The following is a 141,301-nucleotide window of genomic DNA, read 5'->3' as shown; positions in this document are numbered from 1 at the left end:
GAAGGGGAAAATGTCTCATGAGCAGCAGGCGTGATGATGAAATAATCACCCTGGCTCAGGAGGATAGAAGGACAACAGGAGCTCAAATAACCGAGGCTGTAATTCACACAGATCACCAAGGTTGGACGATAACAGAATGGAAAAAGGTCACCGGGTCTCAGGTTCAGCTGTGACATTCAGATGTTTGGGTCAGAATCAAGTGTAAACATGGATGCATCTGTTGTATCTATGGTTTGTGCTATAATTGTGTGGGGAATATTTTCTTTGCAGGTTTTGAGGCTCTTTGTACCAGTTGACCATCATTTAAACACGTCCCTCCCTTTATTCATCCCCTGGCGGTTACTTCCAGCAGGATAAAGAGCCAGGTCACAAAGCTCCAATCACCTCAAACTGGTTTCTTGAGCTCAACAATGACTTCACTGTACTCCAGTGGCCGCCGCAGTCTCCAGATCCCAACCCAATAAAGCACCTGTGGGCTGTGCCGCCGACAAATCTGCAATTCAAAACGATGCAAAGTCTCTCAGGGATGTTTCCGACACCAGAGCAGCTCTGAATGAAAAATGGGGTCAAATGTGGGACCAGCAGGGTGTACCTAATAAAGTGGACAGTCAGTGTTAATCAGACTCCAGACAAAAGTCTCATTATTACATTGACAATGCAATCCTTCACGCACATCGCATGGCCTCTCTTTCAAAGCTCTGTGCATGAAAGTTGATATGAGACTGTGGTTCTTTCTGTTTCATTTCAGGAACAAGGTCTTCCGTGCCTCCAAACAACAGGTGGTCCGATTTTTCGTGCGATAATGTAACGAGGGGGAAACCTTGCACTGCTGGCTCTGTCTGACAGCAGAGCCTGGGATTAGTACGCAAAGCATGCTCAGCAGCACAGTAAAGTTTTTGGTTTTAACCCCAGGCTTAAACCCTGCCGCACGAAGTTTATTGGGATCATAAAATAGATAATTAGCATCTCTATAAAGAGGAAACAATGACTTCTAACATGTGTGTTGAATAACCAGCTTGACAACATACACATTTAAATTCACTGGTGATTGTCAAAGCCCCGCCAGTTTCTCTCTTCCAAATATCAGAGGAGATCCAAAACATATGAAGGCCTCCATACAGAAAAATGATCAACTGCGATAGATTAATTTTTGTTACAGGACCACGTGTTTGTTTTGAGTTAAGTCCTGTTTACTGTCCGACCCTGTCAAGTATTTCACAAAATGTCAAAAGAGTTATGAATCAAATATATAAAAATAACAAAAAGACACCCACGTGTACATACGGCTGTTTACATAGTTATACCTAATCTATGTATGCTCTGAACATTGCAACTAAAGTCAGAATTCTTGATAGTGCACAGTCCACACAGTCGTGACTGATTTAGCTGGTTCTGATTCCGATCCAGGTCCAGCTCTGTTGTTTGGACTGAGCTGGCGTGCCGGGAATAAGACCAGCCTTTCTAGAAAATGGCTACCCAGATATTGCTTCCTCTCGTCTCAGCCTTGGCTTTTTGAAGATACTTTAGGCTACTTCATATTGTCAGACAAGTTCTGCTTCGGTGGTTTCTTGATTCCAGGTCCAGTAGTAATCAGACCTGGGTGTGGTGGGTGAAATTAAACCCAAATTGTTGTTTATCAAAGTCGTTTAGGGGGCAGTTATATTTTATACATGTTGGCTGGGTTGTTTTGGACCGCTGAATAAAGAAAGTCATACGACAATTTATTTATTAATTTTTATTTATTTTTATTTATTTTTTACGCAAGTCATCTTTTGATGTTATCAACATTGATGATTTGAAACGGTTATATGAAACAAAAAAACGCAAAAATACGATAGAGGACACATTATTTCACAGATTTTTATTCCTTTTAATGTCATTTAATTTAATTTGTTTGTTTATTAGTTGTTTCTTTAACGGATCCACGACATTTCCGGTGCGCGTCCACGCTAAGGACGAGGCACGTGATTGCGCGCCCCCCGCGCCAGCTATCGGTGGCGGCAGGCGGAGCCAGCGCGCTCCCGAACGGGGCAACATTGTCTCGGCAAAAAAAAGCACTTATCCAGCGTGGCACTATTTTCTCACAAGAACTAACCAAATATTCCGTTTTTAGCGGAGAAGACTGCGACATTTTTTGGACGGAGCGAACCCAGGGGGAACTCTTATGTGATCGACCCGACAATTCGCGGGTCGACTTCAGCAAAAAAAGAAAAAGTGACGTTTCGGTTGATTTTCTCGACGCGAGCGGGTCCAGCTTGACACCGAGAGAGAGGCTCGACTCCAGCCCGGCCGTCCTGACATGGACACAGCGATCATACCTGAAAAGAAAAGGTAACGTCGCAGCTAGCTCATGCTGCCCTCTGGGAGGAGTATTTTTTATTTTTTTTTACACTTTGAAAGCGTTTGTGTTTTATTTTGATTCCTTTGTGCTGTCAGCCGCGACATCACGGCCTTAATTTCAAGGTTAACGGCTAGTTTCTTCCGTTCGTCTCGGCGCTCTGCTAGCATGCTAGCATGCGGCTAACAGAGGCGCTTGTAGGTAAAAAGCTGTGGTTGTTAAGCAGTTTACCTTCATTAGACAGCCGTTTAAGATCCTTAATAGCTTTCTTTTAGATCTGGTTTAAGTTTTTAATCGCGTTTTCTTTCTGCTGGCCGCGTTTCAATGCGCCAGCGTCGACGCAACAAGAGCTTTATTGACATGTTTTACTGTATTCGGTCAGTAATCCATCTGGGCAGACGCTGGCTTTGATGGGCCAACTTTGACGAGAGTTCAGCCGCCAAAGCACAGCGGGATGTCGGGTTATTACCAGTTGTCTGGTCGAATAAGTAGTTGGAACTGGATTGTTGTTGTTTTTTAGCGTTTTTTAACACCTGCGCAGGAAAGGGCAGCAATAAACCGCATCTGTCCGTCAGTAAAGCGTTGAGACGTCTCCTCTGTGGCCGCTGACGCCGTGCCAAAGAGCCAAGGTGTTGACCACAGGTGCTTAGCGGACGAAGCTGCCCGGAATAGAGTGAACTAGTTTGGGGTTAATGCTCGCTGGGAGCCGGGGAAGGCCTGGTTCTGGCTTTGAGGGGCTTTCTCTCCGATGAACTCGCTAAGAAGAAGCCACGTTTAGCAGGTTAGCTAATAGCTGCTCATAAATAAGTTTTAGGATGAACTTTGTGCATTTGTTGTGTAAACTCATTAAGGGTATCTGTGTGTTTGATGCTGGGATCTGATTACGACATGATCAAGTCGTGAACTGTAATTGTTTAATGGAGTGTGCATTTATGTATATGTGGCTTTTAAAGAAAAAATGCTTAACGTAACTTCAAAATAGAGAGATTTGTGTGATGCACCGATCAACTAAGAGATCAGAATTAGCAAATTATATTTTGATCAACACTGAAAAATATTCACATATTCATTAAATGCATCAAAATAAATATATATATATTTTTTTACTATTATGCAGTTAATGCACTTTTTGATTTCAACACAAATCAGTTAAACGCTAGCGCCTTATGCTTTGCTTTATAAAGGGGGATTATTTTCTATTAAAGAACCTGCAGCTCATTGTAATCCTGTTTTATACGTTATAGTCCTTGAAAGCAGCTTTTGAAATCTACAGGTCAGATCTTAAAGTACCTTAGAGATGACTATTTGCCAGGAAAAGCCTGGTTGGTGCATCTCTGAGTAGGAAATGTATTCCACAGACGTCTTGTTTTACGCTAAACCGTTTCAGAAGAACGAAAAAGGGGAAGGCAAAAAATAGCAACGCTTTCCTAATAGTTGAAGCTAAATAATCGTTTTCAATGCTTTCATTTTAGTAATACTTGGACACTAACAAACCAAATCCTTTAGCTTTGTCTTTGCATGTGTTTGACTCCAAGCTTTGGGATGCTGACTTAAATAAATAATTTTGGCATTTTGAAGCAGCATCATTAAAAGGCATCCCTGAAAAGGTTTTGCTAACCCTTCTGAGCCCGTCAAGTGAATAATTTCAGTTTAATTGATTTGTCTCTCTTCATATGACAGATTTTGCCCTATAATTTTGTTGTGCAATCGGCTGTAAAGAGCGTAGTTGCTTCCTTAAAGTCGTAGCCCAGCCTAGTAGCCTGCATCAGATGCAACAGGAGCTGACCTGCGCTGATTTCATAGACTGTGCTTCACTGAATTACGAAGCCACGCTGACTGGAAGGGAAAACATGTCCGTGCACGCTAAAACTGTACAAACAGCCTGGACTGTGTGCGCGTTGTTGTGCTTTTACTGCTGAGTGTATTCGACAAGCGTTCTCGAAAATCTGCTTCCTGCTACTTGATTCTCCGTGCCGGCGTGTTTGCGCGGTGCCGGTTCCTGCGTGTGGGGGTCGGTTGCTAAGACCTGCGGCCGCAGCTCACCTGAGGAGCTGGGTCGACCCGGAGAGAATCAAAGTAGGCTCCCCTTAAAGTGACTTTCTGAGATTCGTCGGTCGTCACAAATCGCACCTCATCCTTTTTGCTGACGTGCGTTAACCAATAAACGAGGGGAAGTGGTGGCCTAGTGGTTGGAGCAGCACGGCTGTGTTTCGGAGAAGCCTGCGAGTGCCGGGTTAGAGCCCCACAGACTGCGACTATTGGCCCCTGAGCAACACCTGTGGGCCCAGATTTGCCCCCCGGGTCGCCGTAAAAGCCGCCCACTGCTCCCTAAGCATCGGGTTAAATGCAGAAGACAAATTTTGTTGGAACGTACGATTGCGGTGACGAATATTTTTCTTTCTCTCTTGAATTGCAAAATTATGTACAGTAAAAAAAAAAAAAAGCTGTTTCCTCAGTGTTTTTTTTTTTTTTAATTTATTTTTTATTTTGTCAACCTCACTAAATGACCCCAGGGACCTCGGCCTCCTGAAACCCGACCCTCTGTTTAGGTGTCACCATCTTTGATTACAATAAACATGTGTTCGGTCTCCTCCAGCGTCGCAGGCTGCTTTGCTTTGGATCCAGCTGGTTTCTTTGAGCTGCCTCGGTAACACTCGCGTCATCCCTTAATCACTGGGGCGTGGCCTGAGAGGCATGGTTGCCAATTAGCCCGTTGCTCAGAGGCATTCGGGCAGCAGGCGGGTCGGAACATGAGCAAGAAGTCGGGTGCTTGTGGGGGCAGAGCACCGATATATTTTGATTTGTGTTTGATTTCTGTAATGATTTTTGTAATTAATTCAATAGTTTGGGTAGGGCTGGGCGATATGGATTAAAAATTAAATCTCCGATTTTATCATACCAAATCCAATTAATCGATTTTTTTTCCTCCTTTTTGTTTCATAAAAAGAAAGAAATTATTTTAAAACCTTGCTTTTATGTCAAGCATTTCATCAGGGAGTTGACCTGAATTCAAAGTGCAACTAAAAACAAGCTGTGAAACATGCTTGTAAAACAAGATGGCAGCCGTGCCATTATAAGCAATGAAAATATAACAAAACATTTGCTGCTAGTGGTATTACACATTGAGCTTAGAACAGGCTTCACTGCAGTCGTGAACTTCAAACTAAGTTAAAAAAAGTAAATAAGTAAATGAAGTACCTCGTATTATGGTTAAAAAAAAAAGTTTCCACCTAAGAATATTTTGACAATACATTTGCCTAAACATATATTCAGCATCACATGCTGTTCTCTTCATGGAAACCCAATGAGTGTATTGGCAAAATAAAATCCAGATTTTTCAAAAAAGAAATCTTAAAGAATTGTAAATTCGAGTTAATCGATTTATCACCCAGCCCTAAGTTTGGGGTCATATTTGGTTAGTCTTAGTGAGACTTTAACAACCTTTAAGGAATACAAATATAAAAAGACAGACTTCTACGGTTCACGTAGTGAGCTCTGACCGTAACGCGCTAATACCTGTATGGGATCAAATTACATTAACGCAGGATTTACCGGCCATAACCCGACAGTTCAGGTGTGACGCGCTGCCGGTAAATATGTGCGCGTTCCTCCTTGGCCTGTGATAAATTTAGCCCAGCCGAAATGAATTTTCAGAATGTCTCAAACAATGCCAGGAAGGACGCGTGCTGAGGTATCCCCGTTGGACATGGCTTAGGAATTGTGCTAAATGTAGTTTCATCTTTTTCCCCCCCTGCCCTGATGAGCTCAGGGTCTGTTGAGCTCCTTTTTTTTTTTTTTTTTCTAGTTTACACTTCGCCAGCAGTCTCTGCATCACGTCAGCCACACAGTCTGGTGACCGTACAGCTTTAGCTACCAGTTTAAGCAGCAGAGGTGTCTGAGTTTTCACAATATCGCAACTTACAGTGAAACTTCTTCACAGGCGTCAGTGTCTTTGTTTACGAGCTCAGTTGGTTGAAAATGAAAGTTTCTGGATGGCAACACACTGGAAACTGAAAGGAAAATCGGTTGGCTTGTTTTTCTTGTTTTTTTACAGTAAGGTTGCTTTATTGAAAGCTTGCACTTTTGGCTCATTGAATGACCCACAAAGTCGATCACCATCAGTGGTCCGGTGGGTTTCCTCCAGCTTGTGGTTCTGGATGTAGAGGCAGCAGCGAGGGCCAGACTAAAATCCAACAAAGAGCGTCTCCAAAACATGTAAACACGTCTTTTTCTAACCTAAATTCCTCATAACAGAGACTTAAAACAGTTTGTAACCTTTTCATAACAGATTTTCTTATTCCTTAACTCACAGCTGAAGCAACAGGGAAACACGTAGGGTTCTGTCTCCTGTCTGCACTTCAATAATTACAAAGCAGCCTGACTGTGACCTTAATTATTACTCAGTCTGGTGAAACTAGGTTAAAATAGGTGGGCAGATCTCAGCAGAGGAGACGTTGAGACTGTGAATGTTTTTTATTTCTTTTTATTTCTTGGTGGGGTTGCAACTTAAAGGTGTGCTGCGACAACGAACGCTGACTTGCGTAATGTATTGATGCACCTTTTGGGGTTTACCTGTGCGCCCCCAGTGGATCTGTCCGTCTACATTAAGGTCCCGGCTGAAACACAGAGGAGGGTAAAAAACTAGGTGCTGAGTTTTGAGTCTGTTTCGCCTCAGCTGAACTCCTTAATCCCACACACATTTTATATTTTACGCATCACTCAGACACAAACGGGCAGCAGTGGCGATATTTAGCCTGAACCTGCATTCTGTACGTGCTCGGCCATATTGGAGACAAAACTCTAGCTGACTTGGAACTTTGACAATCTGGTCCTAAAAGAAAAAACAATAACTGTATCTGTATGAATCTGCAGGACCTTTTTTTATCATGACTCTAAATTTCCTTACGGCTCTAACTTTGGGGGCTTTAAGAGTTTAGAAAGAATTTAGTCAAAGCAGAACCAAAGGTTAGTTAAAACGGTAGCTAGCTTGGACTGGTCTTCTCCCAGTAAACGCATCCACACCGAAGAGTGTTGTTGCCACAGCCTGCCTGGCAGCTCTTAGTTATGGGCAGATCAAGCTTAAAATCACCGGCGTGCTTCTTAGTGCATCTCAACCAAATCGGGGTGTAGTCGACATTATTTTCATCACAATAAGTATATTTGGTGTAAATAGCTTAAAGAAAGGAAGAAAAAAAAATGTTTTCTGGAAAAGGAAATGAAACCAGGCAACATACCGTATTTTTCAGACTGTAAGTCGCTCTTTTCTTCATGGTTTGGCCGATCCTGCGACTTGTATTCAGGTGCGACTTGTATATCAGATTTAAATGGTAATTTATCTTGACCAGCATGAACCAAGGAGTAAACTTTACCGTCTGTAGACGCAAGAGGGCCTCGCTAGGCTTGTGAAAACTATCCTGCTCCAGTACCATTTAAAAATGAATCGAAACATTAACCTATAGACAACAAAGACTGAACGTGTTTGTTTCTCTGTTTCAGTCTGCATTCAGGCAGCAGAGCGTTGTGTGGTGCAGCTCCAAGGACCCAGACTGAGACAGAACCGCTTTATTGGGCGGTCTGAGAAGCTAATAGCAGCTAGCGCTAGCTTACAGGTCTGTTGTCAGGGTTACGGCTTCTCTGATGCACTGAGCTTTATGTGGCTCTGAAGCATCCGTGTCGTACTGTTAGCTTAGCACATAGCACCACTACGCTGGTCTAATTTAGGCGAAAGTTTGACAACTTTCAGCGTAACGGGCCGTTAAGATGAAATGCGCTGGATAAAACCTGCTGGTTGGAGCTGCTAATTTTCCCCATTCATCCTCCCAGGTATGTTCCAGGTTATTCAGCCGGGTTTGGATGCCGCTGTGTGATTTAATAAGTTGCCTCACCAGATTAAATGTCAGTTTTTAGATAAATAAATAAATGCATATAGTCCGGTGTGACCTATAGTCCAGAAAATACGGTACTTTATCCTTCTTTGTCGCCCTGTGAGTGTAAGAGTGTTTCTCTGCTTTGGATTATATAATGGGAGCCCGCTTATCGTCCCAGTAAGCAGGACGGACTGATACGGTGAGCAGTTCTCATCTAAAGTGGGTCAGCCCGGAGCAACAGAGTACACAAACAACACTGGAAGCGCCGGTCAAGGTGATTCTCATGCGGGGCGTTTTTTTTTCTCCGTCTCCCGCTGCCTTTAATCCCCTCGCTCACTTCTGCCAGCTCCAACTTTGTTTGCATTTCAGCCTTTCTTCATAAACCCAGTACGAGCTGAAAGGAGCCCAGCTGCAAACTGAAGATGAGACGAAGGGGGTGCTGGATTATCAGTGTTATGTAATGGGGGGGGGGGGGGCTCTCTGTGACTCCTGTTTCTATAGCTGTGCTGTTTTCTTATGTTATTTGTATGAAGGGGTGAGTTTAGTACGCTGCAGCCTCTAAATATATTAATCTGAGAATACGGCAGCACTTCCAGGGTTGTTGTGAGACCAAAGTTCTTCAGGGTGTTTAGAGGTCGGCCGAGACAGCAGCCACACAAAATGGCCTCCGCCGGCTCTCCGTGAGCCCGGTGATGTTTACCGTCCGGCACGAGTGTGTTTTCATGTGAACGCAGGTGAGAAAATATGCCTGAAATGCAGAAACGGCCGCCTGCGCCCGGCAGACAGAGGTTACAGACTGCAAAAATAGAACTAAAAATAAGAAAAATCTTCTTGAAATTAGAGTATTTTTCCTTGATTTGAGCATGTAAATAAGATTATTTGCCAATGGAATAAGATTTTTGCACTTAAAATAGGGACAATTCATCTCCATCATCTCATTTCAAGAGCTGTATATCTAATTATCTTATTTTAGGGGTAAAAATACTCATTCCATTGGCAGACGATCTTATTTACCTGCTCAAATCAAGGGCAAATACATTCATTTCAAGATAATTCTACTTATTTTTAGTTCTCTTTTTGCAGTGCAGGCTACAGTCAGCCGGGGAGACGCAGAAAAGTGCTTTCTGGTGGTACGGACGTGTCATCCGGTTCGTTCAGCAGCTGCTGAGACCAGACAAAACACCCGAAAGCCATTAAACCTCAGCGGGCCAATCATCTGCGTATAATGGAAAGTTTTAGCCTCCAAACCTGAAGTCTCCTGTTGCTCTGTCCGCTGATTGAATCTGCATCTATCCGCTGCTCTGCAGTGAGCGGGGAGGGGACCAGAATAACTCCAACGGCCTCGGTCAGGGCTGGGAGTGCATACCGGGTCGATTTTAATTGGACGTGCATTTCATAGCAAAGTGCTTTTAGGCGGTCGTACATTCAGCTCCGTGTTCGGGGTTTTCATGGAGCTCCTTCACGGCGGCGCTGTAGCTGCCAGACCACAGACGGCTCGTCCTCCCGGTACTAATCCATCGCCTGTCTCTCCCCACAGGGTGAGCTCGGAGCGCAGGAAGGAGAAATCGAGGGACGCGGCGAGATGCCGGCGCGGGAAGGAGTCGGAGGTGTTCTACGAGCTGGCCAAGCAGCTGCCCCTCCCCCACAGCACCAGCTCCAGCCTGGACAAGGCCTCCATCATGAGGCTGACCATCAGCTACCTGCGCATGCAGAAGCTGCTCTGCGTCGGTCAGTATCTGAGCTTCCAGCGGAGGGTAAACGGGGTCGTCTGGGTTCCTGCTTTCCCAGGTTACACTCGACGGTAATCCGGAGCGTACGTTAAATGACTCGCCCCTACAGCACCTGTGTTTACAGGTGAGCAGGAACCCGATCAGCGTTTTCCTGCCGTCCATATTAAAGTTGACCTTTTGAGCAGGTGGCAGCAGCCTGATGCCTGAGTCAGTCGGTGGTCGGGGTCAGAGAGGCGACGTTCTTGGTTAAAGCTCAGGTTCTGGTGCAGCTTTTAATCTGATGAAGCTGTTAAAGTTTCTCTGCAGACGTTTCTGCCACACGGCACCACAGCGGAAACAAAACACTCATTATCACTGAAATGTAAACAAAAGCTCATTTAAACCACATAATTAGCTGTAAAGCTGTTGAAGGGAGGAGTCTTTGTTTTGTCTTTTTAGCAAAACCAAAACCTGACAAGTGTTTACTAGGGCGAGTTATTGTTTTGCGTGTTTAAAACAATAATTAGTTTAACATAGATGGATGGATTGAGTCTGAAAATGCTAAACTGCCTTAGAGGTAAACTGTAAAATGATTCCTTGTTGTTGAATGTCGTATTAAAATAACTGATAAAATGCTAATTAAAATGTAATATATTATGTGACGAATCAAAACACAAATGGAATAGTTTTGTACCTTTCTGCTACCCCGACTCTTCAAAACGAGACGCTTCTCTGCGTCATAAATCGACATCTACGGCTAAATGAGCGGACCGCTCTGCCGTCGCAGAGGAAGCCCCAGTAACACATCTGAGAGGAAACCACCGAGTTATCTGACCCAGAAAGCTCGCCGTCTTATCTTCTTACATAGATCTCTGCAGAAAAAAAACGTCTGCTGTGGGTTTTTGTGCCTGCGCGTTCACGTTTTAGACAGATTTCTCGTTACCTGGTCATAATCTGACCTTTTTATTTCCCGTCCAGATGAGCCGGTGGCGGAGGACAAACCAGCACTGGACATGCAGCTGAACGGCTCCTACCTGAAGGCTTTAGAGGGCTTCCTCCTGGTGCTGTCTGAAGACGGAGACATGATCTACATCTCAGAAAACGTCAGCAAGTGCCTGGGGCTGGCACAGGTGGGTGTGTTGTGACTGGCTCACCTGTCGGAAGCAGGGAGTTGGGGAAATCTAAAACTTGACTTGGAATCTAAAATAATTCAATTCAATTCAATTTTATTTATATAGCGCCAAATCATGAAACATGTCATCTCAAGGCACTTTACAAAGTCAGAATCAATCATATTATACAGATTGGTCAAAAATGTCCTATATAAGGAAACCAGTTGATTGCATCAAAGTCCCGACAAGCAGCATTCACTCCTAGGGAAGCGTAGAGCTACAAGGAGAGTCGTCTGCATTGTACATGGCTTTGCTGCAAACCCTCATACTGAGCAAGCATGAAGCGACAGTGGGAAGAAAAACCACCCATTAGCGGGAAGGAAAACCTCCGGCAGAATCGGGCTCAGTATGAACGGTCATCTGCCTCGACCGACTGGGGTTACAGAAGACAGAGCAGAGACACAACAAGAGAGACAAAAAAGCACAGAAGCACACATTGATCCAGTAATCTGTTCTACATTAGATGGTAGTAGCGGGTGAGCCATCTTCTCTGGATGATGTCACAGTTAACAGAACGCCAGACCAGGTGTACCTACTATGGAGATAAAAGAGAGAAAACAGAAAGTTAAAGCAGAAATGACAACACGTAATGCATAATTGAAGAACAGTAGAACTCTATATAGTGAGAAAATTAGATCCTGATATCCTCCAGTAGCCTAAGCCTATAGCAGTAAAACTATAAAGGTAGCTCAGAGTAACATGAGTCACTAGTTATAATTTTTGTCAAAAAGAAAAGTTTTAAGCCTAGTCTTAAAAGTAGACAGGGTGTCTGCCTCACGGACCAAAACTGGGAGTTGGTTCCACAGGAGGCCCGACTCACTGGGTTCTGCCCGTCTCTTGCAGTTTGACCTGATCGGACACAGCGTGTTTGACTTCACACATCCCTGCGACCAGGAGGAGCTGAGGGAGATGCTGGTCTACAGAACCGGTGAGTCGTTCTCTCTGAGGTCCGCTCACACTCCACTTCCTTATCTGTAATCTGGCGCAACACTTTGTCGCTTTTATTTCTTCCCTTTTATGCAAATGTTCACAGCAGCAGCTTCCAGCTACGCTGAAAGAAAAGCCATAAAAAGCCGTTGGTAGAGGGAGAGGCAAACCCTTTTTACGACCCTGACTCTCCATCGCTGTTGTTTTTGTGATCTCAGGCTCCAAGAAGGCGAAGGAACCAAGCGCAGAGCGGAGCTTCTTCCTGCGGATGAAATGCACGCTCACAAGCCGGGGCCGCACCGTCAACGTCAAGTCGGCTACGTGGAAGGTGGGCCACAGAAACGCTCGTCCGCCTGCAGAGATTCACCGAAGCTTTGAGATGAGAACGGATCAGTTTGTTGCTGCTGCTGCTGCTTTACTGCATCCATGTGTGTCGGCTACATGCTGACAGGTTAATTACGTTTCAAATAGTAGGATTTTAATAACGTGCGCGCTGAAAGCTGCAGCTCAGTTATCCTTTAGTTAAGTACATCAGGCTTACAGGAAGGACCCGGCTGCTTTGAAGCCGGCCGGCTGTGGTCAGTCTGAGTGCAGCTGTCACTGTGGCAGAACCATTACTGATGTCTGCCAGAAAACCTGAGCGTGAAACTATTTTAGCTGTTTAGGGAGATTTATTCATGATCTAAATCGTGTTTTAGAAAACGCCGTGGATCTGCAACGTCATACACTGAGCTGCTTTCAATTACCAATAACGAACCTGCTGCAGAACGAGCTACTATGTTTCCCAACATCCACCGAGTTCAGAAAATTAGCAATTTTAAGATTAACTGCAGTAAAAAAAAATATTTCAACTCCAAGTCGCTTATTTTCGTCATAAAGCAATTACTTATTTTGTCAAGTTTCACTTCTTCTTTACCAGTAACTACAACATGAACAGATATTTGTGCTTTAAATCTGAAATTGTGTGAAAAAAAAAAAACTCACCGCCTTCATTTCTTATTATTTATGTATTTAGAAATAAAGGATCAGAAATACGAGAAAACCAATCAGGTCGTCATCAGCGCAGCTCTACAGGATCTTTGTAATAAAGAAACATTAGTTTAAATTTAATAATTGCAGTATGTAACCTTTCCAAGTAACTTATAAATGATTTGTGATGCATTAAACGTAATCCTTCTGGTTTTAAAAGTTAATTTAGACTCTAATATTTCTACACATTTAAAGTCAATCAAACTTTATTTGTCCTCCAGGGTCTGATTTAAAGGCGCGGTGAAGTGGATGTGAGGCGTCTATAACCATAAAACCTGATTCCAGCGGCATACAGAGGAATAGATTTATTTATTTATTTTTGTGCGCATCAGATCTGGTCAAACGTGGATCTAAAAGTTTAGTCGGCTACAAACCGTCTCTCTTCAGCGGCCATCCAGCCGCTTCGTCTGGTCCTGCAGAAAAAGCGTTGTTAAACTGGCGGTGCTTCCAGACTTTGGACCCCGCTGGCGCTCCCAGGACTCTGACTGGTGCCACCCGACCCGTTGTTTCTGCAGGTGCTGCATTGCTCGGGCCACGTCCGCGTCCACAGCAGCGAGCAGAGCGCCGACGGCCACACGGAGCCACCCGTCCCCTATCTGGTGCTGATCTGCGACCCCATCCCCCACCCGTCCAACATCGAGGTCCCCCTCGACACCAAGACCTTCCTGAGCCGCCACACCATGGACATGAAGTTCACGTACTGCGACGAGAGGTCAGTATTAGGGCTGGGCGATATGGATTAAAAAAAATAAATATCCGATTTTATCATACCAAATACCAGATTTTTTTCCTCCTTTTTTGTTTCATAAAAAGAAATTAAAGAAATTATTTTAAAACCTTGCTTTTTATGTCAAGCATTTCATCAGGGAGTTGACCTGAATTCAAAGTGCAACTAAAAACAAGCTGTGAAACATGCAAAACAAGATGGTAGCCGTGCCATTATAAACAATGAAAATATAACCAGGGTTCCTGCGGATCCTTAAAAAGTCTTAAAAGGCATTGAATTCTGTAATATAAAACTAAGGCCTTAATTGGCATTAAAATGTCTTAAATCAGTCTTTCTTAGGTCTTAAAATTGTTACCAGGTCATAAATAGGATTTTATTTTTGTAATCCTTACCAAACAGTCAAATAATTGATACAATTATATATTTTTTTTAAATTTACCAAACGGCTCAATGTAACCATTATTGGTTCCGTCCCGATAGCTGAACCAATAAAAACTGTTGCGGCCGGACCATAGCTGGGAAAAAGAGTTGGCACTGGTTATGTTGTGGTGTTAAAAACTGATTTATAGTTTATTTTAGTAGGGAACAAAACAACGTTTGTGAATTCAGTTCAGTAGTTGTTAAAAATATATCTGTAATTTGTGTGTTTTTAGCTTTCTTCCTATATGGAATGTTTTTCAAAATCTTTAACATGTCTACTGAGACAGAAAGTAATGGTTTATGTTAAAATAAACATTTGGGTAAAGTTGTCGCATCCAGGTTTATCTTGTTTATCGTGAAGTTGGTCTTAACTTTTTATTTCAAGTGGCATTAAAAAGTCTTAAAAAGTCTTCAATTTAACTTGCCTTGTGCTGTAGGAACCCTGATAACAAAACATTTGCTGCTAGTGGTATTACACATTGAGCTAAGAACAGGCTTCACTGCACTTGTGAACTTCAAACTAAGTTAAAAAAAAGAAGTAAATTAAGTACCTCGTATTATGGTAAAAAAAAAAAGTTTGTACTTAACAATATTTTGACAATACATTTGCCTAAACATATATTCAGCATCACATGCTGTTCTCTTCATGGAAACCCAATGAGTGTATTGGCAAAATAAAATCCAGATTTTTCCAAAAATTAAATCTTAAAGAATTGTAAATTCGAGTTAATCGATTAAATCGATTTATCGCCCAGCCCTAGTCAGTATTAACGGTGGCTAAGAGCCGCTCCTGGCACGGTCACACGGAGACCCCTAGTGCCCGGCGGGGGGAACTACAAGACGGAGACGCTGAACTTAAATTTGTCTCCAGGATTACCGAGCTGATGGGCTACGACCCGGAGGACCTGCTGAACCGGTCCGTGTACGAGTATTACCACGCTCTGGACTCGGACTATCTCACAAAGACTCACCATCACTGTAAGCGTCTGTGACAGAAACATAACCCAGTTTGGTTGTTTTCTAAGCCAGCTTTTGATCCAAGTATTCCTTTCCTCCCCCCCCTGCTGTTGCCAGTGTTTGCAAAGGGCCAGGTCACCACGGGTCAGTACCGCATGCTGGCGAAGAGAGGCGGCTTCGTGTGGGTAGAAACACAGGCCACCGTCATCTACAACAACAAGAACTCCCAGCCTCAGTGTGTCGTGTGCGTCAACTTTGTGCTCAGGTACTGCAGGGGGGGCGGGGGGGGCTTCAGGTCCCGCGTTTTGTTAACGTGAGGAATGCGGCCGGCAGCTCAGCGCCGACACATCTAGACCCGCTGACGTTTCCTCTTACGGCTGAGAACTGTCTGTGTGCTCCAACAGCGGCATCCAGGAGGACAAACTGATCCTGTCTTTGGAGCAGACGGAGAACGTGAAGCCGGCGCCGGAGGAGGAGGAGGAGAAGCAGCAGCAGCAGGAGGAGGAGGAGGATGAAGACGAGGCCGTGGCGGAGAAGAGCGAGCCCGTTGCGGTGAAGGAGGAGGAAGAGGAGGAGAAGACCCTGGAGGTGATCAAGCTCTTCACGCAGGTGGAGCTGCAGCCCCAGGATTGTCTTTACGACCTGCTGAAGGAGCAGCCAGACGCCCTGACCCTGCTGGCGCCGGCAGCCGGAGACATGATCATCTCTCTGGACTTCAGCCGCCCCGGTGCGTCGCCTCGTCGTGCCGTCGGGCTCGTCCACCTCGTGACTCGGCGTAAAATAACTAAATGTTTAAACTCCTTCTGGCCCGCAGAGTCCGAGACCCACCTGCTGAAGGACGTCCCCCTCTACAGCGACGTGATGCTGCCCTCCGCCGACGACAAGCTGGCGCTGCCTCTGTCCCCGCTGTCGCCCACCGAGCCGCTGGAGGCCTCCAGCGCCTCCTCCTGCGAGGAGGCCAAACCCGACGGCTTTCCTCCGGCCGTGTCCACCTCGCCGCCACGCAAGCCTTCAGACGTACGAGTCCGCCGGCTCAAACAAAACTCTCATGCCGCTTCGCAGCGAGCAGGGCCTGATCTCTGCTCTCCTCTCTTTAGGTCGACCACCCGCTGGGCTTTTCCTTCCCCATGGACACCGAGATGAGCTCCGACTACAAGCTGGACCTGGTGGAGAAGCTGTTTGCCATCGACCCAGAGCCCAAAACGCCGTTCAACACAGAGGCAAATATCTCTGATTTCTGCTAAAAAAAATCAAGATAGATTCTTTGTGTTTTAATGATTAAACGTGCCGTATTTATCGGACTATAAGGCGCACTTAAAATCCTTTAATCTTCTCAAAAGTTGATGAAAAACACAGTATTGCTTTAGTTTCTTCCAAAAAAAAAAAGATGTTAAATTGATTTATGGCTCTAAATTGATTCTGATTGGCTTTAATATAGATTACTTTCCTCGTGTAAAAAAGAAACGAGAACTCGACTCTAAACATAAAACGTGTCCTTAAACATTAGTTTCCTCCCCCTTCAGGCGATGGAGGACTCTGAGCTGGAGATGTTTGCACCATACATCTCCATGGACGATGACTTCCAGCTGCCCGGCCTCGCCCCAGAAGAGCCTCTGTCCTGTGGGCCGGTCAGACCCCTGGAGAGCCCCCCGGGCCTCGTCACGCTGGACGTCCAGAGCTACCCCGGCTCTCCGTTCAGCGCCGCCGAGAGCTGCGCGTCTTCTCCGGCTCCCCCCGAGCCCGTCTGCTCGCCCCCCCCTCCCACCGCCACCGCTGCAAAGAGGTAACTGTCTTAAAACAATCTTTTGGGTACATAAGCAGTCTGGAAAAGGGTCAGATATCAGTATTTTCCTGGTTCTAGAAAAACAAAATTCTAGATTTTGTTCCCACACTGCAAAAAGGGAACTAAAAGTGGGTAAAAGTTTCTTGAAATTAGTGTATTTTTCCTTGATTTGGGCAGGTAAATACGATTATTTGCCAATGGAATGAGTATTTTGATGCCTAAAATAAGGTCATTAGATGAACTGCACTTGAAATAAGATGGTGGAGATCAAATGTTCGTATTTTAAGTGCAAAAATCTTATTCCATTGGCAAATAGTCTTATTTACCTGCTCAAATCAAGGAAAAACACTTTAATTTCAAGAAAATCTTTACTTACTTTTAGTTCCCTTTTTGCAGTGCAGTCTTTTTTTTTTTACGTGTTTCATTCATTTTATCTGTTGTCTTTTTGTCTGTCCACCCATCCATCCGTGTCCTTACAGTCTTAACTTCTGTGGAAATATTTGCACTAGATTCATCCTGGCTCCTGTATTTTATACTTTAAAATGAGCAAAAAGGGACTGGGAACTCTGGGAAATGTGGTCCTGAGACCAAAGCGAGGAACCCCCCTGATAACGGCTGCTGCTGTTCTTCTTCTTCTTCAGAGTCCCAAACCTGGAGAAAGAGGTTCCTCTCAGAACCGTGGCGCTTCAGAACGTGCAGCGGAAGAGAAAACTGAGCGAGCTAAAGGAGCTGATCGAACAGGTCGGTCCAGCGGCTCGTCGGCACCGTCCATTTAAAGACCTTCGCCTTTACGGGACCGCGGTTAAAACCTTTTCATGTTTCTCCTCTTCAGGGATCTTTGAGCCAAGAGCAGCCTGAGAAGGTTAAAAAGCTGAAGGCCACGGAGTTGGGAGCAACCAGGACCGTTCTTCTTCTGCCTTCAGGTGAGCGTCCAGGCGTCTCCGTTTCTAAAACCCGGGAACGTGTCGCAGCCATTAACGTGTGTCCCCCCCCCCCCCTTCTCTCAGACCTGGCCAGCCGGCTGCTGGGCACCACCTCGGACGGCGGCAGCTCCCCCTTCACGCTGCCGCAGCTCACCAGCTACGACTGCGAGGTGAACGCCCCCTTACAGGGCCGCCAGTACCTGCTGCAGGGCGAGGAGCTGCTGCGCGCCCTGGACCACGTCATCTGAGTCAGGACTGCACTTCTGGACTAGACTGGACACTACAATTATGCCCGACCCGACCCCACTGCCACTTATTTATGTATCTGTTTTGAGCTCGACCAGCTCGGCTGCCGTTTGTGCACCTTATGTGATATTTGCAGCATTCCACAGTGACAACCAACCATAGCAGGATCCTCTCTTCTCCATGGAGCCTCCTCCACACGCGGCGCCTTCACCGACGGACCCATCTCCAGCGGGTTCCCTGCAGAACCTGCCCCCCCCCGCCCCTCCCTCCTCCTACTGCCAGCAGTGTATTGTAAGCTTCAGTCGCACAACTTATATTTTCTTAAAAAGAAGAAAAAATATTACCAGCAAAATATATATATAATGAAGCCTTTTTAAAGTAGATCTAATGGAAAAAAATGAACTTTTATTTTATTTTTTTCTCCCCCCCCCCCATCCTCCCATACTTGTATGTTGTAGTACTCGTACATAACGTCCTGAGTCCCAAAAGTCTGAGCGTCTAGTTTTTAAACCTGAGCTGGTTTGAATGTTATCTCTGTTTTTAAATAGCCGTCTCGTGAGCTAATTCCATTTAATTGTGTAGCAGTCCAGTACATGTCACTTTATTACTGTAAGTGTGCGTTACTGTACATACGCCAGGGAAATTTCAATTTGACTCCGATCTTTTATTTTTTTTCCCACCTTCCTGCGTTTTCCTTCTACATGAAAAGACTTCATGGCTTTCGGTTTTTACTCAGTGCGCGGCGAACTCCAAGCAGTTCAAAGAGGTGCGACGGTCACAGTTTCTCCTCGTTATAATCATAGTCATAGCACCAGTTGTGACCGGACAGGCTTATTTACTCTGTTAATGGTAGTCACTTTTAATACCATTCTTCCTTGCCATAGTGTCGAGTCTCTCATGCTTCATTTTGCTGTTTAACAATAAATGGCTTTAATAAAATGTGCTCCCAGTTCTCTTATTTTACAAACTATCCTGTATGGACAAGTTTATTAATTAAACCAAGATAGAAATTCTCAGAAAAGCTGGTAAATTATCACCACACATCCACTTTGGCAACTATTCACAATTAAACAAACAAAACAGTCGTCTGGTTTCACAGTTTTCTCCTCAGCAGCATGAAGATATTTGGCTGCTTTTTCACTCGATGTATTCAGGAGTCACTTGGAGGTGGAAGAGCTTGCTTCCTCTCTGCACCACCAGGCTGATGCTCTGGCTGCTCCTCACGGCCTGGTAGATCTCCTCGGAGGTGTTCACCTTGACCCCGTTGATCTCCAACACGACGTCTCCCGGTTGCATCCCAGCTCTGGAACAGGATTGGAGAAAAGTTTGTGACTTCAGCAGCCAGTAAACGGAGCAGACGTCCCTGCACGCTGCAAAAAAGGGAGCTAAAAGTAAGTAAAATATTCTAGAAATGAGTATTTGTCCTTGATTTGAGCAGGTAAATAAGATTATCTGCCAATTGAATGATATTCTTGCACTTAAAATAGGAACAACTCATCTCCATCCTATTTCAGGTGCAGTATATCTATTTATTTTAGGCTCAAAATACTCATTCCATTGGCAGATAATCTTATTTACCTGCTCAAATCAAGGACAAATACTCATTTCTAGAAGACTTTATTTGTCCTTGATTTGAGCAGGTAAATAAGATTATCTGCCAATGGAATGAGTATTTTGAGCCTAAAATAAATAGATATACTGCACCTGAAATAGGATGGAGATGAGTTGTTCCTATTTTAAGTGCAAGAATATCATTCCATTGGCAGATAATCTTATTTACTTGCTCAAATCAAGGACAAATACTCATTTCTAGAAGGTTTTACTTACCTTTAGCTCCCTTTTTGCAGTGCAGGTTAGGAATGCTTAGGGTCGTTACACATTTCAAACCAACATGGTTCAATGTTGGTTTAGCTTGATAGTAACAGCAGCCATTAAGCATTAGTGACAACTAACAGGATTTGTTGCCTTTTCAGCCACATCAGGTTGGCTTTTTAAGCATAAACGGCACATTTGAGGTCAAGCTACAGCACCTAAACAGGATTTATGTCCAGACTTTGACTAGGACACTCCAAACCCCATTTTTTTGTTTGTTTTTAGCTGAACAAAGGTAATTTCTGAGCCATAAGAGATGGATTTGGGTCTGTGGGGCAGATCTAAATAACTCTTTTTCATCCTCTTGACCTGAAAACGTCCCTGTTTCTTTTGCTCGATAAATCCTCCTATTGAGCTAGTCTGCCATTACCCTCTCTAACATAGAAAGTACTCCTGGATCAGTGCTTTTTTGTGTCTCTTCTCAAATCCCCAGTCGATCGGGGTTTATTCCTGTTAAAGAAGACTAATCCTCCCCACTGTCGCTACTTGCATGCTCAGTATGAGGGATTGCTGCAGAGTCAAAGGCACAGATCCAGCAACTGTCCACTGTGGCTCCACACCTGTCTAGGAGGAGTAAACGATGCAATGGCTCAATGCAAACCTGATGGGTTTCCTTTGACAAAAACCTTTTTAACCAATCAGAACAGAAGAAACTTTGTAAAGTACCTTGAGATTACCTTTTTTCTTTTTTTGACAATAGGCAGCGTATAAATAAATAAAACTGACTTGCTGCTGTGCTTTGGACCGTTGTCCTGCTGTATATCACAGACTGATGGCTGCAGATTCTCAGTCAGGAAAAAGCAGCATTTGACCCTAGCTATGATCCATTTAAGCTTTTTGTTAGTTTTACAGCAGTTTGTCGACTGGTGGACGTCAATGAGTTTGTTTCTCTTGATCCAGACACGAGGTGTTGCTTTTTGAGATCTTTTAGCCAACTTCATGTCAGAAATGTTGTATTTCAGTGATCTGTTGACCCTACGGGTCTAATCAGTAATCGGGCCTGATCCAGGCAAGTTGAATTGAAGTCGGCTTTCTAAAACAAACATTTTATCACGGTTATTTCATGACTGACCAAATATTCACACCTGGCCAGATTGATTTTAGAAAGCTTTTGTTGACAAAGTTAGTGAAGGCATTGTATGGGAGAGAGGAGCAGGGCTTTAAGCTAAATTTTCAAGAATCCAGAGTCTTTAGTGTTATTATGTAACCATAATGAAATTTTGGTGAGACACGGAGGAAAAATAAGACGCAGACCTAAATTGAAAACAATTATTAAAACTAGAAATATAGGCATCCTTAAAGAAAACTCTAGAAAGAATGTTTGATATTCAATACTTTCTACTTACTCTTAAAACACTTTTAGAGCTAGAAGCCCTTGCTTGTCCAATTAATAAAAAAAAAAATATTGATTGATTTATTAAAATAACCACTGGCGGCAGCCCTAATCAAAGCATCTGGCCCCAACCTTTATTGAATTTCCTTTGGGGAAATAAATAAGAGGAAACAATTGGTCAAGTTCCCTCAATGGTGATGACATTTATTTCTAGCAAAACCTATAAAAATGTCAGATATTTCACACATACATCTTTTATAGTGTCAGAACAGGAGCTTCCTACCCAGGAGCATTTCTAGAACAACACCCCCCCCCCCCCCCCCAATCCACTCCTGAGGTTTAAAAAGCGCTGTATACACTGCAAAAGTGGAACTGAAAATAAGTAAAATGTTCTTAAAATGAGTATTTGTCCTTGATTTGAGCAGGTAAATAAGATGATCTGCCAATGGAATAAGATTTTCGCACTTAAAATAGGTAGAACACATCTCCATCTTATTTCAAGTGCAGGATGTCTAATTATCTTATTTTAGGGGCCAAAATACTCATTCCATTGGCAGATAATCTCATTTAACTGCTCAAATCAAGAACAAAAACACTATTTTTAAGAACATTTTACTTATTTTTTTGATCCGTTTTTGCAGTGTAATACACACAGCCGTACCCAGATCAGTCTGAAGACGTTACCTGCTGGCCGGTGATCCTGTGATGACTCTGTGGATCAGAATGCCGTGTTGGACACTAGGAAAAGACGGGTCTCTCATCTTCAGCTCGGCTATGATGCTGAAAACAAAAATGGCGGCTGGTTTGAGTTTGAGACAACTGCAGGTGTGCGTCGCCGCAGGGTGTCAATGATAACGAGGCCTTTACCTTGGTGTCAGCGTCAGCATCATAACACCGATGTACCGAGGCCGCGTTCCCGAGTCGTCAAACCTGGAGGCTGCGAGAGGAGCAAGAATACGTGAAAAAGAAACTGTTTTACAGTGGAAATGTGGCTCCGGGTTCTGTTATCCTTACTTGTTCTTTTGGCAGCTTGATCCAGAAACAGTTTCACGCGATCAGACGGAATAGCGAATGAGATCCCTGCGGTTACCTTCATGGTGTTTATACCGATGACTTCCCCGTCCTGCAGAACGCACACACATGGGTTCATCATCAGCGTTGGGCAAGTTACTTTGAAAAAGTAATTATTATATATAGTTAAATATATAGTTATAGTTACTTCTCCCAAAAAGTAACTGAGTTACTCCACTATAAAAGTAACTAGTTACCAGTAAAAGTAACTATTGCGTTACTTTTTCGTTTCTGGCTTTTTTATTTATGTTTTTACAACTTTTTTGCTGCCATGTCCATTCAATGCACCCCCCACCCACACCCACACACACACACACATACTCCCCCTTTTGTGTTGAACAGTGAAGTGTGGTGAAAGCAGCTTTAATTCTCCATCACATAACTTTCATAATCGCGCATGCATTGACATTTTCAACAATTTTCTCTTGCGGTTTTCAGCAGCAACGGCATTGTTTCTTATGGTTTAGTATTGTCCATATGCCTTCTTTAAATATTTCTAATTCTACTCGCAGGACATGCGCAATTCCAAACACACACACACACACAGAGGCAAGGAGCAGGGTACACACGTAAGCAGCCGCATCTGACTAAATGCAGAAAAGCAGGGACTTTACTTTCCCTATCTAGGGAAATTCTTAAAGTAACGGAGTAACGAGTGCTTATTTTGGAAAATAACAGAGTTACTGATTACTGAATTTGCAAAACTAACGCGTTAGATTACTCCTTACTGAAAAAACTAACAAGAGTACTCTAACGCGTTTCTTATAACGCGTTACCCCCCAACACTGTTCATCATGACCTCAGACACAAAGAGGCTGGAAAGGATCAGTCAGGGCAGAATGTATTTACCGTAGTTTAACAAAACTAAGTGATGAGTCAGGAGAAACATCCGGTTTAAGGCGGGTGGGGTCTGAATTTTATATCCAGACATTCACATAAATACAAGACAAACCTTCCGGCCTTAGATATGTTGAACCTGGTCAGGTGCTGCGATTTATTCAAGTCTGGGGAGCAATTGGGGGTCTTGCTCAGGGACCCAGAATGGCAGCTTGTGGGAGTTGAACTCAGAACCTCTGTGCTCTAACCACTAGGCCACCACTCCCAACAATATTTGACCAACAATACCAACACACCTTTTAGCCATGTTTAATTTGTCTATTTGTGTTTGAGAAAGCGAGTTTGCAACCAGGAAGTAACTTGTTGCAATGTCAACAGATCAACGCTTGTCAACGAATGATGTCATCAGTCACGTGACACCCGGTGCAATATTTTTTTATGAGCCTTGTGCTAAAAAGCCTTAAAAATCCACTTTGTCATCGAATTTTTAAAACAATTTCCTCGGGTCATAATAATATATGAACTTTCTAATATATAGCAACTTGTATGATCTCAGAATCAAGAAGTACTTTAAATTGTAGTTTTAAGGGTTTTGTTAATGTATGAATAGAAACAATTAAGCTTTCAATTATTAGTGATGAAGCTTGTTCCAGTGATACAAAATAAGTCTAGTCAAGAATTTACTTAGCTTAATGTAATATTTTTCTTTTGGTAATATATGTATTGAAACAACTAAGCTTTAAAATGTTAGTGATGAAGCTTGTTCTGGTGAAACACCTAAACAAAAGAAGTTATTCTAGTTGCAGCTTTAGAAAAGTTTGACTAAATTATTTTATAAGGATTTACCAAGTTTATTTCTTATTATGAATAGAGTGCTGTGATATTATGCTTTCTGTATATTTGTTAAAGCATGATAGAAGTCTAGTCAAGGATTTGTTTAGCTTATTCCTTTGTTAATGTAATGTTTTTCTTTTCCTACGTAATATTTCACTCTGTAATTGCTTTTCTGTTCATGTACAGCACTTTGAATCGTCTTGTTACTGAAACTGCTTTATATATAAGCTTGCCTTGCCTTACATTCTGTTGTTCCATTGCACAGATCGCTGGATGTCAATGGAGATTAGATCAGGTTTCCACATACCTGAAAGCACAGCTCAAACAGAAACGGTTACTCACCAGATTAATCAAAGGACCGCCAGAATTTCCAAACTAAAACAAAACAAACAGGAAAATAGGTCAGACGAGACGTGAAGAAGCCTTCATACAGTCGAAACCTGGGTCATAACAGACCTTCAGGCTTTAGAAACCAGTGACGTTCAGAAAGACGGGGATTTTCTGAAGCTAAAAGGAGCTCAGCGCTTTTATCCAGCGTGCATCGTGAGCGTTTAATGTTTGGACTTTGATCCTCCTCCTTTTTTAACTGCTGATATAACAGACCAAAAATTATAAAGGTTGTGTAACACTGGAATAAACATTTCAATGTGTTACACCTTTAATTCACATTTGTGGACCAGTCGGTGGGTTTAACACAGAAAATGTTTCAAAAAGGGGTTTTCCTCTCAAAAATAAAGACTCTGGACTTTCCAGCCCTCCACCGGGTCACTTTGTAGTCGTTCACATTTTATCATCGGCTGTAAACTATCTTATTTTTTTTTTTTTTACATAATTTTCCACAGACATCAGCAACACATACAAGAAAATGTAAGGTTTTATCTTTTTCATAATTTTACAACCATAAAAATAGGAGTAAAATTGTGTTTATTTGATCAATATGTGCTTCAATATGTGCATCTTCTAAATTTACCACCTAAACCTTCGAGGTCTTCTGTTTTTATTTTTTCGTAATCTAAATGTCTCTTTATAATCCCAGAAAACGTTCATGCATATGCCTGACCTAACCATGTCAGAGAATATCTTAATTTTTATGTTGTAAATATATACCTTTAATCATGAAAAAATCTTGCAAGTTTACAACTTTTGGGCAACAGAAAACATTCAAGTTTTTTTTAATAAATATGTGAAATAATCTCACAATTTCTGGGTTTACACTGCAAAAACGGAACTAAAAATAAGTCAAATTTTCTTGAAATTAGTGTATATGTCCTTGTTTTGAGAACATAAATAAGATTATCTGCCAATGGAATGAGTATTTTGATCCCTAAAATAAGATAATTAGATATTTTACCCCCTAAATAAGATGATGGAGATGAGTTGTTCCTATTTTAAATGCAAAAATCTCATTCCAATGGCAAATCATCTTATTTACGTGTTCAAAACAAGGACATTTACACTAATTTCAAGAAGATTTTACTTATTTGTTTAGTTTTTGCAGTGTATTTTTGCAAATTTTGTTTTCTTTCATCTACAACGGCCCCAGTGCTCTGTCGTATCAAACAGCTAAATAAAAAGATAGTAATACTCACATCGATGGCCGCATCCGTCTGAATGTACTCCATGTTGGAGTTGGACAGGCCCAGCTCTTTGCTTCCTCTCTGCGCTGAGCTGACGATTCCTGAGGTGATCGTGTTCCGGAGAGCGAACGGACTTCCCATGGCCACCACGAACTCTCCTTGACGAACGTCCGACGACTGACCCAGTTTGAGCGTGGGTAAAGGTTTCTGCAGGCCAGACGGGTGAAAACAACATGAGAGAGGAGCAGAAAAGCTTTTCTGAATGTTTGCCGAACACCAGGACATTCCTCCTGGCTCTGATTGGTCGTTTCTGACCGGGAGCGCTGTATTTCTGCAAATGGCAGTAGGACCACCGGGAGAAGCCAGAGAAGCTTGATTTTTTTTTTTTAGCACATAATCTGTCTCATAGTTTACTTTGCTGGTCATATAATTAGAATATCATGAACAGGTTGATCTTTTTCCAGTAATTTCATTAAGAAATGGAAACTTGTATATTAGATCCAGTCATTACACGCGGACTGATACATTTCAAGTGTTTATTTCTTTTAATTTTGATAACTAATGAAAACCCCAAATTCTGAATCTCAGACAAGTAGAATATTGCAAAATTGCAAACATCTGGTGCCACGCTCTAATCAGTTAATTAACTCAAAACACCTGCAAAGGCCTTTAAATGGTCTCTCAGTCAGTTTGGACTGCTGCTGAGTCGTCCACAGTTATGTTCTCTGATGAAAGTAAATTTAGCGACACAGTTGTGGGGAAGACTGCTGACTGGACAGTTGTCCTAAAGACGATCTTTGACACCTTGACAAGGAGAGCAAGACACAAAAGGTCATTGCTAGAGAGGCTGGCTGTTCACAGAGCTCTGTGTCCAGGCACATTAATAGAGAAATGAAGGGAAGGAAAAGATGTGGTAGAAGAAAAGTGTACAAGCAACAGGGATGACTGCACCCTGGAGAGGATTGTGAAACAAAACCCATTAAAATGTGTTGGAGATTCCCAAAGAGTGGACTGCAGCTGGATCAGAGCTTCATAACCACCAGACAGACGTCTGCAGGTCCTGGTTCAGCTGCAGCGTTCCTGGTGTCAACCACTCTGGAACAAGAGACGGCGTCAGAAGCGTCTCGCCTGGACTGAAGACAAAAAGGACTGGACTGCTGCTGAGTCGTCCACAGTTATGTTCTCTGATGAAAGTAAATTTAGCTTTTCTGTGGAAATCAAGGTCCCAGAGTCTGGAGGAGGAGAGGAGAGGCACAGAATCCATGTTGCTGAGGTTCAGTGGAAAGTTTCCACAGTCAGGAGGTTTTAGAGCACTTCTCACATTCCAGGTTGGTGCATAAAAGCAGAGAAAATTATATAGATCACTCGTAAATGCGCTTCTAAGTCTTTCTCTTAGCACTGTGATCCTGGGACCAATTTACCTTTCAACACTCCTCTATTCTCCTTCAGACGCTGCTACTCTGTCCGGTTGTTTTTTTTTTTCCCTCACATTTTCTCTCCGTTTTATGACGGTCGTTTTGCCAAATCCAACCTCTTTATACAAGCAGGCAACCCCAGTAAAACGCTGACAGCTGAGTGTGCATTAATATCAAATAGATGAAGAAGTAAAACGACCAGAACGGCGAGTAAAGATAATAAGAAAATCTAAATACTGATGAGGGGGGTGAATAAAGTACGTTCAAACATTTTGCTGCTGTGTGACAATCAAGTTTAAGCTAAGTGTCATCGTCATATCACAGACCTCTTAATTCAGTCTAGCTGGTTAATTTCTCTCCAATGATTACTTGTATTTTTTTTCTGTTTGTTTCCTGTATCAACCAATCACACCTCTTGAAAGACAGTGTCACCCCTGGCAACAGGATCAAACATCTCCTCACTACGTTAGCGGCTCTCTGTGAGGACTCTGAGGATCTTTGTGAATACCGACACTGGTGTTATTGAAGCAGGGGTGAATCTCAAAGTTCCAGGAACCCGGCCGTTTGAAACCATTCATTTAAGATGAATAGAAAACTTACAGGCCTTCTAAAATCTAAGAAATAACAAGACGTTGGGATAGCAGCTATATATCCAAGCGTGCAGCTGCTAATGTTGAATAATTACAGCAGTGAAGTCTGAGGGATGTTTTCTTATAAAGCAGAGCTGAATGTGTCCAGTCTGACTTTACATTGACTCTGCTGACTTTGTACCGTCTTTTGGGGAGACGCTGTGAACGCCTCTGTTTCCTGCACTGCAAAAACAGATCTAAAAATTAGTGAAATTTTCTTGAAATCATTGTAATTTTCCTTGATTAGAGCAGGTAAATAAGACTATTTGCCAATGGAATAAGACTTTTGCACTTAAAATAGGAACAATTCATCTCCATCATCCTATTTTAAGTGCAGGATGTCTGATTATGTTTTTTAGAGATGAATTGTTCCTGTCTTAAGTGCAAAAGTCTCATTCTATTGGCAAATAGTCTTATCTACCTGCTCAAATCAAGGTAAAATACACTCATTTCAAGAAAGTTTTACTTATTTTTAGTTCCCTTTTTGCAGTGTGGGACATACCCACCCCCCCTTCCTCACCTTTGGTGTGATTTTGATCGTGGCGATATCTGCCCCGGGATCGACGTCCTGGACCGTGGCGTTGTACGTGTCGCCGTTGGTGAGCTTGACGCGGACGCCTCTCTTGTTGGCCACGACGTGGGCGTTGGTGACGATGAGGCCTTCGCTGCTGACGATGAAACCCGACCCGTTTGACACGGGGACTTCTCTGCCTGAAAACGGATGTCTGGAAAACAGGAGAAGCAGCTTTCAGCCTGACAACTCACACAGTGGTGCTTGTGTTAAGCTCCTTGAAAAGAACCAAAATTGTTTAAGCGGCAGATAAAATCTGACAAAGATCAAGCTCAGAGCCATAAGGTGCACTTAAAGTCCGTAAATCTTCTCAAAAATTTATGGTGTGCCTTATATATGATCACCATTGTGCTTACTGACTGATTTTATGTGGTACAACGTGCTCAAAAATCTGTTATAATGTGTAAGTATGACTTTGATTAGCAACGAAGCCGCTCCGCTCAATGGATATTCAGAGCATTACGGTACACTGTGTCACTACACTGCAAAAATGGAACTAAAAATAAGTAAAATTTTCTTAAAATTGGTTTATCTGCCCTTGATTTGAGCAGGTAAATAAGATGATCTGCCAATAGAATAAGATTTTTGCACCTAAAATAGGAACAATTCATCTCCATCATCTTATTTCAAGTGCAGGATGTCTGATTATCTTAATTTAGGGATCAAAATACTCATTCCATTGGCAGATAATCATAATTACCTGCTCAGATCAAGGACAAAAACACTGTTTAAGAACATTTTGCTTATTTTTAGATCCGTTTTTGCAGTGTACCTGATACGACCCTTGAGCAGTCTACAAGACTGCCTGACTGTAATGTCTAAACTAGAAGTGCATTCACGTAAGGCAGCTAGCGCTAGCAACAATAAACCTAATAAGTTAATTCAGTATAAAATTTAAATTTATTATGGCTTTATGTTAGAAATAGGGCAGTTGTAGTCGAGCTCCTCTGTCCTCCTGACAGAGAGGGATAGAGAGCTGTGGACGCACTGCAAATTAAAAATAAGTAAAAATTTTCTTGAAATTAGTGTATTTTTCCCTGCTTTGAGCAGCTAAACAAGACTATTTGTCAATGAAATAAGTATTATCACCCCTAAAATAAGATCATTAGATATCTTGCATATGAAACAAGACGATGAAGATCAATTGCTCTTATTTTAAGTGCAAAAATCTCATTCACTTGGGAAGAATATTTAATGCGCCTTACAATCCGGTGCGCCTTATGGTCCGAAAATACACTTCACCAAAAGTGAGATAAATAAATTGCAACGTGACCCTAAGAGGTCACATTCTTTCACACAACAGACAGAAAGTTTGTCTTTTCATAGACCCTCTAAGAGTAAAAATGTTGGTTTTACTCAGGCCAACCGGTTTGATCCCAACATTAGGGGTTGTAAATGATGCCCCTTCCCTCTAGAACAGGGGTGTCAAAAATGCGGCCCGCCGAGCAATTTAGTCCAGCCCGCTGGCTAAATGCATTATCATTATTCAAAAAAAAAAAAAAAAGTATTTATTTTTTTTTATCCAGTGTCCTGTCTGGCAATGGGGCAATAAGAATTAACTTGTCTTAATGCCAAAAAGAGCTCATCAGATTTGACTTTCACAAGTGGAGCAGTACTGCTTTTGCCATAGTGCTCCGCTTGATTTATGAATGCGAATAGTTTTATTATGATTCATGTGGGGAATATCTCAAATGATATGGACACTACAATAGGAAAGTAGGAGAGGAAAGGAAGAACAATAAGATCAAAAGAAAAGGTGAAAGAAAGAGGAGATAAAAGGAAGAGAATGATAAAATAATTATTGGGAAAAAACATGTACTGTACTTAGTTTAATTTAAAATATGCAGTTCCTGTATTGTCCACGAGGGGCGCTGTGTTTTAATCAGCAGATGGTAGCACTGAACTTCAGATGTGGAAAATTGATTTTAAATAATTTCTTAATTTTTATCTGTTTGATGTATTTTGTCATGTAGGATAGAGTTTTTAAGTTCCAAAAAATTTGAATAAATGTTTTTCAACATTGTACAATCACTGTGATCAGTTCTTATGCATAATGCACAAGTAAATGTTTAACTGAGTAAAAGTATTGTTGAAATTGCACATACTTTTCTTAAAAACGCTGAGGTTATTCATAATATATTGTGTAAAAGTGAAATTCATTTAAATATAAAAATCAACAAAAAGTCCTTTTATTAGTTCTATTTAATCCTGCAATGAGTTAACTCGTGTGGCCCTCTTGAGATCAGATTAAGCTGAATGCGGCCCCTAAACCAAAATGAGTTTGACACCCCTGCTCTAAAACAATGGTGGCCAAACGATTTTTAGGTTGTCATTCATATTAAAAACAAATAATCGAGCTAGTAATGAGTGCATCCCACTAATTTTCTTTGGAGATCTGGGACACCTCCTGCCATCCACACGCTACCCCGGCCTCAGGCCCACTCACCTGCCCACGATCTCGATGTACACCACGGCTGGAGTGGACTTTTCCACCACATCTGCTATGAAGTTGTATCTGAAGCGGGGGCTGTCCGGCCTAAAGGGGGAGGCACACCGCGCAGACGGCAGGAAGAGTCTGAGAAAGTTGCTGGATCCCGGAGATCCTTCTGGCTCCACCTGGTCCTCCCTGAGCCGGTCCAGGAGCGCCGCGCCGCAGAGCGCCAACCCTACAGAGAGAGACCGCAGCCGGCCAGAGCTGCCCGTCCTTCCGCCTCCTTCCTTCCATGCTGGAGCCCTGCAGTCCAGGCTCCGGTGGCCCTCTGGTCCTCCGCTGTTAAAGCACCGGAATCTCCCCGGTTCTTGGCTGGTCAGGACAGTGGGGAGACAGGAGAGTGTCCTCTGGCCCACAGTGTCCAGCCCACGGCTGCGGAAAAGTAGAACCGACACAAACCTCCTGTTGACAGCAGCTGCTGCCATGTTGCATCACTCAGTCACCGCTCGGTCCTTTTTATGGCTAAGAAACCTTTATATCCTTAATACGAAGAGTTGTTCTGGATTACTGGCAACATCGATTTAACCCGTGATAACAGGATTAAGTCGGGTAAATAGTTTTCCTTTAAATTCGCTCCTCCTCTGACTCTCAGCGATTGAGGTTACAGGAACCTGACCCCGGAAATGAAAGGCTTTTCTTCGTGGTCGGAGTCTGCAGCGCTATCTGCCGCCCCCTGCAGGAGGAAACAAGCAACTTCTGCTTCAAACAACCTCCAAAATAAGAGATTTGTTTTATTTTAACAGCTTTATTGATCAGAACACTGATTACATGTTCAAATAATAATTTAATAAAGAGAAAAAACTATTATTATATACAGGAGATCAAATTAACATGTGCAAGGCCAAGGAAAAAAATAAATAAATAGATACATTACCGTAACAGGCATTTACATTGAACCAGTGGAACCATACAAATCCAATCTCCAAAATATAAATACATATAACATATATGTATTTAATGATTTAAAATAAACAATTTACAGAGACAGACCCACTTTAGCAATTAGACAATTCCTTGCATCATGGTAACTTTAGCATTTTGTCTAGTCAAAGCACCAGAAAATTAACCTGACAACAGCCAGCTGCATGTATCGCTCCGCCTAGCTCCACTCACATACATCTGGGACACGGCCATAGGAATTGCCTTTACTGAAGGCTGGGTCTTATCAAAACTCCTTGCATATGATTGGATAAGCCACTTGTCTGTCATCTTTATCGACGTGCTATTTCAACCAGTCACACCGAAGCTAACCCGTGACGCTGATGAGACTGACGCCGGAAAAAAAAAAAAATTTTTTTATTTTTTTTTTATGTGTTTGCGGCTGTAGTGCAGGGTTTCCCGCAGCGCTATCTTGGCGAGGCGGCCGCGGAAAACGTGTCGTCCACCCCCCGCTCCGCGAGCCGGTCCGCGGAGAAAAAGTCATCCAAACAGATGGGCGCGTCCGCGTACGCGCGTCCGCGTACACATCCATGAAACACCCGCCCTGCGTCCTGATTGGCCAGACCAAAAATTTGGTTGGGGAAATCACTTTCAAGGAGCCGTGTCCCAGATGTATGTGAGTGGAGCTAGGCGGAGCGATACATGCAGCTGGCTGTTGTCAGGTTACCAGAAAATCAGAATCAGAATCAGAATCAAGTTTAATCGCCAAGTAGGTTTGCACTTACAAAGAATTTGACTTGGTGTTGATGGTGCAGACGAAAAATAAAAATACAATAAAATAAAATGGATATATATACAGAAGCTATATACACTCAGTAAACTGTGAACTGTGCGTTTATGTAACGCAGAAGGTCTGGAGATGCTATGTTGGTGTAGCTTGTAAATCCTGAACGGGGGAGACAATGTCCAGATTCATGGGCGGCTCTTGGCCTTGTTCATAAGGCTGGTAGCAGATGGGGAAAAAACTTTTCTTGTGGCGTGAGGTTTTGATCCTGATGGACCGCAGCCTCCTTTCAGAGGGAAGTGCCTGAAATAGTCCTGGAGGTCCTGGAGAGATGGAATGTAACATGTCAATTTTTTTGTATATGTCCATATTTATCGGCTAAGAACGATAAAGATGAATAGAAGATTTTGAGTTTGTTTTTAAAACATATTAGAAGTGAGATATGTTTATTTAACGTGTTATACCAATGTAACATGTTTTGTTTCATTATAATTGTCAACTTAATTTATGAATTACTTAGCTTTTAAATGTATTTATTTCTGTCTATGTTTTAATATTTTTGCCACAGTGATGGAGGCCGGTAGTGGTGGCCATGATGGCAGGAGGGTTTATAAAAAAGTGTGGAAGGAAGGAAAACTACCCAAAAAATGGAAAGAAGCAGTTACTGTGTTCCAATTTGGAAATATCTTAATTTAGCAGGAAGATAGAGACCAATTGCTCTAACATCAGTGTACACAGGAGAAATGCTGACAATACGTTTGGCAGTGCAACAGATAGAGGAAATCCAACCACTTAAAACAAGTATTTGTTCAGATTCTAGTTTATCATTACAAAGTCTGCATAGCAGTAATTCAGTGGGTAGACAAGTTATACTTTTAGAGATATAGCAGAGATTATATAGAATACAAAGAATGGGGCTAGCAGTGGTGTTTTTATGGATTCCAACACATATCGGAAATATGTGGAAATGACATGGCAGACAAAACAGCAAAGGAAGCTACAAAGCATAGTAAAATTGATATAGACATTCATTTTAGCAGATTGGAAATTAAAAGCATCATCAAAGAGAAATTGAAAGGAGTGTGGCAGAAACAATGGGAAGAAGAACGAAATGGGTGATGGTTTTAAAAGATACAGAGGGAAGTTGGGAAGATGAGAGGTGGGGGGAACGCAGAAGAAAAGACACAATAATATCAAGACTCAGATTTGGTCACACTGGATTGAACAGCTCATTGTTTAGAACAGGGAAACATCATGCAGGAACATGTTACTTTTGTGTTCAGAAAGAGACCTTAGATCATATTATGTTACACTGCAGAAAATATGTTAAATAAAGATACATTCTAATCCAAAACCTTGAAAAGAATGAAACAAGATACAAATCAACAGAATTTTTAGGGAACAAGAATTGCTATCCATTCATTTTACCGTTTCTCTGGCATACTGATTTAATTAAATTTATGTATATTAATTTAGTTTATTGTAATTTATATTTTTTTGAACGAATATCAGAATCCGGTTCATACTCCTTACCAGTTGGTGGCGGTAATGCGCCATTAAGTTGTTTTGCCAACTGCCAAAAACAACAACACAGGAAAAGGAAGAAGAAGAAAAAGAAGAAAACGTCACCGGATGTTGACCAAAGAGGGCGGGATTTATATTTTTGAAAAGTAGCGGTGCTACTGTTACCCAACATGTCTGTTTTTTTATTCTAATCTGGTAAAGTAATCGCGCTGGATTATGGCGTCGTGTGGTTTACTGAACCGCGGGGATCCCTGCTTCCTGTCTCCCGCGAAGGCGTTTGCGAGGCTGCGGTCCAACGTCCCGAAGGAGCCGGTTTGTAACGTCAAGGAGCGGAACGGAAACGGCGTTAGAACGCGATCTAAAGCCACAGCGGGCCGTGTCTGCGGGGCCGGCGGCCCGGCCTTCAACCCGAACCCGGCGGCTTTCTGCCGGGGCGGAGAGCAGAAGGAGAACGACAGGTTCGCGTCTCCCGAAGCCAAAGCGCAGGGGCCGCTTCGGTCGCCCAGCGCCGAGGAAACCTTCGGCTGTTTATTCTCCTCCACCGTTCTGGGACATCTGGGCGAACAGTTCCCAGTGGGCGGATCCACGCGGAGACACCGAGCCCCCACGGAGTCCGCGTCCCAGCCCCTGCGTCGGCTCTACACAGATCCCAGCACAGAAGACCCAGGGCCGCTGCAGGCCAACAGAAAACCTCGTGGGGACGGAGCTCAGAACAACACCGGCAGACAGGATCCGGGCAGTGTTAGAGGTTTCCCCGGTGTTTGTCTGGATCCGGCCTCCATGCTGTCCCCCGCCAAGATGTTTGCGCAAATGAAGGAGAGGGAGAGTCTCCGGGGGCACCAGGGGAGTCCCACCGCCGGCAGGAGGCAGCTCTTTGCCCGGAATGAGAGTACGTGTGAGTCCTGAGACACTGAAAGTTGATTTATGTGTATAAACACATCACAAATAATACAGATTAATTCAAATTTCAGATGGTGAGCCTGTACAGTCCGTCTACTGTGCAGTTATTAACAGTTAGGGCTCCTTTTAGGGTGAATTACTGCATCAGTGCAGCCTGGAGGCCTCTGGTCTCTTGACAGCATTCCCTGTCCGGTTTGGACAACACCAGGTTGGCCCGTCAGCCAAGCACAGGGATACCATGGTCATTAAAACGGGTACGGGTACCACAGGCATGCTGGGAAAGGAGATCAGCATCTTTTATAAAGATGGTATGCAGAGGGGAGCGTGACATGTTCTGATGTTTCCAGCAGATCCAGCTGCTCAGATGTCATAGTTCCTCACATTATCACTCACTGCAGATTAGGGGTGGGTATTGCCAAAGAAGTCACGATTCGATTCTATCACGATGCATCACGATACTTGAATTATTGCGATGTATCGCGATGCATTGCGATATTTTCACTGAACACTGTTAGAAAAAATTACAGCCATTACCAGTGGCTGACTGGCTGTGTATGGTTAGTGTCTTCAATTGATACATAACTGAAAGCAACTGAATTCATCTATAGCTGTATTTATTGAAACGACTTTTGGAGGTATTGCCATGAAAACACATATTACTGTTACTGGACACAAATATTATTATTATTGGACTGGACACACTGACAAAAAGTGCTTAGGATTTATAAAACTTAAAATAACAAAATAAGGACATCTTCAACTACGGAAAACAAGTCCAGTTGCTTTGTTTTTTACTTTTTTTTTGGAACAAAATAAGGATAATCAGTGCCGTTTACATGGCCTCACTGGTCCTTTAAACCAAGTAAGTTGTATTCCACTTGTTTTTGGCTGATGTCCGCCAACCATTCATGCAATTTTATTTATTAATTTTTTAAAATTAATAATCGATACTTGCCGTCAAGAATCGATGCAGTAGATCGTGAAAATTAGAATCGCGATGCATCGTCATGACGATTATTTTGCACACCCCTACTGCAGATACTTCGCTCTAGACCTCAGGCAGCTTTGCTTTTGTGTCTCGCCGCTCTTCCTCCAGATGCTGAGACCTTCGTTTCCAAATGAAATGCAAACTTTGCCTTCACCTGAAAAGAGGATTTTTGGACCGTTGAGCAACGTTTCAGTCCATTTCACTCCAGATTAAAAGAAAGGCGCTTCTGGGCCAGGAGTGGCTTCACAAAGGAAACGAGGCCGTCGTAGCCCATGTCCTCCACATATCTGTGGTGGCTCTTGAACCGCTGTCTCCGGCTGTCGTCAACACCTGAAGAATGTCCTTCGGACTTATAAATGGGTTTTTGCTTCACAGTCCTCTAAAGGCAGTGGGTATCACTGTCTCTTGCTTTTTGATTCAAGTTTTTTTCCTTCCACTCAACTTTCCATTAATATTGGAAATGGCAGTCTGTGAACAGCCAGCTATATTCAATAGCACTGACCTTTGTTGCACACCCTCCTTGTGGTAACTGCTGGGCAAAGGGCACGTCAGGAGTCTTATGTAAGACATAAAATAACATTTCTCGATTAAAAATCCCCCTTTTGTTGACGTTATGTAATGTTCTGCAATATGGCTGTTCGTTGTGTTTTAAACCCGCCTTTTACTTACGATTAAATGTTTGTCTTTTCAGGGAACTTGGAGGAGTGCAGAGACACCGATGTGTCCACAATTTATTCTATGGAGCGCACGGTGGACCTTCCCGTAGCGAGCACTGTGAAACCCGTGAACCAGGACCAATCAGAGCTGCCAGAGAGAGCCAGAGGAGCCTCTGAGGATATTCTAACACCCGCTTCACCGTCACCAGTGGCTCCGCTGGAGGACTCGCTGCTGCTCAGCACCCCGCATGTTTCCATACCGAAGAAAAATAAGTCTGTGTTCAGACGCAACTCTTCCCCCAAGATAAAGAAATTCCCGTCTGTGAGTAGAAGCAGGAGAAAAACTTAACTCAATTGACTGAGGTATATCAGCCATGTATAAAAATGAGAGATTGACAGATAGCGATTATTCTGACATCAGTCTAAGCCAGGGATGTCAAACTCATTTTTATATAGGGCCACTTTGGCATCATGAATCATTAAAAGGGCCGGTTGCACATGTATAGACGATACTTTTCATTTCATAATTTCATTCCAGTTCACATAGAAGTATAAAAAACGCACAGTAACATAAAAGTAGCCCCCTTAGGCCCAGTTTATACAGTTTATCTGCAAAAAAAGTTGATATTGGGGTGAGTTACACTTACAGGAGGCACAGATTTAGCCACTTTATACACTTTAAAAGGATATATGCCTCTACTTTATGACATGAAGATCCTTTTTTTTTGGCTCTTGAGGGCCAGATTCGGCCCGCGGGGCTTGAGTTTGACACCTGTGGTCTAAGCGATACCCTATATGTGCTGCCGATTTTCTTTTTTTTGGGGGGGGGGGGGTCATTCTTGAGGCTGATATTGTTTTTTTTCTTCCTCCATTTAAATGATAAAAATGACAACAAATATTACACAAGTCTCAAAACTTGATTTTAAACCAGATAATATTAACAATCAATCATGTGACAGTAATGCATCAACACAAGTTTATTTTTATTTTTTTTAAATGAAGCAGAGATGCGATGTCAGCAGTATGGTCGTCGAAAGAAGACATACGAAAAGCGATTTGTAAATCTAAACTATAACTAACATTAAAAAAAGTACGATAGTTTTCAGTCGGTACAAAACTCTACAAAATTTGGCCATCACTGTAATGTGAATGTGTGCACACACACAAACACATCAGTAAATATCGGTTATCGGACAAAACATCAATATTAATATCGATATTGGTCCAAATTTTCATAGCGGTGCACCCTGGTTAAAATTGGAGCCCTACCAAGGCTGCAAAAGCTCAAAAATGATCAGCTGGAAGAAAAAAAAGGAGAAAATATAAGAAAGGAAAGAAGGCTGAGAAGGGAAATGCACAAAGAAAAGCAATCAGAGAAAGGTAAGAAGTGACCTGCTAGAAACCAGAACCTTTCAGTTCGTGACGCTGATGTCTCAGTTTAACTTTTTCTAGAGAATGTTATCTGTCAGCATTAAGGCTTCAGGATTACATGAAATCCAGTGCTTTTGCTTAATATTGCCATAGTGACTTTTTAAAATGATCTTCAGCATCTCAGCCGCTATGAATATAATCCAGCGTGGGCAGCGAGAGCCTGCTGGACTGGGCGGGTATCTTATAATCCTGCAGAATTGCATCATTCCACCAAATATTACATCATGGCAAAAATGAATGTTGCGATTCGACATATTGTGCAGCTCTAGTCGTCATCGTCTCCGTATTTTTTATTTTTTTTTAATCTCTTCACAGGAGAGTGTGATTCACCTCAGAAAGTGGTTCCTGAGGAGGAATAATCGGGGTCTGTTCGTCGATGGGATCCATGTGTAAGTGTCCATCGTTCCCACCAGAGATCCTGAGCTGTGAGCTTTAGAGTGAGCGGTTTGATTTTTGTTTCTCTTTCCCTGCCAGAGAGAAGAACGTGCCGTGGAACAGTAATATCATCACAGAGAGGATTTCCCGTTCTGCGCTGATGACCGTCTCTGGCAGGGTGTACATCTTAGTCGGAGGCATGAAAGTCAAACTCGCCACCGGTACGAACGGTTAACATTCACCTTAACGGCTAAAAATGACCGGCCCTAGCTTCTGCTTTTTGATTGTTTTCTTCTGTTTCTCACTTTCCTCCTTCAGATTTCCCAATGTCGTTTCTGAAGAAGTTTTTGAGAGGCTTCCCTTTAAACTGGAAGACGCTTTATGAGACGTTCCTGACAAAAGAGTAAGAGCATTTTTAGAGCTGCACCACGAGGTCTTTTTCTGCCCGATACTTTGAAGTCTCGCCTGCTGCTTGACACTATATTGTTGTTGTTGTTGCTTTTTGTCACTATCAAATGTTTAAATATCAGAAAAGGACAACCAGAGTGAATGCAAAATGCAGTTTTCAAGTGATTGTCACTAGGGCTGCACAATTAATCGCATTTGCAATATAATCGCAATATAAAAAAACACAATTTCCAAATCGCAGAGGTCGGTGATTTTTGGCTATGTAACTATTAGAGAATCAGACGCATCCTTTAGGTGTCAGTAATATGTTTAAAGTGGGTTTGCCTCCAAATGGAAGGGAAGAGAGCTGCAGCTTTGAGATAATCTAATTTTATTATTTGTTTTAGAGAAACTTTCAGGAATCTCACCATAGCATTAAGTTCTGGTCAATCAGTTTAATACATAGACTTGCTTGTTAGTTGCACTTTATGTTCAACAAGGATCGATGTCCAAATCAATTAAAAGCCGTTGTCTTGAATAATATTCTGATTAATAAAAACATTAAACTTGTTTTAAATAGTCCTTGTTTACAAACATCTTTATCTAGAGGCCATTTTTGTTGCTTGTGGTTAATGCAGAGAAAAGTCAAAATCAAATCGTAATTTTGGTTGAAAAATATCGAAGGCAGAACGCAATAATTTCTGCTCTGAGTTGAGACGCAGCGGCTCTTTTAGCACCTAATCTGCACAGCGATGAAACAGATTGATTTGTTGTTTGTACTTATATGTTTAAAAAGACATGATAAATAAAACTGGGGGGAAAAAACACATTAAATCGCAATATTAAGATAAAAAAATTCGCAATTAGATTATTTTCCAAAATTGTTCAGCCCTAATTGTTACTTTATGAACCCTTAGGCATTAAAACATCTGTTCCTAACCTTTATCTGAACTTTATTAATTCGACGAACACCCTGTTGGTCAGTTCACTGAAAGATAAAAAATGCTGACAGCTCCTAGTGTGGATGCCTTCTATAATAATCAGACTTTTCATATTATGGCCTCCTGATAACATAATAAAAAAAAATTGCCAGGTGATCGGTGCATCTCTTATTATTTGACATAATATTTTTCTTGGGTTCATTTTCTATATTTTTTTTAGTAAACACTATCTTATTTCAGCAGGCAGGAGAGGAAGAACAACGATACAGGAAGAACAAGGATACAGTCTGTAAAAACACGTAAGTACAAGCTTCACGGATCGATCGCTGAGCATTAACTCGGCTTTGCCTCTGAATTTCTGATTTTTTTTTTTAATTGCAGCCGATACATCTCTTCCCGCCTCCTGCTCCTTCCTGAACGTGACCCGAAGTGGTCGTGTGATCAAGCCCCCTCTGGAGTATTGGAAAGGAGGGAGAGTCATCGTCGATGCTCAGATGAACGTCACCGTCCTCCAGAGTTACGAGACCCCCTGCCCCGTAAGCGCGCAGCCAGGGTTCCTCTTTTACGTCACAAAGGAACGCAACATAATCTCCAAAAACATGAGATTTATGTAATATTTATATTTAAACAGTTTTGTCAATGTAATCTTGTTTAACCATTCATGCCACAGGCACTTTAAAGTCAAAGCTATGATCCTAAAAAAATAAACAGATAAATAAAATAGAAGTAAATTAGCATGAAATTCAGACAGTTGGTACAAAATAAATGTCAATATATAGTCAAACTAAAAGCTGAGATACAGCTTTAAATTACGCTTTGTTAAAATGTACCGAAAATCTACTCTGTCGCATCCAAACGTCAAATCACGCTAATCTATTTCCAAATATTAATCAGGTTACAACCAACGACAAACATACCCTGAGTAAATCAGGTTAAGTTTGTCGTTTATAAGGTCATTGGGTAGAAGTCATGCTCGAAGAACTGCTCGTAAAAGAAAATTTTGTTTAAAAAGTTACTCAAGTAAATGTAACTAGTTGCCACACACTTCTGTCAGGCAATGATCAGGGCTGGGTGTGGCCTTTGAAATTTAACCAAAAAAAAAAAAAGAGTTAATTTGAGGTAAGTAATGGTTTAAGGAACACAGTAACTGTGTCTAATGGGCAGGTTGGCTTTGATGGCCGTTTTCACTTAAAGTCACAATTCTGTCCTTTTTCCAAAGCAGCTGATAATGTTCTTGTTCTCACAGGATCTCTCAACGTCTCTCTGTCCAATGACGTCCGAGAAGGCGCCCCCCCTCTTCCTCCCCGGCAGTGACGGTAAATCTGAGTTATGCAGTGATTCGTTAAAAGGGAAATCTCAGAAGAATGTTCCTTTTTATTCCTCCATCCTAATCAGGTGTTTCTTGATTCCCTTAATTAGTTTTTCAGTGTTAGAAAAGAATGATTTCGTTATTTCAGGTGTAAGAGTAGCACCAAGATAACTAAAGCCATTTCAGGTCTTCTAAATGATACCATAGGGTCCCATTAAAGGGTGCATAGCCACGTTATTTGACTTTTTTTTTTACATTTATATTTGACCAATCTGTATAATCTGACCCAATCTGTATAATATGATTGAACTTGACTTTGTAAAGTGCCTTGAGATGACATGTTTCATGATTTGGCACTATATAAATAAAATTGAATTGAATTGAAAACATCAGTAACTCACTCTGTTTGCATAGAAAGTTTTTAGTTATTAGTAATTTAGTATTATTTATTATTTTGGTGTTTTTATGCTTTTGTTTTTGCTCAATTTGTTAGTAAATAAAGCCTTTCGTGTTTATTTACGAGCAAAACAATGAAGAAAGGTCCAAGATCCAGTGTAGAGAAAAAAAAAAGGTTGGTCTTTGATCAGAGTAAGCTGCTGCTTCACTGCGAGGCATTGCAGAGGGTCAGGCTCGGTCCGCCATCATTTATTGCTGTTTTATTAATTAAGCAAACCGGCATCATGACAGTTCTGCAATACTGTCGCTAGGTGGCGCCACATCTGTTTATATCTACTAGTCGTACCCGACACCGGGGCTATATTTATCCACAAAAAGAATCAGGACGGAGGCTTGGTGTGTATAACTTTATTTTATCATGATCAAATGGTTTTTGGTCCGGTTTTTAAAGCATATAATGTGGCTATATACCTTTTAAGGAGAACAGGTATGGTGATAGTGGGGGTTTGCTAGGAATAGCAAGATATCATCTGCAAAGAGCACCAGTTTGTGTTGACTGTATTCCCTGTATTGGGGTTATTTCATATTAGGTTCTGCCAGTGGTTCCATATTGAGGGTGACAGACAGCGTTTCACCAATGGCTCATTAAAATCGTCTCTTTTTTTTTCTGCTTCTAGGTTTGAGTCAACATGATTCACTTCCACACGAGGAATGCTCGGTACCAGTGAGGAGAGTAAAGGCAGACCGGAAACAGATCAGAGCTCAGGCTAATCGGTACCAGAAAACAGCCAATTTAACTACAGAGACGGCTAAAAGCCCCGAAGAGGTTTCTGTTAAAACGAGATCCAGTAGGCGCCGTCAGTGTTTGGACGTCGATCCACAGAAACAAGGTGAACCTGAGAGGCCTCCTAGTCGGAGGTTAAAGAAAACCAGCAGTCCAACAGAGACTGTCATAAATCTCCCACAATCTCCTCGTAGATTGAGACGAGGCAGAGCAGGGCACGGCACAAAAGGTGCGGCAGCCCGTAACAAGTCAGAGCTGGAGCCGAACGTTTCAGCCAACCAGTCCCCAAAGGCCCTAACAAAGAACAGGAAAGAGCAAAAAAATAACTCCAGAGTAGCAAAAAAGTCCGTAGCGCTATCATCCTCAGCAGCGAAGCCTTCGTCCCGGACGACGCAACCCGGCAAGAGAAGCCGCCCAAAAAGAGGGAGCGCCTCTCCTCCACACCAGACAGATGAGGACAAGTGGACGAAGGATGAGATCCAGAAACTGCAAACGTACGTTTTAAAAACTCCCTCAAATGCACCAAGAAGGAGCAGTTTTATCTAAAACCAGCATTATACTTTTTTTTTCTCCTTATAGACTGGTGGAGAGCATGCCAAGACAGGAAAATCTGGATTACTTAACTGAATATTGATTTCTGAACTCTTCCAAAGTCAAAACATTATTGAGCTCCTTCTTATCTACCAATAAGAACTTGTTTTTGCATTGCATTAAGTTTAAACCGGATTTCTGTCATTTTCTGCAGTCTTTCCAGTAGGGCTGGGCGATAAATCGATTTAATCGATTAATTCGAATTTACAATTCTTTAAGATTTCATTTTTGGAAAATCTGGATTTTATTTTGCCAATACACTCATTGGGTTTCCATGAAGAGAACAGCATGTGATGCTGAATATATGTTTAGGCAAATGTATTGTCAAAATATTGTTAAGTGGAAACTTTTTTTTTACCATAATACGAGGTACTTCATTTACTTATTTACTCTTTTTTTTTTTTTTTACTTTTTTTTTTAACTTAGTTTGAAGTTCACAAGTGCAGGGAAGCCTGAGCTTAGCTCAATGTGTAATACCACTAGCAGCAAATGTTATATTTTCATTGTTTATAATGGCACGGCTGCCATCTTGTTTTACAAGCATGTTTCACAGCTTGTTTTTAGTTGCACTTTGAATTCAGGTCAACTCCCTGACGAAATACTTGACATAAAAAGCAAGGTTTTAAAATAATTTCTTTAATTTCTTTTTATGAAAAAAAAAGGAGGAAAAAATCGATTAATCGGATTTGGTATGATAAAATCGGAGATTTATTTTTTAATCCATATCGCCCAGCCCTACTTTCCAGTGGGAAAATTTCTAGCTATGATTTGCAGAAAAGAAATTTATTAGACTAAAATGTTCATCTTACGCAAACACAAACCTGTGAAATTAAAGCTGCACAATAGGCCTGGGTGATACACCGAAAATCTACGGACACTGAAATTTATGACAATGCCAGACGTCACTTTTCCCATGTCAATATGTTTTAAAAAAAAGAATAAAAAAGGAAAGAAAAGTCGTCTTGTATATGCTATAATCATGTCCTTTTAAGACGCTGTTATCCAGGTGAACTGCTCAATATGTCATAATGTTGATTTTTAGATCTTATCGCCCAGGCCTACTGCACAATATGTCAAATCACAATTGCCTTTGCAATATCTGTGTTTGCATTACTGCAATAGCACAAGAGCTGCTCTGATGCAATATAATCGTAGTTCACAATCATATTTGGCCATTTAAGTGAACTCCCCTTTAAGCACATTAATGACGTTGAAATAGAAATGAAGGAAAAAGAGCAAGTAAGTCAGGAAAATGTGGGTTTTCCAGACGTCTTGCAGCCCTACTATTAAAAAAAACAAATAAAACATTGTGTGAGATTCGTTTAAACAATGCTCCTTCATATTTACAGGAAGGCCGTGGAAAAGAAAAGAAAGTGGCACCCAGTGACAGCCCACTGCATGCAGCTCTGCCTGATCATCCCCGTGTGTTTGCTTTCCAGGGCTGTGAGCTGCTATCCCAAACACGCAGCTGGTTACTGGGCGAAGGTAGCCAGGTTTGTGGGGACACGGTCGGCTGAAGAGTGCTACAAGCAGCACACCTCCCAGGGAGCCACCCTGAGTCCTGGGAAAAGCACCAAGAATAGCAGAAAGGTGAAAAAGGGGGAGGCGGCGGCAGCAGCGGCGGTGAAACCTGCAGGTAAGCAAGGACGGCGTCTGGTATGTTTGGTTTGATATCGTGCTTTAAAGTGAAACGCATTCGCTATCTGCTCAGCAGTATAATAGCTATTTGCAAGGTAAATGGCCCTTAATGTACACTTGTATATTTTTATTGCTAAGATGCTAAACCTTAATAAAAATGGTGCAGAGATTTTAAAAGGAAAAAAGTCTGGGAGCTGGGTTTTTCCGCAATGTTGTCGCAGTTACAGGTTCTCCTGATATTATGCCCCCCTTAGAAAGCGCTAACCTTTTTAATTGAAAACAGTTGAGCCGCGATGTGAGCGGCTGTTACTGGGTGCGATGAAAGTGTCTGTGTTTGTTGTGATTGAGCGGGCTGTGACTCTGTCTGCCTCCAGAGGTTCCTGTGATATCGGCCAGGCCGGGGACGCTGAGGAGGAAGCAACAGGTGCAACAGTTCCTGGAGGCTCTGCCCAGAGAAGATATGGACGACGCCTTCAGCTCGGAGTATATGAAGAACAAGCGCATGGAGGTGCGTTTGCCTCACTTTGTCGGCTCATCCGTTTAAAAAAAAAAAAAAGAAAAGAAAAAGGTCCAGGGCAGTCAAACTTTTTTACAGTAGCAGGCCACACACTATCAGGTAGGAGGGTGCACTTATGCCGGTGCCCGAGCCCCGAAGGGAAGAATTTTGAAAAATAGAGTCTCCCTGATGTATTTTGGAAGCTTTCAAGACAGGTGATTATTTAAAGAATAGAGTCAGAGTGCATGATTTAAATAGAATAAAAAGCAAAATAAGTGAATGATCAATTCTTCAAAAACAACCTTTGTTCTTTTTTTTATTATTATTATTATTAAAACATTTTTCACATGTTATCATCATGTTTTAACAAGGTTTTGAACAAATTTGCAAAAAAATAGTTGAATTTGAATTATTAGCACCATATAAAACAGATCAGATTAGGTGAATATATGACAATTTACTAACTTCCGAGCGCGCAGTGAGACAACACGCGCGCGCTCAAAACCGGTCTCGTGGGCGCTCAGTTCCTTCTCTGCTCGCGCGCTCGCTTGGCTGTTGCTCCGCGAGCGTCGCGCGAGAAGAGTTTTTCAGAGTTGAGCTCGGATTGGTTCCTGGGCACTCAACCAGAAGGCACAAATATCGCTCTATTATATCATCGGGGAAATGTAGGCGGCGGCAAGAGCTGCTATAGACGGCGATTTGCCGCCGTTGACCGGCTACTTTTGACTGCCCTGAAGGTCTTATGAGTGATTATGAGCCAGTGCTTCCTCCTTTCTCTCTTGATGCTTAGATCCCCTCCTTGTGTTCGAGTGAAGATCTGGATTTGGCGCTGTCAGACCTGGAGCCTCAGACCCCGGAGTCTTCGGATTTCCTCGAAGTGAAGACGCCTCAGTGTTTGCACATAACCCCCGGCATGATTGGCTCTCCCAGCACGTAAGGCCCTCCACACCTGCTCTCTAACATGAAATGCATGACTGCACACAAACAAACACCTCACGTGTTGTTCTTTTTTTTTTTACTTTATTTCTAAAGACACACTGACAACAAGTACGTCTTCCAGCTGCAGAAGAGGATGAGAAAGAATCGGTTTGATGTCTGCAAAACCTCGTCGTCTTCAAAGGTGCTGGATCCTAATGAATTGAGGGATTTCCATCTGAGTTTCACAGGATACAAAATTACACATTTACCTCCTATTTTTGTCTTTCAGAAGTTCAAAATCACGCCATCGGTTAGGCGAACCGTGCGAAGATGCATTAACACAGGTAGGTGCACACAGCGCCTCTCAAAACGCTACAAACCCCTGATTTTTGTTAAGAATTAGACCATTATTAAGAATTTCCGAACCTTTCCCACCTTTAATGGGCCAAGTCTCCCGTTCACTTCCACTGCAAACAAACAAAGCAGCAATGGTCTGGCTGCATTATTGTGCACACCCAGAAAGTGGATTTAATTTCAACATTCAGTCTTCTGCTGTCCGTTTTAGCAAATCTGATGAACTTGAAATAAAGAGTTGTCCTAGTAGGATTTTCTTGACATTTACTCATTTACATCCCTCAGTAAACCTTTAGCTTATATATTATGTTACATAATGTTATTAGCTAGGAAGACAACAAAAAAGACAGAGGTTGGAGTTGTGGTCTGAGTGAACCCAACTGAAACGTTTGGGACTTTTTATTATTATTATTATTATTATTATTATTATTATTATTATTACCAGATAAAAGACCCATTGAGCCTTTCACAAGTCTGAAGTAGCTATGAAAGGCAGCAGCTCACATCATCGTGAATTATTGTTACAGTAACAATAGAAAATTTAAAGCAGCATCACATTAAGATTTAAAACACAGGCACTATTTGAAGGATTCCCGTTGTCGGTTTATTAAAGGTGCATAGTCACGTTATTTGACTGTTTTTTTTATTTTTTTATTTTTTATTTATTTATACGTCAGTAGCTCACTCAAGTTGCATACAGAGTTTTATATGAAAGATCATCACGTCTTGCTGGGGTATTGGTTATTATTTTTCTATTTTGTGCTTTGTTTTGCTACGTTATTTGACTTCTTTTTTTTTTACACATTTATACATCAGTAACTCACTGTGGTTGCATAGAAAGTTTTTAGTTAGTATTATTTATTATTTGGTGTTTTTATGCTTTTGTTTTTGTTCAATTTGTTAGTAAATATTACCTGTCGAGTTTATTTGCGATTTTAACGGAAGTGCATACTGCGCATACGCAACAGGGGTTAAAACAAGGAAGCGGCTAACGGCTATTAGCGTCTCCCAGCGAAACAATGAAGAAAGGTCCAAGATCCAGTGGAAGAAAACGCAAAAAATGTTTGTTTCCAAGAGGGAAAAGCCTGGAATGTCTCTGGGAATCCAGTCTGAACGTTGGTGTTCACTGAAGCGGATGCTAAATCTGCCGATCGCTCAGATGTGACGCAGAGTTGATTGAAATGACTAAATGTTCTGATATGAGGCTCCTAAAGTTGCTGTAGATCGGTTTATTTAATTAATAACGGTTGATCTTCAATCACACCGAGCTGTCGCTTAACTGCGTGGCATTGCAGAGGGTCAGGCTCAGTCCTGCATTATTTAATACTGTTTTATTAATTAAGCAAACCAGCATCATGATATCTGCTAATCGCGCCCGGTGCTGGGGCTATATTTATCCACAAAAAGGACCATTAGAACATCAGGATGGAGGCTTGGTGTATATAACGCATGTAAGGAAAATAGGACTCCGATAGCTTCTTGAGGAACTCCACAGTAAGAAGAAATGCATAACAGCTTTTAGTTCTCTGAAGAAAAGTACATTATTAAGCAGGAATTAAGCCATTAAGAGCCTTGTCAACCAGAGTCATGGTGATAAATCTCAGAGCACAGTCGGACACCGCAGTCAAGGAGTTAAAGCACACAATGCACACCATCGCTCTAATGAATTACAAGCAAAAACTTGGCTGTTATCAGAAGATTCTTCGCTCTGAGAGGGGAAACTTGACTTGTTTCTGTAACAGAAACCCAGCTTCACCTTTAAATTGCAGATCAAACGTTTAAGATCTGTAACTAATCCCTGGTTGGACTGGTTGGTTTTGTGCAGCACTGCCCATCACCAAAATGAAGACCAAGGCCATTGTGAAGCATGGTGGTGGCAGCATCATGTTGTGGGGCTCTTTTCTTTGGAGGGAATTGCTTTTTTGTTGTTTTTTGTTCAGGTGGATGCGGTTATGAGCAGCTCCAAAGTGTCCAGTTGGCCAGAGATCCATTCATGCGTTCAAATGCATAAAAATGACTTTATGAGCGGAAAAAGGTTTTGAATGAAACAGTCCTGCTAAAGACTGAATGCTAAAATTGAATCAAAATGACTAGTTTAAGAGTGTAAAAACTTTTTTGGTATTTTCCACTCTTGTTTTGTTTGATATTTCTTTGAATTGCGCAGGATACATGTCCCATTAAAGATGGATAAAGTTTGGAAAGGATTTGTCACAGAATAATTTTTTTAGGTCATAAATATCTTGCATTGTGAGAACTACAGAATTTACACACCACAGTTACATGTGATATAATATACTTGTACTCTCCACTATTTAAACACCAATTTATTACCTGATTTCTTTGATGGCTCTTGTCTTCCTGCAGCAGAAAATGATGCCTTTGTCATCCATGAGATGGTCCCCGAAAACAGCAGCGAGCTGTACGACAGCGACGAGGAAGAAGACTTTTACTTCTCAGACAGCTAGTGTGGATTTACAGGGAAAAAAAAGTCTTATTTGTAGTTGAAATTTCTCTCAGGAAACCAAGAAAAAGAAAATTTTTAACCTTCTGGACTCCTGCCTGTGAAATGCATCCAGTCGGATGGTTGCAGATCTGAAAAGAGCACAACGGTGATCCTCTGGACTTCCTGTGGCTTCTGTAAATATCTCTTCTTTAAAGTCCCCTCAATCAGTTGTAATTTTTTTTTTTTTTTAAATAAAAATTTTTCTATCCTTTTTATAGGTTGAGGGGAAATTGTGTAAATAAACTCATTACATGGATATTTAGAATAGGTTCTTTTTTAATCATCTTTTTTTAGGTACGTGTCTGTAGTTGCATCTGTCCGTTTAAAGATCTGTTTCGATATTTTATGGATCTTTCTCTGTTGGTCTGTCTCAGTCGAACATGATGTATGAATTTAATCAGAAGTCCAACCAAATAAGCATTTGGTTATCGCCCCTATTTCCAACAGTTCTTCAGATCCAGCTGTGAACACTTAAGCCGAGTAATGAAACTAAAGGGAACTGATGGTATTTTTATAGCAGAGGAAAACATTGTTTAGCGGGTCAGTTAAGACAAATATCTAATTTAAACGTGAGCGCCTCGGCCCTGCACAGAAGTTCTGAGTATGTTTACTGTTATTTTTCAGATTATACCGCCAACATGTAGTAGTCAATAAGAAATAAAGGAACTCTTTTTAATCAGCATAATATCAAGTGATTTAAACATCTGGATTATTAATCTGATCAGTTAATTAGCAGAGAGTAATGTGGTCATTAAGAAAGCAATGACACAACCTGTTTTGCAGGTGGAGGCCACAGGCATCGTTTCCCCCTCCTGTTTTTTAACAATTTTCCATTTGACAAGTGTCAGAGTCATTATTGGTTGCAAAAGTCAATACCCGAACCTTACAGACGTTACACAGTCCAACTCCACCTGGATGCCTCATCTACACGTACCATTGGTAGGAGGTCTGATGTGTCTCCCTGCACGGTCTCAGGAGACAGGCGGTTACTGTAGGAGAGCTGACCAGGTCCATCAGGGGTCCTTAACCTGTCAGTAGGACTGGTATCTGCTCCTTTATCCAAGGAGAAAGAGGGTGAGTACTTCCTGATTTGTTCAGTCACCTCCAGCCGCCCACTGGCATGGATGTCTCTGACCAAATTGTTGGAAACGTCGTCCAGGAGGGCAGCCTGAGGGCCCAACATACTCCAGCAGGCCCCTTTGCTCACTGCCTGGCACCATTTAGCTTAACTGGCATTTGCCAGAAGAACACCAGAACTGGCAGCTTTGGCACTGGTGCCCCGTTCCCTTCACAGATGAGAGCAGGATAATTTTGAGCTGATGTGACAGATGTGAACAGGTCTGGAGAAGCTGCAGAGAACAATGCTGGTCTCTGTGGAGGCATATCCATGGATAAACACAGACCTACTGGATAAATAATGGCACCCTGACTGCCATTAGGTATAGGGATGAAATCTCTAAGCTTAGACCCATTTTCAGTCCTTGCAAAAAAAAAAAAAAAAGTATTTGGACTGATTTTGACAAATCTAAAATATTTATCCCCAACAGCAAAGGTGTTAGCAGCTCCAGTTGCAGGAACCTGTTTTTTTGTTTTTTTTAAATTTAAACTATTGGATGCCTATTGGGAGTAATTCTTTAAAAATTACAGCCAACTTTTACTCAGAGAGAGCTTCTCTGCATGGAGGTTCTTATGACAAAACGTTATAAAAACAGATTTTTTTCTGTCCATTATTCATGTAAGATGTAGAGACACGTTGCACATTAAATTGTCTTTTTTTTATTGCAATATATTCGTATCGTGCTTTAACTTGACTTGGTTTTACATTGTTTTGTATGTCAAGATGTGTGGTTGCCCTGGATCGTAGTGATTGGTGGAGCTCCTTTGAGTACTACGGACTTATAAAAAATAAATAAAAAATACAACTTTGGTTTCTGTCTTTGCGTTGTATGTGGTGTGAAAACTGACGTCATTCTTTGCAACCTCTCTGTAAAGCTTTTTTTTTTTTTAAAGATAAATAGAAAAAAAGTTCAAAGCGTCGGTGTTTTTCAGACAGAAATGAAACGTCGGAGTCATGTGACCTGGTCTCACGTGACTCGGCTGTCCATAAAGAGGACACGAGCTCCCAGCCGGAGTAACAACCAAGGACACCATGAATAACATGTAAGCGCTCTGAGTGTTTGTAGTTAGTTTTAGCTGCAGGATGGGAGCTTCGGCTTCGGTTTGTCTGACCTGACCCAGATTGAAAGCCGGCGGGTTAAAGCAGGAATGTGTCTCTGACGGAGGAGATGGAAGTCAATCAGCAACACAGACCGCCCTCGGCTTTTCATCTGTTCAGTTCAAACTTCCGGGTGTGTTTAGGCTGCTGTAAAGTCGCCTAAAGCTCCTTTTTTTTTTTAAATGTAATATTCTCTTTCTCTCCAACAGACTGCTCCTCTTCATCACTCTGTTATTCAGCTCGTTGGTCTCCAGCGGATACCTGGAGTATGACCAAGATGTCCTGTGAGCAAACTCTTCTCAGTTTTTTTTTATTATAATAATAAAGTTCTAACCTCATAGCTAAACATTACTTTTGTTCCCTCCCTGACGTTAAATCGGGCAAATTTCCTGTTTTAGGACGTTTACCAAAATGATTTAGCATTTTCCTAAAGCCAGAGGAATTTTTTTTTATTTTTTTTACTTCCTGCCAATTCAAAAGCTTATATGTTTATGTTTCTGTTTTTAAATATAAACAGATTCTTTAACGTGTCGGCTAATTAGCTCTCATTAGCTGCCTGGCGCAGCACAATTCGTCTCTCAACAAAAATGTATGGATTTGCTCAGAAGACCAAGATGTGATGACAGAAAAGCAGAGGGGATTATGCAAAATAAAAAAATAAAAAATGATGATGCTAAAAGCTCAGCTGTACGAATAATTAGTGTTTTTAAATATTCTAATATCTTGAACTTGTTTCTCTTCAAGGAGCTTATGGCTTTCTGTTTTGTTACATTTTAAAACTGTCCAGGTTTAATAAAGTGTGAGAAACCAATATTAGCCCTTCATGTTATGGAAAGACCCTCTTGATTCATGCAAAAACTAGGGTTTTTATAATCTCAGAAGAGGCCTTCTCACACAGACAGTTGAACATACAACAAATAAAATTTAACAATATATAAAGAAAACACAAACTACACAGCTAATATAAAGTGTAAGTAAATAAGATGCTCAAACCCCCCGAAAACAACAGCAGTATGAATCTGAAATGCAGTCCCACCAACAGTGGACTCTTCTGTTCATCTAAAATGGGTTTAAAAGTTCCCAGCATGCCTGTTCTCTCAGTTTTAGTTCCTTTTGTGGATTATTCTAGAAAACAGGTGATGCATAGTTGAGCCTTTTGTTCCTATTTATGATCCCAGTCTAGAAACAGACATTGGGTGAAATATTTGGGGTTTAGACCCTACTGGGTGTGGTATTTACTCATATGAGGAGGTAACAGCCCACGTAGATATATCTGTGTTTTTATTATCCAGTTTGAAATTCAGCAGAGGTGCGACACATTAAATAATTTATTTGAAGAGGGTTTTTTTTGCCCTTTTTAATTGTATTTTTTAATCTTTTTCTTTTAGGCTCCCGAAGGACTGGACCCATGTTGGTCGAGTAGATCCTTCAGAGGAGGTGGAGCTGACCTTTGCCCTGAAGCAACAGAACCTTGAGCTGCTGGAGGAAACGCTCAGACTGGTGTCTGACCCTGGCTCGGCTCAGTATGGTAGGCCTCTGATGATGCTGCATGATTTATTTATTTATTTTTTAAATACAACTCTGCGCACGCATGTCAAGCCTTATTCTGTCTCCTCCAACAAAAGAGCAAAGTGTGAGACGAATGCTGTATCCTCTGCAGGGAAACATCTGAGTCTGCAGGAAGTCGCCTCCCTCGTGCGTCCCTCTGAGCTCACCCAGAAGGTGGTGCGTCGCTGGCTGCAGGCTCACGGGGTTTCAAACTGCAGGACTGTTCGCACTCAGGACTTTTTACAGTGCACCATGACTGCAGAGTAAGCAGATCTGTTCTTAGCTGCTTTCTTCGCTCGCTTGGGAGTCGACACAGATAAGGGTTGTGGAAAGGCTCTGCTTGCATCATGTGAGAGAGTTCCTCTTTTTGCATTGAATAAGACATTTTTTTAAAATTTGTGAGCCTCAGTTTGCAGAAGCTGAGATTAGAGCTGATAGTTAGCTACCTCATTTAACTGGTTCTGTCACCTTTGGCCGCTGCAGCTCCCATCAAGCGTTTCTGATCGCTGTCAATGAGTCTTTAACATCACTGTGCGGGGATTATGACCCACTCCTCTTTGCAGAATTGCTTTCATTCACATGAGACATTGGCAGGTTTTTCATCTGTTAAATTCATGCTGCTGCATATCTGCATAGATTTAATCCCAGACTTTGACTAGGCCAATCCAAAACCTTTATTTTTTTTTTGAGACATTTAGAGGTGGACGTCTTGGTGTGTTTTGGGTCATTGTTCTGCTTAATAACGCTCAGGCCCTCCCATACCTGCAGCTGTTCACCTGGCGAGTAAATCCAGAAAAAAATCCAATGGTAGGCTGATTTGAGTGTCCCAACTGAATGCAACAACACGGCTACAGATTCAGCAGCGCACTGAGGCTTTGCAAGAAAAGGGTGACACAGAGGCGGTTATATCTACACAAGAGACAAGTTTTTTTCCCCACATTCAAAGTTTCCTTTGAGTTTATTGAAAAGAAACCCCCAGAAAAAGTTGCAAATGAGCGCTCAGTGGTGCCATTAATTGACAATTGCTCCACTTCAGAGACTTTCTTAAAGGGAGGAGGAAACTGATTCAGTTGGACAGGTTTTTATAGCAAAGACCTGTAGATAAGTGAGGAAAGCATGATGGGGCAAAAAAAAAAAACATGCAGGAAATTCAGTTCAGCTCCTCTCCTCCTCAGCATCTTCATACCAGCTTATCTAAAAGGTAAATGTTTTTTTATACTGAACTGTACTTAATAAAACCAGGTTAATAAATTTAGTTTAAAAAAATGTTACAATTTTATATTCAGGATTTGTGTTTTGGCTTTTTCATAAAAGTAGTTGATTGCATGATTTTTTTTTCCAGGGGTCATTTACTTTTTTACTCAGGATCAGAATGATTTGGCTAGCCCCCCCCCCCCCCCCCCTCCACACACACACACACACACACACACGCACACATCATTCAAGACATCATTTGAGAACTGCATTTGTATTCTGGTTATTATTGTCTTTTATTACAATTTGTGAATCGTTTAAGTGTGACAAAAAAAGCCTAAATAAAGAGGCCAAACCCTTTTTCACGCCGCTAAATAAATACATTTGATGTTTGTGGATTTGCGAGCGTCTTTGTGTTTGTTTTGTTTTAAGGGTTGCTGAGGTGCTGCTTCCAGGAAGTAGGTTCCACCGTTACGTCAGAGATAGGCGGTCCATCGTGAGGTCATCAGCTCCATATTCTGTTCATGAAGAGGTTCACCAACATCTGGACTTTGGTACCTTGGCTATAAACTGCTCAGTAGCATTGCACGCTGTGTTTGTAGGTCGGCATCGGTTCTGACGGCCTGTTTTGCTCTCCTATAGTTGGAGGGCTTCACCGTGTCCCACCTAGAGAGAAAGACGTCAGGGTAAAACATCGGCCGTCTAAGGGTGAGGTGCACCTCGGCGTGACTCCAGCCATCCTGAGGGCTCGCTACAATCTAACGGCGGCTGACGTGGGATCCGGTCAGAACAACAGCCAGGCTGTTGCTCAGGTTTGACCCGATGAAGCCTTTTAGTCTGCCAGTAGACGTCTTTAAGGGTCAGCTCTGCTGTTCTGAGCGTTGCTTCACTTCTTCCACTCCTCCTCCTCCCTGCAGTTTTTGGAGCAGTACTACCACCCAGCTGACCTGGCCGAGTTCATGGCGATGTTTGGTCGGACCTTCCCGCACCGCTCTGAGGTGGATCGGGTCGTGGGCACCCAGGGAGGAGGGAAAGCTGGGCTGGAGGCCAGTCTGGACATCGAGTACATCATGAGCACTGGAGCGAACGTCTCCACATGGGTCTTCACCAATCCAGGTCTGCAAGAACACAAAGGCACAAATAATGCCCGCTGCTCCAATTACAGACTTTTAAGAGCACATCACAGCCATGTGGATGGAGACGGCGCTGTGCAAAAGTAAAAAAAAATTGTTTTTTTAAAATGAGGCTGAGTTGTAACCCTTTATAACCTCATTTTGTGCAACAAGCCACTTTTCAACTGGCCCTACCCGACCGTGCCGCGCTCGGTTTTACATGGATCGTGTTTTTCATCTAGTTATGACTGGAAGAGGGAAACCCCTCCTAGAGGTGTGACCTTTAAGCCACCGTCTCACGTCTCGTTTGCGACATTAACACTTCTGCCAGAAATGATACAGAATAAAATTAAGTAAATTATTATAAATAAAAACAGAAATACAAATAATTTTGTTATTGAATATGCAGGAATGTCTTGAATTTTCTTTTTAAGCATAAAATATTCCACAGGGATAAATATCTGGATCACACGTCAGCCTCAACTGATGTTCACGGTTTGTGAAGAGTAAAATTATATTTCGGTTAGACCCACTGGTCCTTAATATTAATGTTGTCGCCTCTCAGTTGTTCCTGTTTGAAAAACCTTCTGGTTTCTCTTCGGCCATTCACTGAAAGAACGTGTGTTCACATCAAAACTCAAGTCGGCTCATTCGGGAATGGACATCCAGACATTTGTAGCTTAAATCCAACAAAAACAAAACAACATAAAAAAAACACTGAAAACGTTAATCTGCACGTAAAAGTGTAGATGATGATAATTCAGCTTTAACATTAAATACTGAACCAATAAAGGGGGGAAAAGGAACAACCAGTTTTTTCATCTAACAGCTGACGTTTTTGCACATTTTAAGTCTTCTTCTTGTTTGTCTCCAGGCCGTCATGAGTCTCAGGAGCCATTCCTCCAGTGGATGGTCCTGCTCAGCAACATGTCTGACCTGCCCTGGGTTCACACCATCAGCTACGGCGACGACGAGGACAGCCTGTCCACCGCCTACATGATGCGCCTCAACACAGAGTTTATGAAGGCGGGCGTCAGGGGCATCTCTCTGCTCTTCGCCTCCGGTCAGTAGCTGCTTAAAAAAAACGTCCAACAAGCCGATCTGCAGCATCAGCAAAACATGAAAGTTGTGGGACGACTTTGATTAGTCATACGGTTATTGGGTAGTCATGTGATGAATGATCTGTGTGACACGTAGTTGTGAAGGAAGTGGGACTTCCTGTTTTTGTAAAATATCTATTGCTGTTTTGCACTTTAACGACACGTAACAGCTTCCCAACCCGTCCTCACAGAAACGGCACATCATAAGTCAACGTGGGATGAATGTTGTTTAAACTGAAACCATGTTAACTAAAAACCTGCACTGAAAGTAACCCAGTATTGCAAAGAGACGCCAGATAGCTTTGGGTTTTGTTACTTTATCTGTGTAATGAAACGCTACGAGCTGCCAGGCATGCGGCGTGGCTACCTGCTGCGTGGCTACCTGCTGCATCGCTGTTCATCTCTCTGGTGTTTCATGTTCAGGTGACAGCGGCGCTGGATGCAGGCACCAGGGGAAGGACAAGAACACGTTCAGGCCCAGTTTTCCTGCCTCCAGGTAGGCCTCCGAGTTCTGAAATTCAACCCATGAACAGCGCCTATTTGTTTATTTCGTCACAATGCAAGCAGAAATGCAGCATGATGGGAGGCAAGTTGGGGAGAAAGTTCTGGTTCAGAGTAAAGCCGGGTTAGATTATAAAACAAAATCCCAAGGCTTCTGTTCAATCGTCCGTACATGGAGAATGGGACGGACCGCCTGGATACCTACCAAGATATGGACGTCCGCCTCTACTGACAGGTCGGGCAAGGAGAGCTCTAATCAAAGAAGTAGCCAAGAGCCCCATTGTAACTCTGGAGGAGCTTCAGGAGCTCAGGTGGAAGAATCTCTTGAAAGAACTATCAGTCTTGCACTCTACAAATCTAACCTATTTATGGAAAAGTGGCAACAGGAAACCTGTTTTTAAAATAAACAGGCAGAAAACCAACTTTTTTTCAGGAAGAAGAGATTAAAACTGGAAATCAGGGGAGGATGGATGGAGTTTAATTCAGGGCACTATTGGAAGAAACCCTGTCAGAGGTTCACCTCCCAGCAGAACCACAGTAAATATACAGTCAGAGCTACAGAGTGGTTTAGATCAGGGCCTAGTCAAAGTCCAGACATCAGTCCAGTTAAGAATGAAGATTGAAGATGATCTCTTTCCAGTCTGGCTGAGCTTGAGCTGTTTCGCAAAGAATGATCAAGCATTCAGTGATGACTTCTAGCTGTAGAGGTCCACAGTCCAACAGAGCCGAGATGAAAGTCCAGTCCTCCAAATCTCTGTTAAAGATGCTTGACCAGAAAAGGGCGGACTACCCCTTCTGGGTCGATCCCTTCCTCAAGCGGAGGTGCTTGCGTGTCTTGGCGTCTTGTTCATAAGTGATGGAACAGGCAGTAACGCGGGCGCTGCTCAGGTCCGTGGTGGTGAATAAAGAGCTGAAACCAAAAGGCAAAGCTCTCCATTTACTGGTCCATCCATGTTCTGACCCTCTCCTATGATCATCGCTTATGGATCGGGGCCGAAAGAACGAGGTTGCTTTTCAGATTCTTAGTCCCACAAAATGCTTAAAACCATCGTATTATTTTCGTATCAGTTTTCACCACTTTGTCGCTCCATGACCCAAATCTGCCAAAAGACAATGAAATCAGTGGTTTGAACATGATAAATATGAACCTTCAAGAAATGTGGCCATTTCTTATGTTAATAAAACGTTAACCAACTTCTGTTATCAAGACGGTTTAAAGTGGCTTTTTCTTTGAGCCCCTATGTGACAACAGTTGGAGGAACGACCTTTAAGAACCCGTTTAAAGTAACGTATGAAGTCACACATTACATCAGTGGAGGAGGCTTCAGCAATGTTTTCAAGATGCCCGACTACCAGGTAAAGATGACACACATACGGCCTTTATACATCTGTTAACTGATGTTTTATGTCAGCGTTATGGTATTTTGGGTTTTTCCATCTTGTTAGGCCAGCGCAGTGGAGGGGTACCTGAAGAGCGTGACGGCGACTCTCCCTCCTCAGTCATACTTTAATACAAGCGGCCGGGCCTACCCAGACATGGCCGCCCTGTCCGATAACTACTGGGTGGTCAGCAACAGGGTGCCCATCCCCTGGGTGTCTGGAACCTCGGTAAAAATAAACCAAACGTCATTAAAGTTTCTGCTAATGAAAAGTAAAGAGGGAAGATTGGAAGATGTCATTTGGCGTATTAAATATTTACAGATGGCTTGAATTCTAAAAGTGCAACTTTACTCATTTGTGTTTTTTATTCCTGACCCTTTCAGGCATCGACTCCTGTGGTTGGAGGCATGCTGTCCCTCATCAACGGCCAGCGTCTGTCGAAGGGCTTGCCTGCGCTCGGCTTCCTCAACCCACGCCTCTACAAACTTAAAGGACAGGGCCTGTTTGACGTGAGTCAGAGCCGTCTAAAGGGCTTTATTTGTCCAGTTTCAAGAATAAGGCCCATTATCTGACGTCCTGAATCCGGCTTCTATCCTTTTTTTTTTTTTTAAGTAACTCTGCATCAAATCCACCTTGCTCGTTCACTCCAAAGCGCTCAAAAGTTTCCATCGACGCTAATCAGGAGTTAGCTGTAATGCTACTGAGGGACAATAGCATTACAGCTAACTCTTGCATGATAATAGAGGTGATGCCTCTACTTTAGCTAAACTGGAAGATCCGCCATTCGAAAGGTAGTAGAGCTGCTGCTTGTCTGCATCGAAAGGAGCCAGTTGAGGTTTAGGTGGCTCCCTTTTGGAGGTTTTCTTGGTGCTTCCTACTGGGTGGAGACCCCAGGGAAGGCCCAGAATTTGCTGGAGGGTCTATATATCCTGTCAAGCCTAGGAGCGCTTTTGTAGCCCCCAGAATGAGGTGGAGGACGTTGTTGGGTTTCTCTCCTGGTCCCGTTTCCCCATGACCTGATCTCAGATAAGCAGAAGACGATGGATGGGAGGCTTGTATTGGACCCGTGGTGAATTTGAAAGCCTTAGCTGTGCAGTTTAATCTTTTCGTCAATGCATTTTCTCGTCTGCTGGCCCATTAAATGGTTTCTGTTGAACAGAGGGTTAGTAAGGGGTGAAGGAGGCCTTCTTTGTCTAAAGAGAAAAGCTAATGCTAACCAGAAGGAGAGGAATGCGGTTTCAGCTTGAAACTCATTCCTAAAAGACTACATTCAGGTGACCAAGTACTCCACTCACACAGCAATGGCTTCTAACGACCCAGGACAGGGATAGGTGGGTCACTGATTAGCATCTGGCAAGTTGCTTAAGTGTGAGTCGTCTGAAATGACAAAGACTCCTGGATAGGTGTCAAAAACCTTTTTCAGAAAACCTGAACGAAAGTCCAGTTGTCTCCAGTTTAAGCCCGTTTGTGGTTTCTATGACGCAGATAACTGAGAATTTTCACAGGTATATTGGAAAGGCTGTCATTGCAGGGATCGGGGAGTGATTACTTCTTGATCTGAAAACTGCCTTTTGTTCTCATGGTCATCTCTGATACTAATATTGCTTGAACTGAAGCGTTTCAGGATTACTAAAAAGCTAAAACAATAAAACTTTACTTTTTTTTTCTTTTCTGGATCATACGTTGACGTTGCGTGCTTTCAGGAAAAAAAGAGACCCTGCAGCTGATTACAGGCCCATTCTTCTCTCCAGGTAACTGAAGGGTGTCACCAGGGCTGTCTGGACGAGCAGGTCCAAGGGAAAGGCTTCTGTGCCGCGCCGTCATGGGACCCCGTCACTGGCTGGGGGACGCCCAACTACCCTGCACTACTGGCTGCCCTGCTGTCTTAGTGAACAGAACCGACCAATCGGAGCTGAAAAAGCACTGACGTACGCTCTGGGGTGCTTGATGCCAAAGGCAGGACAGTGGGAAGGCCATACTCTGAACTGTTGCTGCTGTTTATTTTATTTTTTTATGATCCACATTCAAATTTAAAATGTAAACTCAGTCTGCAGCATAATAACCTTTTATTATTGTTTAAGAGTTGCTGGATCACAGCTGCCAAGGAGTCCCCTTTTTAATGATTAAGTTGGAATTATCAATGCTTTACTGCCTTTTTCTGCATTTAACCACATTTTTACTGAACAGTATTTTCTTAAATATGCAAACTTTTTTCTTTTTTTTTTTAATCGGGGAATCTGTTTAATTTTAGATATGCAAAAATGATCAAAAGATATAAAGAGCAGTTTATTGCACAGCTAAAACGGAAACCTCATAGGTCAGAATACTGCACTGGACACAATTATATCAAATTTTACTTTTCTCTGCAGGGATGGAATAAACCTTTTTAGTTAATCTTGAAATGCAGGCAGTTTGAATTACTTTCACATGATTTAGATGAAACAGGAACACTATTTGTGGCTTAACACTTTTTTTTTTTTTTTTTTTTTTTTTTAAATCATTGTTTTCAACTGCTGCTGCTGTAGCTATAAACAAAATGCACTGTCATATGTGGGTTTTAAAATGATTCAGCAGTTTTACCCACAATGCACCTTTTGTTGCAAAACCACAGATCAGATATGTGGGGGTTTTTTTCTGTGTAAATTAAATTTAAAATGCCAAAGTGTCAGAGCTGTATTGTGTAAGAAAAAACATGCCGAGATAAAGAAAATTAAAGACTTTGATACTTTAAAGGCAAATGTCTGAGTTGTTTTTAACAGCTTACCTGACTGTGCAAAAATCTTTTAGCTTTATTTGTTTTATGTAGTAAATAATGTATGACTGAAATAATTTGAGAAGTGAACGACCACAAAAACTATATTAAAAGGAGCAAATATGGTGTGTGCCTGAATAAATTAAAATGGTGACAATTTATTAGATTCAAAAAGTAAAACTACATCATAAATCATAAGCATTGTTTAAAATTGTGATAACAGTTTACAGCTAAATCGAGCACAAAATACACAAAACGTAAAATGACACCAATAGGTTTATAATACAGAAATAATTTATGACCCATACAAGTGTTGGGAAGATTGAAGTAGAAGCTGTGACTAAATGGTTGTGACATGCAATGGATTTCACTTTTTATCTTCACTTCTAGCAATAAATTGTTTTGTGAAGGTACTTCTCAAGATTGCCCACATCTCTGTATAAACATTTTAGCGGTACTGCGTTGGTCTCATGAGGAATTGAATTGTAACTCATAACCCATAAACAATGTTTAACTTGGTGTGTAATAAGCATAAAGTAGTTTGGCTTAAATTACTGAAATAAGGCAGGTTTACTAAATAAAAAAAAAAACATTTAAACTTGTAAAGATGCTCCAGGAGATTTGGGACCATTAGGCTGGGATGAAAACTAATTTCTTTTGTGAATTCTCACAAGCTCTCCCTGCATCTCGTCTTACTCCAAACAACATTTTTATTACACAACATAACTATGATGTAATTTTGTACCAGTTGCTGAAACGTGAGCGCTGCAGTTAAACAAGCAGGTTGGGATTCGAACCCAGGACCTTCTTGCTGCAAGGCAGTTATTAATTCCAGTAACATTTCATCTGGATAATCGAACGGCACCTAAAGTTCTGCTTTAAACCCAAACCTGGCCCGTTGAAGCCCTCACTCAGCCACAGATTGAGTTTAACTTGGTTAAACGTATGAATACGAAGCATTTCTGAGTTCGATCCCACATCCCAGTTAAATCTGCCCGGAAGTTGTGATGACCTGATTGGTTCAATTATTCACCAGATCTGCAGCCTACTAAAAGAGTTTGACCCCCTGAAAGCACAAATCACACGCTCTGCATCAGTGATGCAATTGTGAGACAATTTAATCAATAACTACTGGGAAAAAAAAAATAAAAAAAAAAAATCACATGATGATCTACATGTGCTGTAGAAAAATAAAAAGCCACTACTGTCCGATCTTCTTCCCAGAAACGGTGGCATGAAGGAGAACAAAGGGAAGTGAAACAAACTTTGAAACCTTGGAGCCTACAGCTGGCGTACGGACCACAAAGATTACATCAAACCGTGTACAATATGCACACGTGGGGAAAAGTAAAAAAAAAAAAACAAGAAGCTGGTGAAGATTAATGCAAATTTACAACCATTTGTGTAAAGGTATAAATAAGGGTTTTCCAGGTGCAGATCCATGGATTAACATCTTCATCAGAAGAAACTCTAAAATATTCCATCCAGGTGGGAGCCGAGGTGTGGGCGGCCGGCTCAAACGGGTCGGTTTGACGCAGCCCCCCCGTCCTCAGACCTCCGTTTATTATCAAAAGCTTCACAAAAAAGGGATTCATCTCTTTTTTTTTTTCATCTTCTATGCAATACAAAGAGTCATGTCACAGAAAAAGCAGTCCAAGCAACATCAAGTCGGTTCATCCGCGCGGCAGGCGGAGCTACAGTCCTCCGGCGCGCCTGCTGGTTCTCACCTCACTGGTTATTTTTGGCTTTGGCGTGTGTGAGGATGTGAGACTTCAGGTTAGTGGACTGTGCAAATTTTTTGTTGCAGCCGTCAAAGGGACACACGTACGGGCGGTCTCCGGTGTGAATCCGCACATGAGTGCGCAGGTTAAAGTCCAGAGAGAAGCGCTTGCCGCATCCCTCAAACGTGCACTGGAGAGACGAAGAGAGAGAGAGAGAAGGTCGATCGGCTGGGTTACTTCAGCCCCACACCTGTCCAGATGTGCATCAGACACACAGAGAGACTCACCTGGAACGGTTTCTCCCCGGTGTGGACCAACTGGTGCCTCTTCAGCTTTGAGCTCTCCACGAACGCCTTGCCGCACTCGGCGCAGACGTGCACGCGAGGCCCGTGGGTGTGCAAATGCTTCCTCATCGCCGAGTTGTCCCTGAACATCTTGGTGCATCCCTGCGGGGGGAAAAACACGATCAGACCCGTTTCTCAGAAACATGCCGTTGATAAGAAACGCGACTCGGGGAACTAGGGCTGGGCGATATGGATTAAAAAATAAATCTCCGATTTTATCATACAAACCCGATTGATAGATTTTTTTCCTCCTTTTTGTTTCATAAAAAGAAATTAAAGAAATTATTTTAAAACCTTGCTTTTATGTCAAGCATTTCATCAGGGAGTTGACCTGAATTCAAAGTGCAACTAAAAACAAGCTGTGAAACATGCTTGTAAAACAAGATGGCAGCCGTGCCATTATAAACAATGAAAATATAACTAAACATTTGCTGCTAGTGGTATTACACATTGAGCTAAGAACAGGCTTCACTGCACATGTGAACTTCAAACTAAGTTAAAAAAAGTAAATAAGTAAATGAAGTACCTCGTATTATGGTAAAAAAAAAGTTTCCACTTAATAATATTTTGACAATACATTTGCCTAAACATATATTCAGCATCACATGCTGTTCTCTTCATGGAAACCCAATGAGTGTATTGGCAAAATAAAATCCAGATTTTCCAAAAATGAAATCTTAAAGAATTGTAAATTCGAATTAATCGATTAAATCGATTTATCGCCCAGCTCTACGGGGAACTGCTGTGCGTGAATCCGACCGGATAACTCACTTTGTGTGGACAGGCTATCGTCCTGGGTGCGTCGTCTTCTTTCACTTTTCTTGGCTTCATCCTGCAGCACAAATTAAAGAGGTAACTATATTTGCATGGAGGTTTAGCGAATGCAGCATATTATAAAGCAACACCAGAGAGGAGCAACGGTGCTGCCTTCACCCTGTGTCTGCATCATGTCACCCTTCCCTGAATTTTCAATTTGTCAATTCTTCGCAGGAGCTCTCACCGTGCAAACTCTGCCAGCTGTTTGGGGTCCGACAGGTCGATGCCTGGGATGCCTCCTGGGGGGAGCTTCTTTCCCGTCATATATTCAGAATAATCCGGAGGGGAGTTCTCCTCGGCGATCTGCTCGTGATCGATGTCCTTCTTGTCGTCTGGGCAAGAAAGAAGCAGGAAATCATCATCAAATCACGTTTTCTGCGATAGGCAACGAGCAAATACTAGATCGGGTTAAGATTTTTAGGATTACGGGTTAGATTAATCAAACTAACCATAAGGATGCATGCTGTAAATTTATTTATAAAAAAATATACAGACATCTTCATAAGGGAACAGGGGAAATGGATCAGTTTGCATCAAACACTCTTGCGTTAAATAATCTATTGAGTAAAAGGCTGGATGGATACATCAATGTTTGACAAATACACACAAAGACACACTTTGAAACCTGCACAGGAAGAATATAAAAAATAAAAAAAAACACTAGAGGTGGTGAAGTTGGGAAAAGGGCAACACAAAAACACTAAAGATCCGGTTTCTGTTACATTTATATTTGTCAGATGTTACACTGATGATCGTTCAAATATAGCCCCAGATTTATTTGCATTGATATCAGTTCAAATCTGCTTTACTGTTTGTCTTCGCAGCTGCACCACCTTGGATTTTGTTATTATTAAACAAATTTAAAAGCAACTGCAGACATCGCAGACGTTTGGGCAGAGGCATTGGCTCATCACAACCATATTGTTGCGATTTTAAACTAATTTGAGACAGTTTTCCTGTACATTTTATACCAATGGCCGGTTCTAAATGCATCTGCTGTGCTCTCTTAAAGTTTGAATTCAAAAACACACTTTGCGAAGTTGTGAAATGACTTGCTTGCTTGCAATTTAAGTAAATCAAGACAATGTGGCAACAGGTAGAAATTTATTTGGGGTACAGTTTGGCAATGGGGCGAACAGTTAATGTTAATTTAATTAAGGGGATACTGTTGTAGGGTTGTTGTTAGCTTACTCTTTGATATAGACCTATTTGGAGTATCAATATTTTATTTAAATTATTTTTATTTTATTATTATTTTAGTGATCAATGGCGTTAATTGTAAAATATGTATTCAATTTTGTGTAAATGTCTTGTGCGTATAGTGTATAATGTGATGAAATAAATTGTATTGTCACGTGGAAGATTAGAGGACCCCAGGAAGAATAGCTTTTATGCTGAAGCTAACGGGGATCCAATTAAAACAAACAAACACGGGACTGTTTATTGCAGCTTTACGGTCGGGAGGATTGCATTATCACTTCATTTCTATCTGCTTTAAATGCGCATTTTAATGGTTTCCTATTATTACGAGATGCCCACACTACTTTATTAATTTCAAAATGCATTTCTTGTGTTTTTTATAGTTTTTCCTAACCCTGTGTTCCTGTGAACCATTTGAATTAAAATGTGTAAAAACGTTTCTCTACAGCTGAACCTCCAGTCTGCTTTTTCTTTCATTTAAACATGATTTATTTTCGGCCCCAGAAGCCGAGGCTTGCGTTCAGAACCCCGAAGCTGTAAAATCCGAGGCGTCCCTGAAAGCGTCCCGTACTGCCGCTAACTGAACTGCGCCACAGCGGCCCAGCGGAGCTAGCTGCTACCGCTCCCCCTGTCGCCGCCATCTTCGTCGGCCAAATAAACGCCATTTTTTCGGGCCGCCATACTTTCTGGACCGGGGAAATATGGCGGCGCCCATTGACACATAAAACATGGCTTCCCATAAAAACAAACACCTTTCAGGGGGGTTTTCGGCCGCCCTGAGCCGTGAAAAGGAGTCCAACAAGCCGAGGACGAGGCCCCGGCTGGGCCCACTCGCAGCGAGAACAAAGCGACATGAGCAGCTTGCAGGAATTCACCGTCAACTCACCTGAAGCCCACATAGTTACTGAAAACTCCCCCTCCAGAGTCTTTATCTGGACCTGCTTCTGCTCCCACTTTCGGCCCATCTCTCCGCCGCCCAAGAAGCTCTTTTTGCCCGCTTTCTTCCCGCTTCCACCCTTCTTAACACGGCCCGCGGACGAGCTTCTCCCGGCCACGGCAACGAGAGTGTGCTCGATGTAGTCCTCCTCGACGGCGGGCACCGGGATCAGGATCTGATCCTCATAGCCGTCCTCCGTGTGCAGTTCGGAGTCGTCCTCCCCGACCACCTCCTCTCGGGTCTGCACCAGGATCACCTCCTGGTGCGGGTGGAGCTGGTGCGGGTCGTCCAGAGGCTGCAGGGCGATCATCTGCTGCTGTTCGCCGTCCTCTCCGACAACTGTCGTCTCGATGGTTTCCACCTCGATTTCATGCAGTTCAACTATTTCTGCTGGCATCTCCGTCCCGTCCGTCTCAATGTACAGGGTGTCTCCGGACGCCATGATAAGCCTGGTTCCCTCTGCCGGTTTATATATCTGTATATAATATTATAGCTGTCACCTCCCCCCCAGTGCTGCTACTTCTCTCCTTCCTTCCACTCCGACAACAACTCTCCACTACTGTGATCTCGTCGCCACAGTGCTCTGGTTCTGAAGTCTCGCGTGGTTTGGATCAACATAAGAGTCAGTGGAGTTTCTGTAGTGTGTTGTAGATGATTTTAATAATATATAATATATGTATAATTTTGCATTATAATTATAAGTAAGTACTAAATCTGCTGTGCATGAGTGGCATGTTACTTGCCCATTTTTTCTTTTTTCTGTACATCCTAAACCGGGTCTGCCTCAATGGTAATTTCACCATGGTGACAATAAAGCCTTCTTGATTGTTATCTTATCTTCTTCTTCTTATTTTATATATATATATATATATATATATATATATATATATATATATATATTTATTTATTTAAATGTGTGTGTGTATATAATTCTTGTTTTATAATATATATAATATATATTGTACATATATATTTAAAAAATATCTTATATATATATATATATATATATATATATATATATATATATATATATATATATATATATATATATATATTATATATATATATAGAGAGAGAGAGAGAGAGAGAGAGAGAGAGAGAGAGAGAGAGAGAGAGAGAGAGAGAGAAAGAGGGAGATAGATAGATAAATAGACAGATATAGATATAATTTTGTTTTAACAAAATACTATACTGAAAAATGATAGAAAGTGCAGTGATTATATATAATAATAATAATAATAATAATCGTTTAAGAGGAAGGCCGTAACTGCCATAGACATTAGTACAATAAATAGTATATAATATTTGTCTATAGAGTCTACGGCAACTGTAATGGACCTCTGGAGTAAACGTGAGATGCTACAAACAGGTTACTGTGTAGTTCAGGAAATTACCAAAGTAATTTCCATCTCTCGCAGTGACAGTCGGTGTAGTTACACGAGTCACCTTCCTCTAAGGGAGAAGACCAAGGTGTGCAGACTAGGAAACCCTTAATATGGTCGCAGAATTAATTTCCTGCTTTAGAATGATGAAACTAGGCTTTACTTAATTTGTCTGAGCCAGATATCTTTAGTTTTTAATAAGTTAAACATGAAAAGATAATCAACCCAAAAATAAAAATGTCATCATCTGTTTTTGACCACAAAGACAAAACAAAAAAAGTTTGTATATTAATTATTTCTGGATTTTAGAAAACCAAACTAACTATCATAACGTGTAAAGGCTGCAGTTCTGTGCCCATTTGCCATATACAGTAGTTTAACCAAACTAGTTGTTTAAATAGCTCAGTCTGAACCGACTGGCCCATCAGGCAGAATATGCCAATGCAGCGGCCTCCAGGGGGCGCCACAATAAAGAAGAAAAAAAACATGAATTTAATTAGAATAAAGTTATTACTTTTAACTCTTAAAATGTAACAGGCAACACGGATGTAAATATCAAACAAAGCCCGACTAATATCACTTCAAATGATGATACCAAAGTTATAGATGAGTTTGCTAGGAGAAAACTTAGAAAAGTGCAGGAGAAGGAGGGGGGCGGCATGGCATAGTTGATCACTGTAGTGGATGCAATGATAAAAAGTACAGCTATAGGTCTGTAAAATGCCTTTTTTTGTACAAAGTTATACATGCAGTTGAGCTGTATGTCGTCTTTGTCTATATGTAAGTTAGTTATTGCACAGTGTAAACATAGCTTAGATGTAAAGTTATTGTGTGCCAACTCTGTGGTTATTTAAACTTTAAACCCTTTATAATTTATTACTATTATTATGTATTCACTCATTTATAGGATATTTAATTTTTGGCTTGGGTATTAATGTTGTTTTTCAGATTTTGTGTATTTGTAATTTGACAAAATATGTTAAGTGGGTGATATGTTACTTTATGAATTAAAGACAGTGGTAAAAACAGTACTATTGTGTTTTTTCTTGTAAGGGTATCTAAATTGCAGATGGAGCAGGGCGCCATATAAAATGTCACCTAGGGTGTTGGATTGGGTCTGAGCTCAGTTAACATTTGCAACTTCAAACTCCAAATGTTCACATATACTTCTGCAACTGTGACAATTTTTACCATAAAAAACTCCTCATATTCTGTTCTAAAAACCCAGAAATCTTGACCTGAATGCAATATTCATCTTTTATACAAGCTTTCTATCTCTGACTGACATAATGAGTGGATTCTGTCAAACGCAGGCGGACATTTTCTGACAGCTGTTAGATTGTGAGCAAACCAAATCAAAAGTGCTGGAGGAAAAGATTTTACGTTAGTAGCAAATGAATCAAAGTTAAACTAAGTTGCAAAAACAAAAATTTCTCCCTGATTATTTGGCATTTAGCAAATGGGAATTCTTTGGCAATCAATCAATCAATCAATCAATCAATCAATCAATCAAACAGTAAAATTAACAAGGTGATCAGATCAGGTAACTGGACGGCCAAAAGAGGTAATTACTGGAAATAAAACGAGAAAGTAGAAGAAGAATTAATTACAGAGAAAGAGGAACTTTGGTTGTACAGAGGCATTAGTCCTCGATGAAAGTCCCGTCTTTGGGACGTTTGCTGTGTGCCTCTGCCCATTACTCTGATTACCCTGATTAAAAGCTACTCGTCACACAAAGTCAGTTAAAAAACTTTATGGGAGCTAAAGGATTGTAAAATCTACGACACAAGTTTTTTTGTGGTGGCTAAAAAGAAAGGACGTTCTAGCAGTGTTGGGTCACGCCGGTCATTTTTCCGAGGCCGCAGCTAAATCTGTCCCCCAAGCAAGCAAACAAAAAAACTTTGTAAAAAAAATTGTGAAAAAAAAATGGAAAGGGTTGTGAATGACAGCAACTCAGCAACAAACCTCCAAACTTCTTCTACCCTTCAGATTAGTTCTTTGCAGCACGGGTCTCCCTGTGTCACCAGGTGCAGAAGGGTTGTTATGTGGAACTGTTTTTTTTTTTTTTTTGGGATTTGAAAGGAACTCTGAAAGCTTCCAACACATAAATACAATTTCCAACCTGTTTTCATCTTTCTGGGTACAGCTTCGGTCCCTCCTTGGTCCATCATGACAACATGCTGAACCCATAAAGATGGATGTGTGAGCTTCTTATGGGAGAACCTTGGCTGGTCTGCACAAAGTCCAAAACACCTGTCATGAATTAGAGCAGAGGCCTTCTTGTTCAACATCAGTGTCTGACCTCACAACGTTGCTGTGGATGTGAAAGAAGAGTTGGAAATACCCGTAAACAAACCTCCTAAACCTTGTGGGAAGCCTTCCCAGGAGATTTGAATATGTTTCAGCAACAAAGGACTTATTATTCACCCCTCAGATTCATGTGTTTGAAGGATAGAAAGCGAATACTTCCAAATATTGTGTATTAAAATAGCTGTTTTTTGCTAATTAGCTACTTGGAAACAGAGACGATTGTTTTAACAATTCCTAAGGATCTAGATTTTTTTTCTGAGCAGACCTAAATTAGAGCCCCCCCCCCCTCCCCACAAACCCTCTAGAAACACCTCTGGACTAGTGAGCATGAACACCATCACACGCATATTACGCACCTTTTATCCTTGTGATAATGCAATGGTTGCTGGTTTATCAGACGAACAGATTGCATGCATTTACCTGTCAGATTTTGTTTGTTATCTTTGGAACAAAGATTTCTAATAAAATAATAAAAAAACAACAAAGGTCACAATGACTGTTATTGTTATTTCTTTTATCTATCCTGGTCTTCAAGGTATTATGTCATTTATGGGTGAGTGGAGACAGTCAGCTCCTCAGTCCTCCCCTCTGTACCATTTATTGCTAAGTGGAAAACACCAACAGGAAGGTTACACTCATGTGAGCAGGTGTACAGCGCTCACCTCCAACCCCACCCTTACTGTGGGTGAGGGGAGAACTTGAGATCACACCTTGCCTGCAGCGCGAATCCGCTCCTTTTAGGTTTGTCGGCACATGAGGCGGCTTAAGGCGATAAGAAGTTGAGTGGGTGGAGGGGGGCTTGTGGGAATCTGTCAATTAGAGAAGGTATCTGATTATAAATGTTTCTCTCCGTCACAGGGTGACATTCAAAGCAATTAGTTTTTTTTTTGTTTGTTTTTTTGCATGCAGTCAGCAAATGGAAATATAGTTACCGCAACAAAAACCCACTGGCTGCTTTTCATATGACAACCCAGAAGTTGCTGTAACTCTGCTCACTCATCTTAAATAGCATTATTGTTTGGACTCGGGGCAGCACATTGATGTTCACAGAGGATATTTGGTGTAGGTTGTCGGCTCCGGCGGGTTAGGGTTCTGTTAGAACAGCATATTTGTCAGATTGGCAATAGGGGAGAGTTGTGCCAGGTTTTACTTAAAGTGACTTTAAAGCAAAACTAAGACAGTAATGCTTCCAATTAAAATATGTACATGTATTTCAGGATGTGGTGCATCCCTGGGAACAATCACTATATTTAAAAAAATACAGATTTCTGAAAAAAAAAAAAAAGTATTGCAGTGGCACAACTTGCCCCCAGTGTGGGGTAAGATTCAGAGAAAATGCATCGGTGTAAATTGTTCCATTGATTATAAGAAGATAAGTAAAAATACATATTCTGATCCCAGAAACTGTAATACCATATAAAAGCTAGATAAATACAGAACAACATTACTAATTTGAAGCTTTTTTAAAAGTTACATTGTAACATCAAAAGGCAATTTTCTACAAGCCTATTGTGCCACAAGAGCACCTCTAAGGCCAATTTTCTTAAAGGGGACATATGCTTTTAAATCCTTCCTATTCACATTTAAATTATTCAGTTTGATCTAAAATTAGGAATAAAACACAGCCTTTGTCAGAAAATGTTGGAATACAGTGTAAACATTACAATAAAATAATATAACAACAATTTCCACAAGTGGAAAGCCCTCCTTTGGCATAAATTACCCCAACCCCACCATTTTTGAAATCCAAATGTGTTTACCTCTCGTGCAATGAGGCTCTATTATTTGCAAGATGAAAAAAAAAAATGTGAGGCCATATGACCAATTTCTTCTATGGTTATCTAGAAACGGGGTGGCACAACTTCCCCACTGGCACAAATCATCCACTCCCTTCCATTGCTCTAATGCGCATGCGTGAAGGCAGAGCAACGCATCCACAAAAGTGAAGTTTCAAAGACGTTAAGAGAAGAAGCCTAAATGTATTAAAACAAATTATATTTGAAACTAAATATTTCATTTGGCAATTAAATATTTAGTTTGGAACTGTGGCATTTAGAAATGTACGAATGGCATGGTGTAAATAAGAGTTGGTAAAGAGGAATCTCCATTTTTCCCCCTCTTCCGACACACTAAATAACCTATAATATTGTTGTAAAAACACGATGTTCGTTTCATGTTTCAAAATCATAAAACAAAATTGCTGTTTTTTTATATACAGTTTTAAACTCAGCGCGTACGCTGCCGGTCTGTCCGGACAGGACACCTGTTCCGCCGGCGCACCAGCGCGGGGCGGAGCCGTGGAGAACCTGCGCGAGTGGGCGTGCCGCGACACTGCGAGGGTTTGATGACACACCGCGGTCGGCAACGCCAGATCCCTCACGCTGGCAGAGGAGAGCGAGCAGAGCCATGGGGAAGACAGGTGGAAGAGTAGACTTTGAGTGGGTCTACACTGACCAGCCACACACCTCCAGGAGGAAAGAAATCCTAGGTGAGATCCTAAAGTTTTCCCAGACACGCGGGAAGCTGCATCCAGACTGGAGTTGTTACTTAAGTTCCTTCTTTGGCTGAACGTTGGCTTCATATTGTTCCTCGGTTTACCCTACTTATAAAACCATATCCGGTTAAACCTGTTTACTAGCTGCTGCTTAAAAGGCTATCTGTCCACAGTGGATGCATGAAAATGATGTCAGCGCAGATAAAAGCATTGGAGTTACTTAACGCAGTTTGAACACAAGGCGAAACGGATGAAATCAGAAAAATATATTCACATTACTTTTAATTTAATACGTTTTAGGATGAAGATACGTGCTGGAAATTGTTTTTTAATTATATTGGACATTTTAAGCTCCAGGCTGTGGTTTATGTATGTATGTATGTATTTATTTATTTATGGAACTATTTAATCAGGGAAAGTTTATGAAACAAGTTTATTTTCTTTTATACAAGTAAACTTTCAACACACTTTAAATATTTAGTTGAGGACAAGAAATAAAAATAAAAGAAGTTAAAACTTTCCAATCCATAGTACCTCTATAGACAAAGGCTTATTTGCAGGCTTGGCCCTGGGTTACATAATGTTAGTATTAATACTAGTACTACTAATAGTATCATCATAAATAACCGGTTCATGCTCTCTAGGTTCACGTGCTTCTGGATTCACAGGTTTTTCTCTGTTTTAGCCATTTTGTCACACACACTCCTCAGTTTCATTGCCAGTGGATGAACTGCTCCAAACGTTCGGTCCTTTCTACGAAACTTTTTGAAGTTAAGGTCCAGATTTAATTTTCTCTTGCAGAATTTAGCATTAATCCTTTCCTGACTATAACTGGCTGCCGTGTTCCTTTTTTTTTTTTTTTTAACTCATGATGTTTTGTTAGGAAAAAGCCGCCTTGTCCTGGAGGGACAACCGTCTCTGTGGTCACATTCCTCTCCTGTCCGGATGGTGAAAGTGTTGCTGCTCAGTAATGAAAAGAATGGCCATAATATAGGCTGTCGTGAAAATGAAGCTTTGGGGCTCTCCCTTTTTTTTTAGCCTTTTCTGTCGCGTAATTTCTTCGCCTCTGTCCCTTATTGGTATAACATGCAGGTGACAACGCCTCAGGCTTCTTGGGTAACACGACTCATTATTGTCTCATGATGAGTGTGAGGCGAAGTGGGAGCTGGGTGCTATATGACAAACGCCGCTTCTTAGCAGGATTTATAAATCATCATCGCTCTGATGTATCGTCCTTCCTGTTTATCTTTACAAACAGATAATAAAAACTTGATTTTTAACCCTCCCTTTGATTTGATCCTCGCTAATTGGAGGTTCAGGTTAACAAGGTGGCAACCTGTTGCTGCATATTTAAACCTGGCTTTGTTTGTGGTCGCTCTGCTGTGAAAGGAGCACCTCCAAGGTGTTGTTGATGTTTTTCTACACCTCTAAGCCATGAATTATTGAAGGCTTTTTTTGTTGTAGTTATGATATACTAACCCCAAGCGTGCGGCAATGAGTTTCCTCATTCTTTTCTTGCATGGAAGATACTGGGCCTTCTAAACACCGAGTTCCTGTTTCACAGCATGTCTGCAGAGTCAGGCTGTAAAGTCCAGGCTTCTAACATATAAAGACATAAGCCTTGTTTTTTTTATCGCCATGCATGCTCCAAGCAGAGGAGTCCTGGCTATGGCTATCTCATGAGTTGACAAGACGATAAATCACTGAGACTCATGATACTCTGACTCTGCTGATAGCTGCTGAATCATAATCTCTTCATAACGTTTTTGCGTTGATGTCTTTCTGTTGAAACGATAGTTTTCAAGTTAAAACCTTTGTGCAATAATCAGTCAGTCAATCAGTCATAATCAGTCAGTTAACCCACAGTATGTTGCGTCTCACGGTGACATAAAAATCCATTAATGGCCTCTGTATGTGCGCGTGCGTAGAGCCATTAGGGAGTTTAAACACAGGGTTTTATGGGGCTGGGTGGGGGGCTAGTTATTCATTTATCTTTATGCCCTGCAGGTGGGCTGTGCCTAAGGCTTTAAATGTCAAGTGCCTCTGAATGCTGAATCCTAATAAATCACATTTCAGATAAGTTCCCATCATGCAACAGGAAAAAAAAAAACGACCCCTGATGGTAATGTGCGGGTCAATATTGTGATAATTTCGTATTTTAAAGGGTACATGTCATGGAAAATCTTTTTTTTTTTTTTCCCTTTAATACATTTTGTTGTGTACAAAGTTGAATATAGTCTCTCCAGGAGCTACATAGATGAGCATGTTCTTTCTGGGTCATATTTTTCAAGCCATTCAGTCTCCTCTAATATCTATTCCCGTTTTTGAACTGTTACGTGACACTATTTACTCTGGAGCTGCTAAACAAGGTCACGGACGTCCAGCTTAACAGTCTCACGGATCCGCCATTTTTATTTCACGGAGTAATTTGGTTGTCGTGAAACTGATAGATTATTGGACAGAGGGTGTGAAGTGACTCTTGGATTTAAAGGGACGGCACCAAAACGAGTCGCTCTCAGACGCACCTCAGAAAAGGGGGAACGTGGGAGTAAATTAACGAGGAGCTCAGACCAAAGCATTGCAGTTCCAATTTTTGTAGATCACAACTGAATGATTAATGTGAAAAGGAAGAACTGAAAAGCGTCATATCTACCCTTTAATATGTGTCACTGTATGAATTCTGCCCTACCAAACATTAACTGCTAAAATACAGGAGATTGAAACGGCAGAGAAATAATTGGAAATGCACCCTTTAGCTGTCAGGAAAAGCTGAAGTCATGTAAAGATGTGAAACAGGAAATGGTAAACAAAGCAGCAGCCTTGATTTGCATGCGACCCCTCTCTCACTGCCCGGCTGGTGAGTCGCATGCTCGTATCTAATCCACGACGGGATTGGCTCCTCCCTCCCACCCGTGAAGCCATCACTTTGCATACCTTACCTGTGCCATATTTCCGGGCGTTGCTTGTAGTTTCTATAAGGTGTGGTCAGTGTGACAGATCCAGACTTGTGTAACATAACGAGCGGATAATGGCGGGTGAAGCCGACTCATGAGGCAATCCTAATTGCTCTTGTTGTCAGTGGCGGCTGCGGTTTGAACTACACGCATTTCAGCAACACAACACCTCTACCAATTAACTCTGGCTTTTGTCAGCAGGTGTTTTCCCAGGAGAAGGGCGAGCATCTTGCAATATGTGCTCCTTTTGAAATTGAGTTAATTAATCCCAGTGCTGCTATCTTGGCCTATAAATGATTTTCCTATTTATTTTTTTTTCCCACATCACTGCACCTCTTCACGTCTCTGTCCTTAACCTTCCTCTTTGGCTTTCTCTTCTCAGCCAAATATCCAGAAATCAAGACCCTGATGGGTCCAGACCCTCAGCTGAAGTGGGTGGTGTCAGGCATGGTCCTAACCCAGCTCGTGGCCTGCTACTTGGTCAGCGACCTTCCCTGGAAGTGGGTCTTCTTCTGGGCGTACGCCTTCGGAGGGTGCATCAACCACTCGCTGACTCTGGCCATTCACGACATCTCTCACAACGTGGCCTTCGGAAACAAGCTTGCAAAATGGAACCGCTGGTTTGCCATGTGGGCCAACCTGCCCATCGGGGTGCCCTACTCCGCCTCCTTCAAGAAGTACCACATCGACCACCACCGGTACCTGGGGGGCGACCAGCTGGATGTGGACATCCCGACAGACTGGGAGGGATGGTTCTTCTGCACGCCTGCCAGGAAGGTCCTTTGGCTCTTCCTGCAGCCATTGTTCTACGCCTTGAGACCTCTGGTGGTCAACCCCAAACCAGTGGGTCCGATGGAGATCCAGAACACAGTAGTTCAGATCGTCGTGGATGCTCTGATCTTCTACTTCTGGGGGCTGAAGCCCATCGTTTACCTCATCGCCGGGTCCATTTTGGGCATGGGGATCCATCCCATCTCCGGACACTTCATAGCCGAGCACTACATGTTTCTGAAGGGACACGAGACATATTCGTACTACGGAGCACTGAACTTGATCACCTTCAATGTTGGATATCACATGGAGCACCATGACTTCCCCAGCATACCCGGCAGTAAACTACCTCAGGTGAGTCCCTGCTTCTGTCACCGATCGTGATTAATATCACAGCAAGTAAACTTTGGAGTTGAGTCATATTTTCCAAGGCTGTTATTAGCTGACAGGTGCACAGTGAGCAGGGTGTGAGGAGCAGGTGTAGGCAGCTCGTTTCCATGTTATAAACATGGTGTAAACATTTCTCTGCAGCTTCGATGCAACTCTTTAGAGATCCTGCTGACCCTGCAGCACCGTGAAAGCAGATTTACCCCCTTCTTCTGGTTTTGCTGTCTTGTCACACTTCGGTGTTTCAGATCATGAAATATATTTTAATGTCAGACAAAACTAACCCTAGCAAATACATAAAGGAGGTTAAAATTGAGGACTCTATTTATTCAGGGAGCAAAAAAAATATTTCCTAACCAAGCGGGCTCTTATGTGAAAGATGAATTTGGCCTAATTGCTGAGTCTGCCACCCTCAAAGGCAACGGTTTTCTTCAAGTGTTCAAAATAACCAAGAATATATTTTTTTTACTTCGCTTTGGATGAATTTTGGTCCACCCAGCTTTGCATTTTTTTTTTTTAAATTTCAGCCACATTTTAAGGTTTTTGAGAACGAGCGGCCTGCTTAAGGACATGTCACAGCGTCTTAAATAGCTTCATATCTGTGCTTTGACTAGGATGTTTCTACATCTTCACTTTTTGTGGGCCATTTAGAGGTGGCAGCATAATCCAGGTTTGCTTGAGCTGATGGTCGGACATTCAGCTTCCGAATCTTCAGCTTGAGGAGCAAAATTCATCAGTCAGACCCTCACACCACCACCATGTTTGACTTTCTGCATGATGATCTGGATTATTTTAGTGAACCATTATGTGAAAACGATATTTTGCTTGTATTGTTTGTCTGCTATCAATTTGATGTTCAAAAACATCAAACGACAAAAGTGTGCAACTGCAGAAGATCTCCATGAAGGATCATGCGTTATTTCACAGCGCTGCACCATCTGCAGTTAAAATGTCAGATTTTTGATGCAGACTAAGTTTCTCTCCTTGTCTTTTCTTGTCTGCAGGTCAAAAAGATCGCAGCAGAGTATTACGACTCCCTGCCGCAGCATACCTCCTGGTTCCGGGTGCTGTGGGACTTTGTCTTCGACGACAGCATCGGCCCTTACGCTAGAGTCAAGCGGGAGTACAAGCTAAACAAGCTGGAATAGATTTCGGGTTGTATTTAAACAGAAAAGTTAATTAAAGTTGTTGAATCTCTACTTAACCACAGAGAAATGTCTAGTTTTGATGTTGTTGCTTCTCTTTAGAGTTGGAAAAGTTGCACAGTTGTCAGGAGCCGTAAGAGAGAAACGAAAAGGTTGATATTTCTTTTCGTGCGTGTGTTCCTGCAGAAGATGGGCCTGTTGCCGTGGCGTTTACTTATAGCCAGAAATTAGGGTAAAAATCTCCTTTCAGTACGTGGTCCGAGGTCGCGTCTAAAAGTCAAGGTCACATACATTGTCATGATGTTCTCCAGAGATGTCGCAGGTCTCCTCTCTCTCCTGAGTCCGGCGTCCTGAAAAGATCTTGCCCTGAACATTAATCCCACGTTACAAAGAAACCGACTGATTCTTCATACGCAGAACGGAGCCGAAGGGGAAACGGGCGTTGACGCTTTGAGTAAGAGGAGCTTTTTCTTCAGTGACGCTCCAATCCGCTGTAAACCATTTGATTCTGACTGCAGACACGAAACACGTTTAGTTTCAATGAATCCATCAGGTTTATTGTTTTTTTCTGGTTATATGTATAAATATATATATATATATATTTTTGTGTTGATGTTCGTAAAATATTCTGTCCATTTCTAACCACCTTTTTAAAAAATAAATAAATACGTTTTGTGATGCTGTTTTTATTGTTTTGAGTGATTTTTGTGAAGTAGCCGTGGTTCTGATATCAGAAATCAAAACATGAAAAATACAATCAGGAGAGGAGAGGCGATGAACAGCAAAACGGTGAAAAACTTTCTCCCCCTAATTAATGTTTCTGTCACTGTTCTCCCCCTTCTGAGAGCAGCGATCAGGAAACAAGACTCCTGTGGCTTTCCTGTGGTGTTAGTCTGCAGGATGTTTGGTTCTTTGTGTGTTAGATTCTGACCTTTTTGGATTGGGTTTGCTCCGACCGACACGCAGGTGCTTTTAGACTTTTTCGCAGTACTGATGATCTTTTCTTTTTTGAGTAATTGATTCCTAAAGTTTATTTCATGTACAGCTCTTATAACTGCTTTTTAAAGGGTTTTACCTTTACCCCGTTTCAAAGGGAGTACTCTTCTGGCACAACCGAGATGCTGAAGAGGTGAGAGATCCAGTTTGAGGACAATTACTGTTAGTTGGTCCCCGTTATGCCACCACCAGCAGCCTGAACTGTTGATCAATCCCATCTTTTAATGGGAACATGGCAGCTAACACAGAGACTCGTTGGACCAGGCAACATTTTTCCAATCTGTAATTCGGTAGTTTTGAATCATCGCCTCTGTTCCCCGCTTGGAGCCGACAGGAGCGGCACCTAATGTGGTCGTCTGCAGCTGTAGCCCATCTGCGTGATGTTGTAGATTCAGTGGCGGTGTTCTGCATACCTGAAAACGATGCTTACCTGGGCCATGTTGCCTTTTCATTAGACTGATGCCCATTCCTTCTGACGTCACACAGGCATTTTATTCCCAAAACAACTGAATCTCAGTGGAGATTTTTATTTTTTCTCCTCGAGACATTTGAATCAGAAACACTTAGCTCGACCCAAAACCCATGTCTTAGTCACGGACACTTAAATTCCCCTTTTCTCAGCATTTTGATGGATCACTTTGAACTCTGGCAAGTCGTCTTCATCACACTTACACACCTACTTACATTTTGTTGCTGTCATGTGACTGGCCGACGCACACTTTGGGTTACAGAATAACTGAGCAGCAGTAAAGACACCTGTGAGTATAAACGGGTGTCCTGGTTGTGACTGCATGGTGGAACGGCGTTGTTGCCTTGCAGCAGGAAGATCACGGGTTTTAATCTTTCCTTGTGCATGTATAGCTTCTCACCAGGCAGCTATAGACAATCAGCAAAAAAAAAAAAAAAATGCATCATATGACCCTGCAGGGATTAGAAAGGACGGAGGTGCTGCAGGGAGATGATTGCTGTCTACCAGGGTCGAAACGTGCAAAAGTGGACCCTTATATTTTAGTGAGACACTTAATTTCTCTTAGGACTTAATTTAAAAGGTGATCAGTGTGTGCAATTTATTTATATATATATATATATATATATATATATATATATATATATATATATATATATATATATATATATATATATACAGGGCTGTCTCAGAAAATTAGAATATTGTGATAAAGTTCTTTATTTTCTGTAATGCAATTAAAAAACATTAAATGTCATACATTCTGGATTCATTACAAATCAACTGAAATATCGCAAGCCTTTTATTGTTTTAATATCGCTGATTATGGCGTACAGCTGAAGAAAACTCAAAAATCCTATCTCAAAATATTAGAATATTTCCTCAGACCAAGTAAAAAAAAAAAATTATACCAGCAAAACAAAATCAAACATTTGAAAATGTCCATTAATGCACTCAGTACTTGGTTGGGAATCCTTTTGCACAGATTACTGCATCAATGCGGCGTGGCATGGAGGCACTCAGCCTGTGGCGTTGCTGAGGTGTTATGGATGCCCAGGATGCTTCAATAGCGGCCTTTAGCTCATTTGCATTGTTGGGTCTGGTGTATTTCAGCTTCTTCTTCACAATAGCCCACAAATTCTGTATGGGGTTCAGGTCAGGGGAATTGGCAGGCCAATCAAGGACAGTAATGCCATGGTCAGTATACCAGTTACTGTGAGAATCTTATGTCGTCTCTTAACCACTACCATACTTGTGATTTAGTTTACTGAACCAAGCTGAGTGTTTTTCAAGGCTCAGGAAACCCTGCAGTGTTTCAAGTTAATTAGACGATTCAAGTGATTAGTTGAATAGCATACTAGTATACTTTTTCACGATATTCTAATATTTTGAGATAGGATATTTGGGTTTCTTAAGCTGTAAGCCATAATCAGCTATAATAAAACAATAAAAGGCTTGCAATATTTCAGTTGATTTGTAATTAATCCAGAATGTATGACATTTCATGTTTTTTAATTGCATTACAGAAAATAAAGAACTTTATCACAATATTCTAATTTTCTGAGACAGTCCTGTATATATATATATCTCAATAAATAAGCGACTGAAATTTACACAAGAAGACTGAGACTTCTGAGACGACACGTGTTGATTTTGTTTGAATAAATTTACTTCCAGCTTTTAAATCAGAACGAGTGGAGAGTGGACAGAATTCAACAGCTGGTATTTCTCCAAATCCATCCTGCAGAAACATGTTAAACCGCCGTCGCCGTCAACCCTCCTCAGGACATTCGTCTCCAGATAAAACCTACACACCGAGCTCGACTTTTACCCCACATCACCACGTTCAAACATCTCATCTACAGAACAGGGGGGGGAGGGGAACCGTTGTAGAAACAAACCACTATAATAAATGTACCACCGTTTATATAGATTTTTAATTAAGTTTTGAACCGAATAGAAAACAAATAGAGACGGAGAGGGAGGGTCATGCATACTGGGAGGTTCACAAAGCATAGGATGACTAATAGAGAAGACACGGTTCCATATGCAGGGAAGTAAAACAGGGCGGCACATTTACACTCGTCGGCCTGTTTTATGAACGATCCCCAACGTGTTTCTCAGTCACACCGGAGCCGTATGCGGACTCCGCTTCGATTAATAACGCTGAAAAAAAAACATTTTCTGCCTCAGATAGGAGAGACAGGAGGTAATTTTCATCTATGTGGAGGAAATGTTAGACATACAACACCAGAATGAGCAATGTTATAAAAGTTTTCCTTTTTTGTTTTTGTTTTAAATATGCCATTTGAGGGGCACGTGGGTCTGCGTCGGCAGCTGTCCCCATTATTGTGCTTGATCTCATGAAATGTTCAGGGAGAAACCGAACCAAAAGCGACCATAGAAAATGTAAAAAGCTGACAGAAATGGTGTGCAAGATTCCTTTGTCCTTCTCTAATACCATGTAACACTCACCGTCGTCAACAGCATCGTCGTCATTATCACCACAGGTTTAAATAATAAAACAGTAAAAACTTAGAAAACAAAAAAAAAAATATTTTCTTCATAAGACTCAACGGAGAACAGAAACAAAAAAAAAAAAAGCTGCAACACTGGGCTGACTGAGTCTAGGTGCACAGAGAGGACCACAACACCAAACTCAGTACAAATGTCTCTTCTTTTTCAACTTTAAGTCCACGTCTTTCCACCTTTCCTTAAATTAATCAGAGCTTTAGTCTCTCAGCTTCCTTCATAAAAATCCCCGCTTTCCTATTTCCGTTTTGCTGTCCAGCAGACTTAAATGTTGGCACAACGTCTCTGCAACTTGCCCCGTGGCGTCGCGAGGTCACAGAAACATTGAGAGAACATTCCCTGGTCCTCGTGTCTGTGCATCTGCGTGTCCGTCCACCTCCCGCCGCTCCCGCCTCCCGCTCCTCCTTCCGGCTCGCTCGCATGAGATTAGGAGGTACTGATTCTGCCGATTTCGTGTCTGATGGCTGCAAGGGGAAGAGAGGATGGAAGCTGAGGCACAACGCTTTGTTTCCTCATACCGGGTTTGATCGAAATCAAGGTGCTGAGCATGCTCCGTGCGAAACGTGTGCATCGAGCTTTAAAAGGCATTGCATTGCTCACCATTAATGATTTCATCTTTCACTTTGTGCAACTCGCGCACGACCTCATCCAGAATCTCCTGCAGAGACACAAACAAACAAAGTCTGCTTGTGAGTTCTCTTTCCACACCCAAATACCCAATCAACCCTGCAGGTAAAAACAGCTGAGAGGCACCTGTTTCATCCTGTCAAATTCGGTGTCGGCTTCGCTGGTGCTGCCGATAGGCCTCACTCTGCAACACAAAAGAAGAAGAGCAAAGAATTTGCTTTTAACGATTGTATTTCCAGAAGATATCATTTTCTGACTCTTCAATCTGCTCACCTGGACACCAGCGAGGACTTATCTGCCGAGTTGGACCGCTCCCAGGGCTTCTTCAAAGCATCTGTTAAAGAATGAGGAGAAAAAAAAATAGCATTGATACAATTACTGATTTACATTATATATATATATATATATATATATATATATATATATATATATATATATATATATATATATATATATATATATATATATAGTCTGTGTGTGCACGTTAAAAAGACCTTTAAGTACGTTTATTACAGAGTCCAAATGAAAGTGACTTTCTCTTGCTTTTATTATTTACCTAATACATTCCAGCAATTCTTTCACAACAAGAGACCGAATCTGTTCAACAGGACTGACGCACCGCTGCCACATAATCTGGATCAATTCTGCACAAGTGCATGCATTCACTGGCCTACTTGATGGTGGCCACAATGATTTATTTATAACTTTCATGGTTTACCGTAGGGCGAAAACGGTTATATGTGTTTACTTGTCTCGATCAGCAGAACTATTCACAGGTATGGAAACTTTCACGCAGAAGTGTGCATGGAACAAAAGAGAGAAATGCATGCACTCATCCCTCCCTGACGGACTAAATTGCGGTTTTGTTGTTTTCAGTTTAGGAAACATTTACACTAACCACCGAACCATTGCACCACGGCATAAAACGCACACATTTCTAATCCAATCAGGTTCCAGTTATTCTCTGATTTTTAAATTCAAAATGATTCACTTAACGCTTCATAAAAACACAAATTAAGCTCTCGATGCAGCGATCCTGATTGCAAAGGATGAGCTTAAAGTGGCTTCGCTTCTTTTTTAGTTATGACATATATATTACAGTCTTTCTGGCTACTTTTCTTTGCGGTTAAATCAGCTGAGGCACAAATTCAACATCTGAAAAAGAAAAATTCGTGGGGGGGAGGGGGGGTCTATTTGTAGCCTTGGAGAGCTTGATAACTTTGGACAAGATTGCTGTAAATTGGTGAAGAATTTGCCCTGCCATAGACTGGCGATCTGTCCAGGGTGAACCCCGCATCTCGCTCATTGACAGCTGGGGCTAAGCATGATGGAAAATGGATGGATTGATGGTGAAGAATTTAGTAAACGGGAGAAATTTCTACTAAAAGCTTTTTCTAGGCTAAATGACAAAAAAGGAGTGATGCATTTTGAGTTTCCGTTCAGTTTAAAGTGAGGTATTCCTGCCCCAGCTAGGCGTTGCTGTTGTCCCGTACCTGTTGAGTTCTGCTGACCCGGACCTCGACCGCTTGAATCATCCTGTAAAAAAAGACCAGAAATGTGGTAAATGCGGCCCTGATCCTCTGAAAACTTTACAACTCAAAGAAAAGGTATATATTTTTTTTTAATTAGAAAGGCACAACTTACTTCATCCGGTTTCTCTGAAGCTTTTCGTCTAAGAGAGGACGAAGGAAGAAGGAAATGAGCTTCAGGGATATGGATACGTTTTTAGAGCAGATAGACGGTAAAAGCAGACCGTACTTCCTGGTTCAGAGAATTTAATCTTTTTACTGATTAAAAACCAGAATCCCCTTGGCTGGAGCCGTTATGGCTGTGCAGGTGTTTTACCTGCGAGCTAGTAAGGCATTCATCTCCTGCATAAGACCCTCTCCTCCGCCGCCGCTGCCCCCACTCGACCGGTTGGAGTCGCATTTACCCCCAGAGCCGGGCGGGCTGCTCTCATCCTGGGGGACAAATCAAAGCAACTTCACCATCGGTTTATTGATGTAGATACTAAAATAATTCACAAAGTTTTCAAAATATATGTCGGTTAAGCAGGAGAGCTCACCCTGTGAACTTTCCGTAGCTTGGCTCCAGCCAGAGCTGCAGCAAGTCCTGAAGGCTGGACCCCGGGCGGGCCCCCGGGAGGCCCTCCACCGGTGGGCAAAGGAGGGGGCATGGGCGGAGGCACTGCCATGGGAGGGGGTGGACCCGGTGGTGGCGGCGGAGCTGGAGGACCAGCCATGGGTGCCGGAGCTGCAGCTGGAGGCGGGGCCACGGACAGCATGGCCGGGTGACCTGCAGAGACGGGGCCGCCTGCACGGGGCACAATTACACCTTTATTAAAAGGTGCAACTGTGTGAGAGAACATTCATGTTTTATTGCAGCTAAGGTTGTAGAACGACTATCTGAGACGTGCCTAACAGCCAAAAATACAATAAATATGCGCTAAACGCTCAATCTACGATCCTGGTGACTACTGGGAAGCAACTGGAGCTATTTCCTTATTCCCTTTGAAAGCTTTGAGTTTTTTTACTTTGGTGCTGAGGGCTCAGGAAAAACAGTACAGGAATTAGTTTAAGTTTTAGTCGGTTTTTTTTGCTTTATGTTTGTAAAATAGGTGCAGAGGGATAAGAAGACTACAGGGTCGGTTGTGTCCAAACTGTTATCACAGACGGTTTGATAAATTACATTTACATTATGAAGAGTCTTTCATCATAAAAGTAGATCTATAACTGAGCTTTCAACACTTTTAACCATCGTAGGAACTCTGAAGAGTGTTTTATATTTTTGGGATATTTTATATTCATAATTTCCAAAGCCTCTGATCTTTCAGACCCTTTTTAAAGCTCAGTCGGAGCTGTTGCGTTAACCTAAATCTGGGTTTAACTTGCCGGATTTGGCGCCTGTCAAAAGTATTCACACCCTAGCATTGTCATTTTACAAGCACACATGTCAATGGAATTTATCGGGATTTTATATGACAGAGCAACGCAAAGGAGTAACATGGAAGGAAAACTATACATGATTTTCAATTTTTCTTTGCAATTATAACTTTTAAAAAGAATAAACTTGTGTTGCAACACAACTGCAGGTCTTTTGGGTTATGTCTCCAGCATTGTTGCACAGCTTGTTTATTGACCAACATGGACAGTGGGGTCTTTGACCATTCTTCTTTGTAAAACAGCCCATACTCAGTCAGAATGGATGGGAAGAGTCCGTGAACATCTGGGCCGTTCTGATATGTGGATGAGCTTTGATATAAACCGTTACTCGCTGCGTGTTCGTGGTTCTTGTCCAGCTGGAAGGGGAACTACTCCCCTCAAGTCTTTTGCAGCTTCCAGCAGGTTTTCTTCCAGAGTTAACCATTTATTTAGCTCCATCCATTTTCCCATCAAACCTGACCTGCTTTCCTGTCCCTGGTGAAGAAAATCCTCCCCCACAGCATGACGCTGCCACCCCCATGTTTTACCATGTGTGTCCTCACTGGACCAAATGACCTTCTTTCATGTATTTTTTGTGTCCCCTGATCCACCTTTTGTTGGTCTGTCACATAAACCCCTAATAAAATACAGAGCATATCAGTCACCGGCCTCTGGGATACCTTTCATCGTTTGGCATTCATTCTGGTTTAGCTTAGCTCATTCACATCCTTAAAGTCCTTTAATCTCTCACCAGAAGTGAAGTTTTAAACAATGGGTGCCTTTCAATCTAAAATTGAAACCAGGAAACTAAAAAATAGCAACTTTCTATGGTTGACCGGTCACCCTGGAGTGCTATAAAAATGGAAAAACATGTCCAGGTTATTGGTTTACCAATGGACCTGAAAGAACACGCATTACTCTTTTAAACAAACAGTGCTTTGTTTAAATGATACTGTTTTCAACAGCTGTCAGTCTGGTTTTACAGCAGTATTGATTGCTCAAACTAAATCCTTTATAATGACATTGATGAGTGCCTCTGTGAAAAAAAAACTTTGTTTGACTTTTTCCCAATCGCTCATCTTAAAGACAGCCTGCATTTTAAAAAAAAAAGTTCAGATCATAACCCACAAACTCTACTTTCAGCCTAATTTCAGTGACTTTCTTTTGGTTTAATCTAACTGCTCATTCCTGAAAGCCTTAAATGTCATTAAGACTTTTATATCTGGAACTTTTAATCCTGATGAAAAATAAACACGAACAGAACCATAATTCCTACATTTGTAAGTAAAGACTACTGAGCCTTTTTCATTAAAGCTTTTATACTCTTTCATCTAGCAAAACGGAAGAAATATAGAAACAAGAAACACAATTAAAATAAGAAATATAATTTTACTCTGTCCAGTAAAGCTGCTTGTAACACCGTTGGATGGATGCTGCCTTGAGACGACGTGTGTTGTGAATTGGCCCGATATAAATAAACTGAATTGCACTAATCAAAAAGGTCAAGCCAGAAAATTTGGTCTGGATTAATCATAATTAATCTTCTGATTAGTTGATTCGGCCTAGGCAAGAAATTTACATTAATAGTTAATATAAGATGTATTTTAATTTTTATTTGTAAAAAGAAAAGACATTGCACTAGAAGATATAGGTAGAAACAACCATAGCGTAGAATATCAGAATGCGCTTAGTTTACCCCCACGGCCTCCATATTGGAAGCATGTTTGGTGAATAAGTTTTCAGTGTGTGCCTAAAATTAGCTTGAAATGGATGCAGCACAGGGAAAAATTATTTGCTTCTTTGTCAGACATAAATGTTTAACCAAACAAATTTTATTATTAGACAAAGATATCCTAAGTTATCTGTTTTCCAATAATCATCTCCAAAGGTTATCCAGACTAAACTGGCTCTACGTAAAAAAAGAATAATTGCACCCTAACCCATATAATGGTGCCGCTCTTGGAGGCGATACCTTTTAGCAAGAGTTAGCGATAGCTGGCAATGCATCCATTACGACCTTCTGCAACTTTGGCTCAGCCCTCTTTCCCAAATTGGTTTAATTTAGCCACACTGAAGGGTTTTTGAGCGGGTAGTTCCTGTTTAAGGTCACGCCCCAGTATCTCAATCCCAGACATTGACTAGGCGGCTTCAAACCTGTCATATATGTCATGTTTTCTAAAGAGGTGGGCTTGCCGGAGTGCTTTGGGTCATTATCCTGCTGTATACTCCCAGAGAAATCAAGCTTTAGTTCAAGACTAATATCTGAACTTTCTCCTTTTCTGGTAGAGAACAAAATTTGTTGGTCTGTTATTAGCAGCAGTACGACCAGGTCCTTAAACTATAATCTTACTTTTCTCAAACGGCGTGTTAAATCCATGCCAAATGTAACGGGTTGTCCTCCTTGCAAATCCAATTAGGCATAAGTGGCAAAACTAAAACAATGATGTTCAAAGATGTTCACCATCCAACCTGACTGAGTTGAGCTGTTTAGCAACTTTTCAGGCAATAGATCTATAAAGCTACACTGCAAAAACGGAACTAGAAATAAGTAAAATGTTCTTTAAAATGAGTGCAATTGTCCTTGATTTGAGCAGGTAAATAAGATTATCTGCCAATGGAATAAGATTTTTGCACTTAAAATAGGAACAACTCATCTCCATCATCCTATTTCAAGTGCAGTATATCTAATTGTCTTATTTTAGGGGTAAAAATACTCATTCCATTGGCAGATAATCTTACTTACCTACTCAAATCAAGGATAAATACACTAACTTTAAGAACATTTTACTTATTTTTAAATCCGTTTTTGCAGTGTAATAGAGACTTGCAGATTTTAATTGCAGTGAAAGGTGGTTATACAAAGTAATTACAGCTAAGGACTACTTTTTCTTGATCCGTCCCATGAAACCTAATAAAAAAACACTGCGGTTTGCATTTGTGAAAGGAAAAGTAAGAAATTTAGTCGCAGATGACTAGTTTTTGCAAGGCACTGTAGTTCATGCTGCATGTTGTTGAGGTTTTCCAGGGAATTAAATGATACCACCATAACACCCTATATCCAAAAGACACTGAGATGAGATAAAAAATAGAGTGTTTGATCGCTTCAGATGTTTCCTGTAAAGTCTCTGCCTCTGATTGCATTTTTTTTTTTTGCAAGAAGCCCAAAGCAAATAGGCCGAAACCTGACGGGGAAAAACAGCGTCTAGCTAACGTCAGCCGGCCCTCTGGTAGATCTCTCTCCGCAGCGAACAGGTTTGACAGGACAAGCGCTTCGGTTTTATTGCCTAACACGGTTGTTTCTGCGGGTCTCACCCGACCTGTACGACGGGGGGGGGGGGGGGGGGGGGGAGAGTCCCAGAGGGTTTGCTCAGGCTGTTGGCACATCTACGGCTCTCGTGTTGGTGTCTAACGATGCGGGTGTGGTACCTTCATTAGAATCCAAACACACTCCCAGTTCACATATGAGCCATCCAACACATGCGCACGCACACACAGAGTGTAAGCTCCTGTCACTTCCCTGCTGAGAAAATCCCTCCTCCTCTCCTCATACTTACTGCTGCTGGCCGCAGAGGCCGGCTGGGGGACAGGGGAGGGGGTCTTCTTGGGAGAGCCCCCGTCAGACATGGCAGTGTAAGAGGGGGGCGAGGAGGAAGAGGAGGATGAGGTGACAGTGGTGGGGGTCTGGGCCTGCTGGTTCTGCTGGTGCTGCTGCTGGTGGTGGTGGTGGTGCTGCTGCTGCTGCTGGTGGTGTTGGTGGAGCTGCTGCTGAGAGTGGAAGGTTAATTGGTTCTGAGGCTGGTGGTTGGGGGCGGGGCCAGGTGCTGGCTGACCTATCAGGGGAGGGAGGGGGATGGCCTCGCAGTACTGCGGGGTGAGCGGGAGATGCTGAGAAAGAGGAGAGTAGGAGTCGTCTGGCTGGCCGTTGGAGTGAGGGTGGGGCGGCTGCTGGGGGTACTGGTGGTGGCCCCCCGCAGCGGGGGGTTCGAGGGGAGGGGGCTTCATCCTGACATCCCTGACAGGCGGGAGGGGGTGAGCTACGGGGAGGACTGGCTGAGGGGGCAAACCCTGCTTTACAGGCATGGCCATCATTACTGGAGGGGACGAGGAGGGCTGGGGGTACATCTGCTGCATGTGGGAGGCAGACCAGGTGCCGTGTTTGGGGGGGAGATGGATGTCCTGCTGCTGCTGCTGCTGCTGCTGTAGGTGGCGGGCTGCCGTGGGGGGGGACAGGGGGATCTGGCGGACCTGTCGGCCCTGGGTGTTCACTCCTGTCTGGACCGGGGAAAAGGCCGAGGCCAGTGAGGTGGAGAGCTGGGAGGAGAGCTGGGCCTTGTCCCTAGCGCCCCCCGCCTCCTTCTCCTGAGAGGGAGACATGGAGGAGGGAGGAGAGGAGGAGGAGGAGGCCACGCGGACGTAGGAGGGCGGCAGTGTGCTAGCCCTGAACTGTCTGTACTCTGGAGGAGTGTCTGGGTGGGTGGGTGGGGTGGACACTTTATACTGGAGGGTGGAAACGACTGCGGCGGGCAGAAGGTGGCAGAGAGAGAGAGAGAGAGAGAGAGAGAGAGAGAGAGAGAGAGAGAGAGAGAGAGAGGAGGTGGAGGAGATGCAGACGAAGGAGGGTAACAAACAAAGGAGAACAGAAAAGAGAAAAACGTGAGAATAATGAAAAGCAACTTAACAGTCAAGCAAGTAAGATGAGAAAAAACCAGGAGCAGTCAAAAAACAGAAGCCAACAGCAAATAAGAAAGAAGCAAAATATCATAAAAAAGAACAAGCAGCAGAATGCAACATGACTGAGCCATGATCAGAGAGCATGTGGCTTTCCCCTCCACCGGCAGCTGGAAGAAAGATGGCGGTAGAGCATGTTGCAGGGGGGACACGTGGGGGGGGGGAGGCCACTGATATTACCATCCACATCAGGGACAAAGGAGGATGTTTAAGTCTGTGGGTGTAGCTAAAACGCAGACTTGAACATTTATACATGTGCATGGATTAAAACAAAAAAAGCATAAAGACTTAGGGAGGGAAAAAAAAAAGCTACAACAGAGCACAGCGGGGAGCCTCGTTCACTCCAGGAACCTGTTTTATCCAGGAATTTCAGGTATTCCCTACAGGTGAAGTCATCTGTTTGTTTTGGAAACACGAAGAGAGTTTGACCTACTGAAGGTAAGAGCAAACAAAGGCGGCTAAATATTAATTAGCTCTTGTCAGGACTGTTTATTGGCGGATGGTGGGTGCTTTGTTTGATGTTTGTGCAGCGGGGATCAAATGGCATGCTGTGTTCGGCCTTTTTGGTGTGTGTGTGTGTGTGTGTGTGTGAGAGAGTGTGTGTTTATACAGGTGGGTGTGGGTCTGTTTGCCGGAGCCTCACCTGATCCTGACGTCCGCCGCTCCCTCTCCTTGTGCGCCTGCATCTGATGCTGCTCCATCATCCTATCAAGTGCAGGGATGTCACTGCTCTGAAGAGCTGCGTTTGCTTTCAGTAAATCAAGCTTAATGATTCATTTGACTGTCTGTGGAGCTAAACAATGATTAATGGACTGCTTAATGACAGACTGAATGACTTCAGATTACTCACAGAGGACCTTTAATGCTTTAAAATAATTTTTTTTTTTGGATATTCAACAGTCGGTTAAGATTTTATATCAACTTAATCAACTTCTTCCTATAAAAAAACCTCATGATACGGATCCCATCAACTGTAACCTCCCGTCTTTGATTCACTAAATGTTTGCACCACTTCTGCGCACACAAAACACAAGATCCAGTCAGAGTTAGAGTATCGGGGAAACTGAGAGGTAGCCGTGTGACTTCAGTGACTTTTAACCTCATGTAAACTAGTCAAAGGAATGAAATATGCATTGTCTTTTGTAATCTGTACAGTTGCAATTAAAACATCTCAATGATTTGGAAACACCACATCTCACTCTCTGCCAACTCTGTGCCTGCTGCGATTGGCTGAAGGTCACATGCAGGTGAGGTAAAAATTGCAGCGTGACTAAAAGCAGCCCTTGATAGACCTGTTGGTGCACAAATCTCCTTGGTGTTGCTATACTTCATGAAAGGGATGGAGCAGACAGCGGGAAACAAATTATGTGCAGACTCTCTGGTTAAAAGTGCCACAATATTTGTAAATCAGGGCTTTAGGTTCAGCTTCCATGTTTTGGAAGACTCTTACACACGCAAAAGCCGGCAACTGGCTGCAAAACAACATGATTCAGGGTGTTGAACCGATGTTGGGTCATTAGCTGACGGCTCGCTCCGACTGGTTAGTTGGTGAGGAACGAGACAGGAGAAAGTGGCATGAAGACAACATAAATGTCATATCTATTATCTCTCAAATATCAATGTTACAATGTTGTAAAACGTATTTCCCCCTTACAGATTTTTCAGTTTTTGCTTATTTGTCATGACTGTGCAAATTCTCAGTTATCCAAATAATGGCAACAGCAAACAGGCTTAAATCGGAGGCAACAGGACTTTTGCTCAATTCTGAGCGAAAGTCCTGTTGCCTTATTTATCACAACAAATGTTTCAGATCGTCAAACAAATTCTAATATTAGACAAAGACAACCTGAGTAAATACAAGAAGCACTTTTTTCAATGAGCTCCTTTATTAAGGAAGAAACGCCATCCAAACCATCCAGACCCCAAATGAAAAATGTTCTGCAATAACTGGTTGGAGGCAACAACTGTCAGGAACATGATTTGAACTGTTAAAGGTAAAAAAAAAACCATTCAAACCAAACTGGTCCTAAGTAAAATCAAAATGTCCCCTTTTGTTAAATCCTGACTGAAAAACACAAAGCAGCCTAAAAAAAGAACCAGATGACCAAATCACTACAAAAATGCGTCGCTGACGTTGCAGAGGGTGTTTGTCCCGCTACGAGGTGCTAAACGTACAGCATGGTACGCAGTGTGATGGTTAGGAGCTGCTTTGCTGCTTCAGGATCTGGACAACTTGCTGTAATTGATGGAACAATGAATTTGGCTCTTTAGCAGAAACTCCTGAAGGAACGTCTCCAGACATCCGTTCTGGAGCTAAAGCTCAAGAGTAATTGGGTTCTGCAGCAGGAAAATGATCAATAGCAAATCAGAAAACCCACCTCTGAACGGCAAAAGAAAGGGTTGTGCAGTGGCCTAGTCAAAGTCAGGACTTACTGTAAGACAGATGGAGATGCATCTGCGTGACCTTAAACAGGTCGTTCATGCTGGGAACGCTCCAACGTGGCTGGTTTAAACATTTCTTCAAAGTAGAGTGGGCCAGAATTCCTCCGCATCAACGTAAAAGACTCGACGAGTTATTACAACTGATTGGTGGTTGTTTTTCCCTCAAAGGGAGCACAATTAATTATTAGGTTTAGAAGCAATGATTTTGGTATGGATGATTTTTTTCCCTTATTAAATAAAATCCTTGAAAACTGTTTTTTTAACCCAGGTTATGCTAGTCTAATATCAATATTTGCGCTGAAACATTTAAGTGTGACAACTTTATTTCTCTGTCACTGAGTTCTCCAGATTCCTTCATTAAATACTTAATGCATTATAACCCTTTTAATCCAAAAAAGGTTAAAAAATAAAACACCTGGATTTCTAATCTGAATCTGATTCACTTCCCATCCAGGCAGCTTTCTCAATTCAATAGAGAACTGCGAAAGCTTCCTGGAAGGGAAGCGGAACGTCTTCAGATTCAGAATAGAAGGTCCAGTTGTTTTATTTTTTTAAAATCTTTCTTTTTTGGATTGATCATGACCTGGATGACTGAGAATCTTCCCCAACATTATGACCTTTTCTCTTTGGCAGGAGCAGGTCGTCTCAGCCAGACCCTGACTGCCGGTCCATTGAGTCCGTTTGGTGTTTAAGAGTCTCACTTTAAGATGTGCTTGTTGGTGATTTCAGTCAGCAAAGAAGAGCAAAGCCTGGAGGAGGGCTTCTCAACATCAGGAAACCATTTGATGCAACATTACTCCTGAAAACTGAGACGATGATATCCATCTCATTTTCACTTTACACTGCTCCCAGTTCTCTCTGCGACATCCAGCAGCTTGAGCAACACCATCCCTGGTAGCAGTGGTCTGACAGGCTGAAGATGATGCAATGCAAACTGGGAATTCATCTTATCTGGAATATAATAGCTATTAAGTCCCGCGTTCCAAAAAGTCCTTTGCAATCTTAATTCTGTGCATTCTAATATTGTGATGATGATATGTTTGCAATATATTGTGCAGCCCAAGGTTAGACTACAAGTAGACTCGTTCACAGTGAAGAAGAGAATAATGCTTTAGTTTGAATTTTGGAAATAATAACCCCTCTAATGCATGTAATGCACTAAGGGGGGAAAAAAAGATCTAAAATAAAATGTTTGTTGTTTCCTTTAATGTTTTTCTTCATGCCCTCACTAGAATCATACCTCCTCTGTGCTTCGTTGTCTTCTGAGGAGGGACCATTTTGGCGCTGAACTACAGGACCTGAAAGACAAAAAAAAAAGGATTGTTTCAAAACTAAAAATCAAACCAGAGAACAGCAACCGTACATTATGATCACATGAATCATCTAATTTCCTCTTAGTCAGAACTTTATTTCAACATTATTACAGAGTGACCAGGCAGAGAACAAATAGCCCAAATAAAAGAGGAAGAAAAAAAAATCTGCAAGCCTGCAAAGGGAGATTGTCTGGGAATACCTTTTTCCGATGGAAAAAAAAATAAAACGTCTTAAAAATGATAAAACCAGGTGGAAAACAGTGAAGAGAAAGGCAGCCAGAGCACACAACAGCTGGCATCATGTGAGGCCCTTTGTCTTTGTCCTGAAGGGGCAGCAAGCAGTTTCTCTGCAGTGCTGAGGACCACAGGAATTTCAGCCTCAAACCACAGAACAGGAGAAAAGCAAAAAACACTGGGATAAGTAAACCGAGATCCTGGCAATAATAGAGGAAAAAAATAGCCAAATAAGGGAGGAATTACATGAAACAGACCTGGTGCGGAGTGTTTAAGGGATGAGTTTCTTCACATAGTTAAGCACACACGCGACTCTGAAGCGGCTATTAGCAGGGGGCGTGGGGGGGGGGGGCACTTATCACATATCCCTGGAATACCAGTGGTTAAACTCTAACGCCCAGGGTGGCATCAGGATCACCGGCGGGGCGATATTTCCGTTCGGAGCGTCTGCAGCTCAGTCTGGATTGCTGTGTTGGCAGATAACGAGTTCTTCTGTATTTAGCTCCATGTTTTTAACTCAGTACATTCAATTAAAGCTATAGTTGCCAATCCTGTTCAGAAACCCTTTTTGTAATACTGCGTGAAATGGTCCTTGATTCCTGAAAGTAGTTAATACATTATGTATTCAGAAAAAGGTGGTAAAAAAGATTGATCTCTCTGGGAGTTGTAGGCCTGTAAAAACGAACCTTTGCCGTTTCGGTCCGAATGGCAGGGATTGGTTAGTTTTTCTGCTGACCTCACGTAACGCCAGCGTGCTGCTCGTTCCTTGTTAGCTTCCGCTTGCTGGCTGCACATGCACACTTCCAGTATTTATGTACCAGGTTAGCTTAGCGGTTAGCTACTGATTAGCTTAGCGGTTAGCTACTGGTTAGCTTAGCGGTTAGCTTTGGTGTTAGCGGTTCATTGTAGCTCCGCTGCTCTCACTGTAGACTTTGAACATGGCTGAGAGTCTCAAGAAGCAAACCGCGTTCATGTTTATGAGAAGCAGAGGACGGCCTCAGTAGAAAGAAATAATACCAGAGTGGATTTGGGAGATTTTTTTTTCACGCAATCCCACTGAGAAGCAGGTAAGACTATTTAAAAATGGACCTAGGGAAACATCTGGAAAACTTACAGACTACCTTTAACACCTTCTGTCAATTGATCTCCAAATACTCGACGACCATGTCAAAAAAGGAAAAGAAATAGAATAATATATAATGGCTGTCTTAAATAATATACAAATTTAGCCCAGATATAGAGATAAGCACCCCCACAACATGATGCTGCCACTACCATGCTTCGCAGTTGGGAAAGCTGCGCTCGTGTAGTGTTAGTTTTCCACCAGGAAGTTTGGTTTGGGTCTCATCTGACCAGAGAACCTCTTTCAGACATTTGCTGCGTCTCCTCCACGGCTTGTGGAAAAATGCAGACAGGATTCCCTGTGGCTGTCTTCTAACAAAGGCTTTCTTCTTGCAACTCTTCCATAAAAGGCCAGATTTATGTAGTGCACTACTGAAAGTTGTCACGTCAGCAAACTAGCAGTGGATCTCTGCATCGAAGAGGTCAGACTGAACATTGCAGTGAGATGTCCAGAGCTTGAGATGTAATGTTGTTTTATGATGGTCCTGCTTTAAGCTGTCTCCCTGACCTGGCTGTCTGCTGTTGATGATGTTTGCTTATCAGTTTTCTCTAAAAAGGCTTTTACAGAATGGCTAGATTTATACTGAGATATTACACACCAGTGGATGCTGTTTATAAATTAAGTTACATCTGAAAGCATTTGGTGGCACTAGATTTAATTTAGGCATAGCAGACTCAAACAGGCTGAATACACATAGACAGCAAAGTTCTCTGATTTTTATTTCTTTGTAAAAAAAATAATAATAATTGAAAACCATGTTTAACTTCCACCCTCATTTTATAATTATTCTTTATGTTTGTCTTTGGTTAAAATGTAGAAAAGTCGAAGGGTGTAGGAATACTTTTACAAGGCACTGTAAATGTAAATGAGGCAAAAAATATTTGTGCTGTGCACATGAACAAAGTTTAAATGATTAAGCAGAAGACTTCACACTTCACTTCCCAAGAACTTTTTGACCCCAAGCTGTGTGGTCGTACGTTGATTTGTTTGAACGTTTCTGCATCTGGAAGTCCAAGAAACCAAAGAGGGTCTGCTTGGTGTGTGCATTATGCTGACTAAACAAAAACGAATCATTGCTGTCTCGTTTTTTTTTTTTTTATCTAACAACTCTTCTAAAAAATAAAATCACAAATAATAATAATAATAATAACAACACAGGGGAAAAAAAAGAAGCTAACACAATCCTCTGACCCTTTTTAGGTAAAAAATCGACTGTTTTCTCTAAACTTTCTTATGGGTGACTGTGGCTCATTGGGTGTAGTAGTGATATTGAAAACCCACAACCCGTCTGATTCCAGCTTCCCCCGTCACATGTCAATGTGCCCCTGGGCAAGGCACTTAACCCCATGTTGCCTCCCGATCTGCATATCGGTGTATGAATGTGAGCAATTGTTTGAATGTGACTACGGTGTAAAGCTCTATGAGTGGTCAGTACGACTAGAAAACTGCCTTATAATTTCAGTCCATTTACTTTGATTGGATTTCTCCGAGAAGAGTCTCTCAGTCGGTTAGGGAGGAAACTTTTCCAGCAGCAGCAGAAACTTCATCAACACAGAAAATATGTTGTTTGCTAGATCAAATCCAGGCTCTGCTTCTACCTTATTTCAGGCAAGCGCTGCATTGACTTGCTGTGTGAGATCTCACACTTTTCCCCACAAACACCCAAATATAAACACCATCCACTACAGATAAGCATTATCCAGCCATCCATGAATAAAATTAGGCATCTTATAAAAACACAAGGAGAGCAGGGATCTAACTACCAACCTCTGTAAGTGGTAAATTAACTGAGTTTGTATAACGCTTCTCTAGTCGTACCGACCACTCAAAGTGCTTTTACTCCTGAGCCACATTCATATACGGATAAGCAGATCTGTAGACAACCTGGGGTTCAGTGCCTTGCCCAGGGGCAAATCGACATGTGACCGGGGGTACCTGGAATCAAACGCACCCGATTGCGACAACTCGCCCATGTCTGTGGAGGCTTATTTTTCCTCTTCAGCCACATGTGTGTAAAAGGCGGTTCAGGTTCATCATATTGTCATTACCTCATGGCAGGTGTGAACACAAAGAGACTGAAACTGAATCAACAGTGGCTTCAGCAAAGTATTTAGGTGTGTGCACGCTTATGCAACTGATTTTTGCAACTTTTTTGCTTTTGTCCCTCTAACATATATATATTTTTTTGTTGAATTGTTCCTGACGTGCCAACAATGATGGAAAAGGCACACTGCGAAAACAAAACTGTTCAACTCTGTTTATTTTAAACCATTTCTGCCGATCAAATCAAAGCATTTAGCCTGAATTCACGTTAAATATGTGTGCACTGTCCAAATAACATAAAAAACTTTGCAAAATTTCTTTTTAACACCCTGTGGCATAGCTACCTCTGATGCCGGGTAAGTTTGCGTTCTTACACGGTATAATGAGATGTTTTTAATGCTTAGAATATTATTTTCCTCAAACTTCAAACTCAAAGTTTACATAGATCTCGCTTTATTTGAATTTTAGTTTACTAGGAGGATCCCATTGAGGTTAAAACCTCTTTTTCAAGATATTCTTTTCAAAGCAGCAGTAAAACAGCATCTTTAATATTTAGAAGAATCGCCTTTTAAACTGCACGACTTGTCATAACATTCTGGGTTTCTCTGCACAAGCGTCTCACAACAGTTTGCTGTAATTTTGGCCCATTCTCCCCGACAGAGCCGGGTCAGGTTAGCAGGTCGCCCTGCTGACACACACCTTTTCAGCTCTACAAGTAAATTTTCTACTGGCCTGGGATCAGGGCTTTGTGATTGCCACCCATTTGGTGTTAGATTTCGATCATTGTCATTCTGGACGACAACTTTGTGCCCAAACCAAACACAGAATCGGTCTCCTTCCTGAACTTTACGATGACCGGACATTTCCAAACTGTTTCCACTTGCACATGTGAACGCAGCACCTTCAGGTGTCTGGAAATTAACTGGGTATGTGGAGGTCCACCGTTTACTTCCTGATATCTTGCCTTTAGACATTTTCCAAAACATCCCAGGAGGAATCGCTGTGTTTGAGCTGTTGTCTTGAAAAACATTCAGGTGTGTCTAAATTTTGTGAACTGACCTATGACAAGCTTCCATGACGCCAACATCGGGGTTTTCCAAAATTCTTCTAGGTATTGTAATCTTAGTAGAATAAAACGTCATAATCTCATGAAGGTCACAGCATAAATAACTTTTGTAATTCTCCATGACCAAAGCAGAAAACGTTCAGTTTGATTTAGTGACAGACAGCGAGAAAAAAAACAGCTCAATCCATCTGAAAAGCACTCATCCAGAACATGGAAAAGAATCACGTTCAGCATTTTCCTCTTTTCCAATCCTCTGCCTGGAAAAGCCTGAAAGTAAGTTCAATGCTTTTCAAGTCTGCCCAGGAATGCTGCAGATAGACCTATAAAACAGGGGTGGAAAATGCTGCTTTACTCATAAAACTCTTGTGAATGCAGTCGTTTACTGGTCCAAAGGGTGAGGAGATAAATCTGGGATCACGTCAATGATTCCTGGTCAGACCAATCAGTCTGCATGGTTTGACTGAATTGTCTTTGGAAAGCAGTTTGAGATGACATATTGTGAATGGGCACTATATAACTGAATTTAACTGAATTTAAATAATTAAGTGTGCATTATGATTTTTGCATATTTTTCAGTTTCAAAGCTGTCAACTAGAACAGGGACTAGAGGTGTCAGCTTGCAGAAGAAGAGTAAAACAAACTCTTCAATAACAATCAAATATTTATGCTGAAGGATAAAAGAAATCTGCAAAGCAGACAAAAAACCCTGAAGTTTGTTCAAAGAAGAAGCTGCCGCCCTCCCTCTCCACCTGCTGAAAAATACATTAGCAGGAAAAACGGGCCGTATTGTCATGCATGTTTCTCCACAACGTGACACTTACTGAGGATGATGACGGCTGAAGAAACGCGTCTGAGGTCACCGGCTGAAATCTCAGGAGTCAGCATGCTGGCCAAACTTTCCTAAGTCTACAACCTGCTAACAGCCAGAGCTGACACTGCTGCAGCTTTCAACAGCAAGCAGCTGGAGACACATGAACGTTTCTCCCCATGGACGGACACACGTTGCGTCACGTGATCCAAATGCAACAACAGAAAGGAGAAGAAAAAAAACCAAAAAAACAGAAAGTTGCCCCGTGAGCATGATGGGGTACGACATTTAGGCTCCACCAGAGATATATTTTAGCAGCCTTCAGGAGGGTCACAAGGATGGGATGGAATGACAGTGCAGTAAAACACACACACACACACACACACACACGCACGCACGCACGCACGCACGCACGCACGCACGCACGCACGCACGCACACACACACACACACACACACAGCATATAAGTAGCTCGTAACCAGAGATGCTCTGAGGCTATCTGGTAAACTAAGAGTATGAGCAAGTTTAGCTTTAAATACCCTTTGGGGGTTTTAACTGAGTTTGTTCACTGCACATGTGCAAAAACTCCAGATCTGTGAGTCTGAATGCATACAGACTTTCTGATGCAGGAACGTTTATCTTTATAGATGACTCTAATGTTAAAAATAATAATACCTTAAGAAGTCATGAATCATAAAACACTACAGATCCCCCGCCCCCTCCCAAAAAACAAACAAAAAAAAAAAAACATCCAATAAATACTAATGAAATGTAGCAACCATCCCAGCGGTATTGTTTGATTCAGTGGGTGGCAGAACAGCTGCAGTACCAAACATCAACCAGCAGGGCGCAGTAAAGCTTAGTTTAGCAGGTATCCCTTTTTTTGCAAAGCCTTTACAGAATGGGGAAAATAAAACTGTAAAAATTAAAAAACCCACCTGACTGACAATACTCAGCAAAGTCCTTATCAGACGTCAACAAAGGGATTATAATTAGGAAACACCAGGGTACCCAAAAAAACAAACAAACAAAAAAAAAAAAAACATAAAACTGACCTTGTGTATTGCGAATACAGTAGCATGCAGCACCTTTACTTATATGTTGATGAGAATACAGGGCATAACATTAAAAGATTGCAAGCAATATTAAAATAACAAGAAAGCAACTAATGCAGAAATTAAGAAATAAGAATAAAATAACACAAGTTAAAAAAAGAAAATAATACCATAGGAGGGAAAAAATAAATTAAATTCTGAGCAACAAAATTGTTACTTAATCAAAGTATTTTAGTAGTGAGCCTAGCAACTGATGCAAGAACAACTAATTCAGCGGGACAGGGAGTGGCTGCTTTTCCATGGCTATTCAAAGATTCCCACGATTCTTTGCAGTTACACCGAACAGTCCTAATCTGCAGAAGAACCGACACATCTGGGCCAACGTAATCAAAACCCCAAACCAACTGAATGACAGTCACAAATAACAACAGGATACAAATACTCGTTCGGTTTTTATCACCTTTTCTTTCATGTTACAATGAAATTATCACTGCACAATTTATGAGTGTTACTCCCAGTAAAGCCTGCAGGGGGCGCACAGTCAGAAAATCTGCCGATTTAATGATGAAGCCGACTTAAGGAGCCAGCATTTCATCACAACCTGGTGGAAACGAGCTGAATAAAATGGACAGGTTTCAGTCACAGAACCTGTGATTTTTAACCCAAAAATATTTTAAGGTCTCCTTCTACACTGCAAAAAGGGAACTAAAAGCAAGTGCAGTTATCTTGCAATTAGTACATTTTTCCTTGATTTGAACAGCTAAATAAGACTATTTGCCAATGGAATGAGTATGTTTACCCCTAAAATAAGATAATTAGACATCCTGCACTTGAAATAAGATGATGGAGATGAATTGTTTTTATTTTAAGTGCAAAAATCTTATTCCATTGGCAAATAGTCTTATTTACGTGCTCAAATCAAAGAAAAATATACTAATTTCAAGAAAATTGCACTTACTTTTAGTTCCCTTTTTGCAGTGTAGAGGCCTCGATCCCTTAGCCACATTTTTAAGTATAAACGCAAAACATCACTGCAGACCTATGGTAGTAATTTCCACAATGGTCAGGCTTTAAACATGTATGAAACCTAGAAAAACTAAAAGATGATAGATAAATGCACGGATAGATGGATTGAAGTCAGAAAATACAAAGATTGTTTTTTCATGCTCCCATACTTTCTGTTTCCAAACTCATCCAGGCCGGGAAATGATCACCAGACTATTACAGAGAATAGTCTGGTGTAGGAACCCCGTGCCATGGAGTAAATGTTAGTGTGGGAGATGCAAAGCAACAGAGGCGGGACGACATCTCACCTCCACTGTCTGGCGAGCTGAGGACATTGAGGGCGAACAGCATGGCGTTGGAGAAGGTGGTGGCCTCCTCCTTACTGGCAAAGTTCAGCCCGTAGACCTGCCGAGCATCCCGCCACTGATGGAAGGTTGGAGTGGCCTGGTTGTACTTCAGACCCTTCACTATGGAGTAGTTGATAACCACCTTAAAAAAAACAACAACAAAAAAACAAGAGGAAATTATTAAAACTGTCTTTATTCAACACCTTCCGCACACAACCACAAAGTGCTTATCAGAGGCTAAATATACAAAGACGAAGGGTATTTGAAAACAAAAGGCACAGCAGATAAAAGGCCCGCAAAATTACACGTAACATAACATCAGGGGCGGTTCTAGACAGGGGCCAACAGGGGCCTGTGCCCCTGTAGAACTGATCCTGGCCCCTGCACTAAAAGCATGATATTAAACTTCTTAGGATGATAAATGCTGACAAAGATACCGTGACTGACTGGTCATTTGGATCAGTTGTATTTTTTTCGTTTATGTTTTTACCCAATAATAAAATAACAAAATAATTGAAAAATATATAAAAAAATAACAATTAAAAATTAAGCTGTTTCACGTTAAGCTCCCGCTGTATTGAGAAAAGATCAGGGGTCTGCAACCTGCAGTTCCAAAGCCACAATTGGCTCTTTGGCTTTCTTAATATATTAAAGGATAAAATGTTGACCTGTTAAGTCCCCCCCCCCCCCCCCCCAATCTTTTGTTCTGTGCCCCTGTGAAAAAACATTGGCCCCACCCTGCCCCCCTGCTAAATTTGGTCTAGAACCCCCACTGCATAACACCAAGTTCTAAAATCAAGGCATCCAGGAGGAGAATGTATAAAATGAATCGGATTGGTTCTAGAACTGAGCCCTGTGGTACCCCACAGGCCAGGACCTTTTACCATTCAGTTACCATTTAATAAAGCAAACACTTTACGGTTTTAACTATGACTACGCGTGGATGTAATGTCCACAGTTTCTCTCACCTGCTGGTCCTGTAGTTTGACTCCCACCACTCTGAAGGTGTTGTTGGCAGTGTTGTGGTAGATGTTAATGCGGCTGAAGCCCTGCTGCCCCGGCTTGATGGGCACCCACTTCTTACTGGCGTCATCGTAGACCATCACAGAGGCCCGCGCCTGGCAGATGCTCTGCTCGCTGCGGGGGAGGAGACAGAGGGTAGGAGGACAGAGGGACGTCCACGTTAACGTGTGGATTAAAGAGCATTTATTTGCCCCATTGAACTGCTGAAACATTATGCTGAGCTGTTGTGGTCCGTTTTGCCCGTTTCTGGCAGCAATAAAAGCCAATTACTGTAAAATTCAATATGAAACGGGTCGCCCCACCTCCTTGTTTTTAACCACTGCAGGAAAAACATCCAGCCTCTAGAGGAATTTGCCAGCCAGTGATTATAGGGCAGGGGCTGGGTATCCATTTATAAAAAACTCAAGCCTAAAACTGAACCCAGGAGGATTCCAGTTTCTGTGGTGGTCTTCTCTGTGGCACAAAGAAGTGTGTGTGTTGAGGATAATGATAGAAGGTGCGTAAAAACACAAGTGTTTGATCCGTCAGCACATCACTAGTGTGAGAATCCTTTATTTCTTCAGCTAACAGGGCGAATGCCCATGAAAGACACACCGGGGATTGGCTAACATCACCAACGGGAGCACATATGATCCAAACATATAAGGTTAAGCTTTTTATTTTAAGTGTGAGTTCAGTTTCAGCTCCATCACCATGTAGGGAAATATAAATCCATGCAAATCACTTAGTTACAAACAACTAACCAACGGCAGGTAAATGAAAAGCAACTTTTTTTGTTTCTGGTGTCAGAGCAGGAACTCCTGATGAGCTTTTCTGTTTAGATTTTTTTGTCATCTCAATTAAATGTTTTACATCACCATTTTTTATGTCAGGCAAAGATAACCTGAATTAGGAAACAGATGCATTAATAAATAATTTAATTTACTAATGAAAAAAACTATCTCTCCAAACACACCTGGTCTTATGTAAAGAATGAATCGCCCTAAAGCCCATATAATCAGTTGTTAGGGCTCATTCCACAGAATCTCAGTTGGATCTAATTTCAGACTTTGGGCAGATCAAAGGTTTCCAAAAACACCTTCATTTATCATTTTTGAGCCATTCAGAGGTGGACCTGCCGGTGTTCTCTGGATCATTGTCCTGTGTGCTTGATATCAAGGATACAAACTGATGATCTTCAGGATTTTCTGCTGGAGAGCACAATTCATGTTTACAAGTCTTCCTGGTCCTAAATCAGCAGAAAGGCCCCAGACCATCATATTCCCACCACAATGTTTGACTGTTGGTGTGATTTCTTTTTTTATTTTGACACCAGATGTAATGAGACACAAGTTTTAATATAGCAAGACAGGCCTAGCTGTGTTTTTATGGTGGTTTTGGGGATGAAAATTTCCCAAGACGCCATTTTTGCCCATATCATCACACTATCACCACCACATAAGTGAGGCTAGGGAGCAGGAAACCCCCCATATCTTTTCTGTACAAATCTTTACACCTCATTGGACCTGTCTGTGAAGCTCCTGAAGTTTGGAGATGACACCACTGCCACTGGTCTGATCCAGGACAGTGACGAGACCAGATATCGACAGTCTTCGGGATCAAGCGTTTTTTTGTTTTTTTTTTGGTGTAAAGTGTAAAACAGGCTTCTGTGCTTTTTTTGGTCAGTAATGATATTAACCTTTGAACTCTCCCACGCTTTAATCTTTATCCCATCACTTCCTTGTTGTTGAAACAGGAACTCCAACCTTGACTAATGCAAGTGAGGCCTGCAGAGATTCAGGTCTTGTTCTTGTTTGACCTCCTGGATGAGATGAGGTGCTCTCGGAGTAATTTTGGTAGGCCACTTTGTGTTGGCAGTTTCTATTTAAGGCAAATGAGATGCAGTAATCAGTCCAGGGTGTGGTCGGCGAAAAATCAAACAAATCGTGGTTAATCCCAGTTTACTCAGGTTTATCTTTATCTGATATTAAAATCAGATTGATGAATTGAAACATTTAAAGTGGAAAAAAGCAAAAATGGAAGAAATCTGTAAGGCGGCAAATGATTTTCACAACACTGCAGCCTGCGGCACAGAAAATAAATTCACAAAATGTGTATTTAATATAGACCAAACAACAGTTATGAATTAAAGGCTCTGCCATTGTGTGAAGATGGTGTGAGGCATAGTCCAAAAAAGCTCCACATGTACACCACACTTTTCATTTTTGTTCATGAATCATACTGAAAACAATGTATAATTTCCCTTTCACTTTTACGATCTTGCACTACTTTGTGCTGACTTGTCGTATAAAAGCAATTAAATAAATTTAAGTTTGCAGTTTCAGTGAGATAAAACATGGGAAGTTTAAAGGGTAGGATTTATTTTGCAAAGTGCTCTGCACTTTTTTCAGGTCTAAAAAAAACTTGAAGACAATTGAACTTTAATGCCAAAGTGATGCCTTTCCCTGACAACCTCTTACCTCAACATGCTGCTCTGCAGGACACGGCGGTCCAGAGACCCCCTGCACAGCCTCCTCAGCTCCATCTCAGATCTTAATCTCACTCTTTACCCGTCACATCTTCTCCACTTTCCTTTTCTCAGCAACAAACAGCTCAGCAGTGATGATAAAGTTCTTCTTCTGGTGACCAATCCAAACTCAAAGCAACTGGATAAACCCAAATCATCCTTTACAGTTAGAGGCTTTAATCTAAAAATCAACTCGTGGTGAAATCCCAAAACAAAAGAACGAGTTTGACATGTGCCAGCTGCACACAGATGACTCTTTCTACAGTGAAATCTGAAGAAAGCCTCTGTATAATCTGAACAGCCCAGTATATTGTTCTTAAAGAAGACGTCTTTTATTTTTCTGAACAATTACTGTCAAGACATCCACCAATCTGCCGTGCAAATCAGTAACAGTGATATCATGTGAGGATGCCGCAATGAGGCGGAGAGAAGTGATTTTACACGCAGGCCAGAGATGTGGCACAATAAGAATGGATGACCAGCAGCTTTGAAGTCAAACAAGAAGCTTTTATAAGTAGATGTGATTAAGAAGCTCTTCAATTACAACATCAGAAGCATTCAGAAGCACATCACAACTCATTTCATTCCAGTTAATCCAAGAATTTCATTAAAATAAATGATTCGCCTCCTGTTTTACTTTGAACAACGCCAAGTCACAAAGATTAATTAGACACAGATTATTTGATTGTTATGACTCACAGTTAATGAAAACCAAAAATTAAGTTTCTCCAAAAAGCTAAATACTGCACAAGACCAACACAAAGGATTTTTAATACAGAAATGTGAATCTATGGCTTGAATGTTGTCCAGGAGACAATCAGTGACCCACTAATCAAGAAGGGCATGCAACAAAACATAACTGCTAAAGATGCTGGCTGATCATAGAGTGCTGTATTCATGCATACTAATGGAAAGTTGAGTGGAAGGAAAAAATGTGGCAAAACCACGCCTCGCTGCACTGAAGCAGTAATTCATGCAAAAGAAGCCCTGACAATGTACTAAGTCTCTACACTGTACAGTACATGGACATACTTCTCAGTAGTTTCATATTTCTGTACTGAAAATCCTTTTCATTAAAGTCATAATTATCTAATTTTGGTATTTTTATCTTTTTTATTCAAATTTTTTAGATGTAGAGGATTGTAATGTATCCTGCTGTGTGTAATGAACTTGCTCCAGGCCCACCGTTTAAACTGAACTACTCATATAAAAGGAGCTCTGTGATGATATCCTTATTTATTGAAATACAGCTGTAAATATGCATCGTTATTTTTATCAGGTTTAAGGCAATTTTTTTTTGTTTTTTTCTCATGGAAAACAATGAGCAATCACTGACAAGCCTTTAAATCTACGTTCTTCTGTGGTAAGTGTTAAACAATGTGGGATAGCTGCAGACTGTGTGCTTCCTGCGCATCTGAATGTGTCTGACAGAGTCTCTAATCACATAACAAACACATTTCTCCACTTCAGAGACTCGACGGACCACCGGAGTCTAACTGGAACGTGGAGGGAGGCGTCCGAGTCTCTCCTTACGAAAGCAGCTCCTATTTCTGGAGCAGTCTAAACCGACTAGCTGGACGCCCTGAGCTGGGAGAAGATGTTGAAATCATAGAAAAGTGTCTTCTTTAGTTCTGCTTTGAGTGTGGCTCAATCATGAGGAGCAGAGCAGACAAAGAGGAATAGAAAACTGCATAACATGACTCAAATAAAAAAATAATACCGAAAACCACAAATGCTGTTGTTTTTGTGTCCTTGGTATCGATACAAGATTGGATCAGTTGAAGTTGGTAAAGAAAAAACAATTTGGAAGTAATGACAGGGGGAGATTGGCTGGTGCGCAGATGCAGGTGCGCGGAGTGTGAGTCTCCAGCTTGAACATTCATCTAAACCTCATTTGTTAGACTTTTAAACTCAAGAACCTCCTCTTCTAATCAACCAATCGTACAGTATTTAAACAAAAAAGCAGTTGTATGACAGGACATTTATCAGTTTACTGTGTCATGAATATAAAAAAAAAAACATAAAAAGTTTGGTGTTAGAAAAATTAACACTAGAGGCCTTTGTGTTAGTTCAAGTGGCAACTCAGACATGGCCACCTTAAAAAAAAAGTTTATCAGCATTTATGACAACTTGTATATCTTTAAAGCTGTCCTCCACACACTACTCTTTAATAAGCCTGTCAAAATACGATCAGAATGGTTGCCACATCAAGAGAATGATCTAAAAATGTCTTATGTGACTTTCTGCCCTATGCTGAATTGCTGAGTTTGTCTGAGTCTGTGTAAGAACAATAAGATAAACTTAAAGAACAATTTATCAGCTTCTGCACAAAATCACTTTTGGAAGGGTTTGAAGAGCAATACAACATCTGATTTTTTTAAACTTTCTGTTAAGAGTTCCTGCCCAAACTACAAAATTATGCCAGCCAACTAAGGTTAGGGAAACCTACAATAGCTTTGTACATAAATATAGGCTCCAACATATAAAATTTCTGCACAAAGCTATATACTCTGCATTCAAAACAAAAGGAATAATGGAAATGTAATGTGTAGAGGACCCATATTAAGTATACCTCCTGATCCAACAGTTTATAGACCCATCATCAGCTGCAACAACTTCAAGCAGTGGATTTCTAACTATTGCAACAAACCATGACTTTTTCCTCTTTCACACATGTTACAGATTTTCTGATGTGTTTAGGTTTGTTATCCTGGTGTTGAGCCTCAACCTTTCCAAACCATCCTTTCTTGTTCAGTCTTCTTCAAATTGTCTTTTGATTTACAGAATTTCTATAATAACTAAAACTGCAAGGAGCTATAAACGGGTTCCATGCTCAACCCAGCAAGTCCCTCCCTGGACGCGTTCCTCCCACCGCTCTCTCCTCCCTATATCCCTTCAGCCCCACATTGCCTGCTCTCCTGCACTTTGTCCAAGTTGGGAATTTGCTAGACAGTGCTGATTCCTGAAGGTTTTGCCCATAAAAATGCATTTTGCCTATGATTGGTAATGTGTTACAGTCCAAGACCTCTCCAGGGCCTTTTTGTACATCTCTGTGTTTCAGAGCTCCTAATTGGTGCTGATTGAAAGAGCAGGCAGCTGGCCAGTACCTCTCATTGACCTCCCTTCTCCAGCCAGTTTTAACTTTAACATATTCGTTTGTTGTTCAAAATCCAAAAGATTAGGGTTTACAACATGAGAACCCAAATCATCAAGTTTTGAAGGCAACGTCAAAACACCCATTTCAATTAAATTCTCCCTTAAAGTTGCTTTTTCATCTTCTTTGAGCCGTTTGTCACCAACACATATTTTATAGTGCTCAGCTATTGTTGTGGAAAATTTAATTGATGTATGTAATTCTGCTCATATCTTGTCCAGATGCACTTGCATAACTTTCCTGTGTGAAAGAAGCTCACATGCTTACAAATATATTATTGCGTTTTCTTTAACCAGGGACACAGAGAAGAGTTGCGTTAGATAAGAACTGGATCGTACCAGTGTGTGCACTCGTATTTTCTCAGCTGAAGGCAACTCCCACTCCCTATGTTAACCCAGAATGTAATAAAAGTTCTTCTCACCCTGTTTCCTGACTGTGTTGGGACAGAGACATTCAAACGCTTCATGCCTTTGAATAAAATTGCAAAGACAAAGATGGATCTTTCTCTTAATTAAAGAGAATGTACTTTCCTTCTTGATAACGATTAATATCCACCACAATCTCAACCTCACGAACACTATGGCTGTGCCCCCTAGACAACCGCTCTAACCATATGATCTCAAACTACTATGTTTGAGCACACGAATCCCAAAGGGGAGACACGCTGAAACATACAAGGGAATCAGTTCAGACATACTTAATTGCAAAAATCAGTCAATGATAAGTACTTACTACTAGATTCATCAGACAAAGTTGAAAGTAAACAACTTACCTGAAGCCAGAGAAAAAAAGATGGGGCAAAATAAACTTTGACAAACAAAACCTAAGAGAGGGATTAACTCATTTTCCAAATAGATACTAAAACAAATCTCTTATTGGAATACAAATAAAGAAACTGATGAAACCGCTCTACACATTTGGTCAGAGGGCCTCATTGTTTCATGAAGTTTTATCTGACCACTTTTGATTAAATTAAAATTACATGTGAGAACACAAGAAATGCTGGTTGGGATATTGCGTGTGTGCTGCTGAAATTTTAATAACTCCAGTTATTTAAATATTTCAAAAAGACACAGTTATATTGAAAAGAGATTTGCCTGTGTTATCGTTCAGCAAACCTTCATCACAGTTACCCCTGTACAGTTTCAGTTGGTGGTTAAACAAAGTGACTACTTTTATCTTTTCACACTGTAATGCAAGAAAGGCAACTTCACTTGTTCTTTTTACAAGTGAAGAACGGGTATTTAATATAGACTTATATTTGAATAACTTTATCCCTATTAAACATGTAAATATCTCCAGAGTTTCCTAAAAGTCCACTTAATTAGTTTTTTTTCTCATCCTCTATAATTGGTTGGTATGCTGTTGCTTGTTACTGTTTTACCAGCCATTCACATTTATGGAATAAATTATCAGACCACCCTTGTTTTTTGTTGTGTTCATCGTATTCCTCAGGTAACATACCTTTTTGAACAAGAAATTCAAGAAAACAAGGGTGGTTTAATAATATATTCCACAATGGTAATTATTTGTTTAATCTATCTCTTCACTTTCATCCATTCATTGTGTGTTTCGAATGGTTCAATGTCTGTCCTGATTAACCTGTGTGTGTAAAGGTCCTTGTGATACACCTGACTGTTCAATAAGTAAAGGTTGATCAATTGACTGCGTGATCAGTTTTTAGCCTTATAAGATAATAGAATACTCCCTGAAAAAATAGATTCAGAACATTTCTTTTGTAAATTTTGAACAGGTCATAAGTTGATATGACTTTGATATATTTAATAACACCTGGAGACTTCTGTACAACTGCTCTTCATATAGAAATATGCTAAATGCAAAATGATGCACAAAAATATATAAACTATATTTATTGAGACCTTTTTAATCATTCTAAAGGACTTAATAACACCAGCCGGTTAACGCATATGGAGTACCAATCCTGCCATAATTAAAAATACACACATAAATAAATGAAGGACTTAATAATATAAAATGGCTTGAAAAAGTAGCTAATAATATGAATTTGGGTGCCATTACATGTGACAAAATAATAAAAAGAAGATATTTCTTCAATGATTGATCAATTATTCATCAAAATATATATATTTTAAATTACACTTTTATTTTTACTTTTCTTCTTGCTTTTATGCTGACTTATTTTTAAACCACTTGTTTTCTGTTATACGTTTTTATTGAAGTCTTTATTTTGTTTTTGTGTATTTATTTCAAGTGGGGATTTTTTGTTCTGTATTTCCACTGCAACCTTTTTTATTGTTTCATATTTTTTTATTGTTTCATATGTTTCATAAAGAAAGCTCTACAAAGGATTGTAAATACAGCCCAAAAAATCATTGGCTGCCCTCTCCCCTCATTGGAGGACTTGCACAGCGACCGCTGTCTAAAAAAGGCACAACCCAACACAAAGGACACTTCTCATCCTGGACATTCTCTGTTTACACTGTTGCCTTCAGGCAGACGATACAGAGCAATCAGAACAAGAACCAACCGTTTTAGAGACAGTTTTTACCCGACAACAATAACAAAACTAAATGCAACAAAAAATAACCATTAATTATCATGGATGATGTGTGTGAGAATGTGCTATTTTTAATTTTTTAGTTGTTTTTATCAGTTATTTGTTATTTATATTGTGTGTAAATTGAGGGACAGAGATTTATTTATTATTTATTTATTATTGTTTTTTTAAACATATGCACGGATCGATGGCACTTTTTAAATTTCGTTGTTCTTGTGACAATGACAATAAAGTTTTCATTCATTTTCATTCATTCATTCATTCATATTTATTCACACCAACATTTTTAAAAGATGGAAGGAAATAAAAGGGCAGGCGTAAATCCTTTGGGTAAAAAAACAGTTAGGAAAGTTAGAGGCAGAAATTAATCATTGTTTCAGAAATAGAAGGTTTAAATAAAATAGAAAGAAATATTTATGGTGGAGTAAAAACAGGCTTTAAAAATGTTGCTTTTAAAACACGAAGTAGAAATGCACTAAGTGGAAAAGAGGAGAAGGAAATAAAAGGGCAGGCGTAAATCCATTGGGTAAAAAAACAGTTAGAAAAGTTAGAGGCAGAAATGAACCATTGTTTCAGAAATACTAGGATGCTAAAATAAAAGGAAAAGAAATATTTATGGTGGAGTAAAAACAGGCTGTAAAAATGTTGTGTTGTAAATCGGTATGAAACAAAAATAAAAACATCTTTTAAAAATGTTGGTGTGAATAAATATGAAACAATAAAAAAGGTTGCAGTGAAAATACGGACTCCGTGATCAATTGTTGAAGAAATATCTTCTTTTTATTATTTTGTCACATGTAATGGCACACACATCCATATTATTAGCTACTCTTTCAAGCCATTTTATATTATTAAGTCCTTCATTTTATTATGTGTGTATTTAACACGGGGGGGCCTTAACAATAGCAAACTTTACTTATTTAATCGTCAACTTACTCTGATGTGAAGCTCATACCAGTGTGATCATTGCTGTTTTTTTTAAAGTACATGAAAATAAATGAACCAGCTTTGCATAGATGTAAATGTTGATAACTGCCACCATCTCCTTTCAGACACTTTACATACAATTTGGACAAGAGCTCAATCAAATTTTATGGAGTACTCTAAGCTGTATAAAAAGGGTACCCTTTTCCACTCTTGCCAACTTCCAACATCTCCCAGAAGAAGGAAGGATCTTTGCAGAAACACTTCACAGATTTTCTTCAAAGGTAAAGAAGTGAAATACTGACAATGTTTTCTTAGTCTCTCACATTTACAAAAACTGTCTTACAAAGGACTAACATTTCAAAGTTCTTACCTACTTTTTATTTTTATTCTGACAGTGATACTCAACCTCTTCTAAGTGGTATGTATATGTGCTTATTTCTCCAGTGAAAATATAATATTAAATGATTCTGCCCAATGTGATACTTTTATATTTTCAACTTTTTGAAGGTTCTTCGTGTCTTTTCAAAATGAAGGCGCTATTCCTATCGGTTGTCATATTTCAGCTCTTGATTATAATTCTACCAAAGCCAGTGGAGGTAAGAATACATTATTAATGCAAGCTAGTTCTATAGGCAAAAGATTATTAAAGGAAACAATGTAAAAAAAAAAAGAACACTGGTTGAACAAATGTGAATGTTAACTTAAGATGTGAAATTAGAATGTTAGATTTTAAAAGACAATCTTTTTTTTATTTAAAAACACCTGTGAATTTTGTTCCTGTGAATCATATGCTTGGCTTCTTAATGAGAAGGTTAACTAATATAATAAGAATGCATTTGATTTTTAACTTATCACACTAACTCCACTTAGAAAATCTTTGCTTTACAAATTTGTTTTGTTGTACCATTTCACTTTTTTTAGGTAAAAATTAAAAAGTACTATTAAATAATATAACTGAAGAGGAATTTATACCACTTATCCGTGCTGTTATACATTAACTGTCATCTTTTCTTTCTTACAGTATGAATTTGGAGATCTCATTTCATTCTCAAGACAGTGTCCCTGCATACCTGACATCCCTTTGTACAAGCACTATGCTTTGTATGTGGATAATGAGTACCCTGGCAATGGTGACATAATACACCGCACAAGTAGGCATTCATCTAAAAGAAAAATTATAGAAAATCTTGAATGAATTACTGTTTTGCCTGTTTGTGACGTGAGGACAAAAAATTACAGCTCATTTGAAAATTAAAAATGGCTAGATGTTTTAAGATTTAGAAAAAAAATGTGTTTGCTGAATGGTCAAATAAAGAGAATAGATCATGCACAATACCAAAAAGTGCCTTACTTGATATCCAAACTGTCAACTGTTTACACTCTAATTCCAGCTTGTCAACAAATGTAAAGGTTTGGATTCAGCAAGGACATTTAATTTTTTAAAACATTTCTAAATAATAATGAATCATCCTAATAGGTTTTAAATCTTTTAACTTTGACAGGAAATCCCCATGGCAATGACATTAAATTTGGTCAACTTGAAAACGAAGGTGATCACCAGAAAGAGACTATTCCAGGTTTTCCTAAACCAGAAAAAAAGGACATCAAAGATCGTATTGAAGCCGTGCTTAAAAAATGTGACACATATAAATTAGGGAGCAACAACTGTGAACACCTTGCTACCTATCTGCAAACTGGCAGAGGTGTTGCACAGCAGGTATGTAGAAAATAAACCGTCTAAAGAATTTTGCCAACTTCTGTCTGCTACAGTTTAGGGTACCACTTTCCAAACCTGGTTGTTAAAATTAACTGTTTGTTCTTTTTACAGCCCGGCACCATTGCATCCATTTATTATTGGTTTTTTCCTTGCAAACAAGAAAAAGACTGTAGTGTATGGAATGAATATTTGAAGAAGATCAAAGAAGAAGAAGAAAATGAGAGGAAATGTTCAAGCTGTTCAAAGCGTGGTGCTTAAAAACTGCATGTCCTCTGAATTACTCCTTTGAGTTCCATCTGTGCATGGTATAACTGGAATTAAAGCAATGAGCAAAAGTGGTCAGCTTTTCTCTTTTTAAGAGCAATTTTATGTATTTATCAGTGTCTTGAAGACTAACCCTAATGTATTTACTGGTACAACTCTACAATGCTTCTGATGCAACGTAACATCAAATGTGATTGTTTTTAAAATAGGTTTTATACAAGTAAAAGTTTAATACAAGCAAAAAATACACTTTTACATAGATCCTGAAAGGGTGATAAAACATTTAAAATATTACACAGATTAAACACCACAAATTAGAAAATTCCCTAAGCAAATAATTAGTTTTAACGATATTTTAAAATGTGGACGAGAAACATGGTTTACATTTACTTTGTATGTTAGGATAAAACTAAACTACAGTGTTATTTATCACCATATAACACAAAAGACTTATAATTACCTTGGGAGGGGGGTGGAACATTTAATAATAGAGATATAGTCAATCAACTTTTGTGTAGGTTTGCAGTGAAGTTTTATTTGTGCACATTCTGAATATATTTCTCACAGTTTTGTTGTCTGTCTATAGATTATATGACTAGAAGATCAACTTAACCAGGCTTAAAATGTAGGAAGAGTTATAAATATAGGGATGTAACAATATATCAATCCATTTTAATATATATGGTTAAATGAGTAAAGATCCAAGATTTATTGAAAGATCCATATCATAAGTTATAAGATACAACTTTATTTTAAAATTCACAAGGCATGAGACTATAGATGATCAGGAAATCTCTTATTATAATAATTTAAAAAAATAATTACAAAAATACTGTTTTGATTCAAATACCTGAATCTAATGAAAATTTTATTGTGACAGACTATATCAGCAATCATTGTATCATCATTCAAACAAATCACTATGTTGTGCCATTATGTATGGTTTTAAGTTATTTATTGTTTAAAAAAATTACTGTCTGTTAGGTATTGTCTGCTGGGTATCAGCTCTAGAGCTGGTTTCAGGACAATAGTTGAAAGGGATGATACGAGCACTGGCAATCTGTTAACAGCAAACTCTGCACACAGATAGAATAAAAGAGTGATAGTTCAATAATCTATTAACAGAAATAAAATGAACATCCAGAGAACATCACTATAGAATACTGTTTATCTGAATTAACACTATATTTCAATCAACAAATCCTCCTTAGGAGGCTAGTGAAACTTAACTAAAACTACTAAGCAAAATGAAGATTAAAAAAAAAAAGCTAAGGAACTATGAACACAAAAGAGCAAAAGGACAAATAAAAATGATTCAGTGAATCCTGGTTTACTGCAGATCTAAGTTACCTAAGTTAATTTTAAAGACTATGAGATCAAATTAGCTTAACTAATCTAGTTCCAACCCATTCACAATGCAAATCCTGAGTTATATAAAACATTATTCGAGGAAATGACAATTTAAAAAATGATTTGCTAAGTTATAATCAATAACCTTTAGGACACTTCATTTCATTAATGTAATTATTTCTCCAGGAAATAATTAATACTCAAATTGGTAAATGAGAAGGCTAGATGGCGCTGTAAGTGGACGGTCAACCAGAAATTATGTGATGGGGCACTTCCTGTGGCCATTGTTTACACTAGCTTGAGTTTACCTTAAAGTCATGCAAAACACCTTTAATCCCACATTAATATTCCCTATTAACGCTGTACTAACGCTTGTATCACTATCAAATGATGGTGGAGCGAAAAGAAAACAAACATTATGAATAAAACAAACTGTAGTCACGTTTACTCAGTGGTAACCGTAATCTATTAAAAAGGGCTAGTGCTAAACAAGCAGACATTCGGCACCAATTAAAAAAGACTCTATTTGGTTGCAATGAACGGGCCGGACAACACAAACTTTAATATCCCATCTGTGTATAAAAGCCTTATGGAACTAAAGTTTGTTATAACTGTAAATCACACCCAAACACATCAACAAAGCTTTGTTTCAAGAACGCTAGCAGAAACTATGCCTGTTAGCTCGGTCAAGCTTTAAAACACAGTGAAAACACTTTTGAAGAAAACCAAACGTTCCTGCTTAACTCTGCTAAACCTCAACCTTTGTGTCTGTTCAATTAACTTTGGGCTGGTTCTTCGGCCCGGGGTGGCGAGTAAGGTAAAGGGGAAGACTCCTCGTGAAAACCGGTGTGCAATGCGCCTACACGTCTCCAGTGGTCTGCTGGGACCTCTACACAGCTTTCCTGCCGTGGTTGTGTCTTGAGGTTTCCAGTGTGGGCCTGCACAGATTGCAGCAGGTGATTTCAGATCAGCTTTTAGCTCAGCCTAGCTGAAAGCGACCGCTCTGCGGCATCTCGACTCAGCTTTCCTGCAACAGCTGAGAAAGGTTACAAGCAGAGCGTTTCCATGGTAGTCGGATGGTTAAATTCCAATGTTGGTTTCACAGAAAACAGACTTTATTCGGCTTGGGCAACCCTGCAGATGTTTGTGAGTCCCAGAAACCGATTCGGACAATGGTGGTGTAAACCACTCGTCAAGAGGGCTTGCAGGCAAAGAGGAAGATAAATCTAAGGGGGCTTGGTACCTGCAAAAGAGTCACAGTTCAGTGGCTTTAAACTTACAGTCCGATTTTATTCCACCTGGCGATTGCAAACTATAACAATGTATCGTGATCAAGCTGCTGATAAATAGGTTATTCCTTTGTTAAGACGGAGGTGGGCATGGCCTATGTCAAATGATGCAGAATCACCCAAGAAAAGAGCGGATGCATAGTATTATGCATGAGTAACACCTGTGTTACTAAGGAAGGATAAAAGGATAAGGATAAAAACTTTTTGAAAAATAAAGAAAATAGAAGGTTTACGATCTCTTTAGCATACCATCATATCTAGTCATACTGTTTCATCGTACTTGTAACAAATCCTATCTTTTCACAGTCATAACTGTTATATAATATCACATACTGTATTTATGCTAGACAACCTCAGTACAGTAAACAATTTTGAACGTACTAAAGCAACTTTTAATTGAACCATATTTCAGATTAAATAAAGCATGTTTTAAAGGAGCTACCAACAGATTTGGCTATTTTTTCAAAGATAGTAGATTTGTGGATAAAGATGTTCTGGACACATGAGAACAAGGAGAAATTGTGGTAGAAAATCCAAAACATGGCGGTGGGGGTGTTGTGGTGTGAGCATGAATGGCCCCTACAGCGATCTTCACTGCATAATAAACTCCTGGGTGTATAGAAACCAGTTATCTGTTTGAATTCCACCTTCATATAAACCGTACGGTGCTCCATCCAGCAACAAGATGATCTGAAACAGTGATTAAGCAACATGGCAGTTTCTTTAAGACAGAAAATGTAAACGGCTTAATTAGGCCAAGCCAGTCAGCTGATTCCAATCCAACCGGGCATGCCTCCTTACGCTGCAGACGAAGCTTACCGGAACAAGCTACTGGAACAATCAGGGGCTAAAAGTGGCTGCAGCACAGGCTGTGAAGAGCTTCAACTGAGAAGATCCTCAGCTGAAGTCCACGAATCACAGACGCCCAGCAGTCATTGCACGCAACAGACACGACAGGAAGTACTAGCATGGATGCTTTACCTCGCCCCAGACATGAAGCATGGTGTAAAACGTGCAGGTCAACCACGTCTGAGTTGTTTAAAGTGAAACTGTACGTGAACGAGCAGCAGAAGCAGAGCAGGAAAACATGTATCGCTCCTAAACTGTGTGGAGGAGCCAAACACAGAAAAACAGAGAATACTGGGATCACGTTTCATTTCTGGAGCAGTTTGCCGTCAGTTTCACTCCAACTTTAATGTGTTAATGTGAAAAATATTAAGAGTCAGCGCAGTGAGTTCCTGCTTGTTTATGCTGGACTAAGCAGATTTCTCAATGGAGGCTAAATATTATTAAAGGCAACGGAGAGGGAGGGAGCAGCGAGGATATGACGGCTTCTGCTGCTCCGAGCGCTTCCTCGTGTCAAATTAGCCTCAACGGCGAGAGGCGAGAAAGGAGGCCACATTCCCAGCCTTTTGAATTAGGTAGAGCACTTCCCTGCACACATGGTTGGACAAATGCCTTCTTCATCCCAACCTCCTCCACCCAAATCCTTTTCCATACACTGTGTGCTTCCTCCCTCCCAGAAGAGATCAGTCCATTAGCAGGAACCTCCGTGCTGGGGGAAAAATGCATGAAGCTGAGCATCCCCAAATATTATAGAAATTATTATTAAGTGTGTTTGAGCTGGATTTAATAGAAATGTTGCGTTTGCCGGGAAGCTCAGTTTCGTGCTTTGATGACTGAACCGTATTTAGGCTGGGAAAGTGTTCCCCTAGGAAGGAGGGCACAGGCGGGAGGCGTCCTCTCTGGATATCGCCCAAGGACAGGACTTCTGTTACGGCGACAGTAAGCTTTTAATGCCGGGGTTAATTGTTTCATCCCGCCGGTTCACAGAGGAAGGCACCCGAACAAACCCGAACAAACGATGAGTCACTCAGGGCTGGCGTGCACGGCCGGCTCCCTGGCTGCAGGAACGGATTTATTATCGGACCTTTGTGTCTGCGATGCGCAGCGAACCTCAGCCGCAGCGCGAGAGCAAACCGAAGCGCTATGGAAGTAGGTCATCAGCGAAGAAAAATCTTTAGGATGAATAATAAATGACAACGCTGAAAAAGCCATGACAGGAATGTTCCAGTCTGCACAGCGAGGCATTCTTTGCATTCTGCTCAGATCTGCTCCTTCAAACTAGCTTGTACATCTGCCTTTAATCACAATGGTATTAGAGGACGTGGTGCCAAAGGAAAATAATGCTGCAGCATCACCTTACCACGCATCTGGCACCCCACCATACACAGTTTGATCCCCATATAAGCCACGTCTCCAGGAATTTTATTGGATGTGTCAGAACCTTCTCTGCATGAGCGCTGCAGCTCTTAAACGGCATGCATACCGTACGCGCACGTTAATCCTGCAGCATTTAGGTGACTGATCCCGCAGCAATTACCCAACAATACTATTACTTAATCACATGCACCACTGTTAAGATGTTTGCCTGTGTTGATGAAGGTTCACTCATCTCAGCATGCTGAAGGCTCGAGAATTGGGACTAATTATTTGACCATTTGGGGGCGCTCAAAGAAGATTAAAATTGAATTCCCAGATAATTTGGGGTTTAACTTCACTTCACTGGTTAGCTGTACATTTTAGGATCCTTTTTAAAACGTATTTGTTTTTAAATCCCCCTAATGTTTTTCTTTTCAAATCTCAGTTGAATAAAAACTATACCTTGTGTTGTTGTTTCAACCGTTTAGTAATATGAAAAAAACTTCCCTGGAGTTTTCTTTGGCCTGTTTGTTAAAGAAAGATGTTAATTAAGATGGTGAAAAAACAATTTAGCAAAGGAAAATTCAACTGCCCATTTGAAACATCATGAACTGAATTATTATTCATCCGTTTGTTTCTTTAACAGAAAAACTGCAGAAGGAATTACAAATTCATGTGCAGATTTATGCAGATCAACCAGGCTGCTTTAAAATCTTGGCGTCCTTTGATTTGTGTGTTTATTGGAGACAAATATCAAACACAGACCATTCAGCACTTTATTTTCCAAACGCCTTTGGGTTACTTAGCCCCCTCACAGATTCTTGCGGTCCTTTTGCACCTAAATGTTGCCATATTTATTACCTTCCTACTTTTATTTATCACATAGTGATGTTAATATCTATTTCAACTTAGTCTGTTTTTCTCTAATTAGGGTATTTCAAAGAGTTAAAGAGATAAATAACCATAAAAATATTGAAATGCCATATATAATTAAAGGAATTTTACTTTCTGAAGACTTTATATTTAACCCTATAATGACTGTGGGCTGGATCACTGTTTATGTCTCTTGGCTCTTATATGACATTTTGATCCCTGTTCCAACTAAAATGTCTTATACTGCTGGTAGGTAATATTTTATTTCCTTTTGGGATTATTAAAAAACTTTTCAAACCTTGCAGGGAATGAATGGATGGCCAGACAATCACCCTGCAGCAGGTGGCTTGTTTTTGAACAGGGAAAAGTCTGGTACACATCAAGCAAAACGTGACAAAAAGTACAAAGTGAGCAACATTCTTCACAATAAGAAGCGCGCCAATTCACTTTACATGTGCTTCTCAATAAATCAAAAGCATCACTCATAAAAGGTTCGCCTACTATATGCACTCATTGCACACTGATATTTTTCAAACGTGAATTTCTGGTAAGTTGTAGTGATTATTGATGACTGGGAGCACATTACATTGGACCAACAAAAAAAAGGTAGACAAAAGATGCACAAAGTGAAGGCTACAACTGTCACATTGGTTGGGTTGAGCCTCTCCTGAACCAGAGATAACTTTGGAAGTGTCTCCCCTGAACTGAGGAGAAGCATGTCTGGACCGTTGCTCTTTTCAGGTGAAACTAAAGTTTGCATTTAACCCAGAAATCATGGTGTCTAGAGAAGGAGTGGTCACAGTCACACACAGCCATCTAACAGGACATTTTAGAGCACTTCATGCTTTCCACTGCTGACAAGCTTTATGGAAATCCTGATATCAGTTTCTAGCAGGACTTAGTACCGGTTCACACTGCCAAAGGTATCAAAAGCTGGCTTAAAGACCATCGTGTTACTGTGATCGATTGACCAGCAAACTGGCCTAAACCCCATAAAGAAGCTATGGAACTACTGTCCTGCTGACAATAGTCAAGAGGAAGATGAGAGAAACCAGACCCAACTATGAAAATCAGCTGAAGGTTGTCATCAAAGCAACCTGGACTTCCTGAAGACATCCACACAGCCACAGACTGATCACCTCCATGCCGTGCTGCATTGGTGCAGGAATTCCTGCACAAGTGTTGAGAGTATTTATTGGTCTAATGTAGGGATGCACGATATATCGGCATTAACATCTATATCGGCCAGTGTTATTAATTTTTTAATTTATCGGCATCGGTCCGATAAGTAAAACTGGGCCGATATAAACAACCAATGTTTATTTCCAGGTAGTTGCTCTTTATGCCTGTGTTTAAAGGAGGGGTGGTGACGGGGTTTTGTCATGCGGTTATGTTAAAGTGACAGTGAGGATTGTGTGATTTTTTAAATGAAGCAGAGACAAAAAAGTAGTGTGTAAGTCTAGACTATAACCCACATTCAAAACCTCAGTTAGAATAGTTTTTAGTCGGTACAAATATTCGTAAAATGTAACCACCACAGAAATGTAAATGTGTGTGCACACATTGGTAAATATCGGTTATCGGACATAACAGCAATATTAATATGGGACATTAATATCGGCCCAAATTTTCATATCGGTGCATCCCTACTTCTAATGTAATATTAACCCTTTCTGAGAAAGTGAATTTTTAGTTTTCAGGAGTCTTAACCTGCTGCTGCAGCTTGTGCACCTTGTATTACCAGTTTTTCTTTTGACCCCATTTTACATTAATATGCTTGGATACAACACTTGCTTTTTCAGAAATGTGGCTTACTTTTGTTTTTGGAGTATGTCAATGACTGTCTAACTGAGAACCGTCAAGTCAGCAGTGTTGGATTGTGTAGGCCAGAACATAACATAACACAGCATTTCTATTGTAAAAGTCATTTTTTATTCATCTTATGAATATTCTAAGTTTCAGATAAATTAAGGTTTGGCTGTCAGCAATTAATCACGTTAAACACTTGAAATATATTTTATAAGAGCTTCACTTTTTGACTTTCGTACTGAAATGCATCCCCTTTTCCACGATAATCAAATCTATTTGAGGTGATTTTCTATTGCCAGAATGAAGGATGACAGTAATTAAAAAACCCACCTTACATAATCACGAGCACTGTCTTCTTTAACACCTCCTCTGCGCTACTTTTCACAGCACATTTCTCTGAATAATATTGTCAACTGTCACACAATAACTGGGCCAACCAGGAGATGTCCTGCAAACTGACAACTTTATTTCCTTCCAATAATCGGTTTTGTTTCAGGCTCATTGACCCGATCCGATGACAAAAACACCCAGAGAGGCTTCCATGTGCAGCAACGGGACATTTGCATGGACCAGATCCCCATTTACGCTGTAAAAAATATGCTGTCTATGCGCCAGAGCCATGTTTGTTTTAAAGCACAGTTTATTTTAGTATAGAATGACCCTTTATTTGTCACTCAGCAGTAACATTTATTACTATCAACAGTAAACTGACAAGAAATGATTAATAAAATAAAGTAATTGCACCACTAAACCGAATGTACACACTTCCATAAAGGATATCAACATTTATACTAATTTGAATTATTTCTTACATACTGACTATGCCCTGATTTAAAAATATTCTCATATTGTAATTAATCATATTTTTTGCTCTTGACTAGAAAGAACCTTGTGTATTTTTCTTAGTATCGGTATTGCGTTTGAAGTTTTACCCCAAAACACACTCCACTGCACACCGTGAGGCTGGATTTGTAACACAACTGTGTTAAAACTTAATCCCTTACTGTTTGTCCCACTTGAGCGTTGAATCTATTAGCAAAACAAAGCAGAGGAAAATGACTCAGAAATGCAAATTGCCGCTTAAGCCCGTACGCTTGCTCAGACCGAATTAGCCCACCCTCCTTTGTGACATGCTGCGCTGCTTCCTTCCCCAAACAGGAATAGACACATATAATTATCCACCAGCATACCATATATCATGGCACCCCATACTACACATAACATTCAAAATAACAAGAAAGGGTATTTTTAGCTCAGGCACCGTTTAGGACGCCACAAAGCAGGAAAAACTCCTTCACGCACACCAGTTTGTTTCCAGTGTGTACATTTTGCTGGATGTCTGAAATCACCAGGAGGACTGTAACGTCTCCAGAGGTCACCGGGCATTTAGGGGCAACGGCGGCGCTATGGGCGGAGGCGCTCACGTCTATTTACAACACGGCGCTCGGGTGGGTGTGGGGTTCAGCTGACTGACAGGTTGGATTAGAGGCCGAGCCAAGTCGGGCGGATCATTACCTCACAGCAGTTTTAAATCTAAATTAACCACGACTTAACTCCAGCGCAGGACCTCTAATCTGTTCCACGGGGGGGAAAGTACTGCGCACAGGCAGGGAAACAGGCACCGGGAACTAAAAACAGAACGGGCCAACTTTATGAGTGAGGAGAAGTGAGAAGCCAGGTCGGATTCTGTTCGCCTGTTAAAAACAACCTGATGGAGACGTGTCTAAGTGAACCGGGCTTAAAATCCCTGCTGCACTGATTCTGGGGTCAGTGAGAGTCACACATGCAGGGACAGACGAATTAATGCGGTTATTTACCATTGTAGTCACATCTAGACACAATAAATACTTCACGCTACCTGAAACTTTCTGTGCACTACAGCTCAGTGTTATCGAGTACATGGTTCAAGGGAGAATTTATCACGTCATCTGACAACCCAAAGGAGAAATACAACTTTTAAAGGGCATTTTTAATCATAGTTTTTTGCGCCACCAAACTTTAAACCAACAAAGTAAAGAATTTATCAGCCTTTCCACTTTTTCCCCAATCATATAAGATATTTGTAAATAGGTTTTTACAAAATGAGACTCTATGAAGACTGTCCAACATAAAACAGAATCTGCATTACCAAATATGAATTGATGATGTATCGTCGGCAGCAAAGATAACAATAACCTATTGCTGAAAACAGAAATCCAGCTGCTTTGTCAGTAAACAGACTTCACAGGAACAGGTCTAGTGGGTAGAGGGAGCCTTAAGGCCACCAAAGATCCTCTGTGTAGTAAAAAGTAACATTTTTAAATATATATATATAAAATAAAATGTAACTGTTCAATATATGTTTAAAAAGTGTAGTAGTCTATGGCAGCGGCAGCGATAGCAGCGATAACCTCACAAACACACTAGAATCCATCTTTTCCCGCTCCCGTCTCACCTGATCCAAACCAACTGAACCAAAACGGTTTGGGCCAATCGCGTTGCAGTATTATGGTGTGAGACCGGGCATACCACAGACATATATACGTAGACGCGTCATAGGGCGCAGGTTCGCACGTCAACGTCACCGCCATATTGTATGTGGCAGAAAAAAAGTTGAGTTCTGTTATTGTGAACGTGGATCAGAGAAGATGCCTCATTCTTGTGCTGCAATAAATACACACACACACACACACACACACACACATATACATATATATATATATATATATATATATATATATATATATATATATATATATATATATATGTGTGTGTGTGTGTGTATGTGTTATGAATATAAGGATCAATTTGTTAAATCTAAACATTGTGGTCTTTATTATTTCATAAAACTGTGTCACATGTGAACCTTTAGGAACAGACTGTTGGGTGAGTATTTAAGAGGTAAAATTAATAATATGAGGAAAAAAAGTCCTAGGTCAATAAAGTAAAAATAAACAAATAAACACAAAAGTGATAATGTTATGATAAAAACATCATATTATGAGAATTAAGGGGGAACATTTCCAGAATAATCACAGTTTGCAGAATTATTTCACTCCTGGAGTAATAGGACCAGGTTAGATTATTTTAAATATTTTTATTCTTTAGGAGAATAAATTCAGGAGAATGAAGCTAACGGGATACGAAAATAAACTTCTAATATTACAAAAAAATACTACGAATACAAAGTATATTCAGAGATTAAAGTCCCTCTGGTACTGTTTAAGTGACTGAGTAACTGCAGATTTGCCACATTTAAGATGGTGGACGCTCTGACGCATCGCAGCATAGGCAGAACCCGCCCAATGACGCGTCTACTCTTATATTATGTCTATGGGGCATACAGCTTAGACGAAAGCTAGAGCTGCCGAGCCCACAGCTGAAGCAACATAAACATTGCAGCGCAGGAGGATGTACGCGTTGCTGCTGCTATCGCATCTGTATCGTCAGAATCTAAGATTTCTTCTTTGAAAGAACAGCAAGAAACGCCTTGTCATAGTTTCTCATGGCGCCTGCTGCTTTTAACACTTTCATTTGATACCGTGATTGGTCAAAACCAACTTTTGTAGGCGGGCACTAGGTGTCGCTTTGTCCAATCAGCTCACAAAATTCTGCTGAATGTCCCTCCTTTCCCTCAACAAATTCGATGGGATCAAGCGCAGATTGATAATCTACAGAAGGTAGAGTGCCACACATTATCGTACCAGGTTAGAGCAACAGACCTTTCTTCTACATTTTCCCCAGGAGGTTCGCGGTCAGCGTCGGGTGAAGTGACAGCAGCTGCAGCTCCTTTAACTTAAACCGGCATTGTGCCAAAAGAATAAAATCTTATGGCATTTTTTACTGTCTGTAAAACTTTAAGGCTAACTAAGCACACAGGCATGTTCTGATCACAGTGGATGCTTTGAGGATAACCAGAGACTTCATCCAGCAAAATGGGAGACCGAGACACTTCTTCAGGAATATTTAGAGAAGGATTTTGACATTTCTTCATTACCAAATATGGAGACTATGATAACTTATTGCTAATAATAGAAATCCAACAATAGATTGTCTTTTTAAATGTTTTTGTTCTGCTGTTGGTTGTCTGTGGATTACCTAATTAAATCTCCTCTGCTCTACAAGGTTTTAACCACAATAATTGGCTGTGCTGCAGGATAAATTTTATTCCCTCTGTGTCTGAGCCAAATGAAGGGGTTCAAGAGACCCTTTAGAGCCAAACGACATGTTATTTTGGGAAAACTAACTGCAAAGTAACCTCAGTTAACCTTTTCAAAGTTTTCAGGGAGTAAAACAGGGGTTGATTGTGTTTAGAAAATGTTGAATTTTCGATTCTTCAAGTCATGGTTGATATATTTATACAAACTATCAATGAGACAGTTGTTGGTAAAAAAAAAAAAAGTCAAGGTTGAAACCTGTAGGGATCAGAGGTACAATGCTGGTCAGAACTGGAGCAGAAATTATGATGTCTGCCTGAAAGCAGCCAGAGTTTCACGTTCTTGAATTTTTACCACAAGCGGGGAACTAAAGGCACTCTGCACTCACCAGGGAGCGATTTAAAGTCCCTGGGTAGAGTGCCAGATTTGGTTCAAAGTTCTTCTACCTCTCAGAAAACACTTCTCCTGCTTTCCTTCTTCATAGTGGACAAACCTGCACACAAATCTTCCCCTGATGAGCTCACCAGGTGTCTGCCACCTCTACTTTCTACTTGTGCTGCCTCTGTGTCGTGCATTGACCCGTACATAACATCATCACACTTAGCCAATATCTGGCTGTGTTCTCGGCTGCCTTGTACTTTCTTTCCTTCTTATTTTACATTTTTTTTTCTTGATTAAGGACCTATGACATAATGTAATTTACTTTGGTATAAACCTTGAACACCATAAAAAACTTGAACTATGTCTTGAATTATGACCTCGAAAGCCAAATGTTGGGTATGGGTCCAAGCTTAAGGAAAAACATTCAATGCACCTGTCTGCTTTATAATCATTGTTTACAGTGTTCTCATTCAGTATTTTTTTTTAATCTTTTTGAGGGTGTTTTAATGTTTTCTCCTTGGATTCTGCTGTCAAAAGACAAGCACTGTGGTTCTTTGATTGTACAGTAAACTGTACTGTAAATAAACAATTAAGTGAAAGTCATAGAAACAAGACACCTGCAGAAATGCACCGCTTTACCTCTACAAAGGAATCATTCCAAGGTTTTTACCTTTTGTGTGCATAATATTAAGGGGACTTTACAGGTTTTCTGTAGCATAAATTAGGGCTGTACAATTAATCACATTTGCAATTTAATTGCAATTTAAAAAAAATGTATTTACAAATAGCAGAGGTCTGCAAGCTTTGGCAATGTAACATTTAATGGATCAGACACAAACACCTTTATCTCCTTTAGGTGTCAGTAATATGTTTAAAGTGAGTTTGCCTCCATATGGAAATGAAGAGAGTTGCAGCAGTGAGATAATCTAATTTTATTATTTATTTTAGAGTTTATATAATCTTACTTTATTACCAGAAACTTTGAGGAATCTCACCATAGCATTAAGTAGCGGTCAAACTTTTTAATACATAGACTCGTTTGTCGGTTGCACTTTATGTTCAACAAGGATTGCTGTCCAACTCAACAAGCTGAATATCTTGAATATCTTGAATAAGAATATTCGGATTAGGATTGGATCAATATTGTGCAAGACATTTACATTCTGGAGAAGTTATCCTTTTCTGTTCAAGGTCAAAGGGAATCATTCTTCAAGATCTGGTCCAAATGGACAAACTATGTAAAATCAGTAATCCCCTTGGACTAAATGTGTCTGTCACATATAAATTTTGTGCTGCTGTATATTTCACCTCGGTACTGGTTGATGGCAAAATTATGTTCCTGATCGTGTTTTTCTCCTAACAGTAGAAAAATCAGACTGGACCCTCCCCCACCCCCCACTCACTTTTCTGTTATGGTTGTTCATTTATTACAACAAAAATCCCGGATTGGCTTGTTGTTCCTGCTTATACTTCCCTTGTTGTGGAAGCTGGTTTTTCATAAGTAATTGTAACCTGCCTTTCCAAATAAAAAATTTAAATAATAAAAAAAATAATAATATTCTGATTAACAAAAACAGTCAAATGTCTTGTTTTAAATGGTCCTTGTTTACAAACACCTTTGTCTACAGGCCATTTTTGTTGCTTGTGGTTAATGCAGAAAAAAGGCAAAATAAATTTTTGGCTAAATCATACAACCCTAGTAGAAATCATGTTATAGACATTAAACTGCATTAACTTTCTCTAGAATGAACAGAAATGTTCAAAAGACGTTTAAACTCTACCAATTCATTAAAAAAGATCTCTGGCATATATGACAAATGTGTTAAACTTGGGACAAAGGTGATATTTAAACCTAGCACAGAAAGTAAGTAAAACTGTGTTAATTGGTACTTCTTGGTACAAATCGTATACACTCTGAAGGCCTCTCTATTCCTTGAATGTTGGCATGTTTGTGGGGAAAATTAACCTGTGGTTTGAACAGCAGAGCTGAGTCTGTGAGTTGCAACATGAACAACTTGCTGCTACTGACTCTTGTCTGGTGCTGATTACTGGAGGATTAAAATTAAAGCGATATAAAGGACCTCTGCCTCATGCTGGACGACAGCTTGGTCACACACTAGTGCGGGGCGACATCTATTCCTCAACCAACATTTGTTGCAAGTTAATGTGTTCGCATCGGTCCCTGAGGCCCGAGCAGCAAACCCAAAAGCATCCCACAAGCGTCAAACGGAGCTACAGCCAGGACTGCAGATAGGCCGTTCCATTTTCTCCCAATTTTCTGGAGGTAGTCTCTGATAACCTGTGCGTGGGAGTTCAGTCCCTCTGAGAGGAGAAAAGGGATTACCAGAGTTTGCTAAACATCATCTCTCGATATCTCTCTGTGCTGAGATTGCCTCCAGCGACACCAGCAAAGGGGAAATAGCCCCACACCACCACACTGCCACCACCAAAAAGCTTTTTGGCTTTGGGAGAGAGGATTGTTTCCATGGGTGCAGCCGAGCAAACCCACATACGCAACCCTGCTGCTAAACCCACAAATGTGTTCTCTTTACAAATGTGGCACCGTTTAAGAGGAAATAAACAGGCTTTCCAATGGTTTGAGATTCATTGCCCAAAAAACTGAACAAAAGACAAATTATTTTACTTTTTGTGCTACGTTTATAATCTGTATACTAGAGCCTAAACATGCCAACCCCAGATGTGTTCCTGAGTGCACCCACTGTATATTTATATAATCTCCACCCCATCCCCCGTCTGATCTACAACTAAACACTAAAACTGCACAATCGAGCCCGTTTAAGCCTCAAATGACCAAAGCAGAAGGAGTAATGCCAGTGGTCCAAACAGCATTAACGCAAATCACATTAATACGGCTGCAGTTTTTGCTCCATGCCACAGTCAAGAAGACAAATATGCCTTGTTTCGGCTGTCTGGTCGAAAATAAAATTATGTTTTATAGAAAAATATGAAAACGCCAGGAAACAACATGCAATCCATAAATAGCATCACCTGCTAATGTGATTCCATGGACAGAATCAAAGCAAATGCTTTTAATTAATATGAAGCCCCAACAAATTAAAAGATCTTCAACAACTAACTGCCGCTTCATATTAAGCATAAAGTATTGATTGTTTTTTGTTTTAAGCAGAAACCCCCCCCCCCCCCCCCCCCCACAAAAAAAGTCTAATTGTCTCATTTTCCCTTTAACGATCTCCCTCGTGAAAACAAGGCCTCCAACAGAGCCGCCTGATCCTCCAGTAAACATCTGGGGCAGAAGCAACCACAGTGGTCAGATCATCCCCGCAGAGAGCCGCCTAATAAGAAGAGCGCTGGCCTGAAAGACCGCTGCTTCAGCCAAAAGCCCGACTGTGTTTAAAACATGTGTGAATTAAAAATGCATGGAGGCCTTAAAGAGCCGGGCTCCTTAGAGATGCTCCGTGTGAAGCTTGCAGAGTGTTCAGAATAAAGACGAGGCTCGGTGTGGAGCATCACAGCGGGCTACGGCATCTCTATCTTTCCCCCCGAAAAAGATGCAACCAGACAGAATCTACAAAAAGGGTGGATCAGCGTCACTTTTAGGGGACAAACAAACCGTCAAACTACAGTTCAATCAAATCACTCAGGCACACAGTAACTAATCCGGAATAACATTAATTCTGTTTCTATAGTGCAGATTAAGATTACAGATTAGTATTTTAGCTCTGATTAAAATACAGAAAGGAAAGATTTGTCCATCTGTTCTGCAGGAGCGCTGAGGAGCTTTCCTAACGAATAATCATCTTTGCGATTTAACCGTCTCATTGTGTCCATTTGATTTTAAAGTCACCATAAAGTGTTCGTTTCCCTTTACTTATAGTTACAATGATGTTTCGCTCCATTCTTGTCTGTCATTCAGAAACAGGAAATGTTCAACCACAGACAAACAAAGTGTCAGCACAAACCTGGCAGCGATGTGGCGGTAAAACAATCCAGAGTCACTGACACTCTGAGGGAGGCAGAAACGCACCGCCTGGACCCGATGGACGTCCATTCTGGTCCCAAAGGTAAACGGCTGTTGTCTATAAAACTGACCTACAGCCCATGGAGAGCAGGTTCAGTCTCCGCGCTCGGCCATAAATGACGAAAATTAAGAAGAAGGAAAAACATCCTGGTGATAACGAAATGAGACGAGAGGCATCCAGTGGTTCTGAATTCATGCACTGCTGCATCCACAGTGGGACCAATAATCCATCCCTCCAGCAACAAAGAGATGACTGACAGACGGGCAGAGATGAAGTCATTGACCTGCCAGCTGTGTGGCTGAGCATGTGTGTGTGTGTGTGTGTGTGTGAGCCTCTGTGCTATTGTCATATTGTGAACTCAGGGGAGATTACCTCATATCCTCAGCCCTGCCCCCTTCCATCATCCACACGTGGTGCAGTTTTTTTAGTCTGTTGTTGGGGTTCCTGCTGTTACCTCCCACCACTCCTCTTCACCAGCCCCCAGCTCCCAGAGCCACTCAGTGATAAGCGGAGCCTGAATTAACAACCGGCGGTCCATACTGTGGCGACTGATATTGATCAGATGCCCTCTGCCTCAGAGGACGGATGTGGCTGGCGTATAAATACAACAATTCAACCCTAATTAGCTGCAGCGGGGTGGGGTGGGTGGGGGGGGGGGGGTCGTGCTAAATGTCCATCAACACCCACAAAGTGACCAGCCCTGTTGCTCAGGCTCTGCATTAGAGGGGGAAATGACATTTAAAGCTGGAAACAAATCCCAAATGGCCATGGTAGACTAATAACTGGTTTGTCTAGAAGATGAGGATGTCTGGATGAGGTTTAGTTCTCAAAACTCAAGTTATATGGAGGCCCAACAGTGGATAAATCGACCCAAAAGGCTGTCGTCAACCTCAGTGAAACATGAAACAGGGACCAAAAGGCCACTCTGTGAGGAAGAAGCCACGTCTCCAAAGGCAACAAATAAGCCAGATAACAGTTTGCAAATACACTCCTGGACAAACACCTTACATTTGGGAGAAAAGTCCTTGGTCCTGATGAACTAAAGACTAAGTGTTTGGTCAAAATGACCGTAGTTACATTAGAAAGAGAAAGAGCGAAGCTAGCAATCCTGAGAACACCATTGTAACTGTAAAGCACGGGGGGTGGCAGCATCATGCTGTGGGGAAGATTTGCTGCTGGAGGGACTAGTGACAAATATATTATTGGAAGCCAGAGGCAAATGGTAAACTATAGCCGATGGAAAATTGCATCTTGTTTTCAAATGGCAATAACGCACAAAATATCTCAATGAGAACTGCAACTTAATATATTGTGAAGTTCTAGTCTAACAAACTGGAGAGGGAGAAGAGAGAGGGGGCGGGGGGTATCATCACGAGAGACTAGGGGCAAAATGGTACTTAAATCCAAAAATACTAAACATAAAGCAATAAAGATGTTGGGCCAATGCATTAACCAACCTTTGGAAACCATTAGAGGGGCCTGATCAGTTTGTTGTAAAGAACAGTCCCTTCAAAGCTTTATGTTTGTCACAGAATAGACACAGAGGGATAAGAATATTAGTATATTGTCTACCAGTGCCGTAAACAGCCTGCTAAGTGCCTAAAGATGTATCAGCCAATCAGAAGTGTGGCAGTGCATTTATCTACACCACTAGCATCTATATGAAGGAAACCTTTTTGATTTTTGCTTCATGTGACAAACACATATTTTTAGAAATAAAAATCTGCGAGCATGCTCTGCATTTGTATTCAGCCCCTCTTCCCCCTGAGGTAAAACTGAGCAGATCTTCACTTTTATTACAGCTCCAAATCTTTTTTGGGTTATGTCCCTAACACCTTCACTCATCAAGGGCTTACATTTTTAACGTTTCAAGATTTTCCATGGTTTTATTCATTAGATTTAGGTCTGGACTTTGACTGGGCCATTCTAACACATTATTAATTAACAGGGTTTGATTTAAACCATCCCATTGTACTCATGCAACAAGGTGAACCTCCTCCTCAGTCTCAAGTCATTAGCAACAGGTTTTCTCACAGGATTCCCCTGCAACCAGCTCTATGCATCCTTGCATCTACTCTCACCAGCTCCTCTCTGCCTGCAGAAGAACAGAATACCCACAGCAACATACTGCCACCACCGTGTTCAACCGTGGGATCAGGCCGTTGGTTTTCCTTCACTCAGTGTTTTTCCACAGAGGCCAGAAAGTTCGGTTTTGGTCTTACCTGACCTGAGAACCGTCTACCACATTGTTTCTGCGGTGTGAGAGGGGTTTTAGTCTGAAAACCGGAAGTAATGAGTAGTAACAGTAAGTAACAAGAATGAGGGCCAGCCACAAAGTTCTGCTTTTTGTGGTTGGACTGTACAGTTAATGGCCATGGCAGTATCCCACAGGCCAGACTCCACACCACGGCTGCTATGAAAGCCGTGATTTATCAAGGTCTACAAAAACATCAGAGAAAAGCAAGTCCAGTCTTTAGGGAGCCAAAAACCTGAGGGTAAAGATGTACAAACTAGACTCTCTCTTTCTTTTAGCAATGCCTTTCTTCTTGTCATTGTTTCATGAATGCCAGAGTAGTGAAATTCACAAATAAAAGGTTCCCCCACCTGAGCTGTGGACAGCTGGGTCTCTCCATGTCCAGATGATGGATCAAACAGAGAACTGTGTGATGTTCAAAGTTTGAGTTTGTTGTTGAACCTAACCAAGCTTTAAACTTCTCCCTGACCTGTCTGCTGGTCTTCATGATTGCTGTTTGGTCACTGATGTTCTCTGAGGAACCTGTGAGGTTTTCACAGAACAGCTGCATTTATACTGAGGTTAAATCACACACAGTTGGACTCTATTTACTTCAGCAGATTTTATTTAGGGTAGTGGAGGAAAGAGAATGATTCCCACACTTTTTTTTTAATTATTGGTTTTATAAATTATTCTAATTTTTTGGAGAAACTGATTTTTGGGTTTTCATCAGCCGTAAAGCATTAAAATGAACAGAAATAAACAACTGAAACGCCATGTATGCAATAAATCTATATGTAGAATGTAAGTTTCCTCTTTCCGAAGTGAATTACAGAATTAAATTCACTTTTTTGACGATATTTGTCATAGTATATCAAGATGCACTCGGATATCACGCCGGGCAAACAGCATAAAACCAGCACACTGATCGCCCCAGATTATATCAATTATTTATTCCAAATGTCCTTAGATGCCAATAACGCCTCCGGCTAATGGTCGAAGCTACATATCGTGCAATCCAAACACTATCCCCCACTCTCCTCGTGGTGTCAGTCGTCCTCATCGCTGGAGGGAAGCTGCACATCGGTTTGTAAGCAAACACAGACCTGACGGTCCTTATTTTAAAACTAGATTCAGTGATAGGGGCTGCATGTGCTTGTGAGACGAAATGACAATCTGAGCCACTTTCCCTGAATGGTAGCTACGCTCTCAGATGCAGACATGTGATCTGGTTGCAGTAGATTACCCGGGTTCATGCGGTCACATCTAAAGCCTTCATATGATCCGTCCTGACCCGCAGCTGTAGGTTAGCCGCAACAAATCAGCACGGAGCAGCTGTAACCTGCCATATCGAGCACAAACCTCTTTGTCTGAATATTCATCTGGCTCTTGGTGTTCCAGCTCATCCAGCAATCCCAGATTAGCGTTCTCTAGCCTTTCCTTCCTGCCTCTGCTACTTATGTGATGCATTGAGTCGGATCGGAGGAGACCGATTCCTTTTCCCTGGAAAAATGTGACCCAAACTAATCCAAATCAATTCTCTCCGAGCAAATGAAACTGACACGTGGTTGCGTGTAAAGAAAATAAAAACGTCAGCGGCTCTAAAAGGACGTTTTCCTCACATTCTTTGTCTCCTTGCTTTTCCCTGAATGAAGGAGCAAAAGCTGAAAAATCCCAGTTTTCTTTCAGACAAGCAATCCCACAAATGTTCTTTGGAGAAGGAAACAGATTATGTGGGCCCCGAAAGCCGAGCCAAGCTTTAAAAAGAAGCACTCGGGGAGCAAAGATTCATTCCCACACATTCCATAACCGATCCGACGGCGACTCACACGACTCCACGAACACAGAAGGAGAGGCAGGCGAGGAAGAGCCGCGCGGCCTTACCCGAAATCGTCCAGGGAATACATGTCGTCGGAGAAGAAGCGATCCTCGAGGAAGGGATGAGAAGGGGTGTAAAAGGGGAAGATTATGAAGGAGAGGGGGACGTGTTGGTCTGAGAGGATGCAGAGCTACACATGCTGGAGCGCACTCAGTCTTTCCCCTTTTCACATCCTCAAAAACTGTTTTTTTTTTCTTTTTTCAGAAACCACCACGCCAGCAAAGCATGAGGCACAGAGAGAGAGAGAGAGAGAAAGAGTAGGAGGGAAAGGGAAGGCAAGGGAGATGAAGAGCGCTGCTAAGGAGAAGGAAAGGGAACACAGGGGAGAGCATGTGATCTCTGCAGACCAGTCACCTCTTCCAGCCTCCGAGGAATGACTTCCACAGGATGGAAATTACATGTTAGCCCTTTTAGGAAACAGGAGGGATTAAACATGTGCCGGTCCACAGCGTGGAAATGTGAAAACGCTCGAAGGCGACTCCATTCCGAAACACAGCAAGTCAACCGTCCATTAAATTATTCCGGCACAGACATACTGAGCAGCAACACGCGAAATATAAGTCCCTGTTGTTGCTGCGTGGCTCGCTTGTCCTCAAGCAGGGGTCCATCTGGCTGAGGCGGCGCAGACATTAAGCTTCTTTACCGCGGCAAGCCGAGGTGCACGACACAAACAAAGAGCAATCTTAAAGATTAGAGGGCTTTGTGCGCTCGAGAATGGCAGGAAATAATGCAGGTCGGAGCTGAGAAAGTCTGAACACTGCAGCAGGAAATAATAACAAAAACGTAATGTTTAAGACCGGTGAACAAACCCCCCAACCCAGTTCACTTTGCAGACCCAGGCCTGATGAAATCTCTTCATCATAGAACCCATCTGACAACACGAAGTAGGCTCAAGGAGCTCAACAAGCAACGCAGCTAAAGGAGTCCAAGAACAAATGAGAAACAAAGTCACTGTCAGTCGGTCTGGAAAGGATTACCCAGTCATTTCTAAAGTTTTTGAGACTCCAGTGAATAACAGTGAGAGCCGTTATCCACAAATGAAGAAAGCAGCGAGCAGTGGTGAAACTTCCCAGGAGCACCGGCGTTGCAACGTCACTTAGAGCATCAATGGAGGAGGTTACCAAAGAACCCAGAACAACATGTAAAGCACCACAGACCTCAGCTGCCTCAGTTTAGGTCAGAGTTTATGATTCAGCAATAGGAAAGAGACAGTGGGCAAAAGATGGCCTCCATGGCCAGAACCACTGCCGACCAGGAACCAAAAAGCTCATCTAAAATTTCAATCAACATTTGACCCACCATGACAATATTCTGTGGATCTTTTTGGAAAGTGTGCGCTCCGTTACATCTGGCATAAATCTAACAGCTTCTCAGAAAAAGATAATCCTGACAGCAAAACTGGCCATGAGGTTTGTGACCTTAAGCTCAAATATGGTTGGTTTATGCAGCAGGAAAATGAAATAAAGAACACAAGCGAATCCAGCCCTGAAAGCTTAAAACCTTCCCAGCAAAACTAAAGTTTACAGTGATTTTATTATATGTGTTATTACAGAGCTCTAAGATAGAGCAACGATTGGCTGTAAGTGATATGAGGCAACAATTATTATTATTTTTTTTACATTACCAGAATAAAAATATCTCACATTTAATGTCCTAAGCAAGTGAAACTTTTTGCTAATTTTTTTGATTCAACCTAAAATATGGATATCAAATATTAATTATAATTGGAAGGTTTTAAGAAGTTTCATTCCAGCACACCTATATTAATAAATACATGTAAACATTATTATTATTATTAGACGCACAATTATCCATCGTATTTCTCTGAGAAGAGAGAAAAAAGTGTGAAACCATGTTGCTCGCTTTGAAAGGGGGAAACTATCGCCACCTGGTGGACATATATATATATATATATATATATATATATATATATATATATATATATATATATATATATATATATACACATATATATATATATATATATATATATATATATATATATATATATATATATATATATATACATATATATATATATATATATACATATACATATACATATATATACATATATATACATATACATATATATACATATACATATATACATATATATACATATATATACATATATATATATATATAATATATATATATATATATATATATATATATATATATTCTGATAGCTAGTACACCACAGTGGACATAAAGGATATAATAGCTTACATTAGAACAATATGGGCAATATGGCACTTCCATCAGTTTTCCCAGGGACATTTATTGGATACAGCACAGATTTTTGTTTTCTCATGGCAGCTTCTTAAATTAACACATTTGTTCCTTTAAACATAAAAAATAAATCTAATGGCAGAAAAATGAGGTTCTGTGTGTTTTGTAAAGGGTGAAAACCTTTTTAAGGCCACCAATGAAAGCGATTGAATTTAGGGCCCTGCTGAAACCCCAGAATAAAACCTGACGCACAGTCAAGGAATATTTGTTTTCTTCATTTCTTCTCCCCTGAATTCCACGTGTGATTGTGAATCTCTCTGGCTTTCATAATCTGCAGAAGGTAGGTCTGGCTAACCCTAACCCAGTAGAAAGCAGAGAGATGGGAGAAGTTGGCTCACGTGGAGCCGCAGCCTGCAGTACAGCTCAGCATTTTACCTTCCAGTGTCTCCTCCATCATTCTACCTCTCCAACAATGACTCACTACCACGAACGCTTCAGAAATCATCCTGCAGTGATGGTGCAGGACAGACGCCTAACAGTTTAAATGCTTCCCCCACATCCCGCAGCGAGAACTTCATGAGACCTGACAGTGCAGAACAATGCAAGGCCGAAGCGCTCAGTTAAAATCCTAAAAATACACTCCTGTATTCGCCTATGTCTTAGGGCTATGCACAAATATAAATGCATGAACGTTATTACGCAACAAAGCAAGGAGTGAGACTGAATATTTATAAATCCTTCTTCCATACTCTGCAAAAGAAGAATCGGGTCACCTTGTGGATTCTTTGTGGAGATTTAAGACTTCCCCTTTGGTCTTAATTCAAAGAGCAGGCCTGCCTCTGGCAAAAATAAACACTCAAGACACAAGGAGCTGAGCTACACAGAAAGAGAGGAAACGGTGTGTCCATCCAGCTGGAAGGAGCCACATGATTCCTACATGTTTACTGTCTGAGAGCAAAGCAGTTCAGCTGCCGGTTCTGACCCAGCCAAGCCACAGGACAGAGGTGGAGCGTTTGGAGCGGCCAAGAAGCTCCGGGGACAATCAGACAGAAACCTGATGGGGTCCAAGCGGGAAGGAGCAACGTAAAAGGACTGAGGCATAAATAGAACCGAGCCCAGGCAGAGCTGCTGAGGAGGAGTCAGGACCGAATGACTAGAGAGAGAAAAAAAAGATTCAAGAATCTTCCAGGTGGCTAAAAACAGATTATTATTATTTTTTTAAATTAGCAAACACACTCCACAGGCTGCACAGATGCACGTATGGTTCCATCCTGAAGAAGTGTGTGTGTGTGTGTGTGTGTGTGTGTGTGCGTTGGGTGGGGGTGGGCTGCTAACCTGCCTGGCAACCACTAGAATAAACACCCCCCTCCACCTCCTCCTCCTGGTGCCATAAGCGCCCCCACTTATCCTATTTCCCCCCCTGCAGCAGCTCACATATGGCGGTCATATTCGCCGAAGCGGGCCCTTTTCTTTCTCCAGCCATCGCCGGTGTGCAGAAATACATGATGCTGTCGTTCCCATGACAACACGAACCGGGCCCGGAGTCCGGCTCTCGGCACACAGGGCGGGTCCGGTTGTGACAATGGAGAGGAAAACGAGCAGGAATCGGCGAAATGAGCCCTGTGCGCGGAGGTGGGGGAGGCGGAGGAGGCCGCTGGACGCCAGAAACAAGCCGATAAACGAGCCAAAGCCGCTGCAGTGAGACTCAGACATAAGTGTGAGAGGCGATGGAGCTGCAGTCAGAGGGCAGAGCATCTGTCATGACGCGTCAAGCGGAGCGCATGGAGCCGCAGCAGCTTACCTCATTTTCCTTCTCCGCCTCCTCCTTCTTTATCCGGCCGGAGGTGGTGCACTGATAAGGATCGGATCTGTCTTATATGTGTAGGAACACGCAGCCTGGCTGGCTGGGATCGGCCCTCCAGCCTCCAAACGGCGTCCTCTGTGCGCGTCAGAGAGATAAAAGCGCTGAAATGATCCGCAGACGCTAAACCAGAGCGCGCTCCTCCATGCGCTTTGTGCTGCGCGGTGCCCCGGCGGTACACTCGTGTCTCCTCAGGTCCATGTTCGGCTCAGGGACGCTCGGTCAACGGTGCCGGTGCTGCTCGGCCGCACGTCTCCTTCATGCCACATTTCCTCCCATTCGGAGTGTTTTGGTGCGCTGGACGCAGATTTCTGGGAATGCTAACACGGGTGGGCGAAGGAGGAGGAACAGGAGCGACTCAAGGTGGCCCCCCTGCGACCAAGGAGCGTATCACACCCCACTTACGAAGCCCCCCCACTCCCCGCCCGTGGATAATCCAGTGGTTCAAGTGGGAGCAGGACGCCACTTGGTGTCGCAAATTAACAAGTGTGATGCTCTTATCTTTAGAGATCCAGATAAATAGCAACAATAATGACTGTAGAATAAAGAGGAACCTCAATACAATAAAATAAATGAATCCCTCAAAACATGCACAGCACTCCCAATCACATATATATTTGTTTTATATCAACAAGGGTTTTTCAAGAATGAACAGCATGCATAAAGCTTAAGGCCACAAACTGATGGCAGGACAGTCTCCTGCAGGATTTAGAGCAAAACTCTGGATTTTATTAAATCCAGGAAGTCATCCAGGTTCTGAAGCAGCAAAGCAGCCCCAGACCAGCACGGCGCGTTTGATTGATGGTACAATATTATTTTTCTGAGATGCTGCTGTCATTTTTAGGCCACCGTAAGAGGAAGCATATCTTCCAAAAAGCATTGATCTTAACTCATGCATGTGAGGTCTGCAGAGCTTTAGATGTTCTGGGCTCCTTTGGTACCTCCTGGGTGAGTCGATGCACTCTAGGAGTAATTTTGGTTGGTATGGAACACCAAAGGGTTCAAAATGAAATAAGTGAAACATTATGAAACAATTATCTACTTGAACAAATAAGATATAAATATTCAAAGTGACAATGGAATTGTGAAGTAAATTAAAGCTTACAAAATGATCTCATTATGGTGAAATATTTTTCATTCTTTAAAGAAAATAAATTGTATAGTAAAACATTTTTCACATTAACATTTTTCACAAGAAATTATTTTTGAGGCATTATAATTTAATTCCAGCAGTGTTTATTTTAAAACGTCATTTTTTTTAGACTTTTATTTCATAATGGTGTTTTCCTCAATGGCCTTTTGGTTTCATAATAACACTTTTCAGCAGAATCACTTCGCCTGCCGATCAGCGCCTGTGGGTTTGACCTGCATCCCCATTGGCTGATCCTTAAAAAGTGAGGCGATTGGCTGACAGGCAGAACCAGACTTACACTGTTGGTAAAACCAGGCTAGAACCGAAGCTGCAGGTAGCATCAGAAGTGACCAGAAGTCGTAGAAAAAAAATCTGACTCGAAGCCACCGATGTGTTTCCAGCATAAGCCACACAGGGATCCTTCCTTCGGCGGTGCACACAAACAGGTAAACTAGCGAGGACTGTCTCCAGGGAACACGCAGGAAGAAACAAAGCAAGGCCGGTAAACAAGACGAGACGTTCTGGCAGACAGTGGTTGAGGGAGGCGGGTGTAAATGGGGAGAGAGACAGGTGAGCCGAGTTGGCACTAATTAGTGCAGCAGGTGGAGCTGATCAGGTGCAGAGTGCTGGCTGTTAGATGACTGAGCTGATTGGTTGGAGTGGAACAATAATCAGCCCAGAAAAATCCAAACAAAAACCTAAATCATGACAGTTTACATTGTCATTATTTTTAAAAATATACTAACGTCTCAAACCTTACACCACAAAATATCCAAAGACTTTCTGCCGCATTGATGACGGGGTAAGCAATGGTACGCATAAAGAGTTCATATGAAAGGAAGTAGATCTATTGGCATGTATAGATGTAAGATCCGATCTGCAATCTGCTGGGTTTCCTTAGATAGGAAACCTTTTGACTGATATGTCTGTGTGATTTAACTGAACTTGACTCAGTAAAGAGCCTTGAGATGACTTTTTGTGAATTGGCGCTATATAAATAAAATAGAATTGAATTGTGTTATGGGTTCATTAAGTAAAACTGATGCCATTTGTGTTTCCAGAGGGGGTTGGGTTCATGTGACAGTGATACAGTGAAGGACTGTGGGATGAAGCAGAAAAACATATGTAGTTGTTCTATTTTATTTATTTTTTTGCTGTGTCAAATGTCTTCAGCTTCAGAATAAAAGTCCAGTTGTTTTATTTTTTTTTTACGTTTTTTTGGATGTTTGCGTACTAAACCGATAGTTGGTGTTTTCCAGTGTTACTGTTATGGGTGAGAAGCTGAAAAGTTCCAAAATCCCTGGGATATTTGCAGCGACTGACTCATTGGAGGAAGGATTTTTTTGTCTTCAGGCTGAGGAACGAATGTTTGGGAGGAAATTTAGTGAACAACTCATTCTGTTTCTGGGCTTGAGATCAACTAAACTGCACAAAGCTGGAAAGCCAGAAAGATATTACAGAACTCAGTTAAACAGAACACTCCAGACAACAAATCAAAACCAAAAATTATGAAACTCAACAAAACAAAATGGATATTTTCAGTAAAGAACGCAACAGAAATATGTCAGGGGAAGCTTAAAAGCGCTTTATCTGCCATAAGAATGTTGCTTTCCTTTTTAATATATTTATTTTTCAGATTAATATGATCAATTTTGTAGTTGATGAAAGTTTTATTGTCATTTCTGTTATGCTATTTTGTTTTTTGTTTTTACCTTCATGCGATCATGTGGAAATAAAAACACAACACGAACAAATATTCAGGTCTCTTCGCCTTCAGTCAGATGTTAGATATTTAATGGGAGTAAATCTGCAGCTTCAGGTGTTAAGTGGTAGTACAGGCTCTGTTACGTCCATCTGGATGAAGATTTCACGGAGAACGCATCTCCAAACATCATCGGCGCTCAGCATCTTCAAACCACAAGCGGCGCACACATCAGCAGAGATGTTCACGCTAAAATCCACCCAGATTCACCCAATTAAAGTTCGGCTCTGCGCAGAAAACAGGCTGACATGCAGCATAAACCTGACTGGGACAGGAGCAGCAGAGATGGCTCCATCTAACGCTGGACAGTAAGAAACCTGTAGTGTGTTTGTCAGGTGGAAGCAGTGCATTAAAGAGGAAAAAAACACCCGCAATAGGGTTCAGCTCAGTGTTGGTGCAAAGGTCAGGCGATTACAGTGCAACGGTCTCTTCCTTCCTCTTCAGGAACAAATCTTGGAAACAACAATATAAAAAAAGAAGAAGGGAACAAAACAACATTTGCTTGTTTTTGATGCTCCTCGACACATACAACAAGCGTACAACATTTCATCCAAAAGAAAAACCATAAAACTGTTTCAAATATCCACTCACATTTTTCTCAGAGCTGTCATGTCTCTCTGTATGTATTCACCCACCCAGGACCACACATGGAGAAAGTTTTAAGGGGAAACTACTGGCAGTGGGAGATTCAGCTAATGATCGATGAATAAAAAACAAAAAAAGGTTATTTTTCAGACTTGAAGAACCAATTGTTTGAATCAGGTCAGAGACTGAAACCTGATTTGTTGTGTCTGATTATGATATTGTGATATGCCTGATATCTCTAATTACACTTACAGTTTCTTGCACCGCATAAACTTTTTGGACATTTGGTCATATTGCCACAACAAACATTGATGTATTTTCTGGGAATTTTATGTGACACAAAGTGCCTTAATGTGAAGCAGAAAGTAATTATTATTATTATTATTATTATTATTATTATACTACAAATAAGAAGTCTCAAAAGTCGGGTAAAACCAGATGTCGACTAACTAGTATGAATAAATTGCGACTTACATCATCACACATAATCCCCGTGGTGAAACACGGTGGTGGCGTCATGATGTGGGGATGCTATTCTTCAGCAAAGAGAGAAAAACTGGCCAGAAGTGATGGAAATATGGATGGAGCTACTGTAAATACAGGCTAATACTGGGAGAAAACTTCTTAGAGGCTCCAGATGTTCACCCTCCAGCAGGAATACAACGTTAAACATGCACCCGGTGCCACAAAGAGATGGCTTGCATCAAAGCATATATATATATATATATATATATATATATATATATATATATATATATATATATATATATATATATGTTGGAGTGGCCTACTCAAAGTCCAGACCCAAATCCGATTGAGATTTTGTGGCCAGACTTGAAAATCTGCGATCAGAAATGCTCTACATTCAGTCTGACTGAGCTTCAGTCATCCT

The 141,301-nt window shown here is 41.2% G+C and overlaps 7 protein-coding genes and 2 long non-coding RNA genes across 17 annotated transcripts; 6 read left to right on the top strand and 3 right to left on the bottom strand.

Annotated features, from left to right (window-relative positions):
* Nucleotides 1-1,975: 1,975 nt before the first annotated feature.
* Nucleotides 1,976-19,041, top strand: hif1aa (hypoxia inducible factor 1 subunit alpha a). The gene is made up of 15 exons (XM_012864517.3): nucleotides 1,976-2,331; nucleotides 9,743-9,933; nucleotides 10,893-11,044; nucleotides 11,930-12,014; nucleotides 12,232-12,341; nucleotides 13,558-13,754; nucleotides 15,061-15,167; nucleotides 15,264-15,411; nucleotides 15,551-15,873; nucleotides 15,961-16,163; nucleotides 16,244-16,366; nucleotides 16,670-16,929; nucleotides 17,571-17,670; nucleotides 17,762-17,852; nucleotides 17,937-19,041. Exons 1-15 carry the CDS (start codon nucleotides 2,300-2,302, stop codon nucleotides 18,098-18,100), a joined length of 2,286 nt encoding a protein of 761 aa, XP_012719971.2. The 5' UTR covers nucleotides 1,976-2,299; the 3' UTR covers nucleotides 18,101-19,041.
* On the bottom strand, nucleotides 18,765-31,350 carry LOC105927647 (serine protease HTRA2, mitochondrial). The gene is made up of 8 exons (XM_012864518.3): nucleotides 30,684-31,350; nucleotides 28,187-28,391; nucleotides 25,635-25,829; nucleotides 24,388-24,420; nucleotides 22,318-22,426; nucleotides 22,171-22,240; nucleotides 21,988-22,083; nucleotides 18,765-19,401 (listed from the first exon to the last, which is right to left on the bottom strand). Exons 1-8 carry the CDS (start codon nucleotides 31,151-31,153, stop codon nucleotides 19,236-19,238), a joined length of 1,344 nt encoding a protein of 447 aa, XP_012719972.2. The 5' UTR covers nucleotides 31,154-31,350; the 3' UTR covers nucleotides 18,765-19,235.
* A 2,676-nt stretch (nucleotides 31,351-34,026) lies between these two features.
* Nucleotides 34,027-49,258, top strand: mis18bp1 (MIS18 binding protein 1). 5 transcript variants are annotated; one of them, XM_021317527.2, is made up of 15 exons: nucleotides 34,027-34,804; nucleotides 36,495-36,781; nucleotides 38,206-38,279; nucleotides 38,365-38,486; nucleotides 38,584-38,668; nucleotides 39,834-39,892; nucleotides 39,975-40,129; nucleotides 40,840-40,909; nucleotides 41,976-42,576; nucleotides 44,113-44,309; nucleotides 44,686-44,819; nucleotides 45,598-45,740; nucleotides 45,840-45,927; nucleotides 46,015-46,069; nucleotides 48,447-49,258. In XM_021317527.2, the coding sequence occupies exons 1-15, from the start codon at nucleotides 34,132-34,134 to the stop codon at nucleotides 48,542-48,544; spliced, it is 2,841 nt and encodes a 946-aa protein (XP_021173202.2). In that variant the 5' UTR covers nucleotides 34,027-34,131; the 3' UTR covers nucleotides 48,545-49,258. The 5 variants fall into 5 exon arrangements, with proteins under 5 accessions (XP_021173202.2, XP_012719949.2, XP_021173200.2 ...); XM_012864495.3 differs by having other exon boundaries at nucleotides 48,444-49,258; XM_021317525.2 differs by having other exon boundaries at nucleotides 34,027-34,810; nucleotides 39,837-39,892; nucleotides 48,444-49,258.
* Nucleotides 49,259-50,653: 1,395 nt separating this feature from the next.
* On the top strand, nucleotides 50,654-60,364 carry tpp1 (tripeptidyl peptidase I). Its single transcript, XM_012864549.3, has 13 exons — nucleotides 50,654-50,742; nucleotides 51,007-51,081; nucleotides 52,186-52,325; nucleotides 52,458-52,608; nucleotides 53,972-54,093; nucleotides 54,182-54,351; nucleotides 54,457-54,655; nucleotides 55,526-55,714; nucleotides 56,175-56,247; nucleotides 57,488-57,608; nucleotides 57,699-57,860; nucleotides 58,016-58,141; nucleotides 59,384-60,364. The coding sequence occupies exons 1-13, from the start codon at nucleotides 50,732-50,734 to the stop codon at nucleotides 59,519-59,521; spliced, it is 1,677 nt and encodes a 558-aa protein (XP_012720003.2). The 5' UTR covers nucleotides 50,654-50,731; the 3' UTR covers nucleotides 59,522-60,364.
* Nucleotides 60,365-61,074: 710 nt separating this feature from the next.
* Nucleotides 61,075-65,998, bottom strand: yy1a (YY1 transcription factor a). Its single transcript, XM_012864587.3, has 5 exons — nucleotides 65,352-65,998; nucleotides 63,450-63,597; nucleotides 63,221-63,281; nucleotides 62,393-62,551; nucleotides 61,075-62,295 (listed from the first exon to the last, which is right to left on the bottom strand). The coding sequence occupies exons 1-5, from the start codon at nucleotides 65,842-65,844 to the stop codon at nucleotides 62,113-62,115; spliced, it is 1,044 nt and encodes a 347-aa protein (XP_012720041.1). The 5' UTR covers nucleotides 65,845-65,998; the 3' UTR covers nucleotides 61,075-62,112.
* Nucleotides 65,999-71,406: 5,408 nt separating this feature from the next.
* degs2 (delta(4)-desaturase, sphingolipid 2) lies at nucleotides 71,407-76,909 on the top strand. The gene is made up of 3 exons (XM_012864602.3): nucleotides 71,407-71,582; nucleotides 74,925-75,667; nucleotides 76,705-76,909. The coding sequence occupies exons 1-3, from the start codon at nucleotides 71,501-71,503 to the stop codon at nucleotides 76,846-76,848; spliced, it is 969 nt and encodes a 322-aa protein (XP_012720056.2). The 5' UTR covers nucleotides 71,407-71,500; the 3' UTR covers nucleotides 76,849-76,909.
* A 3,045-nt stretch (nucleotides 76,910-79,954) lies between these two features.
* On the bottom strand, nucleotides 79,955-137,324 carry evla (Enah/Vasp-like a). Of its 5 annotated transcripts, none has more exons than XM_012864562.3 (14): nucleotides 136,871-137,324; nucleotides 101,520-101,688; nucleotides 100,513-100,693; nucleotides 92,798-92,855; nucleotides 89,759-89,820; nucleotides 87,942-88,901; nucleotides 83,532-83,779; nucleotides 83,312-83,427; nucleotides 83,111-83,138; nucleotides 82,960-83,002; nucleotides 81,740-81,800; nucleotides 81,593-81,650; nucleotides 81,440-81,497; nucleotides 79,955-81,303 (listed from the first exon to the last, which is right to left on the bottom strand). In XM_012864562.3, exons 1-14 carry the CDS (start codon nucleotides 136,873-136,875, stop codon nucleotides 81,266-81,268), a joined length of 2,085 nt encoding a protein of 694 aa, XP_012720016.2. In that variant the 5' UTR covers nucleotides 136,876-137,324; the 3' UTR covers nucleotides 79,955-81,265. The 5 variants fall into 5 exon arrangements, with proteins under 5 accessions (XP_012720016.2, XP_012720015.2, XP_012720013.2 ...); XM_012864561.3 differs by lacking the exon at nucleotides 136,871-137,324 and adding an exon at nucleotides 132,840-133,385; XM_012864559.3 differs by lacking the exon at nucleotides 136,871-137,324 and adding an exon at nucleotides 128,663-129,008.
* Nucleotides 110,700-111,291, top strand: LOC118567039. The gene is made up of 3 exons (XR_004933439.1): nucleotides 110,700-110,981; nucleotides 111,096-111,118; nucleotides 111,208-111,291. It is a non-coding gene; the product is annotated as an uncharacterized LOC118567039 (long non-coding RNA).
* Nucleotides 111,765-112,610, top strand: LOC118567040. The gene is made up of 3 exons (XR_004933440.1): nucleotides 111,765-111,851; nucleotides 112,203-112,417; nucleotides 112,529-112,610. It is a non-coding gene; the product is annotated as an uncharacterized LOC118567040 (long non-coding RNA).
* Nucleotides 137,325-141,301: the final 3,977 nt, after the last annotated feature.

Source organism: Fundulus heteroclitus, chromosome 19, assembly GCF_011125445.2.
Source record: "Fundulus heteroclitus isolate FHET01 chromosome 19, MU-UCD_Fhet_4.1, whole genome shotgun sequence".
Taxonomy (NCBI): domain Eukaryota; kingdom Metazoa; phylum Chordata; class Actinopteri; order Cyprinodontiformes; family Fundulidae; genus Fundulus; species Fundulus heteroclitus.
The sequence above is the reverse complement of the archived record's forward strand: the minus strand, read 5'-3'. Positions and strand labels throughout refer to the sequence as shown.

Excerpts from the sequence above, each read along its gene's own strand:
- hif1aa (XM_012864517.3), top strand. The coding sequence starts at position 2,300 with ATGGACACAGCGATCATACCTGAAAAGAAAAG. Across the intron at positions 13,755-15,060 it reads TTCACGTACTGCGACGAGAG|GATTACCGAGCTGATGGGCT; the intron begins GTCAGTATTAGG and ends ATTTGTCTCCAG. Across the intron at positions 16,930-17,570 it reads ACCGCCACCGCTGCAAAGAG|AGTCCCAAACCTGGAGAAAG; the intron begins GTAACTGTCTTA and ends CTTCTTCTTCAG.
- LOC105927647 (XM_012864518.3), bottom strand. The coding sequence starts at position 31,153 with ATGGCAGCAGCTGCTGTCAACAGGAGGTTTGTGTCGGTTCTACTTTTC. Across the intron at positions 28,392-30,683 it reads TACATCGAGATCGTGGGCAG|ACATCCGTTTTCAGGCAGAG; the intron begins GTGAGTGGGCCT and ends CCTGTTTTCCAG. Across the intron at positions 22,084-22,170 it reads ATGCTGACGCTGACACCAAG|CATCATAGCCGAGCTGAAGA; the intron begins GTAAAGGCCTCG and ends TTTTGTTTTCAG.
- mis18bp1 (XM_021317524.2), top strand. The coding sequence starts at position 34,132 with ATGGCGTCGTGTGGTTTACTGAACCGCGGGGATCCCTGCTTCCTGTCT. Across the intron at positions 36,782-38,205 it reads AGATAAAGAAATTCCCGTCT|GAGAGTGTGATTCACCTCAG; the intron begins GTGAGTAGAAGC and ends ATCTCTTCACAG. Across the intron at positions 39,893-39,974 it reads GATACAGTCTGTAAAAACAC|CCGATACATCTCTTCCCGCC; the intron begins GTAAGTACAAGC and ends TTTTAATTGCAG.
- tpp1 (XM_012864549.3), top strand. Across the intron at positions 54,656-55,525 it reads ATGGGTCTTCACCAATCCAG|GCCGTCATGAGTCTCAGGAG; the intron begins GTCTGCAAGAAC and ends GTTTGTCTCCAG. Across the intron at positions 57,609-57,698 it reads TCAAGATGCCCGACTACCAG|GCCAGCGCAGTGGAGGGGTA; the intron begins GTAAAGATGACA and ends CCATCTTGTTAG.
- yy1a (XM_012864587.3), bottom strand. The coding sequence starts at position 65,844 with ATGGCGTCCGGAGACACCCTGTACATTGAGACGGACGGGACGGAGATG. Across the intron at positions 63,282-63,449 it reads CAGCTGGCAGAGTTTGCACG|GATGAAGCCAAGAAAAGTGA; the intron begins GTGAGAGCTCCT and ends TTTGTGCTGCAG. Across the intron at positions 62,552-63,220 it reads CGATAGCCTGTCCACACAAA|GGATGCACCAAGATGTTCAG; the intron begins GTGAGTTATCCG and ends TTCCCCCCGCAG.
- degs2 (XM_012864602.3), top strand. The coding sequence starts at position 71,501 with ATGGGGAAGACAGGTGGAAGAGTAGACTTTGAGTGGGTCTACACTGAC. Across the intron at positions 71,583-74,924 it reads CAGGAGGAAAGAAATCCTAG|CCAAATATCCAGAAATCAAG; the intron begins GTGAGATCCTAA and ends TTCTCTTCTCAG. Across the intron at positions 75,668-76,704 it reads CCGGCAGTAAACTACCTCAG|GTCAAAAAGATCGCAGCAGA; the intron begins GTGAGTCCCTGC and ends TCTTGTCTGCAG.
- evla (XM_012864559.3), bottom strand. The coding sequence starts at position 128,751 with ATGGACGTCCATCGGGTCCAGGCGGTGCGTTTCTGCCTCCCTCAGAGT. Across the intron at positions 101,689-128,662 it reads TACCGCCACATCGCTGCCAG|CGAGCAGAGCATCTGCCAGG; the intron begins GTTTGTGCTGAC and ends CCTCCCCCGCAG. Across the intron at positions 100,694-101,519 it reads TCAAACTACAGGACCAGCAG|GTGGTTATCAACTACTCCAT; the intron begins GTGAGAGAAACT and ends GTTTTTTTTAAG.